The 144,179-nt window shown below is 31.7% G+C and overlaps 2 protein-coding genes and 4 long non-coding RNA genes across 11 annotated transcripts; 5 read left to right on the top strand and 1 right to left on the bottom strand.

Moving 5' to 3' along the window:
• The first annotated feature begins 10,057 nt into the window (after positions 1 to 10,057).
• LOC134689885 (uncharacterized) lies at positions 10,058 to 10,879 on the top strand. Its single transcript, XM_063549854.1, has one exon. It carries the CDS (start codon positions 10,058 to 10,060, stop codon positions 10,877 to 10,879), a length of 822 nt encoding a protein of 273 aa, XP_063405924.1.
• Positions 10,880 to 28,092: 17,213 nt separating this feature from the next.
• On the top strand, positions 28,093 to 35,937 carry LOC134690926 (uncharacterized). Of its 4 annotated transcripts, XR_010102054.1 has the most exons (5): positions 28,093 to 28,362; positions 30,174 to 30,458; positions 30,686 to 30,807; positions 34,106 to 34,126; positions 35,014 to 35,937. It is a non-coding gene; the product is annotated as an uncharacterized LOC134690926 (long non-coding RNA). The 4 variants fall into 4 exon arrangements; XR_010102052.1 differs by lacking the exon at positions 35,014 to 35,937 and having other exon boundaries at positions 28,095 to 28,362; positions 34,106 to 34,466; XR_010102053.1 differs by lacking the exon at positions 34,106 to 34,126 and having other exon boundaries at positions 28,096 to 28,362.
• A 7,676-nt stretch (positions 35,938 to 43,613) lies between these two features.
• Positions 43,614 to 45,080, top strand: LOC134690925 (uncharacterized). The gene is made up of 3 exons (XR_010102050.1): positions 43,614 to 43,686; positions 43,991 to 44,052; positions 44,952 to 45,080. It is a non-coding gene; the product is annotated as an uncharacterized LOC134690925 (long non-coding RNA).
• A 1,997-nt stretch (positions 45,081 to 47,077) lies between these two features.
• LOC134690924 (uncharacterized) lies at positions 47,078 to 61,057 on the top strand. 2 transcript variants are annotated; one of them, XR_010102048.1, is made up of 6 exons: positions 47,078 to 47,092; positions 52,149 to 52,213; positions 52,861 to 54,080; positions 55,786 to 55,855; positions 56,186 to 56,244; positions 59,139 to 61,057. It is a non-coding gene; the product is annotated as an uncharacterized LOC134690924 (long non-coding RNA). The 2 variants fall into 2 exon arrangements; XR_010102049.1 differs by lacking the exon at positions 52,149 to 52,213.
• Positions 61,058 to 66,591: 5,534 nt separating this feature from the next.
• On the top strand, positions 66,592 to 125,298 carry LOC134690923 (WASH complex subunit 2-like). 2 transcript variants are annotated; one of them, XM_063551098.1, is made up of 35 exons: positions 66,592 to 66,702; positions 69,182 to 69,301; positions 70,551 to 70,643; positions 71,173 to 71,244; positions 71,749 to 71,814; positions 73,043 to 73,219; positions 73,640 to 73,727; positions 74,825 to 74,886; positions 75,989 to 76,072; positions 76,780 to 76,905; positions 78,205 to 78,286; positions 79,397 to 79,492; positions 80,539 to 80,651; positions 81,909 to 81,963; positions 84,295 to 84,438; positions 85,118 to 85,245; positions 91,105 to 91,191; positions 91,829 to 92,019; positions 93,725 to 93,827; positions 95,473 to 95,564; positions 96,548 to 96,629; positions 97,352 to 97,471; positions 99,346 to 99,465; positions 108,364 to 108,423; positions 108,955 to 109,186; positions 112,353 to 112,613; positions 113,832 to 113,981; positions 114,552 to 114,800; positions 115,310 to 115,374; positions 116,626 to 116,697; positions 118,350 to 118,475; positions 119,692 to 120,394; positions 121,599 to 121,660; positions 122,506 to 122,689; positions 123,845 to 125,298. In XM_063551098.1, exons 1-35 carry the CDS (start codon positions 66,691 to 66,693, stop codon positions 123,955 to 123,957), a joined length of 4,590 nt encoding a protein of 1,529 aa, XP_063407168.1. In that variant the 5' UTR covers positions 66,592 to 66,690; the 3' UTR covers positions 123,958 to 125,298. The 2 variants fall into 2 exon arrangements, with proteins under 2 accessions (XP_063407168.1, XP_063407169.1); XM_063551099.1 differs by lacking the exon at positions 116,626 to 116,697.
• Positions 125,299 to 134,203: 8,905 nt separating this feature from the next.
• On the bottom strand, positions 134,204 to 141,927 carry LOC134689620 (uncharacterized). Its single transcript, XR_010101878.1, has 5 exons — positions 141,812 to 141,927; positions 137,786 to 137,844; positions 137,320 to 137,387; positions 136,201 to 136,261; positions 134,204 to 135,596 (listed from the first exon to the last, which is right to left on the bottom strand). It is a non-coding gene; the product is annotated as an uncharacterized LOC134689620 (long non-coding RNA).
• Positions 141,928 to 144,179: the final 2,252 nt, after the last annotated feature.

The following is a 144,179-nucleotide window of genomic DNA, read 5'->3' as shown; positions in this document are numbered from 1 at the left end:
ACGCGTCAGAATTTGGATCTGCAAATTGCAAAACGTTTCAAGTGTATCCATTTACCCTGATTTAATACCACTGTGTAAATGACATCCGAAGACAAAACAGAGGAGCAGTTTGTCTTTATGGATTAAGAAATATTCCAAATCAATTTGTCCACTGCGACCAGAAATAAAAGTCTAGAAAAGATAGCTAAGGTTCTCTAGCTTTGTTTTTTTACCAAAACGTTTACAGTTTTATTTAACCGACATAATAGGAAGTTGTTCTTTTTGATCTGGTTATCAAAAACCGGTTCTCCTTCGTTTTGTATTTGCTTCAAACAATCTTCAAATTATTTGCCTTTGATCTTTTTTAAGAAATCCTTATGTGTTCATTAAGTCGTTCATCTATTATAGAAAAAAACTATAATGCCTCAAACCACTAGATCTTGCAAATTCATCTGATCGTCTACTGAGTTCTGGTCCAGCTACCATCAATACATCTAAATGAGGTCTTCGGTTAAACCTATGACAACACATCGCCCTTTACAATTGTATTATTTTTTGTTTTTTATCTGATCAATTGTGTTATAAAAAAAATATTTTCTGGTCTTACGTACAGTAAAATTATCAGTTTCAATATCAATTGCCACCTGTGGGTGACGTAAGAGAAGGAAAGCCTCATCTAGGAGAAGGTCGGTAGCGATCGAGAATATGTTACACGAGCAAGACCTAAATGCATACGCTATCATGCGTTATATGGACTGTTTGTACAAAATCTGACTCACGAAATTAGCATACTACCAAATTCACAAGAAGTTTTTATTGTATAAATGAACGCTAGGAATCGAACTGTGGTATAGATGACTACTAGTATATTTTTTACACCAGTATTCCAAATCATTGAACGTCACAGAGTCATGCCATAATTATAATTTCTGTGTTTAGCTTTCTTAATCCGATATATACCATTCAAGCTGAGACACATAGAGTTATCTGATGCACGTGTTTAGTCCTAAGTACATTTGAACATACATACAAGAATATGCCGTTCTAGGTGTTGTAATACTTATTTTAGTGAGGACATATGTCCATCTACTGTCACGTAATATATCACCCAGAATTTTATAACAAGTCATTTCAATGTGAATCCACCTCACATGACGATAAACTTATCTTCTCTGTACAAATCAGGCAATTCCCACTGAATATCCATTACCAAAAGTGGCTGATCTGCCGTTACTATTGATGTTTTTCTCGTATAAACCACATTTTCCGTCTTATCCATCAAATTCCTGATCATTGCAACTGAATAAGCTTGTTTTTAAACAGTGGCATCATAGATTTTACACTTACTTGCTTTTTTGAAAGAGTAATGAGATGAACTACGGTTTGCTCTGGTAGTGCATACAAATTACTCATTATGTCTATAAATAGTTTGCGCATGCGCAAAATTGTTAAATCGTGTCATTACTTTGAAAAATGTTATCAAACCATATCATTATATGTTGGAAAATCCCAAATAACTTATTTTAAAGTAAATAGTTAAAATATTTTTTAATGAATTTTGTTTCATCAAAATTGGGAATTTTCGCGCATGCGTAAACCCTATATATGTCAAATACTCATGTCTACTGAATTATTCACATGTAAGGAAGGTAGCTACCAAACCTGACAACTGTTTTTTCCCTTAAAGAAGGTAGACGAAAAGTTTTCCAGAAAAAATCTATATTTTCAAACTGAAAAAAACAGCCATTTTAGAAAACGGCGGTGGCCATCTTGAAAAAATGATTTTTTTTAATGGCCAGCAGTTGTTTCTTTAAAAGTATATAATAATGATGCTTTGTGGTAATTTTCATGCTTGTATCATCATTTGCACAATTCCCTCGATTTTGCCTGCTAATATCTTCCACTATAAGTCCCAATACTACGTTTCCGCAAATTTAAAGTATTTAAAATATATAATAACATAGAAAAACAAGTAAATGTGTTAACATTGTAAAAGACTGGTTAAATAAATTAGGTTTTGGTCATCTCACTTTTGATACCTTTAATTTAAAATATCACATAAATAGTATCCAACAAAGAATATATGACCAGGCTTATCAAATTATGAATTGTTCTATCAATAAATGTGAAAATTTAAATTTCTATTGTCATACTAATAGAATTAGAAAAAGGCCCCCATATATTGATATATGTAAATTCAAAACTGACCGATCAGTTCTCAGTAAATTTAGACTAAGTGCCCATTCCCTAGCAATTGAAAGATTGAAAGAAGTAAACGCATTTGCTTATCCTGTGACAGACAAGCAATTGAGGATGAATACCAATTCTCCTCAATCTGTCCATGCTATACATTATTGAGGGATACCTATATACAAAATATTAATAAAAATCTTAATTTCAATTTTATAAATAACATTGAAGCATTTGACCGTACTTTTAAATAGCAGTCTACCAGTCATTATAAAAATCACCATACATTTTTGTTGGCCCCTTTTTAGGACTAAAAACATAAAATAAGTGAAATATGCACTTTTTAAACGGTTCCTGGCGTGGGGCATTCATATTTTGTAGTAGCTGGTAAGGTGTAAGGGTAGGACATTTAAGATGCTGTATCTCCTTATTAGTTTCTATCATTAAATGATAGTTTGGATCCAAGAGCTACATGTATGTACTGATACATTTAATGTGTGATTTGTCAGTAAAACATAGGCATATAAAATTCTCACACGTTTGTTGTAAGTTAAGTAAGAATAACCTCACAGAGTTCTTGTTGTTAACAAGATATACGACGGGCTATTCGATTGAATTTGAAATACGAGCGACATGAGTTAAAAAAGACAAAAAAAGCAATTTTTATCCAAATGTTTGATTGATATGTTTCACCCAACAACATTAAGTGAAGAAAAGGGTTCCAAATCAATCAAAGGCTAAGAATGAGTCTGAAATGACAACGAATTTATGAATGCCGGCCGACAAATGAAGACATAAAGGCCACACCCAGCAGGCAGGTTGCTCTGATTCCTTTCACGGATTTGGCTATACTTCAAGTTTGGACCTTTTGAATTATAGCTCTTCATCTTTTATATAAGCTTTGGATTTCAAATATTTTGGCCTCGAGCATCACTGAAAAGACATGTATTGTCGAAATGCGCATCTGGTGCAAGAAAATTGATACCGACGCAACGTCAGATATTGCTACCATTTAGTGTAACAGAAAAATGACGTTAAATTGGAAACCACACTATCTAATTCTTCCTGCTTTCCTTTTTGGGTAAATGCAAAGTATAACAAACAAGTATAAATGCCGTGAGAATCCAATCCAATATGATTTTATAATTAGAAAAGGTCCTCATCAGTCTAACTCCAAAGATTGCCCTAAAAGAGTGGAAAAACAAAAAGCTCTCAAAAAGAGCAAAGAGTTAAAGATATCAGTTGGTGAAGCCACTAAAATTGTAAAAGGTGAAGACACCAAGACCTTTATTGCTGAGAAAGAATTAAATAAGCAACATATCAGTAAAACAAAAACCCACAAAAAAAACATATTGGGTGAAGCAAATATTACTGCTTCACAAATGGTATCTATAATGACTATTGCAATAACTCATATAATTAATGCTCCAAAAGAGAGAATTACAGTTGAGAATGTAGTAAAGTACATCAGTGAAGTGGCCAAAACTCTAAACTTGTCTAATGTTGACACAGATCAAATGAATCATTATATTGAGAAAAGCCAGTCCATCAGCATATAAAATTCAAAATAATATATATATATATATATATATATACTTAAAGAGTATTAATTTGAAGAACATCATTACTAACATTATGTATTTTATAACTATATTATTAACAATAATGACTAGTTCATTTGTCATACATCAGTGGAATTGCCATAGCTTTCATAGCAATGGTCCAGAATATATATGGAATTTATCAAATTCCTCTACTTATCCAGATGTAATATGTCTACAAGAAACTTGGTTTAAAATTGAAACTGATCTTATTGAAATTAACGGTTACACAGTTGCAGATTTCTCAGTAAGAGACGGTATAAAGGGGGGTGGCACTGCTATATATGTCAAAGTAGACATCCCATACTCTAAGAAAGAAATAAACTCAAAATTTGAAACTTCTGTAATTCAAATATTAATAAACAGTGATATGGTCACCATTATTAGCCTTTATGATGCATCAACAGACACAAAAGAAGATGATTATATAAATCTCTTGAATCAAATTGATGGTAAATTTATTATCTGTGGTGACTTTAATGCTCATCATTATCTATGGGGTAGTAATAAAACTGACACTAAAGGTAACTCATTGCACAATGCTATTAGTACCAATAATATTATAGTTTTAAATGATGGATCAGGTACTAGACAAAACCCCTCCGATCTACAATTGTCATGTATTGATATATCAATGTCTAGTGTACAGTTAGCACATCAAATAACGTGGACAGTAGATAATAAATCTTTATATGGTAGTGACCATTTTGTAATACAATTAACATTGAATCAAACCTCGTCTTGTTCAAACAGCGAACAAGAGTTGATTTGGAACTATAAAAAAGCTGATTGGGATGGGTTCGCCAGCTCATGTCATAAACAACTTAGTGAGAACATGGTTACTGACAATTTTAATGAATCATGTACTCATCTCACTAACACTATCATTAAAATTGCTGGTGAGCACATCCCTTCTAAGAAAAGAAGGAAAAATAATAAACCAGAAGTACCCTGGTGGAATGAAAACTGTACATTGGTGGTAAAAGAACGCAATAAAGCTCGTAACAAGGCTAGACATACGGGGGGTGGACATGATTATTTATTATACAAAGAAAAAGAAAAAGAATGTAGAAATACTATTAAATTAACACAGCAACAATATTGGGAAACCTTCTGCAGTGGCTTGAATAATAATAATAATAATATAGGGCAAGTATGGAATACAATCAAGAGAATGATGGGCAAAACTATTAATTCTCTAATTTTGCCTACTTTGATTTATAAAAATAAAGTGTATGAATCTACTAAAGAAAAGGCTAATATATTAGCTGAAGCATTTGCCAATGTAAGTAGTTCAAGTAACTATTCAGAAGAATTTATATCACATAAAGAACGTATTGAGTCTAAAGAAGCTGAAAACTTGAAACAATATTTTTCTGAAAACTCTCAGAGTTATAATGAACCATTTACCCTTAATGAATTACAGGATGCTATTGCTGATACAACAGATACATCTCCTGGTAAAGACCTATAGTATGTTTAAAAGTTTTAGTAATAAATCACTTGGTGTACTTCTTTTATTATATAACAGAATTTGGTTCTCACAAGATCTTCCTCTGGCTTGGAAACATTCAATAATAATTCCAAGCTTTAAAAAGGGGAAAGATTCAAGTGACCCACATGCATATAGACCAATAGCTTTAACATCTAATTTTGTAAAAAATATGGAAAAGATGATTAATAACAGACTGAGGTGGTACCTTGAGAAAAACCATATTTACTCACCTTATCAGAGTGGATTTCGTCAAAATAGAAGTACGATGGAACAAATAATTAGACTTGATAACGATATACAAAAATCATTTTTAAAGAAAGAATATTTAATTGGAGTATTTATTGACTTTCAGAAAGCATTTGATATGATATGGAAGTATGGACTTCTAAACAAAATGGTTAAAATTGGGATAAAGGGTAACATGCTCGGTTGGGTTAATAGTTTTCTGACTAACAGAACAATACAGGTCAAAATAAATAACACTCTTTCTGATATTCTCACGATCCAAAATGGTACCCCTCAAGGAAGTTGCATCAGCCCGACACTATTCAATATTATGGTAAACGATCTCCCTTCATGTATTAATAATTGTTCTATTTCCCAATTTGCAGACGATAGTGCAATATGGCTGTGTGGTAAAAATATTGGTTATATTCAAAGGAGAATACAGAAAGATCTTGACAATATAAAATCATGGTGTGATAAATGGGGATTTCTCATTTCCCCCTCTAAATCTGTAGCTATTGTCTTTAGTAGAAAGAAAAAGTCTGAGAAGTTATTATTAACGTTAGGTAACAGTCTATTACAAGTAGTCAATGAGGTGAAATTTTTAGGAATAATTATTGATAGTAAATTGACTTGGTTAAAACATATTCAATATATAGAGGCAAAATGCAGTAAAGTCCTAAATTACATGAAACTTCTAACAGGTACTAAGTGGGGAGCAAACAGCCATTCTCTTAGAAACATATACATTGCTCTTATAAGATCTAAAATAGACTACGGATGTGAGGTATATAATTCTGCCTCACATTCTGTAAAGAAAATACTGGACCGGGTGCAAAGTCAAGCACTTCGAATTTGTACAGGTGCATATAAAAAAGTAGCCACAAGTGGACTACAAGTAGAAATGGGTGACCCACCCTACGAAGAACGTAGGCAGTGCCTTATTACAAAATCGTTTTTAAATATATCTAGTCATGAAGACAACCATCCAACTAAGGAAAGTTTAGCAAAAAAGGCAACATTTCTCTGCTACTCCAGGGAAATAAAACAGAATAAAAAACCATATTTTATTGTTTCAAAAGATATGATTAATCAACATGATGTTGATATTAATCAAATATATAAATACAAACAATTCCCGACATCCCCTTGGCATTTGACTAAACCCCGTGTATGTACACAACTCTCATGTCTCATCTCGAAAAAGGATAATCCACACTTAATTCGAAGTGAAAGTAACTTCATGATTGATACGCAGTACCGCCAGTTTTTAAAAATATATACGGACGGATCTAAAGATCCAAATTCTAATAAAACCTCATGTGCATTCGCAATACCTGAAATGGGAATAAAAAAAGGTTTCAAACTGCCTAAGAATATGTCAATTTTCACTTGTGAGCTTATGGCAATATTTCTGTCTCTTATGTGGTTAGAAGAATTTAAACCAAATAATGTCGTTGTGTTTGTCGACTCTCTATCAGCTCTCCAAGCCTTAAAGAGTAATTTATTTAAGGTAAAAAAATATTTATTATACGACATTATATTTTTATACAACCAGTTAGTCAAACTAGGTAGCAACATAATATTTGAGTGGATCCCAAGCCACGTCGGAATTTTAGGAAACGAAATTGCAGACCATACTGCCAAAGTGGCTCTTAGTAAAGATACAATAGATTGTCATATTCCCCTATATAAAGAAGACATCAAATGTTTAACAAAAAACATTTTAAAACAAATTTGGCAAAAACAGTGGTCAGACAACCCAAAGGGTAGATTACTACACTCCTTCCAAAATAATGTATCATTTAAGATTACTATACCACAAATGAATAGAGAAAATGAACGAATAATATTCAGATTAAGATCTGGCTCTATTATTGTCAATAAATATCTACACAAAATAGGGAAAAGTCCGAGTGAAATTTGTGAAAACTGCAAAGTCACAGACGATGTAGTACACTTCCTATTAGTATGCTCAAAATATGATGTGCAACGTAAACAGATGTTTGATATGCTTAAAAATAACGGAGTCGTAGATCTTTCGTTGAAACACCTTCTATCCGGATACACACACACTTTCAGTCCCGTGCATAACTATCTACGGGAAACTAATATACTTATAAGGAAATAGGAAGACTCAACTATATGTATAAGTGCCATTTAGCTTTAGTCTAGAGATCATAATACAGATCATTTTGTATGTGGAACAAGTGTATATGAATTATTTTTCAGATGGTCGCTAAGTTAAAATATTTCATCAATTCAGTATACAACCAGCAAGATAAAAAATAAATGAAAAACTCACCCGAATTTGAAATAATTTCCTTTTTATAAATTTATTTAGAACTAGCATAAGCAAGTCACAAGTGCAATGCACACTTCACCTTTGTGTCAGTCATTTGAGCGTAATCAAACAGACTTTTTCTACCTGTGTCATACATCAGTAAATCATTCACCTTTCAAACACCAGTACTAATTGACCATGAAATGCACGCATTTAAATTTAACAAGTATCGACATTCAATTTAATCACTCTGATCTATTGAAGATTGTTATACTAGATAAGTTAACAGTACATGGTAAGGGAAAATACAACATCACATTAAGATTCTGTACAATGGACAATTACAGTCATATTTTTTTTTAAAGATATGAAAACAACAAACACATCGCACTATGCTCAGATAATTAACAATAGAAACATTTGTTACAGGCCTTTTTTATATGAAAGTACCACTAACATTTATCTTAATTATTTAACGTTATATGTTAAAAGTCTTTAAAGCTTAAACAAAAATACAATATGTCCTCTCAGATTTTCATTAACTGACAACTATAGTCATACTCTTATTGATAGAAATTAAGAAAAATAAACAAACAGAATCACTACGCTCATACATTAGTAGAATAGAAACAAGTCTTAGAGTTGAATCCTTTTCTATAATAATAAAATGACAAATTCTAAAATTTGTACTAGAGGATGTCAGTTAGACAAACACACACAGATTATTGTATAATTATGTATATGCACATCCCAGCACTTCTGTTTCGCTGGCATTCTCTGTACTAAAAAACTAAAATCAAACAATGTCATTGTTTAAATAATATACTGGTATTAAATTTTTTCATATTTTTCTATTTTTGCTCCATTTATATATTATACACTGTATATATATAAATCTAAATAGGCGATTAAGGGCATAGGTAGGGATGATTTCTCGTTCAATGACAGAAGTGTTTTTTCTTGTCAGGGAATGAGGAATCACAAAATACCAGTATGTCTTTGGCAATTTATTTGGAAAAAATTGATGCAACTTACCATTATGGAAAAGGAAAAACTACAATCAATCCTTTCTTAAGGATTCTTTATTTGCTACACCAATCGAGGGAGACGTCCTTACATTGGTAGCATAAAACTAGCACATGTCTTGTTACCGGTTTCTAAATATACTTTTTTTATATACATGTATATAAGTATATCACAGACGACACAAAGGTGAACAACCATATAAATTCTCTGAACAATTTTATGACACCTATCAATTAATAATGTACATTTCATTAGGGACTATCATTTGCTCTTGATTTTTTTTCATTTTCATAGTACATGTACCTTCTGATATGTGTTTTTTTTTTTTGTCTCTCAACATATATATATTTTCTAGTAATTCAGCAACCATGTTCGTCAAAGTTTCATAAGATTACTCGCCAAAACGTTAAATACTAAAAATAAATTAAAGACTGAAAGTATAATTATATACATAATATCTTAAATTATGTTATATGAATTTAAGGCGCAATTACTACATAAGTAAGCCGCCTTCCAAAACCAATAACAACAACAACAAAAATTTTATTATTAGCATAGGATATTCAATTTTACTGCTAGTAATTACGTGTTTTTTGGAGGAATGTTGCTGAATTATATATTCATCCCGAGTATGATTTTTTTCAAGCAGTGACATACAATAGCTTATAGTTATAGTTATGATACTGACATTTTCTTACTTTTTGATCGTCTTATAGATGTGCATTTTTTTAATGTGTGTATCATTTCGTTTTGTTGAAAGCAGGACATTTATATTTAGTGGAGGAAGGAACACGCGAATGCAGTTCATGCCGTCCCTAGCATATTACGCTTGTGGCGACGTCAAATTATGATAACTGTTAATAAATTGTGATTCGTTTCTTTCATTCAAATTTGAGTCTATATTTTATAATAGCCGACACATGGCTAATTATCTATAGATGTATTTATAAACCGGATGTTGTGTCTGTAATTAGATATTCTTTTGTCTACAATACACATCATGATAGCAAGTTGATGTTGTTATTCTGCCTGAAGCAATTCTTATATTAATGAGCCTTCCTGTCCGATTATACCCACAAATAACATGGTGGCAGCGGTGAGCAACGTCTGAAACGTTATAAAACTAACAATTGTCAAAAACATTTGCGTAAATGGTCCTGAAAGCACCAAACACAAAATAAATCTCCACGTGGTTGAAAGACGCTGTTTCAGCAATGGCCGAGGCAACAAACACTTTCCGTCTACCCCCACAATTAAATGTCACAGAAGGGAATGTGTCAGAAAACTTTAAAAGTTGAAATATATCTTGTGGCCAGCGGAGCTGTAAAAAAGGATGGTGCAGTCCAAGTAGCAATAATTTTGAATTGTGCCGGTCCCAACATTGTAGACATATTTGACCAAATTCAATGGACAGAGGGAGGTGATGAAAAGAAACCCGATAAACTTTTAGAAAAACTAGAGGCCTACTGCAACCCAAGAAAAAATGAAGTTCTAGAGTCCCATAGATTTTGGATGGTACCATACCAAGAACCTTTTGATAATTTCTTAACTGAATTGAGAACGAGAGCAAATTCGTGCAATTTCCAAGAGAAAGATCGTATGATGCGTGACAAAATTATTTTTAGTGTCACAGGCAAACTTCAAGAACTTTTATTGAGAGAGGACAAGATAAACCTAGACAAGGCAATCAAAATTTGTAGAGCTTATGAACAATCAAATAAACATGTTAAGGAGCTGAGAGAATCTACAAGTTCTACTCACACAGTCAATAAAGTCACACACCATGATAAGTTTAAAAAGAAAGCTTACCAACCTGAAAGTAAAAGACCCCAAACAAGGTACCCTCAATCACAGAGTAAACCTTCTTACAACACACTAACTAACAACAAAGAATGTAATTTCTGTGGTTACAAACATGAAAGAAAAAAAGAAAAATGTCCGGCATGGGGAAAAACATGCGATGCGTGCAAAGGTAGAAACCATTTTAAAGCTAAATGCAAGAAAATACACTCAATCAGCTCAACACAAAGTGACCGCTCTCTTTACAAGACGATGTTAAGAAGGAAATTGACAAGTTAGTTGAGAGACAAGTTTTGATTCCAGTAACCGAACCATCTAAATGGGTTAGTCAAATGGCCGTCGTTAGAAAACCGAATGGAAAATTGAGAATTTGCATTGATCCGCAACCGCTTAATACTGCATTAATGAGAGAACATTATAAACTACCAACTCTAGATGACGTACTTCCGAAATTAGCAAATGCTAAGATTTTCAGCCGACTGGATGTTAAAGAGGCATATTGGCATGTAAAACTAGACAAAGAGTCTAGTGATTTAACAACAATGATAACACCATTTCGGCGATACCGTTGGGCGAGACTTCCGTTTGGTCTCAAAGTTTCAAGCGAAATATTTCAACGAAAGCTCACAGAAGCTCTTGGAGATATAGAAGGAATATTCACAATAGCAGACGATATCATTGTTGCAGGTTGTGGTCGTACGAACGAGGAAGCATTAATAGACAATGATAGAAAGCTCAAAAAGTTGTTTCAACGTTGTAATGACTACAACATTCTTCTCAATGAGGAAAAGAAAGAAGTTGGATTAACCGAGATCACGTTTCATGGTCAACGTATTACCAGAGAAGGAGTAAAAGTTGACGATGTTAAAGTAAAGGCGATACATGAAATGCCCTGTCCGACCGACGTGTCAGGAGTGAAAAGATTGTGTGGAATGGTACAGTATATGGCAAAATTTCTGCCAGATCTTGCGAATGATCTAGCACCGATCCGTGAACTCACTAGAAAAGATGTACCGTGGATATGGTCCGATGAATGCAATATGGCATTTAAAAGAGTAAAGAAAAGACTTACCGAAGCTCCCATATTGGCTTATTTTGATGTCAACAAAGAAGTTGTACTGCAAGTCGACAGTAGTAAGAGTGGTCTGGGAGCCGTACTGCTGCAAAAAGGGAAACCTGTTGAATTTGCGTCAAGAGCACTTAAACCGTCAGAGTGTAATTGGGCTCAGATTGAAAAAGAAGCATTATCAATGTTATATGGTCTCGAGCGTTTTGACCAATACACATATGGACGTAAAGTAATAGTTCAGAATGACCATAAGCCACTTGCTGCGATATTAAGTAAACCGCTAAGTCGTGCACCAAAAATATTACAAGATATTATGATGAAGTTATTCAGATATGACATTGAATTCCGTTTTGTAAAAGGAGTCAACCTTGTATTAGCCGACACTCTAAGCAGGGCATATTTGGAAAATGACAATGCTACAGAGACAGCAAGACCACGAATTATGCAAATAAATACTTTTGAAGATATACCGGATGCCCGACTACAAGAAATAAGAACAGCGACAGAAGAAGATACTGAATTACAAAAGCTTGTAAAAATCATAAATGAAGGATGGCCACAGCACAGAGATACTGTGCCGTACTGTGCATTACCGTATTTTGAATGGCGAGACGAACTAAGTATTCAAGAAAATATAATTGTAAAAGGAGAAGCCATCCTGATACCAAAAGCATTAAGAAAGGAAATAAAAAACCGTGTACACAGCGCTCATTTAGGATATGATTCAATGATGAGGCGAGCCAGAGGAACAATATTTTGGCCAGGAATGGCAAAAGAGATAAAACAAATGACAGAGTTATGTGAAATTTGCCAAGAGTCAAAACCGAAAAATCAACGAGAACCGTTAATACAACATAGTGATGGTCAATCACCATGGGCGAAAATAGGAATGGACTTGTTCGAAATAAAAGGCAGACCATACCTAGTGGTCATTGATTACTTTTCGAATTTTACTGAAGTAGACTACTTATCGAAAACAACCTCTAGTCAAGTGATCACAATACTTAAGAAACAATTTGCGAGATTTGGAATCCCAAAAACAATTGTATCCGATAATGGACCTCAGTTTAGTTCCGATGAATTTCGACAATTTGCAACAAAATGGGGAATAAATCATACAGTGTCGTCTCCAAATCATCCTCAAGGAAACGGAAAAGCCGAATCCGCCGTTAAAGTGATTAAGAATATGATCAAGAAAACTCTTCAAGATGGTCGTGGTCAATACGAGGCTCTTCTTGAATTGCGAAACACACCTACTCAGAACACTGGTCTCAGTCCGACCGAAATAATGTTCGGAAGAAAAACCCGTTCGATGATTCCATCAATTAACACAGAGCAAAAAGTACCGAATGCGAAAACCACAGAATTACGATCAACAAGGAAACAATCTGTCAAGAAATGTTATGACAAACGTGCTAAGAACTTACCACCGTTAGAATCTGGTGACTCAGTGTATTTCGAACACAAACAAGGACAGCACTGGAAATTGGGAAAAGTAAAAGAAAGATTAAGCGAAAGAGCATACATAGTTAAAAGTCAGGAAGGAGTTCTGTACAGACGTAATCGATCTCACATGCGACCGACAAGTGTAAATGTACAAATCCGTGATGTATCACCACAACGGGAACTATTGAACTTTGATAACATTTCAGAAACAAAAACTTCTGTACCGACAGAAGCACCAAATACTGCAGAACTGTCAATGAACTCAGACAATTTAGTTAGCGAGTGCGAACCAATTGAAAATTTTTTAGGAACAAAAGCGTGTCGAACCGATAACTAGACCAAAACGTACTACCAGAGAACCAGCCCATTTGAAAGACTATGTGCGTTAAAGATATGACAATTTAATTTGTTTCAAGTAGTTAATATTCTAGTCAATAATTTAGTTTCTAGTCGTTTTCATAATTAGTTTTAGTTGTAAAAAATGAACTGCTATCACAAACTCTAGATACTGATTTTGTTCAAAACATGTGGAAAAGACTTTATAATTGAGATTATAATTTTGGTTAAATTGTTTTGATAATAGTTGCGAATTTTAAAAGTAAATATCTTTCTTAAGAAAAGGGGATGTTAATAAATTGTGATTCGTTTCTTTCATTCAAATTTGAGTCTATATTTTATAATAACCGACACATGGCTAATTATCTATAGATGTATTTATAAACCGGATGTTGTGTCTGTAATTAGATATTCTTTTGCCAGTCTACAATACACATCATGCAAGTTGATGTTGTTATTCTGCCTGAAGCAATTCTTATATTAATGAGCCTTCCTGTCCGATTATACCCACAAATAACAATAACGGACAATTAAACTTGCAAGACAAATTCAAAAGTACTTTTTATTGGTATAGTTATCAAAGCCGAAAAATAATCTTCACGAAATCAAATCTCTATTTTTTGGCCGTAAAAGTTTTGTGAAGGCATGAAAGTTTAACTCGGACATTTCCGCAAGACATTGCAAATCTATTGTTTTGAATTGAATATGTAGCTCAATTTATTTTTTAATTCAAACTTTGTGAGCTGACACTTCAATAGTACAAAACAATAGTGCTTACAATTTTTAAATCAGAATTATCTGTCAAAATTTTATTTTTGAACTGAAATGTTTCAAGTTATCAAATTAACTTTCCGATGGGACATTTCCGTGCATCATATTTTTTGGAAAATAAGTATGCAAATCTTAAAGTGAGACAGCCATGTTAACCAGTACTGAAATATATCACGTCATAGAATTTTCATGCAAAATTTTGAAGAGTTGCGTGGACATTTTGCGAATTGTTCGAGTTTTATGTTTCGAGTTTGTTACATGAGACAACGCTGAGTAAACGTTTTTTTCGGAAAATCTGTGTCTTCCTAAGACTATGAATATTATATTTTTATTCTTTCCCTATCATAATGTGAAAATTCAAGAATCAATCTTTATTTTCATGTATAATTTGAAATATTTTTTTCAGCATTTTTATAAAAATTTTCCCTTCAAATATTTACTTAACGCTATTTTTCATGGTAGTAGCAATATCTAACGTTGCGTTACCGTTAATTTTATTGCAGTCTGGTCTTGAAAAAAGTATTCCATATATATCAGTTCGGCGAAACAGGCATTCCGGTCAGACATGAAAACCCCTGCCACAAAAAAATATGCCCGCTTTTATTCATCATGTTCATTTAATGCTAAATAATTCTGTTGGGAATTTTCGTTTCTAATAGAAAAAAAGTGGACAAGATTTTTGTTTTGCGTCTAGAATTTTTGTTTAAGGCAAAAATCAAAGTTATTTTTTTTTCTCTCAAACATCTAAGACTGTCTCCTCAAATCAAATGGTTCGTACTTACGACTTTGTATCTATATAGAGCTTACTAGAACACACCCGTGATATTGCGGGTCCGTGACTGAATCAAAGTATATAACTATGCGTATACCTTATTTTAGTATTTGTATTGTCATCTGATCAAGTCATGCCGATTATAAGATGCACAGTTTTCTCTGTTTTCAAAATCTTTCTGTTTGAACATGTTGAACCCGTCGACCTGGAACCTATCAATTATTGGTAATATTATTAATTTGCAAAACAAAAGGGCCGTGGAGTACTTTTTAACAGTATACAGCAAAATTCTAAATACACCGTTTGGTGGTGCGCCTGTCAAATGCGGAACATACAGATCATGTAGGAATAGGTAACAGTTGAATATACTATTGGTATCGGTGTCGGACTCATCTCGGAACTTCTTATTTATTGGCAGTATTAATTACGTGGATATGGCAAGCCGTTTTGGAATTTATACCCTATTTATTAATATTAAAAAATCATTTATTAATATTAATAAATGATGTTTTAATATTAATAAATGATTTTTTAATATTAATAAATCGAATTTTTAATATTAAATAATACGCTGATTTTTTAATATTAATAAATGAATATTTAATATTAAAAAATCATTTATTGATATTAAAAAATCATTTATTGATATTAAAAAATCATTTTTTAATATTAAATATTCAGTCTGATTTTTTAATATTAATAAATGAATTTTTAATATTAAATTATACGCTGATTTTTTAATATTAAAATATCATTTATTAATATTAAAAAATCAACATCAATGTAACCTTAGCGTTAAATATAAGGCAAATCAATCATTATCTATCAAACGCTTTAATGGTGATTATGAGACAAGTCGGTCCTTAGAAATTTTGGAGACTAGTCTATGTTAAGTTAACTCGGACCATCTTATGTCGACCCTGACAAGTATTTTAGGAAAGTTTGTATAAACTATTAAATATTAAATGTTTAATTAAATTTTCTTTTAATAGTTTCTGAACTTGCCAAAATAAAAGCGTTTTAGGGACAAAACAAATTGACAATGACCGATATTTGGCAAACATACCACAGTACAGTGGTTAAATATTCTGCATTGCCACTATCAGAGCTTTGAAAAGATCTATTCATATCAATATTTAAGTTCATGAAAAATAAAAACATAATTAATGTCACATTCAAGTGTACCACTGACTAAATTATCGATCAATTTATTTACTTGGGTCGAGAATTCGACATAAGCGAGTTTGTATTTTTTTTTATCATGTATACAATAGTAAGCATAAGTGAATGGAGTATTGGATATAATATTTATAATATGTCATCATATCCCCCTTTATATAGAAAATATAACTAGAACTTTCGTTCAGATCATTACACTTCTATCAACAAATGCTAGAATAAACCTCAACTTAGTTATAAGTAAATGAGCTGTAACGACAAATTATTCGCCAAACTGAGAGAAGCTGTTCATGTCCCTCTCTGGAACGTGGCGTAAATTTAATTTTTACGTAAGGACTTATTGAAACCTCAATTACACACATGATTTTTTGTTAATTAGTTGCTGGTTTTCAATTAGCTTTCCACTTAGTCTTCATTCTACCTATATAAAACCGTGCCAAAGTTGGGCGTCCGTTTGGCTGTACAGGATGTATACAGACGCAGTCAATTCAGGTCAAAATGGTGATGTTAAATCGGATGCATGATGGAGACAGAATGCCACGCTCTCTACACGTTAAGAAACTTGCAACAACTCTTTGAGGGGTTCGTAGGTGGTCTACTGAAATTCTAAATTTCTGTTCCTATCCATTAAACCCTCATTTGCCAATGCATGGGATTTCCAAATTCTTAGACCTTCGTCCTCAACGACCCCTATTACAGGACCTAGCTTCCTGTTATATTTATCATTATTTGGATTTTGTCCTGAACATGCATGAACTATTTGCCACTGGACGTTAAACAATCCATCAATCAATCAAGCTTTCTTTGAATTTCTTAAATTTTGTTCGAAAGTATGAACAGAACTTCTGCGCGAGGCATATGGTTGTGGATAACCAATATTTGAGGAATAGATGCCTATTCAACTCGAAAGCAGTCTATGGTCCAAATCAGGAATTATTTATATAAGATGAGTATTTAAATATTTATATTAGTAGTCAATCGAGTACACACTTTTCTCACACACGACTACATTGAATATGAACAAGGTCAGTCTAAAATTATCGTCAGAGATAGATTATATTGATTTTTGGTAAAACATTGGTTGTCATGATTTCATTACCGACAATTTAAATACCGATACCATTTTACACGCTTATAAATACTCTTTTATTAAAAATTGTACTACACGGCTGTCCTTTTGTTTACAAAACATTATTCTGCTATTACATACAGTGATCTTGTTTTATAAACTATTGAAGATCTTTTTGTTTAGAGGACTTATTATTGAATGTACTGATGTAAACCATTAGTTTGCTTATTCACTTGCCACCACTTGCTACCTCTGTTCTAAGCAATGGTAATCAAAGTTTTAATTTTAGATATATATTGTAGGTCATGTCATTTACATCTATGGAAAACACCTTTGTGAAATTTGAAGATATCTTGGTAGATATGCAATTTAATTAAACATATTTTTATTGTTTTACGTTTAACATTCAGCTTATCGCCAGATAGGCATATATACGATCTGCATTCTGATCATCTTGGTTTTTACTGAACATATGACGAGGTATAATAGTTAAGACTACTAATCCTTGGATGGAAGTTCATATATATTTGTATTCTCGTTCTCCTATTTGGGATGAAGTTTTGTTTAATATATATTTACTGAAGTTACGTGACCACTAATTAAATTGATGTGAATGATAAGAAATTTAAATTTTATGTATATAGATTTATGGATTTGTCACCGATTCTGATATTAACGTGTGTACAGATTTTGCCACCTGAGTTAGACAAGACCTTATTGATCAAAGTGGTTGTATCCACATGGTCTCCCAGTTATACATTGACATATTTGGTTACTAAAGTATTTCATTGATACAGACAAAGCTATCATAAGCATAACCGGTTGAGAGACTCATAACTGTTTGATACCATAAAACAAGTTAAACTATCTTCAGAATATTGAGGTTAATTTTATGGGAGAACTGTAGCTTCCGTTGGTCAAATTATATCCATTTCGTATATATGTCATAGGAATGTGGCTATACTATGATTGAATCATTAGTTTTGATGTTATATCAGCCTATATGAATCTAATATTGGACTTTCAGTTCAGTAAGAATATTGCTCAAGGTATGTGTCATGAATACGATGTATACCATAGTTCTATTTGGAAGAACTTACGACTGTTAAATATATATGGCTTCTTGGACGGATTTTATGAGAGATAAACGCATTGATGGTTTACGGATAACCAAAACTTTTTGTTATTGTTTATATAAGGGCAGTATGAAGCCTTATTTGCAGATATTGCGTATGTCATTTTTGTGACTTGTTAGAAGCACAATTAAGTCTGGTTCTTAGAGGTTGAATGGATACCTAGGGCATAGATAAAATTGCAGACTATATAAGTCGTATCATAAATACTGATGACTGCCGTTTTGCAGTACATAGTTTTGAATATTTGGATTCCCTGTTTGGGTCCTCATGAAATTAATTGGTTTGTTAGTGATAATAACCATCGATTACCTGTATTTTACTACAGGTATTGGAATGTACATTCATGTTTATTGATGCGTTCACTATCTATTGGCAAGGTTTTAAATGGGTGGTATGTTCCCACAGTTTGCCTATTATTGAAAGTCCTTATGTATACATGCAGCAGTGTAAGGCATATTTTACTATTATTTTACCATTTGAGGAGATCGGCGTATTATTAGCTGTTTTTATATATCAAAGGAGATAGAATAATTTATCAGAAGGTATAAATGGGTGGTATGCTCCCCCAGTTTGCCTATTATTGAAAGTCCTTATGTATACATGTACAAGGCATATAGAACTATTATTTTACCTTTGTGGAGATCGGCGTTTTACTGGCCGTTTTTATGTCCCAAAGAAGATAGATTAATTGATCAGAAGGTATAAATGGGTGGTATGTTCCCCCAGTTTGCCTATTATTGAAAGTCCTTATGTATACATGTACAAGGCATATAGAACTTTTATTTTACCTTTGTGGAGATCGGCGTTTTACTGGCCGTTTTTATGTCACAAAGGAGATATATTTATTGATCAGGTGTTGGGTTTACATTACCTACTAACAAAGCTAATTTTTTATTTGGTAGAGGGAATAAATCGGCTTTTGGTATATGGATTTACCATTTACGGTGTTGGCTATTAGAATGGAGTTTAGGGTGACATTAAATTAACTAGTATTAACTTGGTGATAGTTTTCATGTATTGGGGTAATTTTTATTGCATATGCTTTATTGTAATTTTTGCTTTTATTGGTGTATAATGTATTGTATTGATGAACTATTTGAAAACTTGGAAAAAAAAACACATATCAATTTAAATTTATGTTATTTCATATGTTTTTTCCAGGTGTTCAGAAACGATATTGCTTTGTCTAGTCCTGTATGTATCTGCATACTATAGTATAGAGGGGTGCACTCGATTACTGGTGTAGATTCTACAACATATTCTCAATTAGTGAAATATGTTTTTGAGGATGTTGAAAAGAAATTAGGCCCACAAATCTGGAAGGAAGAGCCGATGAGTTATTACAGGATGCGTATAATAAGTTATTTTGTGTATATAATCGTTTTACACAACATACCATTGGTGCGTGTATATTGGGATATCTATGTTTTAAGTGTATCAGAATTGTTGAATCTGCGTTATTATGCAATTAATTGCAAGTCAATACACATTTCAATTTGTATCGGAAGAACGGATATTTACAGAGATGGAAATTGGTTTATTATTGTGAAAAACGCACAAATTAGCGTCCAGTCCTAATTTGGAATTATATATGCATAGAGTAGCATTTAATCTGATTAAAATTTGTATTCATTCAGGAATTGTCACAAGTGAAAGAACTTTTTTGTTTTTCGTTCAACAAATTAGCCTTTAAACTATACAAGGATGAGGGAATTTACTTTGATGCAATTTTCTCCATTTGTTACCGATATAAAAGCATACGGATTATATAGTTTACGATATTGTGGTGCTATTACCGCTGCAAGGTTTGGTTTTTCAGATAGACTTTTTAAACGTCATGGACGTTGGAAGTCGGAAACTTCAAAGGATGGCTATGTGAAAGAAGATTTATCAAAACGTAGGATTGTTTCTCAGAGGTTGGGAAATGAATATCTTTTTTGTTTTATTTGCATTTGGACTATATAATTTTGCATACATAGTACTAAATAGCTTCCCGTTCTTTGGGTTCAGCATCGGCGTTGTCGTGCGACTATCCACTTTACAAAGTCTTTGGTATTTATTATAGCCTTTTATGGCGTTTATATGCAGAGTGTGTTCATATATATACTTGGATATTTGGTACAAGTATTGGTTATACTTGGATATTTGGTACAAGTATTGATTATACTTGGATATTTTGTACAAGTATTAATTATACTTGTTTATTTGGTGCAAGTATTGGTTTTATGTCTACATTGATGGGTGGTTTATACCAGGAGAATTATAATTTCATTCGTTTAAACGGGCAGTGCATTCTGATCATCTTGGTTTTTACTGAACATATGACGAGGTATAATAGTTAAGACTACTAATCCTTGGATGGAAGTTCATATATATTTGTATTCTCGTTCTCCTATTTGGGATGAAGTTTTGTTTAATATATATTTACTGAAGTTACGTGACCACTAATTAAATTGATGTGAATGATAAGAAATTTAAATTTTATGTATATAGATTTATGGATTTGTCACCGATTCTGATATTAACGTGTGTACAGATTTTGCCACCTGAGTTAGACAAGACCTTATTGATCAAAGTGGTTGTATCCACATGGTCTCCCAGTTATACATTGACATATTTGGTTACTAAAGTATTTCATTGATACAGACAAAGCTATCATAAGCATAACCGGTTGAGAGACTCATAACTGTTTGATACCATAAAACAAGTTAAACTATCTTCAGAATATTGAGGTTAATTTTATGGGAGAACTGTAGCTTCCGTTGGTCAAATTATATCCATTTCGTATATATGTCATAGGAATGTGGCTATACTATGATTGAATCATTAGTTTTGATGTTATATCAGCCTATATGAATCTAATATTGGACTTTCAGTTCAGTAAGAATATTGCTCAAGGTATGTGTCATGAATACGATGTATACCATAGTTCTATTTGGAAGAACTTACGACTGTTAAATATATATGGCTTCTTGGACGGATTTTATGAGAGATAAACGCATTGATGGTTTACGGATAACCAAAACTTTTTGTTATTGTTTATATAAGGGCAGTATGAAGCCTTATTTGCAGATATTGCGTATGTCATTTTTGTGACTTGTTAGAAGCACAATTAAGTCTGGTTCTTAGAGGTTGAATGGATACCTAGGGCATAGATAAAATTGCAGACTATATAAGTCGTATCATAAATACTGATGACTGCCGTTTTGCAGTACATAGTTTTGAATATTTGGATTCCCTGTTTGGGTCCTCATGAAATTAATTGGTTTGTTAGTGATAATAACCATCGATTACCTGTATTTTACTACAGGTATTGGAATGTACATTCATGTTTATTGATGCGTTCACTATCTATTGGCAAGGTTTTAAATGGGTGGTATGTTCCCACAGTTTGCCTATTATTGAAAGTCCTTATGTATACATGCAGCAGTGTAAGGCATATTTTACTATTATTTTACCATTTGAGGAGATCGGCGTATTATTAGCTGTTTTTATATATCAAAGGAGATAGAATAATTTATCAGAAGGTATAAATGGGTGGTATGCTCCCCCAGTTTGCCTATTATTGAAAGTCCTTATGTATACATGTACAAGGCATATAGAACTATTATTTTACCTTTGTGGAGATCGGCGTTTTACTGGCCGTTTTTATGTCCCAAAGAAGATAGATTAATTGATCAGAAGGTATAAATGGGTGGTATGTTCCCCCAGTTTGCCTATTATTGAAAGTCCTTATGTATACATGTACAAGGCATATAGAACTTTTATTTTACCTTTGTGGAGATCGGCGTTTTACTGGCCGTTTTTATGTCACAAAGGAGATATATTTATTGATCAGGTGTTGGGTTTACATTACCTACTAACAAAGCTAATTTTTTATTTGGTAGAGGGAATAAATCGGCTTTTGGTATATGGATTTACCATTTACGGTGTTGGCTATTAGAATGGAGTTTAGGGTGACATTAAATTAACTAGTATTAACTTGGTGATAGTTTTCATGTATTGGGGTAATTTTTATTGCATATGCTTTATTGTAATTTTTGCTTTTATTGGTGTATAATGTATTGTATTGATGAACTATTTGAAAACTTGGAAAAAAAAACACATATCAATTTAAATTTATGTTATTTCATATGTTTTTTCCAGGTGTTCAGAAACGATATTGCTTTGTCTAGTCCTGTATGTATCTGCATACTATAGTATAGAGGGGTGCACTCGATTACTGGTGTAGATTCTACAACATATTCTCAATTAGTGAAATATGTTTTTGAGGATGTTGAAAAGAAATTAGGCCCACAAATCTGGAAGGAAGAGCCGATGAGTTATTACAGGATGCGTATAATAAGTTATTTTGTGTATATAATCGTTTTACACAACATACCATTGGTGCGTGTATATTGGGATATCTATGTTTTAAGTGTATCAGAATTGTTGAATCTGCGTTATTATGCAATTAATTGCAAGTCAATACACATTTCAATTTGTATCGGAAGAACGGATATTTACAGAGATGGAAATTGGTTTATTATTGTGAAAAACGCACAAATTAGCGTCCAGTCCTAATTTGGAATTATATATGCATAGAGTAGCATTTAATCTGATTAAAATTTGTATTCATTCAGGAATTGTCACAAGTGAAAGAACTTTTTTGTTTTTCGTTCAACAAATTAGCCTTTAAACTATACAAGGATGAGGGAATTTACTTTGATGCAATTTTCTCCATTTGTTACCGATATAAAAGCATACGGATTATATAGTTTACGATATTGTGGTGCTATTACCGCTGCAAGGTTTGGTTTTTCAGATAGACTTTTTAAACGTCATGGACGTTGGAAGTCGGAAACTTCAAAGGATGGCTATGTGAAAGAAGATTTATCAAAACGTAGGATTGTTTCTCAGAGGTTGGGAAATGAATATCTTTTTTGTTTTATTTGCATTTGGACTATATAATTTTGCATACATAGTACTAAATAGCTTCCCGTTCTTTGGGTTCAGCATCGGCGTTGTCGTGCGACTATCCACTTTACAAAGTCTTTGGTATTTATTATAGCCTTTTATGGCGTTTATATGCAGAGTGTGTTCATATATATACTTGGATATTTGGTACAAGTATTGGTTATACTTGGATATTTGGTACAAGTATTGATTATACTTGGATATTTTGTACAAGTATTAATTATACTTGTTTATTTGGTGCAAGTATTGGTTTTATGTCTACATTGATGGGTGGTTTATACCAGGAGAATTATAATTTCATTCGTTTAAACGGGCAGTGCATTAGAGTGAAATTAATTTCTCCTGGGTGTTTCATCATATGTAGCATAGAGGGCGTAATGTTTTCCCGCTTCAAAATTATTTTCGCGGTATTTTATTGCCTATGTTATCATTCAGCACGACATCGTCAATCTGAGCAGTCGAATTTTCTTGGTAAATTTTAATTCTGGTTAAAGTTTATTAAGCTTTTTATTTGGAGAGTTTTTTGTGTCGATACTGATGTTTGAGTTATATATTATATGTGTAGATATATATGTATGTATTGAGATTATTTATCATTAAATATAGAGCATCGGCGTTGTCGTGCGACTATCCACTTTACAAAGTCTTTGGTATTTATTATAGCCTTTTATGGCGTTTATATGCAGAGTGTGTTCATATATATACTTGGATATTTGGTACAAGTATTGGTTATACTTGGATATTTGGTACAAGTATTGATTATACTTGGATATTTTGTACAAGTATTAATTATACTTGTTTATTTGGTGCAAGTATTGGTTTTATGTCTACATTGATGGGTGGTTTATACCAGGAGAAATGTACTTTCAATTGACGTATATTAATTATTCAAAATCAGAAAGAAATAGATGTGAAAATACTGTATAAGTTATGCTGCTTAATAAAGGGCTTATATTAATAAAGAAAATGTTGTAAGTAAGTAAGTAAGTAAGTAAGTAAGTAATTTTTATTGGTTTATAATCCAAAATTACAGGATTGATACCAAGACAATACAAATTTGTTATACACAAACATACAAACATATATATATATCATACCAAATTTATAAACATTATATGAGGAGGTGGTACCACAAAGTTATTTAGTGCTTAATAGAGCATTTCTAAAAATGTACATGTCACTTATAAATTTAACAATAATTCTAATTATATCAGTCTCAACACACGTATACAAAAATTTAAATCTTGCTTCATTAGTCATATTGAAAAAAGAGGGAACTATTTCACTAATTCTGGAAAACAGTTGGGGTCTAATTATATTTAATTTTGTACATTTTAAAGTGAAATGAAATTCATCTTCTACTTCTAAGAGACACAAAGGACAAATTCTTTCTTCTACAGGGGTTTTAGTGTGACGCCCTTGTTCAATTCTAAGAACACTATTACTAATACGAATTTTAGCAAAATGCCCTATTACTTTTCTGTCTATATTTAACAATAAATAGGTTTCCAATTTATAATTTTCTTTAAGCTGTCTATATGTTCTCAGCTTATTACCATGTACTGATTTATTATCACAAAAATATATTTTCTTTCCAATAATTAAGATATCTATCATTAAGTTTGGTATGAATTGCATATGATAAACGCTTTTTTGAAATAGTATCATGATTTTTCCAAACATGTGAAAAATTTAATGTAGCAAGTAACTGTTCAATCTTTTTAGCAAATCCATTGGTTAATTGCAGGTTGGAACAATATACATCTTTTAGTAAACAATTGTTATCAGATTTTATGACATGCAACCAGAAGCCAATTGACAGTTTTAAAGCTTCTATAAAAACTGGATACATACCAAGTTCAGCTAGTACTGCTAAATTGACAGCTGATTTATTTACTCCAATTAAAGTTTTTGCTAATTTAATTTGGACTTTGATGGTAGCCAATGACCAATATTTTGACTTAGATTTGTAATATCTTTTATCATATACAGAGACCAAACTTCGCTACAATAAAGAAGTGTAGGTTTAACACAAGCATCAAAAAGCTTTAAGTGAGGTAATACATTGATATTTTCAGAAAATAACAGTTTTCTAATACAAAATATAGCTTTTGAGGCTTTTTTACAAAGAAGTCTCACTGCCTCTGTAAAACTACCAGATGGTTTAAACAGTATACCCAAATATTTATATTCTGTACACATGGTACAGTGTTCAAAAATATTATCACTAAAAACAAACTTGTCTTTTATAAGTTTTTTACCTGATTTGTTAAAAATCATAACTTTGGTTTTGTCAAGATTTACTGTTAAATCCCAACTAGTGCAATATAAACTAAGCTTGTCAAGGCATTTTTGTAAGCCATTAGCCGATTCAGAAATAAGAACTAAATCATCAGCATATAACAGACATGATATATTATTATCATTTAACTTGGGTGGTTCACATGTTGAGTCAAAAATAGATGGTAAATCATTAATATATAAAGAAAATAATGTAGGGCTTAAAATACACCCTTGTTTTACCCCAACTGAGGAATTAAAAAAATCAGTGATACCTTCCGAGATCTTTACCGAGTACAAAACCTCTTTATACATATCTTTCATTATACTAAAAAAGGGACCATCTATGTTGTAATAAGACAATTTGTAAAAGAGGGCATCTCTATTAATAGTATCAAATGCCTTCCTGAAATCAATGAAAATTTTTGATGATTTAAATGCTTTATCAATTATTAGTTTTTAGAGTTAAAACATGATCACTTGTTCGACTTCCCTTTCTGAATCCAATTTGCTCACGATATATAAGTTCATTTCCTTCAAGATACTTTTCTAATCTGTTATGTAAAACTTTTAGAAAATTTTTTCCCAATCAACTTGAAAGGGCTATACCTCGATAATTAGATTGATAATTAAAACACCCACCCTTGAAAATGGGCTTAATAAAAAAATTTCTCCATAAAGTTGGGTAGATACCAGACTTAAGAATAAGATTAAACAATTTTACATACACATCAATATTAATATAACAAGATATTTGTAACATTTCATTTGTAATACAATCTGAACCACTTGCTTTATTATTCTGTATGTGAAAAGTGAAATTAAAAAGAACGTTAACAATCTTAAAACTAATCCGAAAGGTTCTAAAGTTACAGTGTGTTGTTTTCATATCTAAAACATTGATTTGAGACGAACACAATTTATTTTTTTGCATTTTTGAGATTTCATCAACACATTTTTTACCCATTTTATTTCAATTCAACCCATTATATATAATTAGTTACAACATGAACATATTAACTTGATTAGCGTTATGAATATTTTTTAAACGAGTTTGATAATTCTAATTGGTACTTAGAAAATTGTGTGACGATTTTGTGTCAAACTTTCCACAAAAATAATTTGCATCCTATGATCGTTTACATGGAATTAAGGTACTCTCCGAAAGGTTTTGATTTTCATTATCACAATTGCATACATTGCAAATGAAAGCCTTTGGAAATAGTGTAACTCATTTTGTTAAAATTTTAATACTCTTTGATAAATTTTATTAAGTCGTGTATCGTTTCTTTTGTTGACTAGTATATATGCTGATGATACTGTTATTTTTGCAGAATCTGGCAGCTGAATTGCAATCTGCACTAAAGTCTAAATGTGATGTTTTTATATTGTGAGACCTGGAAACTTAAAGTCAATGTAACTAAGACCAATGTTATTCTACTTTCAAAAATAGGCAGTGTGAGAATACTCAGTTTTTATATAATAATGAATAAATAGTTGTTATAGAAGATTTTCAATATCTGGGAACAGTCTTTTTTAAGAAAAGGTACACTTTCAAAAAATAAAGCTCGGCTAGTCTAACAGGCTAAGAAGGCCATGCTCTATGCATTGTGTAAAGCGAGCAGGCTTTATTTACCAGTTGATATTTTGTTACAAATATTTGATGCAATGGTTGCACCTATATTGTTGTATGATGCTCAAGTGTGGGGTTACGAAAACAATGAAATTATTTAATCTTTGCAATAGAATTTTGCAAGTATATTTTGAAGATTAAAAAATGTACTCCAAATTTTATTGTTTATGGAGAGCTTGGTAGAGAACCTATGCCTATTTGTATTAAAGCCAGAATGGTTGTCTTTTTGCAACTTATTTTAAATGGTAAAAAAAAGAAAATATCACGCACGATATGATATGTTATATAGACGTGACGAAGATGATGTGTATCACTCTAAATGGTTACCATGTATCAACGAAATTTTACTTGAATGTGGTTATAATCATTGTAGAAATAACCAAACTATGGAAAGAAATGTTATTCTGTCAAGACAAGTTGAACAGTTTCTTCATGAAAAATTTATTGAAAATTGGAAAGCACAAATATTTAACTCACCTAAGTGTATTAATTATAGAATTGTAAGACTGAATTTGGTTTTGAGAAAATAGGCTCTCTGTTTCCCCACCTGAAATGATGTATACTATTAATAAATTTAGATGTGGAAGTCACAAGTTGCCAATTGAAGCTGGTAGTGTTTGTTCTATTGATGGATCTGGAAAAAAAATGTGATCTAAGTGATAAAGAACAACTAGATTATGATACATATTTAATTGTAACTTTTTTAATGGAGTCGTGTTGTTTCTTATTTATTATTTGTAACTGTTTATGTATAAAATGCCACGGTCTCTTAATTTCATGAGTCTTTAGGATAAAAAAGATCTTTACAAGTCATTTTTATATCAAATGTATTATCACACCTTTTTATGCTCGATTTGAGATCTAAATTTTATTGTTAAAAAAGGCTAGCTGTTGTCAAATAAATTTTGTGAGCAGTTTTAATACCGAGGGTGTGTCTTATTTTGTGAGTTTTCATTGGTTTGGAGTTTTTAGACCCTTCATTGTTGACCAGTGGAAAACTTCCCGCCGAAGTGTTTCAAATAGCACTTTGTCTTCAAACGAACAAGATGGACACATGCAGTTTACAGAAGCAAAAGATTTGATTTGAACTGTTCGTGAAACCACACATACTCAAGGTAGATATTAACCCCTTGGTATTTTCCCAGATTATTTTCATTATTAAAAATATGGATCAAAACACGACTTTTGAAATCGTATGATATGATATAGAAGACTATCTGACGAAATTTAATAAGTTGGCTCGTGTTCATTGATCGTCCTGAATATGCATGAAATATTTGCCACTGGACACCAAGTAACCAACAATCAATCGTGTTCATTGACATCGGAATAAATAAAAAAAAATAAACTAGAGCATGCACTGGTTACTACAAAACAAGTGCCTGAGTCGATGCTGTAGCAAGTATCGTGATGTTTGAAAAGGTTGCACCAACTGAAAATGCAGATGGCATATTTTAGCTCGACTATCGATAGCAAAGATTTGAAAATATTTATTTAACTTTTTCGTATTTTACTGATACATGGAATTATATTTCAAGTTTACAGTTTTCAAGTTAATAGTAGATGCAGTCTATTTGTATTTTATAAAGATGATAAAGCCATAATTCAAAAAGTAGAAGACTTGATTCTCCATTATATTGTCCTTGATCCTCGATTTACTTACAGCCGTTTTGGTGGTAATAAATATTATGTACATGGTTTAATCTCAATTGTTTTAACACTTTTTTCACGTTTTTGTTATTGATCTGAGTAAAGTTCAGTTACATAATTTATTTGCAGTATGTCCTTTGTCAGTAGATATTTTTCTGCACAGCCAGTTACTCAAGTGTGAAATGAGTAGATTGTTGTGTAACACCTATATGGTCATGTGATCAAAAGGTTAGAATTTGAACCGATATATGGTCGTGTGATCAATAGGTTAGAATTAGAAGCCAAATCAGTTTAAATTGATTTTTACTTGGACAAAGACCTAGGTATTTTTATGCCCCACCTACGATGGTTCACTGAACATAAAATGAAAGTGCAAAGTTCAGGTTAAAGTTTTTGGTCAAGGTAGTTTTTGATGAAGTTTAACTGAGTCACATCTACTTGAAACTTAGTACACATGTTCCCTATGATATGATCTTTCTAATTTTAATGTCAAATTATAGTTTTGATCCCAATTTCATGGTCCACTGAACATAGAAAATGAAAGTGCAAAGTTCAGGTTAAAGTTTTTGGTCAAGGTAGTTTTTGATGAAGTTAAAGTCACATCTACTTGAAACTTAGTACACATGTTCCCTATGATATGATCTTATTAATTTTAATTTCAAATTAAAGTTTTGACCCCAATTACACGGTCCACTGAACATGGAAAATTATAGTGTGAGTGGGGCATCCGTGTACTATGGACACATTCTTGTTTCATTAGAATATTAGGGGACATGAAATATATTTGAAAGAATTTTAAGGCAATTAATTGATTCAATGTGATCTGTGTTGGATTTTAGATTTTAAAAGTTCCAGAAAATTACTTTTGGAGAATTGAATGATTTCACTAATTTTTCATGTTGCATGTGAAATAACAATATGATGACTTTACCCCATTTCTTTAAATTTATTGATTTATTAGAGTTGTTATGTTTTCAAGCTTTTACTCTTGTATAAACATCATCGAACTGTAACTATAAGTTCTGTAACCATGGTAAAATTCACGATTGATTGTGGGTGCATAACCCCCTGTGGCAAATATATCATGCATTTCAAGTTGAAAGATCCATGTAACTTGACCAGGTATTGCTTCCAAATAGTATCTACCTACAACAACAGGAATAGGGGACACATTCATGTATATGTCTAGGAGACTGACAGTGTACCAACTGAATTTGTTGGCAATACCTTCTGAATAAATTTTTTATATAAAAGTTAATTACATTTGGTTTTTCAGAGAATTTACAAGACTATTATCCACAAAATGCAACAGTCTTATTTTGATGAATTGTTGAACCAGAGAAATGTGAAGACTTACAGACACCTAGACTGTATAGTCAACATGATTAGAGAATCAGACTACAGTGAACATTACAATGATTAGAAAATCAGACTAGAGTCAACATTACAATGATTAGAGAATCAGACTATAGTCAACATTACAATGATTAGAAAATCAGCCAGCTGCATTTCATCAATCAGTTTATGATGAAGCTTTACAGCATTGGAAATGATTACTCAGGTATGTATTGGTTAAAATTTTGAGGTTTGTTTTATAGGATAATAGTGATGTTTAATTTTATCTTTCTTGAAATAAATATATTAGAAATGAGGTGAAATATGGCATTGATTAAAGGAGATGTACCAAGGAAAACATGTGACTGAATAAACATTTTATTAAAAAAGGATGAACAATACAGTTTTGAGTTTCAATCCTTTCATATATTAAAATAAAATGATATTTTGTAGAGACCAAACAACTGAGCAGAAAGAAGAACCGTATGACCTTGAAGAGTAAGCAATGTACATGTATTAAGTATATTTGGGGTTACCAAAGAGTATGGTAAGAACCTCATCTTAAATTATACTTGGTGAGTATTCTTATTGTTGGTTAAATATTAAGCATCATTATGGAAAATGGGGGATCAAGGGTATACACCAACAAGACAGTGACCAAAGGAAAATAAATAACCAAAACCATCTAGAGGTTTCAACTATAGTCTGATGTTTATACAATACGTGAACTTGTAAATCATCCAAAGTCTAAAATATTTGTGAATAAAATGAACAGACTGACAAATAACTTACATACACACAAATATCTGACCTAAGCACATGAGCATGTTGCAGGGTGAAATTTTTTTTTAAAATAAAGCTTGAGCCTGTTTTGTGCAATGCCTAACCATTTAACGACAAAATTTCATACAGAAAACTTTTCAAATTGAGGGGTTTCAAATTTTAAATAAGCCAATTTATGGTTTAAAAAAATAATGGAAATCTTGACTCCCCAACAAGAAAAAAATGTCACTCTTATCATTGAGGAAAATGGCCACTACCTGAATGGTCTTTAGAATTAATTCAGTTGCTCTGGTCATTTTTCAAAATTTAACAATGTAAGTAAATATGGAGTTGTTTGATCAATGGGAGATAACTCTGACCACATGGAATAATTCTGAAAACTTAAAGAGGGGTCCTGATCCCGAAATCCCGGGCTTAAAAACACAAAATCCTGAGCTCCCGAAATTTAAATAAATTTAGATCCTGACATCAAGAAATAAAAAAAAAACCAACTTTATCCTGAAGGGGTCAATCCCTAAATCCTGTGCTTTAAATTACCAGATTCCTGAGTCCCAATATAGGTCCTATCCCCCTCACATATATAATTGATAACTAAGATGATAGAAATACAGAAATTGTTTTGCCTTTTGCCATGCTTACAATCAACAAAAGATTTTTTTCTTCATTTTTCAAAATAAATTCCAAGACTAAGATGTAGGATGCCATTCTTCTAACAAAATACCACAGCATGGAGACCCTAATCAGCACACTAAAATGTCCAAACGTGTGTCCTACATCTTGAAATAAATATAATTTTATAAATGTTCAAGTATCTTCAAAAACATTTTTTACTCATTTCTACTCTGTTGAGACAATTTCACTAGCACTGCACTTTGACTTTGACTAAGACAAACACAATGTTGATTGAAGTTGAATGGTACACTACTAGTGACAACTTTGTTGGAGACATGGAAAGCATTTCGTCATTGTTAGTAGTTTTATGGGCTTTCACCTCTTGAGTCACAAAGAACCTTATGTACGTTAGTTCCATTGAAATGTTATATGCATTGTCAATGCTAAACATTTGATTGACTTTGACTGATTTTTTTTTTAGTTTCGTCAGAGTGTAAATGAGTTTGAACAAAAGGCAATATAACCTTTTTTTAGTGATAAGAAGATTTGACTTTCATTTTTGATAAAGTTTTCACCAAATTTATTGTTGATAGCAAGGCTTATGGTTTGCACAATAGAATATGCCTTTTACACAATGAGCTCAGTGGTGAATCCAGGGGTGGGGGTCTGGAATTTGGAACCCCCCTCTTTTTTGGCCCATCAATGCATTTGAATGGGAGCATATAGTTGGACCCCCCTTTTAATCTGGGTTGGGAACCCCCCTTTTTTGGGGCCTATCAATGCATTTGAATGGGAGCATATAGTTTGACTCCCCCACCCCTCCCCCCCTTTACTCTGGGTTGGGAACCCCCTTTTTTAAAATGGCTGGATCCTCCCCTGGAGCTTGTCACTTTCACTCAAAAAACATTAAAGAAACCATCAAATTCCTAAGCTTAGGTAGGAGCTTCAAATTGTTATAAAAAATACTTAATTATCATAATCTTGTGTATTTTAGCCACCTTCTGCTTAAAAAAAAATACATTTAGATAATTTATCACTTAAAGAGGCATTTGCAATGATTTAGATAAACAATAACAGCACTTTTTTTTTTTTATAAATATTAATAAAAGTGGAATAATGAAGAAATGACTTGTAATTATTAACAGTCATTTTTATAGTTAAATTGGTAAAAATGATCTGAAAAGCATTGCTGATTTCATTTTTTTTTCCAAAACCACAATTCAACCTCATTTTGGTCTGTATGCATACAACATTTAATAAGAACCATTGTAGTAGATGGTTGCTCAGCTTGGTCAGATAATAAAAAGAACAGAATGTCAAAATAAAACGGTTTTGCCAACAAAAAATATTATTTCAGTGGTCAAACTCAAATGTTTTTGCTTCAATTTTTTACTCACTTGAGTGCAATTATTTGCAAAGTACAAATCTTATACAAAAGAATTATGTCTGAGACAACAACCCAACCAAAGAGCAAAAAACAGCCGAATCAACTAATGACTCTTCAACTCAGCAAGAAAATCCAGCATCTGGAGGCAGGCTTCAGCTGACCCCTACACAAAAATGTTCACTAGGTCAGTGAAAGTGGATGTCATACTAAACTCAAACATATATTAAAATGAACTGAAATTAAAAAACCTATGAGACTAACAAGGTCCAGAGTCTTCGAACAAGGGACAGGTGCAAAAATGCAGTGGGTTAAACATGTTTTGAGAGATCTCAATCCACACTTATACCTCTATGAGCCAATGTAGAAAAAACAAACACAGCAATTTGCACCGTAAAACTCATTAAAAAGAAGTCTGTGTCCAACTTCAGAAAAGGTAACAAAAGAAACAGACTAATAATTTGTGTATTTTTACAACATTTACAAAGCTAAATTTTGTGGGAAAATAAAGTAAAAGTTAAATTAAAAAAGAAAAACTTAATTTTGAAATTTACTTCAAAGGAAAGAAAATAAAGTTTAATTGATTTTATTCTTATATGTGTAATGTTGTATATGTATTTATATTTCATTTCAGAGTTCAACAACAGATTATTAATTCTATAATTTTGATTTTTGCAGATTGCAGCAGTGGGATGTTACAGTCATAGACATTGGATAGACTCCGTTGTACTAGGCCAGGGAGGGTAGCGCAGAGTTTCCGCAGCACTATACAATAGTAGCAAGATCACTCTACCATGAGCTTGTTAAAGGGCCCGTTTGATGAAAGTGACAACAACGTTCTCCACGACACTACAGATTTGTTTTGCAGATGCAGCCGAGAGGATGTTTCAGTCATGGACTCATTTGATGGAAGTGGCACCAACATTCTCAAACACTAATAATTTACAAATTTGTTTTTGTTGTAGATGCAACCTCAGTCATACACCCTAGAGTTTGGCTATGTTGTGACAGAAGAAGAGTGACATATAGACTTCTGTATGTCCATTTTTATGGAAGTGACAAATTACTAATCTTTCTTCTTATATCCATTTCAGAGTTCTTACAAAGATGCATAGGTATAAAATATTTATTATTTTTTGTCTTTTGGTGTATTTTTGTCAATGAGTTAAAACCCAAAGAACAGTACATCGATCAGAAGTAATAAGTTTGACTAGTGTAATTTGAGAGAGAACACTCTGGAACACAAAAAATATCCTACCTCATAAAAATTTAACACGACATCTTATTTTCACCTTTTTTCATTGAAGCAGCACACAGTGTAGTCAAGAATGTATGCATGTCCTTGAACTTCTAGAAATACAATACCTCTAATAGTTAAAACAGTCTGGTATAATGGTCAACAAGAGCTACATAAAAAAAAGGAAGATACCAAAGTTAAATTAAAAAAATATGTATTTAATTTTTGAAATTTACCTCAAAGATAATAAAATAAAGTTTAATTGATTTTTTTCTTATATGTGTAATGTTGTATATGTATTTTTATTTCATTTCAGAGTTCAACAACAGATTATTAATTCTATTATTTTGTTTTTCGCAGATTACAGCAGTGGGATGTTACAGTCATAGACGTTGGATAGACTCCGTTGTACTAGGCCAGGGAGGGTAGCGCAGAGTTTCCGCAGCACTATACAATAGTAACAAGATCACTCTACCATGAGCTTGTTAAAGGGCCCGTTTGATGAAAGTGACAACAACGTTCTCCACGACACTACAGATTTGTTTTGCAGATGCAGCCGAGAGGATGTTTCAGTCATTGACTCATTTGATGGAAGTGACACCAACATTCTCAAACACTAATAATTTACAAATTTGTTTTTGTTGTAGATGCAACCTCAGTCATACACCCTAGAGTTTGGCTATGTTGTGACAGAAGAAGAGTGGCATGTAGATTTCTTTTATGGAAGTGCAAATAACTAATCTTTCTTCTTCATATCTATTTTAGAGTTCTTACGAAGATGTATAGGTATGCAGTATTTATTATTTTTGTCTCTGTGTATTTTTGTCAATGAGGTAAAACCACAGAACAAATCAATCAGAAGTATTAACTGGTGGAATTTGAGAACACCCTGGAACACGAGAAATATCCTACCTCACAAAATTTAACATGAGACATCTTGTTTTCACCTTTTTTCAAGGAAGCAGCACACACAGTGTAATCATGAAGGTATCCATGTCCTGGAACATCTGGGAATAGCATATCTCTAATAGTATTTTTACTACTATCCTCAAAATTCAAACAAAACAGTCAGATATTTTGATCAACAAGAGGTACAATCTCAAACCATGTGGTGAAAAAAGACAACACATAACCAAAAAAAGTGACGGAAAATTGTCTACACTGACAACAAAATATTATACAGCAACAACCCATTCAAAGACCTGAGAGATTCTCAAGCACCAATTCAACCAAAGACCAGGGATGAACTCCAGCACTGAGCACCAACCAAAACAAAGAACAGACATGAACTAGGGCAAAAAGCACCAACCCAACCAAAGACCTAAGAGGTTTTCAGGCACCATGCAACCAACTAAACTAAATAGCCAGGGATGATCTCAGACACCATGCACCAACCTTTCCAAAGATCAGGGATGCTTTCAGGCACAACAACCTTACCAAAGACCAGGAATGATCTGACACCAAGCACCAACCAAAACAAAAAAAAAGGGTGATCTCAGACACCACAGAATGTTAGCAAGTATTTGATATGGTAACTTATCTACTACTTGTGTAAGTAAAATGTTTTTTTTTTCATTCTGTGCTGCATTTATTCTATCAAAAATTGTCAAAATGCAACATGAAATTTTTATGTGTTTTTCATCTCTTTCTTCAAAATGTTTTACATATTGAAATTTTTTGAAAATTCCATTGGACTATCAAAAATAATAAGTAAATAATTTCTTGAATAATTTTTTTTTTATTGGAAATGTTAATTTACTTTAATCAACGAATATGAAAATAAATGTTTTTCATGCATAACCAAATTAATAAATGTGTTAAATAAAAGATTACAAATAAAAAATTTCTATATTTTTTTTTTTTTAAATTAAGATATGCTTCTAAGAGTTTTTACAATTGAACTGTTCCAGAATATAATAATGTATTGTTTTTTACAGAAAATATAAGGTAAAATGACAAATTATGATTCGGGTTTACATGAAAACACTGATATCTTGAATGACAGTAGCATAGGTGGATTCAGGGAGCCTTGCCCCCCCCTTTTGTGGGTAAAGGAGTAAGTTCGGTAAGAGCCATATTTGGCCCCAATTATAAAGTTCATAGTAACAAGACAATAACTGTTTCAAGTTGCCTTAAAGACATGTTAGAAAGTTACACAGAACTGTTTTTGTCAAAGTTTACTTCTAACACGTTAATTTTTACATCCCAAAAAGGTCAAAATAAGGGATTTTGGTGAAAATTGTCAAAATAAGCCAGATTGCAACCAAATGAAGGACCAGGAAACATAGAGCACAGGCGTCAACAAGCTGAAGATTCAAATAAGACGTGTGAAATGTCTTCACAAACATTATTTTAAAAGATCTTTGTTGTCGACGTATGCGCTCTATATTTCCTGTCCAATAATCTATGGAAATTTACCCATTTTCATTGATTTTTTCGTGAAAATCAATATGAGTTCAACTTGTGACGTCATAATGAAACGCAGAAACGTAAAATTTCCAACAAAATGGTGTATATCCTAGCTAGTCAATGGATTAGCTGTAATTTATCGCGATATTGGTCGATTAATCTGAATTTGAAATTTACGCTAAAAAGGGGGCCATTTTAGGACCTTATCGAACATACTCCTTTTGGTTGATTATATAAGGAATCACTGTAGTATGACTAGAGGGGGCCCCTCATGAAAAGTTCTGGATTCTGCCACTGAGTAGCGAAATAAAAATTCACTAAATTAGAAGGGGAGGCAAGTTGTATAAAATAAGGGTATCAATACGATATGGTATTTCAACAAATGATGCAATTTTGCTCTAAATTTGTGAAGTAAAATTCAGGTACACTATGCCAAGATCAAATTCATGTATATTTTACCCTTGGGAAGTGGTAAAAAACTGCTTGAAAATTAAGATATGTCTGCAAAGTATTTAGTAATTGGGGAAAATATGGTTTGGTTCAGATTAATTGAATAAGATTTTGAATTTCTGAAATTAGTTGATATTGTAATAAAAAAAAATATTTATGATTATCCCAAACATTTACCATCAACGATTCTGGAAGATTATGTCGAGCAATTTTTTTTTGTTGTAAAAGTTTTCATCCAATAATTTATAACTGTAGCCAAATAATAATTTGATTAATTAAAGCCATGGACACCTTCTCATAATTTAAAAATATTGAGATAAATATGCCGATATAAATACAAGTGGTACTTATTTGATTCTTGTCGGTGGATTCTGGAATAATTTTCATTTCATATTTAAAAATTACCAAAAAGTATTTTTTTTGAGAACATATTCAGCTTGAATACATAAATGACAGAGATTTTTATTAAGCATTTCATGTGAACAACCAAGTTAGAAATTTGACCGAAAAAAACTCAAAAAAAGATTCAGGCATACAAATTATAATATACATTAAAAACTGGATATTAAATGATAAAACCATGGAAGAAGATTGATTTAATTTGATTACAACACTATTTAACCATTGAACAAGATTTTCTTCTGAAATGCAGCAAAGTGGTTTGCCCATCAATTTCAATAGTTAAATTGATATATATAGGAAGATGTGGTATGAGTGCCAATGTGACAATTAATCTCCATACTTATATATGCAACAACATTTGAAGCTAAAAAAAAGGTTGGAGATTAACCCAGAGTGGAACGCCCATTTATTTAATTTCTTTATCAAATTGATCAATGCAGAAAGGGTGATAGTTGAAATAACTTAGGATGAGGTTTATTAGGTTGTAAAACAGTTTAAGGTCCTTGGATCAAATGATCAACAAATATTTATAAAACATTTTTAAACATTGTCTTGTTTGCATTGTTAGTGCTTTCGGGTGGTTGAAATTTTCAAAACAATTCATGCAGTTTTTGGTGATACACTCGTTTAAATGATAAAACTGAAATTTCAGTTTTGTAATTTAACAACTTCCCTAAATATTTTACTGTTTTCAATACATCTTGATTGTCAAATTGGAGAATAACAGTACATTTGTACTTGAAACTAAATTAAAGTTTGTCATCTGCATTTAAAGTTTCATAGCTGAACATTAATGTTCATCTTGATTTTTTTTTTGAAGACTAAGCAAATATCAAATGACCATTTCAGAAATACATTGAGCTCAGAGCGCTGCGTTTCTTATCTATTACTAACATAGTTTCTCTTTGGAGTAGCTTGCAGTTGCTAGGGTCTGGTTGTTTCTTTTGTTTTTTCATTGGTTCTTTGAATGGTGTCATGGTTTTCAAGTGTTCAGGATATGGTGTTCTGCTTTTGAGGGAATCTTTATATGTAATTCTGAAATGAAAATATTTGATATTTGTTTGGTAATTTAAGTATTAAAAAAATTATAATTTTGAGCTTAAATCTGTAAAAAAGTTTTATAATTTTCGAAACAATGTCAAGAACAAAGGTCTTTAATCAAATTCTAAATTATATTTGACATATTATGATGTATTGGAAACCAAAATATTAAAAATATATTTGTATCTTAGATTGAATTTTGAAAAATTACCCAAAATGTTATATACTTAAGCGTCATCAAAATTATTTCAGGGTATCTGTTTCTTAAAAGCACTGATTGCTAACAAGATAATGGTGAAGTAAAAGTAACATTTCAAAATTATAATCTACCTTTTAAATTAAATTCACTTAATGCTTTGACCAAGTGGGAAGAACAAGTATTTAAATCATTTCAAATACCCCCCTTAAACCTTCATTCTTATTTATCTGAAACTATCATCATTTCCCAGAGTTATTTAGATAAAAATCCCTAGTATTAAACAGAAGTATCTAATTATTTTGCTTCAAATATATCATTCTTGGGTTCATTTTTAACTCTAACCCCCAATAATATGCTTTCATTCAGACATTTTACAAATTCTCCATACAAATCCCCCAAAAAATAATTTTGTGAAAACCTAAAATTTGTCATTCACATGAATAATAATAATAAAAAAAACTGTCAATAATAAGGAATCCACAGTATTCACATTTTGCTTGAAAAATATTTGTAATCAAGTTTCATCAATTAGCCTCGAATGTTGTATTTAAGCGAAATAGTTGTTTGTTTCTTTGCTTTCTTTACACAGCTGAAAACTTTTTCTTTTAAGCAAGGGAGATAACTTGTTTCAAATTTAATTTAATTAAGAAATTTCTAAAAATGACATTTGTCCATTCGGCATCATATTTTTCTAAAATCAGTGTAATTCTTAAAAATGTTTGGTATAACTATTTGGTTTATAATAATCAGTACATAATTAACAACTATTTTTAATTTAAACTTTTTCGTCACATTTAACAATTACTCATCATGACAAGATTTTGACATTTCTTTTCGAAATTCCCCTTATATTTCTTTTAAAAATTGCATACAATATTCACTTTAAACATATTATAATTGTTAATGTTTGTGTCATTTTGGTCTTTAGTGGATAGTGGATAGTTGTCTCATTGGCAATCATACCTCATCTTCTTTTTTATAACTAAGCAGGTTCAAATTAGATCATGTACCATACTTTAGGGGCAGTGGTAGATTCAGAGGGTGGGAGTTCTGGAGAGGTTGGATCCTCCTTTTGTCGAGCCTTTGACTTAAGTTGAAAAAGTGACACATAGCGATCCTACATTCCGTCATTGGCATCGTCCACAAATATTCACTCTGTGGTTAACGTTGTTAAAATTTTAATAGCTTTCTTAAACTATCCTGGATTTATACCAAACTTGGACAGAAGTTTGTAAATGATCATAAGATAGTATTCAGAAGTAAATATTGTAAAAATAAAATTCCATTTCTTCGTATTTTACTTGTAACTGGACTTCGTTTTTCTCCTGGGAAATATTACATTCACTCTGTGGTTAAAGTTTTAAAAACTTTGATAACTTTCTTAAACTCTCCTGGAATTGTACCAAGCTTGGACCAAAGCTTGTTTATGATGTTAAGATAGTACATGTACCCAGAAGTAAATTTTGTAAAAATAAAATTCCATTTTTCTGTATTTTTCACTTATAACTGACTTAGTTTTTCTTCAAATTAACATAACATTCAGTCTGCTGTTAAAGTTTTTAAAATATTTATTAAATTCATAAACTATTCTGGATTTTTACCAAACTTTGACAGAACTAGGACATGCTTCTTTTAATCAAAAGATAATAAAAAAAGTTAAGGGATTGCTAAAGTGAATTTGATAAGATAGCCATATTTTGGATCCTATGGCACCTTCATCAGGATTGAAACTATAGGGAACTGCAGAATCCTGTAATGATAATTTGCATTTCACAATGTCACCATCAGGATAAATTATAAATAGGAGAGTGAAGGTAGATGCGAAAATAAACTAGATCAAGAATGTTAAATAAAATATGTTTTTGTATATTTGGACGACATTTGACTTGCAATTATGTACCATTTACTAGGCTGGATATAGTACAGACTTGCATACCGTACCATTTCGACACTGGAAGCAGTACGTTTGTCTGAGCGAAGCCAATTGGAAGCATGTACCTCTTAGTGAAGCTAATTGGGAGCACATACCCTCTGTCTTGTTGCGAAGCTGATTTGAAGCAGTACATATACCTCTGTCTGCTAAAGCTAATTAGAAGCAGTACCCCTGGCAGCGCGGTCCCAATTAGAGGCATGTAACTCTGAGGGAAGCCAATTGGAAGCATGTACCTCTGCAAAATTTGATTAAACACTATTCAACAAATTTTATTTAACATTCTTTTTAAACCATTAATACTTTTTGTCAAACTTCAACTTTAATTGAAAAAAACATGAGACTTAGCCATCCTACATTCTGTCAGCAGCGTCATCATTGGCGATCACAAAAATTCACTCTTTAGTTTAAGTTTTTTGAAATTTTTATAACTTTCTAAAACTATTCTGGATTTCTAAAACTTCCACCGAAGCTTGTATATGATCATAAGATAGTACCCAGAAGTAAATTTTGTAAATGAAACAAATTAATTTTTCCATATTCTACTTATAAATGCCAGGATACAATACATTCACTAAAGTTTTTAAAATTTTAATAACTTTCTTCAATTATTCTGCATTTGTAACAAACTTAGACAGAAGCTTGTTTATGATCAAAAGCTAGTATCTAGACAAAAAATAGTTAAAACTTATTTCCTGTTTTTCCGTATTTTGCTTATTAATGGACTTAGTTAACCTTATATTCTGAAGTTAAAGTTTTTAAAACAATTATTAGATTCATAAACTATTCTGGATTTTTACCAAACTTGGACAGAAGCTTCTTACAATCAAATGATAGTCTGAGAGGAATATTTTTATTGATATTCCCCCCCCCTCATTTTTGTTGAGCCTGGGATTAACAGCAAAAGTAAGCGAGACACTGGGATCTGCAGAACCTGTACAAATTTTTTGGTTGCAATTAAATGAGAACAGAACCTAGTTTGAACCCTGCCTTTTATCCTGGGTGGGAGCCCCATCTCTTTAAAAATGGCTGGAACCACCCCTGGGGGAGAATAATTGCTTTTTTATCATTTGAAGATGGAAAAAACTGTTTACGTTATTACATGGGATTTGTTTCCAAATGGCAGAAAAGAGGTGTTTCCTGTCTTGTGTATTGACAGGAGCTAGTTCTGACTGTTATCCTCCATTTAAGGAACCAGTCATTCCCAAAGTGTACCTTGTGTCAGTCCATCTCTATTAATGTCAAGATATCAGTGATTTCTCTTCTCTTAAGTTTTTTGGAAGCATTCTTATGAAAAACAAATTTTGACATCACCGATTAATATGGTTCATGTATCAAACTTAATTTGGGAACAAAAATGTTACTTTTGAATTGTAAATTTTGAAACTATTTCCTTCAACTATTCTAGTTTAATGATTTTATTACATGGAATTTGAATTTGGACAATTATTTTTTAATTTAAAGAAACAGGATTTTTTGAGTTTACAATATTTCATCCTAAATTTTATCCTAAATGTAAAGATTTCTTACAACATACCACTATTTTGTATTATATTTGTATTTTATATTATCAGCGTTTCTTTTACCATTGAAACTTCAAAGGAAGATTGCACTCACGTTGAAGTTGTGTTATTCCTAGTATGAAACTGGTTGAGAAATTTCCCCCCATTTTCCCGAAATTTGTGAAATTTTATTAAAATTTACAGACAGTACTCGTTTGTGTAATCAACTCCTGCAGTTATAATTTTTTCTATTCTTGAATTAGGAGATTTTTATTTAAACCTTTGTAAGAATGTAACAATTTTTGTTTAGAACTCACATGATGAGCATGCAAATTGATTAAGGTGAATCGTCATCACAAATGTTTGACCTTTTATATTTCCATATATTTAAATTTCAGTAAAGACCATTCTCCTTTGTTGATGGAAAATATGAACTTGCACAACTGAGCTACTTCAGGCTATGATCAATTTTTGTAGAATTATTTTCATACTTATGATGTGTGTGAAGAGAAACTTATTTTATTAAACTATGCTCCAAAATATTAAAAAAATGTTTGTGATTTATAGGTGTTAGCCAATAAATATTCTGTTCTTTTTTTATAACCTCTTTTTTTTAGGTATTTACATATCAGATGTCTGCTAACTAATATAAGAGCAATAATTTGAGCTATGTAAATAAAAAAAATGTAAACATAGTTCTAAATAAAATGGAAAGAGAAATTGTGGGTATTTAAAAAAAAACATTTGGTCAATTTTCAAAATTCAAGTTACATGTATAAAAGCACATCTGATATTTTTACTGTTTTATGTATGAGTTCAAACAATTATTTTTTATATTGAGAATTACTTCCATGCTGCCATGAATGTAAAAAGAAAATATTGTGAGATGCTTTGCAACATTCTTTGGACAATTGTATATTGGATTATATACAACGAAAAGGACATTGGAATATTAAAATGGATTCAGTGAACTGGTTATCACAAAGAATTATGTTGAAAAGCATGAAAAGTAGCCATGGCAGCAGCTCCAAGGAAGATGGTTACATAAATCTTCAACCAAGTCTGAGGCTTCACCAAGAAAATAAGAAGGCAAGTTTAATTAAGCCAAACATTTTCTATACAATCAGTAATTTGATAAAAATTGTATATTAAGGGCATATGATAGAGTTGATGTTGCTAATGTAAAATGTTATTTTTGCCATTCAATGGGAGATAACTCATAATTTACCTTTATAAACAATGGAATATATTTAAATTATTATTTTTGTGGAGTTGAAAATTCAATCAATAAACTTAAGACTTACTGTTTTTGATTTTAATCTTTTATATTGATTTTACAGTTATTTATGTTATAGTAAGAAATTGGAATAATGTTTGGTAAATGTCGGGGAAATTGAGATATAAAGTATATAAATTGTAAATTTTTATATATTTCAGGTTTTTTTTGTGAGATTTTTTCATGGTGTGGGAATAAGACTTGGAGGTCTAATACAGCTAGTATATAGGTAGGTGCCAGTATACAGTTTCGAATAAAATAAATGTTTTATAAATATTCTTTTTAAATTTTATGTGGTTCAGGCTTGAAAGTTTCTAAGAGTTTGGTTTCTAGTTTACGCATTTTTTTTTATCAGTACAAACATAACGTAATTTTGAATATCGAACCTAATTATTTAGTTTGTTGGATTGCTATCTAGTTAATATATGTTCTCAGCCTCTATTACACATATATAACCTATTTCTTTATAATTTCATAAGGTAACAGTGATCTTTTGAAACCATTCTGGTAAGACTTAACACTTAATATTTCAGATTAGCATCAGCTTGTCTGTAAGGATTGAGGCTGAGAATGGCCATTGGAGCTGACTAATATGGTAAGAACCAATACATAAATTAATGAGTCATTTAGCAAAGAACATGTAAATACCCTAGAATGTTATGCAAAGAAGTATTATATTTTAATTATGCAGATCTTGAGACGTAGTAAACTTTAATTTTTCTTGAACTATAACTGTGATATAATCTAAAGGGAGGTATCAAGATAAATAAAGGAAATAAAAAAATTATTCAGTTACTTAGAAAATCTTACTATCTGTAAGTTTTCTAAAATTGTTCCCGTATATACATTGTATAATGAATGGGATGTGGACCATCATGTGGTATGATTGCCACTGAAACAACTATCTCCTAGAGACCAAATGATATGTAAGCAACAAATGGTCACTATGGCCTTCAACAATGAGCCAAACATATACCTTACAGTTAACTTTAAAAGTTAGAAACATGGCAAAATGTGAAACAATTCAAACAAGAAAACCAACAGCTTGATTTATAATGAAACCATGAAATAATAACAATTATCGCTATTTTGTGCATTTTTCCTTTGATCTTTTTTGTGATAATTTTCATATCATGCTTCTCGCTTAAGATGGAAAAATTATCGCTAGAAACTAAGGAGACCATGTGGCGTTGCTAACAAAATTGACATTGAAATTGACAAGGTCGTCATAGGTAAAATAGCGATAAACAGATTATCATTGGTCATCTCAACGATAATCTATAAATACGTCGAACAACAACCAACTACTTGTCATCCCTTGTTTGCTTCTGAAGACTGGTTGTTTGTAAATTCAGTCTACAGAATCACTTCAAAGCAAAGTAAAAGCAATGTTCTATTGTTCTATGCATCATAAGTGCATTTATTAACTAGTTACTTATTCCTTTGCATTGCATATTGTTCTGAAAGATATTAGAATGTATATTTCTTTTTCAGGTGACTTCAACTGTGGCTGCAGGAAATTATTGTGCAATACAACTGAAACCAAAAAGAATGTAATTCAGACTATTTTTGTGTATGTTTTAAAAAATGTTCATATTTTTTTACCAAAAAAGAATTTAAAAATTGTAAAGATTCTCCATTTTCAACAAAGCTGGAAGTTGTTGGCTAAATTGATACTTCATAATTTTCCAATTTTACTTTTAGACCTACTCTTGATATCTTAATTATGGTCAATGTGTTATCAAACATTTCCAGAAGGTTAAAAATGGAGAATCTAAAAAGGTTAAAAATGGAGAATCTAAAAAAAAAAAGAAAAATAATGTTATTTTGTTAAAATGTACATTTTGGTTTTCTGATTTGTTGGATGTATCTCTTTTTTTCTTCATTAGTTTGTTATTTTTTGCAGTGTTTTTAGCTATAAAAAAGATTATTTCACAAGAAGCATAGAAAAAAACACATCTTGGTGAGAAAAGATTAATTCAGATTTTTAGTGTTAAATGCCACAATAAGCAAGATTTGTTATATATCTTGGTGTCCATTTTTTCAATTGGTTGAGAAAATCGGAGTAATGGAAGTGAACCACCTAGGTGAACAATGATGTACTAAATATTTTTGTTAATTATTTAAATAATTTATATCAAATTATTTATTATTTATTATAGCTATACCATCTTGTATTTTTGTTAGATATAGCAATGATGTGGAGTCTAAACAGGTGAAATTTTTGGCAAAGGGAGGTAATAAATTATTCCCCTGTTTAACTCCTCATTCTTTTAAATTTATTATTTTACTTAAATATTCATATGTATAAGTTTTTTGTTTAATATTAGATGTATACTAGCTAACAATGACTATTATTCAGAGTTCTGTAAATAAAAAAAATGTAAACAGAGCTCCAGATAATAGATTTAAGGGTGGGAGAAATTATGGGACACTATCGGTAGAATTGATTTGGTGAAATTTTCAAGATACATGATTAATTGAGAGTGCATCTGATATTTTTTTTATTTATTTCTATAAATAATGGACCAAAAACGAAAAGATTGCAATTAAGATAATGATGACAGCCACTCTGGCAGCCAGGAGAGCAGCTCTAAGGAAGATGGTCAATAAAATTTTCAACCAAGTCTGAGGCTTTACCATGAAATTGAGAAGGCAAGTTTATTGAAGTCAAACAATTTCTATACATTTTCTAGAAATATTTGTTAAATGTACATATTCATCCTTATTTTCTGCATGAAAAACATCTTTCAATAATTTATTTACCAGTTTAATATTTTGGGATACCATTGTCAAGGGGTACAATCAAAATCACGTGATGGATATACACACGCCAGAAGTAACAGTCGAGCAGACCGCTTGAAAGGTAAGTAGTCGTATTTACTTGTTTATATCAATGAAATTTAATAAATAAGGTAGTGCACGGAATGTCGGATACTATCTAGTTTTGAAATACACAATTATCATTGCTGGAAATCGTGCAGTTAATGCTAACTCTTCGACACAAAAATTCGTTGAAAATTTGGACCTGTGTCGAAGTGTTTTCAATAACTGCACGCTGTCTAGCAAAAACAATTGTGTATTTTAAAACTACATACTATCCGACATTCGGTGTGCCAACTTATTAATCAAAATTTAATTGATATAAACAAGAAAATGCAACTACTAACCTTTCAAGCGGCGAGTTCGACTGTAACTTCTGGTGTGTGTATATCCATCACGTAATTTTGATTGTACCCCTTGATTGTACATTAACAAGAATTTCTATTACAATTGCAGGAGTAAATTCTAAGATAGGAATTAACTTTCAAGGGGAGACTAGCACAATTAACAGCAAGATTTGTTCATTCAATGGGAGACAACTCATTTTCATTATTCAAATTAGTTGAGTGCAGAATTCAAATCATAAACCTTGACTACTTTTGTTTGTTTTTCAATCTTTACCAAATATGTGGATTTTATACTATTGGTACTTGAAGTAAGAAATCAGAAAAATGTGTAAATCAATCTTTAGGTTGACATAGAAATTGGTTTGTAAAATTAATAAATGTGTTAATTTCTTTTTAGGTACTTTCTGTGGCATGTTTTCATGGTGTGGGAATAAGACTTGGTGGTCAAATACAGCTAATATGTAGGTAGGTACCAGTATTGTTAATCCTGTTTAAAAAAAAATAATCTATAAATAAGATTATTTTAAAATGAATACTGACTTTTTTAGGGTTAAAGGTTTATAAGAGTTTGGTCAACAGTATATACTCTTTATTTTATCAGTATCATATGACAATGGTCTCTTGGCAAAGTATGGCCTTATAATAGATTTTAAATTTCAACTTTTATCATAGAATATCAAAGGGGCCCCAATTTGGATCTTAAATGGATATATTTCAAGAAACTTAATGTGACTTAAAATAAATCGCTTCTTTATAATAAATTGTAGTCTCCATAATTAGCTATATTGGGAGATATTATCAAAATGCTATAATTTTGTGAATTTTCTTACCTAAAAGCTTAAAGAATACCTTTGATCCAAAATGTTTCGTAACTTATAGGAACCAAGGGTAATACATGTATTTAAATAAAAAGACGTAAACTATTACTGGATATGCTAAAAACTGTTCTGAATTGTGAAAAATTGGACCTTAATTGGCGCTTTTGCGAATACACCAGAATTGCATAATCAAGATGTCATAACTTAATAGTTTATAGTGTCAGGTGCCAAAATGAAGTGTTTATTTTGTATCAATAATGATACCAGAACAATATATATGTTAAATTTGTAGTATTTGGGCTTGATTTAAAAAAAAAAAAGATCTTAGGGCCAACTTAACCCTTTTAAGCCTACTCCTTTTATGATTGAATTGTGTTGTTGGATTGATGTCTAACCAATGTTCTCAAAACCTATCGCATATATAACCCATTTTATATATCATAGATACAGTATTTCAGAAGTTATCCTTTAAGGCGAAGTGTACGTAATTGCACGCCCCTAGCGGAATACGGGATTAATAACGTTCGACGTTAGTTACGCAAGTTATCTCCCTTACTCCAAGAAAGGACACAGTTAAGAGAAAATACTTCGTGTGGTCTATCATAAATCCAACAAGCACGCCCATGCTGTCTTAAAAAACCTAATCATGAGAAATTATCTGAATTACTCCATTTAGAAATCAAAGCATTCTATTGTTTAGTGCAGCCTGACTTTAATACTAGTTGGGTTTTTTTTGTTTCAGACGCATGGGACATGAAAGGCATTTCGTGTAAAAACTTTTGATATCAACAGATTGTAAAAACGCCTCACAACAGAATTATAAATAAATAAACATGTGACGATTCTACTTCTATTATTAATTATCTAATTTTTAAAATTAAACCTGAATTGACCCAACAATATCGTTTTACAAGCCGTAGTTTTGAACAGTACTCAACATACAGTTTTAGGTTACCGAACAATTAATGAATGACATGTGAAATTAATTATTAGATTAAAAAAACGTTGACATGTTCGTATTTTGTGCTAATGAAAATTTTAGGACATGTTTTATATCAATTTAGAAAATAAGACGATACCAAGAGAATATAATTTGACGACTAGTCTAGGGCAACACTTACAAGTCGGAAGAACAAAGACAAAAGTTAACAAATTAGGCCCCAAAAATATACTCATAGTAAACTAAAAAGTGATCACTCTAAACATTTATCTTAGAATAAGTAAAAACTATGTCCTTCAACTTCCAGTTTTCAACTTTTTATACATGTGCAGAAAATAAACAGGTGTCTTCTATTCCGTCCGAAATTTATTGGAAAACTGAATCTAAATTTAGAACCAAATTGAAATTGAAAGTACAAATACACATGATTCATGTATGATAAAAATATAACAAGTCATTTCTTCTTTTCCAAATTCCAATTTCGAAGAGGTAGCAAAATTTGTTTTCTTTTATTGTGCCTGTGTGCATCATTTCAAATAAAAAAAAAATGTAATTTTGACAGAGTAACGTGTTAATTATTCCTAATATGTCTCAATTCAAGATTATAAATGAGTAGAAAATATCATTACAGTTGAAGAAAAGAGGCCAGGAAAGTTTTGTGGCACTTGTAACTGTGATTTAATGTTTAGTGAAATGAGAGGTGAAATGACCTCAATGATTATCCAGGAAGATCTCGCACTCAGTCAGCTCTATGCTTTCACTTAGTTCATGATAATAGATCATAATACAAGAATTGAGAAGCCCGTGGTGTACTAGCAGGGGCAGATCCATCCATTAAAAAAAGGGGGGGTTCCAACTATATGTCCCCATTCAAATGCATTGATCGGCCCAAAAAGGGGGGTCCAACTCCCGTAAGGATCTGCAAATTACTTGTCCAATAATGTAAGAATTTGGAGTTTCATATCATTGACATTCAACATTTTTTTTTATAGGATATTACTTTTCTTATTATCAACATTGAACCCCCCCCCAAAAAAAAATGTATCCGATAAAAATCGTTGAATATACATTTCAAACTACAAAGATTTGTATTATTGGACTAATAGTTTTATACTGGTTTGTTTATCAATTTGGTTCAAGTCTGTTACTTCACAACATGGTATTTGTTTTTCGTAACTATTTTTTTCATGAATTAGGTTGTTGATTGTCTAGTTGGAAATTTTTTGCATTTTTCATATCAGTGTTTTTGTGGCCTACACATTATGTTTTTGTGGCCTACACATTATGTTTTTGTCCCTTTAATTGTTGAAAAGAGTTTGGTTGTTGTTAATAGTTATTGCTTACAAATAACCGGAATGTAGATCACCCAAGCTGAATTACGAAATTACACATTGGATAATGATCGATAATTAGCAGGCGTTAATGTTTTAAAAATTCACCCAAAATATAATCTATGAACAATGTTTGAAATCCAATCAATAATTAACACCTTTTGAGATAGAAGATCATAGAATGGTTGTGTTTTTACAACAATCAGCTGATTGACATTTTTATGACCTCGAGGTTTAAAATAGAATATGGGAAACTTTACCTGTGTACACATCGAGGCCTTTTCTATAATCATATAAACACGAAAGATACTGTTTTAATACTTTATTTGAATAACACACAAGTAAATGTGAAATAATAATGAAAATTATGATGCATTCAAGAAAAATATACTTACCAAATTGCCTTTTCCGGTCAAAAATCTCGTCAGTTTTAACTGAGCATATCTAGCTGGCGATTATTTTCTATGCAATAAACCGAAATGCCACTTGTAAGGCTATGCATATAACCGGACAATTTAACATTAGATGAATGGGAAATGGTTTTGTGCAGGAGAAAAGTATGCAATTAACCGAATTATGCTATTAAGCGGTATGCAATTAAGTGGAATCGACTGTACATGTATGAAATATCTGCGACTGGTAGTTATACCAAATACTCCGATCTTTTCTATTTTTTTAAAAATGTATATATAAGCGAGTCCTTCTTTTTAACCTCATTGCGGTCTAAAAAATTCAGAAGATAAAATGAAATGAAGCGCTTTTCTGGATTAACCTAGATAAGGGACACTAAAGGCAGAACATTTAAAAGCCACGGATGTATAAGAACTAAAATAGTTGAAGAACCATAGTATGCATTATGCTTATTGTTTAAATCTGTGTTACTAGGGTACTCACCGAAGAGGAGCGTCCGTTTGGCTGTGCAGGATTTATTAAGCTCGCAGTCACGTCCGGTCAGAATGGGAACGCTAAATCCGATGCCTCGTGTTAAGAGAGTGCCACACTCTATGCCCGTTAAAAACCATTGTAACAACTATAATTTAAGGGTTGAATATGTGGACTGTTGCATGCGGAAAAATTTCTGTCCCTATCTAATATACATGTAGTCTCATTTTCTAGTGGCACTCCAAATTTCCCAGACCATCATCCCGGATGGCATCTGTTTATATGAACAAAACTTCCTATTGTATTTATTATTAAATTGTTCTCGTCCTGAACATGCATGACATATTTGCCACTGGACGTTAAGCAACCAACAATCAATCAATCAATTTAAATCCTTAAATGTGGATTTTTAACAAATAATGCATGGAACAAACAAATATTTTCTTATGTTACTGAAACTTCATTCAGCAAACATAACATCATTCTTTGTCATTTAGTTAAAGAAAAGGGAAAGGGATCGAGATTGGAAATTTTGTAAAATAAAATATGTTTTGGCAGAGATGCGTCTTTAGCATGTGTGTAAACATGACTAATGAAATAGGTTTATGATGTAGACTATATTGTGTGCAAATCCTCAGATCAACAACATGCAGAATGACGAACATGAAAATATGCAGAAAATAGGTCTACTTTTTTAAATACAAACATACAGAAGTAAGATTGAAAACGAGGTGTATACCAGCTAGATCTTAGTATTAAAGCCAATCAATTCATCCTGACAACACTGTGTTAACCGGGACTAATTCAAACTCGATATTTGATTCATAAAAGAATTAAACAATCCATGCCAGCATTGAAAAAGGTTCGGAAATAACTCTAATATAGAAAAGATGAAATTAGAGTCTACGGCAAATTTCTTTCATTTGCGGTAAATTAATTTACAAACTTGCATTTTCTTTTGCAACAGAATTATTCTTTAAAATTAGTTTGTTTATTTCCTTATCAAATTATAGCGCAAGATCATTTGTAATACATAGGAAGACGGGTAATACACACGAACGCCATTGCTACGGCATTGTACGGTATAATAGAGTTTCGTCGTAGAAGTTGTGGCGACATTACTGCAGACAATGACGTCGCCAGATAATTTCAATGTTCCGGCCAAAAACTAAACTTCAACAGAGATTAGCATAAAAACTAATACGGTTGCTAAGGAATTTCTTTGCAACGATGGATTCGTCTTTCATTTGTAAATCATATATCAATTTTAGAAAAAAATCCATTGTCCAACAAAATAGAAAATTTTGATAATGTAAAAATATCTGCTAATTTTGATGATTTTCCCTATATATCCTTTGTAATTTTGGTGTATCGAGTAGTTAATTTCAACGGCTCGAATCTCAAAAACGAAAACGGTTACCCCCTTTTTTTATTTCATTTTATTGTGTAATTTTACAAGCAGAATTTGTATGTGAAATTTAAAAAAAATCCATTGTAAAGTTTAATTACGTACACTTCGCCTTAAAACAATTTTGTATTTTATATTTCAGGTTAGCACCACAGCTTGTCTGCAAGGATTGAAGCTGGGAAACGGCTATTGGAGCTGAATTTTATGGTAAGAAACTAAAATATTGATTAATGAACTTTTGAATTCACCATGTATTTTTTTATGAACACATATGTATTTTGAAATATTTTCCAAATTAATAGTTTTAATTATACTGGTAATCTGGATTGGGTATTTAAGAATACTGGATTGGGTATTTAAGAATAAAGAGATGTTATAAGATTGCCAACTACTCAACTATCAATAAGAGAAGCAAATTACAATCACTGTAGGACCTTCAGCAATGAGCAAAACCTATATGAATGTAAATAATGCAACTGGTTGAATATCACAATAGGAACTTGTAATTATAAATCAATCTCTAATGCAAAACTTTGAGGCCAGATTTTTCTGAAATCTTGGGATTATTTATCTTGCATATTTGTCCATTTGTTGAAAAATCACAAGAATAGCATGCAATAATTTCTGGTTTTACAGTACCAGTTTTAAAGGCCCTGCCTGAACATAACAAAATGTGAAACAGTTTCAAACTAGAAAACCAATGCATTAATTCATACAACTAATAAAGGAAAATAAACATGATGCACATCAACCATTGATTTTATCATCCTTTTTTGCTAATAATTGTATAAATCGGTATATCGGTTTGATCTTGTTTTGACAAATATGTTTAAGAATGTTTATTTCTATTTCAGGAAGCTGTGGCTGCAGCAATGATTATGTGATAAAACTGAAGAATGTTATTCAAATTTTTTTTGTATATATTTCAAAAAATGTAATTTTTTATAAAAAAAAAAAAAAAAAAAAAAAAAAAGGTGTAAAGATTCTCCATTTTCAATTAGATTGGAAGCTTGTATTTACAATTGTTAGATCTTCTTCGTTATTCCCCACCCCCTGTATCTCTATTTCATTTTTACTTTGAAAATGAAATGGAACAGACAAATTTTACTTGTCAACTTAATAATGGTCTGTCTAGTCAAAAGGCCTCCAGTTGGTTTAGAATGGAGAATCTAAAAAAAAATATGTAAAGTGTTTTTTTTAGTTTCCTGAATTTTTATATACATTTTGTTATTGCTCCCTTTCAATTTTTATAAATTCCAGATTTTAAGTTTTGGATTTATGGGGCTTTATTCATAAAAAAGGGGGATTTTTCACACCTGGACAATAACTCAAAAAGGCTTTCACCAATGTCCATGAAACTTTGGTGAATTGTTTATATCTATTGACATAAGCTCCCTTTCCCTTTTTATTAATTTTAGATTTTACGTTTTCTTAAGTAATGAATTTTTATACTTAAAAAAGGGGGATTTTATGCAGTTTTGGTGAAACTTAAAAGAGCAACGGCCGTATCATGTGCTAAAGCGCATCCCTTTATTGAAATGTGTCGTAGTTTTTACATATTATTATTTCTTTATTTTAATTATACAAATTTTGTATTGTTATATATTTAAAGGGTGTGGAGTCTCAACAGGGTGAAATTTTCAGGACAAAAGGGAGGTAATTCCTTTGTTATACTCATTATACTTGAAATTTCCTGAGTGTTTATATGGAATATAACTTTTTTAATTAAAATATTCACTTTTGTACACATTTTCTTTAAATATCAGATGTATACTTGCTAAAATTACTTTTATTTAGAGTTCTGTAAATAAAAAAAAATGTAAGCAGAGCTCTAGCTATAGATAATAGATTTGGAGGGTGGGAGAAATTGTGGGTAACTACAATTGATTAGGTGAAATTTCAAAAGACTTAAAAAGTGCATCTGATATTTATTTTTACATAATGTTATTTCTGAAAGCAAATGGACAATAAGATGAGGACATAAACCACCTTCCAGGTTAGGATAGCAGCTCTTAAGGAAGATGGTCAATTAAATCTTCAACCCAGTCTGAGGCCTTACCATGAAAAATATGTGGTGAGTTGAAATATTCCACAAAACTAATGGATCATATTATTATAGGCATTTTAAATTATTGGTTTATAATGGGTTTGATTTTGAGGACATCTTCATCAATGCTGAACAATTTTATAACACATTAAAAAGAAGATGTGGTATGATTGCCATTGAGACAACGGGCGATATCTTTTTGCGCCAAAAAGTAACTCATTTGCGCCACAACTTAATTGCGCCAATACTTCTTTTGCGCCACCTAATTTTCTAAACTATAGGTATCATTTGCGCCAATAAAACAATCATCTAATTGTGCCATTTTTATTTATTTTTATTTATTTATAACAACTATAAATGATTGACTTCCCTCTTCCTTTATCTGGCCTGGGGAACGGTAGTTCTTGCAATTTTCACCAAGTAAGGAAAACATTTTCTTGTAACAAGCTTCTGATTTTGACGGCAACAGACAAACTACTAAGGGAATATAATGTCTATTCTAAAGCCATGTATAGTATAAAGTTGTTTGAAATATTATTGACAACATTTATAGGTAGTATTAGGTACCATCAGCAAAAACTTCCTCTGTACACACTGTACACATAAATTTTAAATTAGCCTCGCATCTTATAAAATTAGCCGGCTTTTTGGATCGTTAACAATACAAAGTCAGCATCTTTGTTTGTAACAATTAACACAATATCATCTAATATTCTGTGAAATTCTGCTTGTTTTTTAGGTTGAGCCGGATGGAGTTTTCTTCTCTCTATATACATTGACACATATTTTAAATCTTTCTTTTATAAATTTTTTTCTTCAATTTTGAAAAGCTCTGAATTTATTATTTTTTGAAGGTTGTTTTGACAACATATCAGTTGCTTTTCTTTTTCAGACATCTTCACTCGTGTAAAATATTCTATTACTAAACAAATCATTTTTTTTTTTAAATTGACGAGTGTTCAGTTAAATTTTAAGTAGAAAGGTAAATTATAATACATTTATGATATAGGTAAAACATGTACAAGTATGATATAGGTAAAAAAAAATTACAGGTAAATGTGGCGCAATTTCATTTCATTTAGTGGCGCGATTAATACCACCAAAATAAAAGATAGTGGCGCAATTAATACCTTTTCAAAACTACAATTGGCGCAATCAAGACAACTATCCAGAAAGACCAAAATGACACAGACATTAACAAATATAGGTCACTGTACAGCCTTCAACAATGAGCAAAGCCCATACTGCATAGTCAACTATAAAAGGTTCTGATAAGACAATGTAAAACAATTCAAACAAGAAAACTAACGGCCTTATTTATGTAAAAAAAATGAACGAAAAACAAATATGTAACACATAAACAAACGACAACCACTGAATTACAGGCTCCTGACTTGGGACAAGCATGTACATAAATAATGTGGCGGGGTTAAACATGTTAGCAGGATCCCAACCCTCCCCCTAACCTGGGACAGTGGTATAACAGTACAACATAAGAACGAACTATAAAAATCAGTTGAAAAAGGCTCAACTCATCAGATGCACAAAAATACAAATGGATGTGAACAACAACTTGTATTCAATTGAATTGTTTTGTACCTTAGGTATCAAGTTAACATACAGAAAATTATAGTATAAGACAAATTCATAAGAAATGTGACAAGGCATAATTTTGTTACACTTTTAAAAAAAATCTTATGTACAATTTAATCTTAAAAACATTTTTTTCCAGGTTGTTGAAATTACAATGTTTTCATGGTGTGGGGAGTAAGACTTGAATATCTGATATTGTTAACATGATGGTAGGTATACAAGCTTTTAGTTTTTTTCATAATTTAATAGTAATTGATATCAATTGTTTTTTTAAAGGTTTGAAATACTATACTATATGATAAAGTACAAGTTTATTTTTGTATTGCAAACTTAATAGAATTGAAAATAGCAATCGAGAATGAGTTGGAGAGATAAAAAAAACATACAAAGAGCAGAAAACATAACCATTAGTTTGATTTTGAATACCAATTATTTTCTCACAGAATTTTGTATGTTATTCGAGAACTTTTAATCAATTATTATGATCTATATATATATTTTAAAGTTGCGAATAACTGACCTTGAACTTTGTTTTACAGGTTAGCATCACAAGTTTCCTTTGGGTAACTTGCTTGAGGAGTAAAGAGAGCTGTTTAAGGTGAGAATTTATTAATCAACAAAAACAATTTAAATTTTAATTATACATGTATCTATGCCCCTAGATATCTATGTATCCATTTTTACTGATTTTTTGTCCCTTTCCTGAACAAGAAATATGAAGGGGATATAACCTGATATCAAGTAAAAAAATAGCTTTTATAAAGATGCATAATAACTGCCTTACATTCAGTGGTTCATATATTCGTTTCAACTTTCAAAAGAATTTTATTCCTACATTTTTAACATAAATTTTGTGTGGAGAGTAACAACAAATAACATACCGTATTCAATTATTTTAACTTTTTGTTTAGTGAATTTATCAGCAGCTTCTGCATTCATCATGTTGAATATTTCAAATAATTACTCATGGAAAATTAATGTTAAGGTGGTACCCAACACTTTCACTAAAATTAATTTGGCTCGTTTATATTTTCATAAAATTTTGACAAAGTATTACTTTTGACCCTTTGACAAAAATATAAAAATTTCAAAAACATTGAACGAACTATTTTATCAGATAAATTACACTGATTATATAGCAGTTTTACAAACACTACTTTTGATCATTAAAAAGCTTAATCCTCCCTAAATAACACAACGTAATTAAAACGTTTAGCTGATTTTACAGAGTTATCTCCCTGTAGTGTAAGGTACCACCTTAAGTCTCAGAAAAGTTTGGAAAGTTTATTTTTGTCTTCAGGAGCCTGTTTCTGGGGTTGTATGTTGATGTGTTACATATTTGTTTTTTGTTCATTTTGAGCTCACCTGGCCCGAAGGGCCAAGTGAGCTTTTCTCATCACTTGGCGTCCGGCGTCGGCGTCGTCCGTCGTCGTTAACTTTTACAAAAATCTTCTCCTCTAAAACTACTGGGCCAAATTAAACCAAACTTGGCCACAATCATCATTGGGGTATTTAGTTTAAAAAATGTGTGGCGTGACCCGCCAAACCAACCAAGATGGCCGCCATGGCTAAAAATGGCTAAGAACAGAGGGGCAAAAGGCAGTTTTTGGCTTATAACTCTAAAACCAAAGCATTTAGAGCAAATCTGACATGTGGTAAAATTGTTTATCAGGTCTAGATCTATCTGCCCTGATATTTTCAGATGAATTGGACAACCCATTGTTGGGTTGCTGCCCCTGAATTGGTAATTTTAGGGAAATTTTGCTGTTTTTGGTTATTATCTTGAATATTATTATAGATAGAGATAAACTGTAAACAGCAATAATGTTCAGCAAAGTAAGATTTACAAATAAGTCAACATGACCAAAATGGTCAATTGACCCCTTTAGGAGTTATTGCCCTTTAAAGTCAATTTTTAACCATTTTTCGTAAATTTTATATATCTTTTACAAAAATCTTTTCCTCTGAAACTACTGGGCCAAATTAAACCAAACTTGGCCACAATCATCATTGGGGTATCTAGTTTAAAAATGTGTAGCATGACCCGCCAAACCAACCAAGATGGTCGCCATGGCTAAAAATAGAACAGAGGGGCAAAAGGCAGTTTTTGGCTTATAACTCAAAAACCAAAGCATTTAGAGCAAATCTGACATGGGGAAATATTGTTTATCAGGTCAAGATCTTTCTGCCCTGAAATATTCAGATGAATTGGACAACCCATTGTTGGGTTGCTGCCCCTGAATTGGTAATTTTAGGGAAATTTTGCTGTTTTTGGTTATTATCTTGAATATTATTATAGATAGAGATAAACTGTAAACAGCAATAATGTTCAGCAAAGAAAGATTTACAAATAAGTCAACATGACCAAAATGGTCAGTTGACCCCTTTAGGAGTTATTGCCCTTTAAAGTAAATTTTTAACCATTTTTCGTAAATTTTATATATCTTTTACAAAAATCTTCTCCTCTGAAACTGCTTGGCCAAATTAATCCAAACTTGACCACAATCATCTTTAGGGTATCTTGTTTAAAAAATGTGTGGCGTGACCCGCCAAACCAACCAAGATGGCCACCATGGCTAAAAATAGAATATAGGGGTAAAACGCAGTTTTTGGCTTATAACTCAAAAACCAAAGCATTTAAAGCAAATCTTACATGGATAAAATTGTTTATCAGGTCAAGATCTATCTGCCCTGAAATTTTCAGATGAATCGGACAACACGTTGTTGGGTGTTTGCACCTGAATTGGTAATTTTAAGGAAATTTTGCTGTTTTTGGTTATTATCTTAAATATTATTATAGATAGAGATAAACTGTAAACAGCAATAATGTTCAGCAAAGTAAGATCTACAAATGAATCAACATGACTGAAATGGTCAATTGACCCGACCCCTAAGGAGTTATTGTCCTTTTAAGTCAATTTTTAACAATTTTCATAAAATTTGTAAATTTTTATTAACATTGTCCACTGAAACTACTGGGCCAAGTTCATTATAGATAGAGATAATTGTAAGCAGCAAGAATATTCAGTAAAGTCACGATGTACAAACACATCACCATCACCAAAACACAATTTTGTCACTAATCCATCTGCTTCCTTTGTTTAATATTCACATAGACCAAGGTGAGCGACACAGGCTCTTTAGAGCCTCTAGTTTGTACATAAATGAGGCCATTAGTTATCTTGATTGAATTGTTTTACAGATGTCATTTTGGGAATCTTTTATAGTTGACTTGATAATGGTTTATGGGCATTGCTCATTGTCGACGGTCATACAGTCTATAGTTGTTTTAAATTTCTGTATCATTTGGTCTCTTGTGGAGAGTTGTCTCATTGGCAATCATACCACATCTTCTATTTTTTATATTTCACATTCAGTGATATCAGGTTCTTTTTTTATTTGAAAAATTGCACATTAAATGTTATTATATTCCAGAATAATAATTAATTCGAAATCAAACAATAATTAAAACTTGACTTTATTTCTTTTCAGTTGAAAGTGTCACCTTTGCTGCCTTGTGTGGTACAATCTTCAGACAATATCCTGCAAACCGTGGCTGAACTGTTACTATCTTTTTTTAGTAGAATCCTTAGACATTAATCTTGTGGCAGAATGAGTTGTAAACAAATTGTTTTTATTCCTGTATTGAGTTTCAAATTGGATATTTTTTTGTTTATATTATTTGTATTCCATTTGCATTCAATTATGGTTTTTTAATTGATGAATCATTAAAACTTAAATTTTGCGGGGTCCTAAAGGACTTTCTTAGAGGGGGCCAGCGCAATTGATTAAACAAAATTTTTCCCGCAACAGGGAGAGGAGACATCCCCATAAATATGCCTTTGAAATGGGGTGTTAAAGAAGATTTGTATTGTTTGTTTGTTTGTCCATCATCAGCTCTCATCCACAGCTTGGTAGATTTTCATTGAAACTTTCAGCTGATTTTCTGTACTAAAGGCAGTATGTTTTTTAATTTATTATAATGAAATTTTGGGTTTTCCCAACCTTTTTGAAGTGAAAACAATGGAACACAGTGTTGGCAGATACTGAAGATTATTTGAAAGTTTAGAGAAAGTCCCATTTAATCTTGATAATTGTGGGTTAAAGTTGTAGATGGATAAACAAACATATCATACACTTACTCACTTTACCTATTTGCGAATCCAGAACTTAACATAAAGGGGCCCAACACCAGTCATTTCCTGTACAATCAACCAAATTTTTCCTCCGAAAGGGGTTTGGGGGGGGGGGGGGGGATATTTAATAAAGATTAATGTGCTTAGAAATTTGGTGTGAGTAAATAAACTTTACTTTTTATTTTAAAACAGCATGTGATTAAAAATATGAAATGAATTGTTAAACATATCCTTGGTGATCTAATAATTTTTTGCACAGATCAAGATATTTAGTCAGTGGTGGATCCAGAAATTTTCCAGGAATATGGGGGGCACTGACTGCTTCAGCGGGGCCCTGCTCCAGTCATGTTTTAGTGATTCCCTAAATATTAAACCAAATTTTTCCCACTGAAGGGGGCCCTCTGAAAAATCCTCTTAATCCATGTCTGCTATTTTGTTTTTTTATAACCCAGTAAATAAGTTGAGTTTGTTCTCAAAAAATAATTTGATTCATGTATTTTTTATTGTAGCATAAACATAGCTTTAATTTTCTTTGTTTAAGAATTGTAATGTTTTTTTGATGTCATTTTTAAAAGTTGGCACTAATTGAGGATTCTGTTGTTTATGGAATTCTTTTATAAGTTTGGTTAGCAATAAAAAGTTTTTTTTTATTAAACAAAGAATAATTACTCTGTTTACAGAATTTAATACATGTATCAAAAATTAGACATGATTTAATTTAATTCATAATGCTTATTTAATTGGAAATTACATTAGGATTATCTCCCCCTAATTAGTATTCAAAACAATATTATAAAAACAACCCGGAAAATAAATAGAATCCTCAGTAATGTCAACATTTATTTTGTATAAATGTAATATTATGCTAATGATACAAAACCCATGATGCAGATCCTTTTCCTCCTTTTTATTGTAGAGATAATTTACAGACGTGTCCAAAATCATATCCCTAGAATCAATTTGTTTTTTGATATTCGTACACACCTAACAAAAGCAGATTGTGTTTGGTTTCATTTGGATATTTTGTATCATTGTGATATATCATAATAATTATAATTGGTAAATAAAATATATTTGAAAAACCAGCCTCATTTCATTTGAATTTGGATAAGTAAAGGGGGAAGAGATTTCTGTGGTCCACGGTATGACACACATGCAGATGATTTATATTTCCATTAGGTGTCGATCATCATCATTCAACTTTTTTAAGAATTTTTTGTGTAATTTCTTTGCTGGTTTGAATAAGACCCAAAATAAACGATGCTTTAAGCACTACCTTACAGAATTGATCATTGTGTTTGCTGATTACCATCATATAGCTACCAATGCTGTTAATAGGTGACTATAATGCTAAAAGGATTTATGTAAAATCATAATTATGCAAACTGTAGAAGAGGCTCGATAGCTCCATATCTGTATGCAGATGCCTCATGGTGTTTCATTATACATTTTACCCTAGATTTCAGGTTCAATAACCAGGGTGTTTTTATGCCCCATCTATGATAGTAGAGGGGCATTATGTTTTCTGGTCTGTTCGTCCCTTTGTCGTACCGTTCGTCCGTCTGTCCCGCTTCAGGTTAAAGTTTTTGGTCAAGGTAGGTTTTTTTTAAGCTGAAGTGCAATCAACATGAAATTTAGTATGTATGTTCCTTATGATATGATCTTTCTAATTTTACAGCCAAATTAGACTTTTGACCCCAATTTCACGGTCCAATTAAAATAGAAAAGGAAAGTACAAGTTTCAGGTTAAAGTTTTTAGTCGGTAGTTTTTGATGAAGTTGAAGTCCAATCAACTTGAAACTTAGTACACACATTCCCTATGGTATGATCTTTCTAATTTTAATTCCAAAGAAGACTTTTTACCCAATTTCATGTTCCATTGAACATGTAAAATGATAATGCGAGTGGGGGCATCCATGTTGGGTACTTTGAACACATTCTTGTTATGACATGAATTTGACATTTTTAGGCAGCAACCATTTGATTTTCGGGGGGGGGCTGGGGCTATGGTTTTTTTTGGAAAAAAAAGTTTGTTTCCAGGTTTTGGTGAAAAAATAATTTGTTTCGGACCATGAGAAAAAAAAAATTTTGGTTTCACCCTCAGCTGCCACTATGTAATGCTAAAATTGAAAGAAAAAAAATGTTTTTGGTTTGTCGCTAAAAAAATATATTGTTCTTCGCCAAAGGCGAAAAAAAAAGTTTGCACAGGAAAAAAAAAACATAGCCCCCCCCCCCCCCCCCCAGAAAATCAAATGGTTGCAACCTTATGTGTAATATGGCTGACTATATATTTGGTATATTATAAAATTATAAAAAAGGTATACATGTCCTTCATACAAAGATTACATCAGTGGTCTTGTGTTATTGCGTTGGTCTCAAGTTGGACCCCCTGGCATGTTAAAACCAATGATTTAAAAAATGGCATTTGCTGCTGCTCTATTTGTGGATTGCACAAAGTAGGCTTAATATTCACGAACCTGTCCTGAATATGCATTTAATTGCCACAGGACTTTAAACAGCAATTCATTATTACCATCCTGAGGGAATGCCTAGCCTAAACAAGTCATGGTTCAGTGATTAATGTTCAGTTTTGTGATTATGTATTTGTTTCTCTGAAACAACCTAATTCTTCATGTTTATTTATGTTTTAATGGATGGAATGATTGTATGGTGCACATGTCTGTCTAAGGGAGCTACCATTTGATTTTTATGGGGGGCTAGGATGAAAAATTTTGTCCTGCTTTTTTTTTTAGTTGTAATCCTGTCCTGCCTTTTTATTTTTTACTCTATTCGGTCCTGCCTTTTTTTTTACTAGTTTATCCTGAATTTTTTTACCCAAATTGTCATCCTGAATTTTTTTTTACCAAGATGCTCATCCTGCCTTTTTTTTTACTCAAAACTCCTGTCCTGCCTATTTTTTTCAAATTTCATCCTAGCCCCCCCCCCCCCCCCCCCCCTAAAAATCAAATGGTAGTTCTTCTGACCTTGACCTTATTTTCATGGATATTTGTTCAAATTTTAAATTTTGTGATAAGGATTATTTCTTGGATACTATAAGTAAAAGTTATAAGAGATATTCAAAAAAAGGGTCAACTATATATATTTGGTATACAGAATGATTATATAAAGGTAAACATGTTTGTCTGATGAGGTACATCTGACCATGAACTTATTTTCATGTTTTTATAGCGCCTGCAACTTTAGTGGCAAAAGCAAGACTATCTAAGCCATCCTACATTTCTTTTGTAGTCTTCTACAAATATTCACTCAGTTTTTGAAATTTTAATAACTCTGTACTAAACATGAACAGAAGTTTGTTTACAATCAAGCTAATATTCAGATGGAAATTTTGTAAAAAAATATTTCCTGTTTTTGTCGAGCCTTCGACTTTAGTCGAAAAAGCGAGACTAAGCGATCCCACTTTCCGTCGGCGTCGTCGTCGGCGGCGTCCACAAATATTCACTCTGTGGTTAAAGTTTTTGAAATTTTAATAACTTTCTTAAACTATACTGGATTTCTATTAAACTTGGACAGAAGCTTGTTTATGATCATAAGATAGTATCCAGAAGTAAATTTGTAAAAATAAAATTCTATTTTTTTCCGTATTTTACTTATAAATGGACTTAGTTTTTTCTGCGGGGAAACATTACATTAACTCTGTGGTTAAAGTTTTTAGAATTTTAATAACTTTCTTAAACTGTCCTTGGTTTGTACCAAACTTGGACAGAAGCTTGTTTATGATCATAAGATAGTATCCAGAAGTAAAAAATTTTTAAAATAAATCCATTTTTTCCGTATTTTACTTTTAAATGGACTTAGTTTTTCTGCAGGGAAACATTACATTTACTCTGTGGTTAAAGTTTTTAAAATTTTAATAACTTTCTTAAACTATCCTGGGTTTATACCAAACTTGGACAGAAGCTTATTTATGATCATAAGATAGTATCCAGAAGTAAATTTTGTAAAAAGATAACTCCAATTTTTCTGTATTTTACTTTTAAAGGGACTTAGATTTTCTTCAAGTTAACATTACATACAGTCTGCAGTTTAAGTTTTCAAAACATTAATTATATATTCATTTATAACTATCCTACATTTTTACCAAACTTGGACAGATGTTTCTTACAATCGAAAGGAATATTTTTATTGATTTTTTTCCCTCCTTTTTGTTGAGCCTGCGATTTACAGCAAAAGTAGGCGAGACACTGGGTTCCGCGGAACCCTTACAAATTTTTTTGTATATTACTTACAAGTGGTCTTAATTTTGCTAGCCTTCAACATTTTTCGAAATAGTGAAACATAGCAATCCTACATTCCGTCGTCGTCCCCACAAATATTCACTCTGTGGTTAAAGTTTTTGAAATTTTAATAACTTTCTTAAACTATCCTGGATTTGAACCAAACTTTGACAGAAGTTGAAGCTTTTACAAAAATCTTCTCCTCTGAAACTACTGGGCTAAATTAAACTAAACTTGGCCACAATCATCATTGACAGTGGCGTAGCCAGGGTTGAAATGATGTGGATGTTTCGCCGAGCGGAAGATTAATTAATAAAAGTGGTTCAGGCGTGCCATAGATATATATAAATTACGTTTTATCATTTTTTTAGTCAATTGTTAACCAAGGTAAAAGTTAAAGGTGCATGCCGGAATACTGACTTATGGGTAAAGTTAGACAAAATTTTGAAATTGATAAATGTGTGGCTTTTTTTTCAATAATGATTTGTTTTCTATATAATTTTTTTTAATGTAAATAAGATATTGGTCTTCAGGGAACGCCTTTGAATCGCAATAATATGAAAAATATCATTAGAATTTGGAAAGCTATCAAATTGTCAAGGATAACTATAGTGTTAATTCAAACTTGGTGTTTCACCCCTAAATACTACTAGCTTATATTCCATATAATGACAACATTGTAAAAAAAAAAAGCCAAGTTGTCAAAACTACTAGAGGCATAGGGGGAGGGTTGAGATCTCACAAACATGATTAACCCCGCCGCATTTTTGCGCCTGTCCAAGTCAGGAGCCTCTGGCCTTTGTAAGTCTTGTATTATTTCAATTTAAGTTTCTTGTGTACACTTTGGAAATTAGTATGGCGTTCATTATCACTGAACTAGTATATATATTTGTTTAGGGGCCAGCTGAAGGATGCCTCCGCGTGCGGGAATTTCTCGTTACATTAAAGACCTGTTGGTGACCTTCCGCTTTTGTTTTTTCTATGGTCGGGTTGTTGTCTCTTTGACACATTCCCCATTTCCATTCTCAATTTTATAATATGAGGTCCGAATTTGATGAAATTGAAATGTAAAACTCTTAAATGTAAATAGTTTTTGTGCTCATTAATTATGAAATGTGTGTTTGACATGTCTCATCACTCTAAAACCATTTCATACCCATGACAAGAACTTGAACTGCAGCATTATTGTATTTAACAATTGGAAAAAAATATTCGTATCAGACACGAAATTGTCAGTGGTCTTCAGTAGAATGTTTTAATGAAAAAAAAAGTGTTTTTGGCAGCAACCATATCAAATTAACTTCAAAGGGGGTAGGCTAGCTTTTTTCTAAGTATGATTTTTTTCCGTACAAAACCTTTTCGCATGCAAAATCTGGGACTATTATTTAATATACACTAATAGTAATATAATGGTCACAGTGAAAATAAAGTCACTGAAATCAGAAAACCTTAAGGGTGTGTCTATATCAAAGGAAAGGGAAAACTTTAAATTGTTATAGAAATAAAAGATGATATTAGTTGTTTTAATTTGTAACATGTCACGGTAAAACTGCGTGTAGTCGTATCCTAAAATTGAGAAAGGAAATGGGGAATGTGTCAAAGCTGAGACAAATCAAGTTATCAAACCGCGAGAACAAAACTTATGATATCTAATTGATTCCCATGCAAACATAACAAATTTCATTTATTTGAAATATATTCGGTTGAAACAAAGAAATGTAAAAAGTTCAGGGAAGAGACGTTTTGTCGAAAGAGGACGCAGATATATTCGAGTTAACAGTGGTATCTTGGACCATGGTGGTCCGTGTAATTAGGAGAAAGATACACTTGGGGCTGGAGAATATGGGGTCTCATTAATTAGAAACAACAAGCGTCAAAAAGCGATAACAAGCGTCGACAAGCGACAACAAGCGACAAGAAGACTAATTAGCGACAAAAAAACATTTTTTTTTATAAGATATAAAGAATTTGTATGCAATGCTTTTATTTAAATTTACAAGCAGATATGTCTAATTAAAATGTTTTATTATATAGATAGACGAAGAAATGAAACATTTGTGAGGAAGAATGAGATTGAGCTTCTTTTTTTTAATTTTTAAATATGTAAATATGTTTACGATAATGTAAACATGTATCTGTTTTCATCAAAGTCAAAGTATGAATAAACGAATGGAGATATATATAGAGTGGGCATAATGGAATATAATATTTTGATTCATTTGCTTTAAACTATGTTCTAAGTGTACTCTTGTTATGTCAAATCTCATAATACAATAATTAAAGGCTGTTATACACAATAGATGATAAAATGAATATGTAAATAATGTTTCATTTTTTTCTATCAATTTTAACTTTCTTGTCGCTAAAATTATTTTCTTTTGCATACTTTTAATATTTATTGCAATAATTAATTTAAATTAAACAAAAATGTGTTTTCTTCAATGTCGCTAAATAGTTTCTTGTCGCTTGTTGTCGCTAACATAATTCTTGTTGTCGCTTGTTGACGCTTGTTGTCGCTAAAATTCTGGTTGTCGCTAATTAGTGAGACCGAGAATATGTACTTTAAAGGGAGATAATTTACTGTGATCATGTGACAGACCACAGGAAATGGAAAAATACAAATAGATGAACACCCACATTTAATCATTTATACATCAAAATAATATTATTATGGAACCAGAGGTAAACAGAAAACACGAGGAAACATAAGTATCAAGATGGAAACACTGACATAGCACCGAACATATTTAAAGAGTCATAAATCAACTGCAAACATGGTTAAATTGTGTTGACATTGTAAAATTATATCCGCAAATCTTTATTACAAATGATCAGGTCAGGAATAACCACCAATTGGTGGATTATACCTCAATTGACGTATAATCCACCAATTGAGGTATAATGGTATAGACCAATTGGTGTATAATTGTTTGTTTTTCAAAACAAATTATTCTACTAAAATGGAGCATTGTTTTCTTAAAACCATATTATGGTATGAAAACTTGTCAAACATTCCTAGTTTAGTATAGTGACATAACATATTGCATTTAATCAAAAATTGTATTTCCAGTTTCTTCTATTGTTATCTTGTCAATTCTTGATTGGCAAATTTACCTGTAATCACCTATCAATGGACATCATTACTGTCTGCAGTCATGTGATCATGAGTACAACTCAAACAGGTGAATGGAGCTCTTTGTTAATACTTGACTTTCATGATAAAGAGTCAATCATGGTCAATAGTACAAATGTTTCAACAAAAGAATTGTTGTACTCATGCATTCTCAAGAGATGCAGCAGGCTTTGACTAAACTAAAACTTTTGGAGGACCCAATAAGGGTCATAAAATAGGTTGCAAGTTGCAAAATCATGCTCCTTTCTCACACTAGCATTTTGTTACCAAAAAAATGCATTATACGTCAATTGGTCTATACCAATATACCTCAATTGGTGGATTATACGTCAATTGAGGTATAATCCACCAATTGGTGGTTATTCCTGACCTGATGATCGCAATACACATCCATAGGGTTCAACTAACATCCACAATAAGGAAACACCATGAACATGATGAATTCAAACTGGGAAATATTTATAACTTTCATTTTCAAATACAATTATTTGTCTAACTCTTACATCATGATTCATGTACATGTATGTATATCATGATGATGTGAGTTCGTGGTCTAATGGTTAAGACTGATGGCTACAGTGCTGAGTTGGTCTCATTGGGGTCTAAGCGTGATGCGGGATTGCCGATTTTTCATAAGCATGAAACGTGAAAGACTAATTATTGTGTCGTGAAAAATGAGGTCTTGCAGGACCCGGAAAATGGCAAAAAAATGAGAATTACTTACGCACATAGTGTAAGCGGGATACGGGAATCTAACAAAACAGTAAGCTGGATCCAGGATGGGAACCCCCACAATGAGACCCCCTGCTGAAGGTCCGGAGTTGGATTCTCAATCGGGATGCTAAAAATATCAGTACATCAGAAGGGTAATTTTCACCCTCTCACACACATCTCTGGTACCCAGAACAGAGTTCAAACTAGAATGGGTACTTTGGGGGGCCTCGGTAGTTCTACAAAATGTTCTAAGTCGTCCCCTACTTTGATCTGGAGATCAATCTTCTTATATCTCTCTGGTTTGTCTGTTTCTACCTATATATAGCTAGTGGCCCGGTGGTTCTCTCCGAGTACTTCGGCCTCCTCCGCCATAAAAACAGACTTAGCACTCCCTTTGTGTTGGGTGGAGATTGAATTGTCCTTGTAAAAATAATTGTCGTATAAATATACGTAAGTGACACATCTCCATTAATCCCGATTGGGAGTGTACATGGATGACACTGTACCCTCGCAGCTTTTGAAGGGTTCTTCGAATATCAGTGGCATTTACCAGTACATACATACACATGTATCACTGAATTAAATTTTTTCTACCAAATCATACCATTTATTCATAAAACAAAACATTCTAAAATCAACAAAACACAAAAATGTGGAAGTATTTTAATACCTATTTTTTACATTTGGAATTGCAAACACATTTGTCGTGTATATAGGCCATGGGATATAAATTTGGTTACGTAAGCCATGAGCCGAAGTAAGTGGCATGTATCTCTGTATGCAATGTATGATGGAGTTCAGTAAGAATTCATGCTTCATGCAGTTGTTTGAAATCAAGTCTATAAAAATCAATTATTTTTAAACAGATTGTGACCTGACCATAATATTTGTAATAGTCCACCACCCCAGAAACTATTCTTCAAATTAGTGCTTTTTTCCAGTGTCAAACCATTTTTCTTTTCAAATTCACAGTAATTGGAATGGAATGGCAGTTTTTTTAAGGGGGGAATGCAGCAAATTCTTAAAGAAATATTTTTCACTACTTCTGAGCAGATCGATAAACAAATATATTAAAAATGTAAAATGTACATGATGTGCAAGGCTATATATGTAAGCTTCTTGAAAATTAATTTCTGAGGTTTAATTTCTTTTCTAAAACTGAAAAAAAATACATATTAAAGACTGTTTATATTGCAAGTTGCCCACAGATCAACTTGTTAACTGAATTCAAACGTGACTGACACCATTTAATTAAAACAATTCATAAAAACCAAATATAATGAACATAAAACATAGTGTTTCTTCTATTTGTAGATGAATGGTCCAGTAGATGGAGAATCCCCTAGCAATGGGACAAGGCTTTGGGAAAAATCATGGACCATGGATGAGATGAGAAAAAATGCCAACAACTGGTCCCTTGCTGGCGATGCTGGGGTAGGATAACAGTATTAATCTATGATGTCAGTTAAATAATAGAAGCTCTGTCTTCCTTGTCAATTTTATGAAGTTTTATGTATTTGCAAAGCATAGACCATGTAGTTAAGAATTAGAATTAAGATTCATGTTATATTTACTCATCAACATAAAAAAACTTCAGGGTTCAAATGATGCTAATAGCACAATGGAAAAAAAATAGGAACATTATTTTTGAAAGCATCTTGTCATTGAACCCTTTCCTCCTTATTGATGCCTTTGTAGTACCTCTGTTGAAACACTTTGACTACAAAATGTCTGCATCAGACTTAAAAAAAATTGTATCCAATATCAAAAGGACATTCATTATAGGAATATCTGACTGGAATTTCATAGACAAAATATACTTTTCACAATGCATTAAGACTTAAAACCTGATGATTTTTTTTTGTTAAAAAAATCCTATGCGAATCAAGTATGTGAGAAAAAAAAAAATCCATGGAGGAAAGGGTTAAAGGTATTTTTGCTACTTTTTGTCTTTCATTTATTTATTTGTCATGTTTGTAATGCTTTAAATTAAAAAAATATTGAAATGTTTTTCATGTTTTTTTAACAATTTATGCCACCAATGCAACAGTATCAGATTCACAAAAATAAAAAAAAACTTTCATACTTTGATTTTCCTTCGTAAAAAAATTACAATCACATTAATTAGATTTTGTATTTCTGCTAGACATGCTAGAGGTCAAGAATTAATTGCCTGCATTTATTTCTGAAGTTTAAAGTATACTCTTTTCTTAAAATTGAGAATGGAAATGGGGAATGTGTCAAAGAGACAACAACCTGAACGTAGAAAAAAACAACAGCAGAAGGTCACCAACACGTCTTAAATGTAGCGAGAAATTCCCGCACCCGGAGGTTCAGCTGGCCCTTAAATGCATGAAATGCATGTAGCTGTACATTAGCTCACTTTAATTTGTTCATGAAGGCATTATGTTGATTAAAGTTTGAAATTACGATTGAGAAAATATACTTACTTATAAGAAAATTTGTTCTTTATACATCATGTACATGTTATAGTAATGTGATACTCATGTTATTTGAATAATAAAAAAAAACAATTACACTGTAATCTGTCTTCTCAGATCCTACACTATTACAAACTAATTTAAATGTGGCAAATGATTAAAAATTTGAAGAATACAAAATATATCTATCTTTTTGTTGACAAAAAAATATTTTTATAAAGATTCATGATTATTTGTTATAGTTACTTCATCATTTACAAGATTTTTCTCAACAAATGATTTCGAGAGTACATGAGATTGGAAAAGAGGTTGACGGTCTTCTTCATGAAACAAAGGTAAAATAAACAATACATGTATATTCATAATATTATTGATATAAAAATACTAGAAAATTCTGTATATTGAATATAGGTTGATGACGTCTAATTAAATTCTCCTAGCATATGAAGTTATTTTGAATATATTGTAAAATATTGAGAACAGGTTTTGAGCTCTATATTTTGTCCAATACAATTTTAGCCAATTTGAATGTAGAACAATTGAAAGGATGATTCTTTTGATATTTTTTTTACTGACAATTTTCTGTTGACAGGAGTGATACAGTTGTCAGTGCTAGTTATCTTACTGCACATATAATAAGAAGAGAAATTTTCTTTGTGGTGTAAAATTGAGAAAAAAGTAAACATCTAACAGTCTTATAATCATATGTATACTTTAGTATAAAAAATGTAAAAAAAAAGAAGCTTAGTTGTGAAACGAAATCTTAACCCTCATGCACTAACATCTTATTTTCTTACAATTAACACAGCACTTATGACATATGAAATTTAAAAACAATTAACACTATTTTTATTATATTTTTAGATGACAGGTGTAAGAGTACACAATGTTTTCAATGATTTCATTATGCTGGCCAATACACAGTTTGTGGAAAATGTAAGTTTCAGATGATTTAAAATCTTTGCTGTGTATTTTCTAGTTTTTGCAATAATTTTATATTAAAAGTGAAAACATAAATTAACAAACTATTTAAATGCTGAAAAAAATATATAAATACTTACACTGTGATTATTGAAACACTTATCTTAGAGTATATATACTAATAGAAACAGAAATGCTTTGTTCAGTTGCTAGTCTAAGAATTTACCTTTGCATGATAATATTCATGCATTTTCTTACAGTTTTCACACCACAAAGTGCTATGTTTTCTGCCTAATACTAATACTGTTCGTATACTTTAAGTTCAGGGAAAATGTGAAAATTTTTGAGCATATCGTAGTAAATTCGAGACTGATTTCAAATTAAAGAGATGCTTCATTTCCCTGTTTTTCGAATAAGAGATGTAAATGTAAATGCTCTGACTGTTGAAAAAAGTGTTGATATAAAATTAAAATAAAATTAATGACTTCTTAGACTTACATATTATTTCATTGATTTCAGAGAGTTTATGATGAAGATGTTAGCAGTGAAGACACAACAAAAGAAGCAAACAAGGAAGAAACACAGGTAAATATTAATAAAAAGTTGAATAAAAAATACCTTACTCCAATGAAAAATTCAAACGTAAGTCCCTGAATATGAAATGGCCAAATCAGAAGTTCTAATAAAAAACAAAAAATGGAAAACAAATCACTTTTGTTTCTCTTTAGATTAGTTTAAACAGTATTTATTAATCAAAAATGTCAAGACAAATATTACAATGTTACATAAAGTTCAAATATGGGATTCCGAAACAAGTTTGGAAAAACGTTTATAAATCCGTCTCCCTAGATTTAGATTTTAGATGGATTTATCTTTCTTTTAAACCCAAATTTCCCTCAATCAAAGTGAGCATGCTTCTATAAAATTAAATAGGTATTGGTAATTCAGACTTTTCAGATATTTTCCTGTTCATTTATTTTCATGTAGCAGGTTATTTAAAAATATACACCACATTTTAAAAATTATTTCAAATTATCCCAAAAAATATTATTACAGTCATTATCTATGATTCAATTCTAAATTATATATTTGTAAAGAGTAACTTTTGAAGAAAACATTCATTTTGGTAAACTCAGATCACATGACAAAACTATGTCTATGAGCTGATAGACAAAGCATGTTCAGCCAATCAGAAAACATGTTGCATCCACAATTTGATTATTTGATTATTTGAATATAAAGACAATACATTTAATAAAAGGAGATGAATATCTAGGTTGAAATTCAATGAAACAGCAAACCAATGCAACGTTATCATTTTACACACTGGGTCATTTTTCACTGATTTTCAAAACAAAGACAATGTAATCATTTTTAGCTCACCTGGCCCAAAGGGTCCTTTATAGTCAATTTTTAACAATTTTTATTAACATTTTCCACTGAAACTACGGGCCAAGTTCATAATAGATAGAGATAATTGTAAGCAGCAAGACTGTTTAGTAAAGTAAGATTTACAAACTCATCACCATCACCAAAACACAATTTTGTCATGAATCCATCTGCTTCCCTTGTTTAATATTCACATAGACCAAGGTGAGCGACACAGGCTCTTTAGAGCCTCTAGTCTGTATGAACTGTTAGTTAGAATTAACATTAGTGTTGTAATAGATAACATTGGCAGGGACATTTTACATTAGATGCATGAAATAAAAACACCCACATTAAAGATTTGTACTGCATTGAAATTATGAAAAGGGGAGACAATCCACAAAAATAACCTACATTGTCAGTATTTTATCTGTCTATTTTGTAGGAAAAGACCAGAGAGCAGAGAGAAGCAGAACTAATACCCAAAGTATCAGAAGCCTTACAGTTAGGAATAAAAGTAACAGAGGAAGCATTTGAGGCTTTAGATTCCAATGTTGTAAACTCTGACTCTGAAGATGATGACGACACAAACTATAGGGTGGATCCTATATTAGAGGCTAAGGTTTGTAAGAAAAGACACTATCCTACATTTACATAGCAATTAAAGGGTCACAGTATGGCCCTCAACAATATGACCCATATATCATATACTATGATATTAAGCTATAAAAAAAACCTAATTCAAATTTTGAATATATTTTTTTTGTAATTATTCATTTCAAAATATACATTTAGTTATATATATATTTTCCCCAAATGCCTTGTATTATGACATTACTTGCATCTTTCTATGACATGTATATTGACCTGTTTATAATATTAAAATTTCAAAAAAAATAAGTTGGTGGAATAGATTTGGCTAACTTATTATTGATTCTTAAAATTAAAAAATAGAAACATTTAATCTAGAAAAAGAATAATCTAGGTTAGCAATCAAAGAAAGAATGCATATTATAAAGTTAACTTATGTTTTCTATTTTAGGATCCCTACATAAGCAGACCACTACCATACCTTATTGGTACTCCTAACTTTATGTCCAATGAAGATGTTGGACTGGAAGAAGAATCAGGTAAAAAACTTGTTAATTGTGGATCCTTGTTCTAATTTTTATATCTACATGATCTAAGCACCATATCAGTCAAATCAAATCTAATAAAATTGAGAATGAAAATGGTGAATGTGTCAGATATCTGCCGAAGGCCATCAATGTGTCTTCTTTACAGTGATAAAATCTTGCACCTTCAGGCGTACTTCAGCAAAACATTATACCAGTTCTAGTTCAGTGATAATGGATGTCATACTAAATAAATTTGAATATGTATTGGTATCTCTTCTTACCAAAATTATCATAATTTAGATTTAATGTAAACTTATAGAGTAAGACTCATGCATTCAAACATATTATATTTCCAAAAGAGTTAGATCCTTTGGCATGTTTGGATTCATTATCATCTTTTGTTGATTTAATTGGTAAAGGTGAAGCAATAGATTAAAATGTTTAACAAAATGTTCATGTATCTTTGCAGATGTAAGTAAAACAATCAAATCAAATATCCAAGAATAATTGATTATTCATAAAACTGATACCAATGAAAATAAATGGCCCATACAGTATGTGACTTTCAGTTTGAAGAATCACTTGCTGTCATATGCATAAAAAGAAAAATCCCCAAAATACTGAACTCGGAGGAAAATTCAAAACAGAAAGTTCCTAATCAAATGTCAACATCAAAAGCTCAAACACATCAAACAAATAGATAACAACTGTCCTTTTACTGATTTGGTTCATTTGCATTTGTTTATGTAGAAAATGGTTGATTAAACCAGGTCTTATAGCTAGCTACAACTCTCACTTGTATGACAGTGGCATCAAATTCCATGTATATTGATGGCCGAATGTGAAGCAATTAAACATAAACACTTAAGTTGAGGTAGTATTGCCATTTACTTCTGCCAAACATGGACAGACTACTACTGTTGACCTCAGATCTTGTAAAATGATCCAATTAAAAGCTTAGCCCATATTTCTAGATATTGAGTGTTTAGTTATTTACTACAATAAAAGAAAAAGAATGGCTTGACTTCTACATAGAATGAGTGCATTTAATTTAACCTGATTTGTAGTGTTCTGTAAATAAATATTGACTTGATGATTTCTATTTTTAGAAGAGGAAGAAGTTGGCCATGGTGAGCTAAGTGAGAGTGAGGCTGAAAAAGATTCATCAGAGGTACACCAGTTTTTCTGTGTTGTCACTGTTATATTTTATAGATGTATTGCAATATTATAATATATATATAAGTACAACCTTTCAAATACAATAGTCCCCAAGGGTGACTGGGGAATAGAAATATGGTCACTTGGTCTTCTGCCGACCGACAGTAAAACACTTGCCGAAGTGGGACGTCTGTTTGGCTGTGGGGGATGTATCAAGTTCGCAGTCACGTCATTTCAGAATGGGGATGTTAAATCCGATGCCTCGTGTAAAGAGAGTGCCACGCTCTTTGCAAGTTAAGAACCCTTGCAACAACTCTTTGAGGGGTCAGTAGGTGGCCTGTTGCAAGACAAAATTTCTGTCCCTATCCAATATATCCTCATTTTCCAGTGGCAGTCCAAATTTCCCAGACCATCATCCTGAATGGCCTCTATTATGACAAAAGCTACCTGTAGTATTTTTATTGTTAACTTGTTCTCATCCTGAATATGCATGAAATATTTGCCACTGGACGTTAAGCAACCAATAATCAATCAATCAAATACAATTACTACTCTTGAATAGTCACTTGTCAACACCAGTCATTATAGAAGACTTCATTTTATTTTTAAGATGGAACCAAACACCTTGACCAAAATTAATTTGGCTCGTTTAACTTTCTTAATATTTTGATAAAATATTTATCTTTACAATTTAACAAAAATATAAACATTTAAAAAAAGTTGAACCAAACATTTTGTTTGAAAATTTTCATTAGATTTATAGCAGTTTGGAAAACAGTATTTTTGAGCATTGAGAAGCTTAATATTACCGTTACTTCAATGTTTATCTAATTGTACAGAGTTATCTCCTTGTAGTGTTATGTACAACCTTAAGCTTTAAACTCTTTTTTTTTCTTTCATAAAGATATGGGATCAAAACTTTTGATGTTCTACAAAATAAAAGTTCCCTTAATATTGTTATGCAGGCTTTTACAAGGATAATGGATTTTAAAAGTATCCATGGACATTCAATTTTCCTCAATCAATCATCATTGATATTTAAGAAAATACATGAATCCACAGTTTTATATATTGATGATTATATATTCAGACCTGATAATTTGATTTATTTACAGTACTCTTCATCAGAAGATGAATCAGAAACTGAGAAACCTGTCTCTAAACCAAGAACAGGAACTGATATGACAGATTCTTCTGAGGTAATGTTATCTTAATCAAATTAGGATTAAGTTTTTTGCAGAAACCAGTAACTTTTTTAAAACTTCATGTAAAATTTGAATACTTGGAAATAAATTTTTTTAAGATTGAAAAAAAGCATCTGCAGAAAAAAAAAAAGATTTTTTTATTGCAATCGATATTACACTTTTACACTATCCGTAGCAGTCACAGATAATGCAAAGGGTACCATGGAACCCTTTACAATTTATATTTAAATGTTTATTTTTTTCTTATACTGAATATTCAGAAATCATTGCAGACATTGATGATTGCAATTTTGTAATTTTAGACAAAAATGCGATTATAAATTTTGCAATATTAGAGAAAACCTGTTTAATTCATATAAAAAATTTCAAAATGCGAGTTTAAATTATTGTGATTATAATCCTATCACATTTTTTTTGCAATATTAAAACATTGCAATCATTTCTGAATTTAGAGTATGTATATTTTCTGGCTTCACACATACTTCTTTTTGAGCAAATATCTTTCAACATATAACAAATATTTTGTACTTGAGTTTTTGTATGTAGTCCATGTTCCGAATATTTTTGAAATGCTAAGGCAAGTGGATAAAAAAAAGACTGAAATGAAACAAAAAAATAAAAATTGTCTTTTTTGTTTTACTGTAAAAAATAATCATAAATGAAATTTATTCCCCAAAGTTATGTTTTGTTTTTATTAACAGTCTGAATCAAGTGAAGGAGATTTGTTTGAAGCAAAGAAGGAGAAAAATAGTGACGAAAGCGATGAAACAGAAGAATCTGATGTTGAAGAGGAAAAAGTGGAAAATGAAGAATCTAAAGATACAAAGGTTTAATATTATTTACATTGAAATCATCTGTATATCAGATATAAAATATGAAAAGAGCTTTTCCTGCCAAATTAAGTACACAGCTACTTTTGCATAGGTACTATTTCTGTACTTAAAATGTGTAGTACTGGACATTTACTTCTTTACTTTAAAATTATTGTAATATTGAAGTACCTAAAGTTTTGGTACAGAAATAATACAAACAATATTTGTTTTGAAATTAGAACTTTAAGAGATTTGAAATAGACAAACTTGTAGAATGCATCTAAAATATATAACGGTGTAACCAAACACATGTAGTACTTAGATTTCAAGTACAAATCGAAGTACATTGTACTGTAAAATACAGGTACCTGAATATTACAATAATCTTAAAGTAACACCATAGAACTGAATATTAAAAGTAGATTTCCAGTACTATGTATTTTTGGTACAGAAATAGTACCTATGCAAAAGTAGCTGTGTATGTCTGTATAGGTCTAAAAACAAAAATGATATACATAATTAATTTTTGCTATGTACTTCTTCTTTTGCAAATGTATTTTAATGTATAACAACTATTTTTTTACATTGTTGTTTAAAGACTTACCAAAAGAACTTTATAAGGATGCAAGTTTAGGTTCAGATAATGTAAATTTAGAAATATTGCAGTATTTCATATATCAGTATTGCAAATTTTGCAATGGAATGTGTACTTGCATTTTGAATTCTGATAGCATTTGTTATAACGTTTTCTGAAATCCTATTAATAGAAAAACAAAGGATATGGGGTATCCATCAATGACACAAAATCACTAAATGAACAACAATACAACATACAAAAAGCGCATTTATCACTGTTCTTCATCTCAAAGTTACAGTGAGACCTTAACAAGGAGAAAAAAAAAATCTCACCTCACCACAAATTGATTTCCTATCTTTGTCTCTAATGTTCTTCATCTCAAAGTTACAGTGAGACCTCAACAAGGAGCAAAAAAACTCTCACCTCACCTTAAATTAATTTCCTATCTTTGTCTCTAATGTTCTTCATCTCAAAGTTACAGTGAGACCTTAACATGGAGCAATAATTTATTAATTTCTTATCTTTGTCTCTTGTTGAATAATCCAAATAACTAAGCAAGTAAACATTTCTGAATTTACAGTAGACAAAATTATACTTTTTCTTTTATTCAACACAAATATTGCATATATGCTGTTTTGAAACAAATTTCTTCAAAACTATACCTAGTTCTTGCATGTATGTGTAGTATTATAAAAAAAACATTTCCTTAATTGATCTTGCTTGATTACTTATCACAGGTTGGTGGATTTGCTAATGAGTTAGCATCAAAAGCATCAAAGTTAGGAATAGCACCTCAAGTGATACCTGAAGAACATAAAGGTTAGAAGACTTGATTTTATTTATTTGTGTTTTATAGCCACTTTTAAGCAGTGTTTTGAGGTCATTTTGTGATGGACAGTTTTTATTGGTGGTAGAAGCCAGGGTGCCCAGAGAAAAACACCAACCTTCGATAGGAAACTGACAATCCTAGTAAATAAAGATTTGAGTTGAGTGCACCCACACAGCTAGAAGAAAAATATATCACATTATGAATATATTTACATAATTACCAGAATTGGCTCTGCTGATATAATCTTAAGACAATATAGTATGATTCACAAGCGATATATAAATATCCACTAAATGATGTAGATATAGGAATTATACAGTCGTCAACAATGAGCAAAATTCATATGATTTGTTAATTTTAACTAGAAAAGCAAGAGCCTAATTTATGTATTAAACAATGAACAAAAAACTTCCCGGCTTGATAAAAGGCACTTACAGAATTTGAAACAGGTTAATAAATTGAGAATGGTAATGGGGAATATGCCAAAAAAACAGCAATCCAACCAATGAGGAAAAAACAGCCAAAGTCCACCAATACATGTTTGAGATGTAAACTTTACAATAGACAACTTTCAAGTTCAATGCATTTCTGTCAAAAACTCTGGTTTTAGTGAACATTGTTTGTGGGTTTAGATGCATTGTCACTTCTGTTTCAATGTTGAACAAGTGGTTGGAAAACATATAAAACTATATTGCACAAATTATGCAGAACATTAAATTTTCATAATTGACAATCAGCACTGCTGTGATAAGGGAATTGTGATTAAAAGTACTTACAAAACAAACATTTCTAGTTTATCCTGCACAATGACGATCACTAAGACGCTTGATGAGCGGTACTAGTGCAGGGATACAGACAATCCCCTCTATCTGGTAAATGATGTAATGAAGGCGCCCATTATTGATGATTTTTTTTACAGTGACAGATGAACTCAAAAGTGGTCTATTATCTTTCCATTAACACTATTTTTCTTCTGTTGAGATGATAATATTGATAATTATATAGCCAAAGAAAATAAAATAAACCTGTAACATTTTAATTGAATTACTGTTTGTTATTGTCAAAAAACTCAAGCTGAGGATATTTATTTTTCATTGCAGAAAAGCAGCGAACAGAATCTGAGTCAAGTCATAAAAAGAAAAAGCACAAGAAGGAAAAAGAGAAAGAGAAATCCAAACCCAAGAAGCATACAGATGGTTTGTATATTAATACCTCAACAGTATATTGTCTTGAATTAAGGTGGTACCCAAAACCTTGACTAAAATTTATTTGGCTGGTTTAATTTTTTTCATAAAATTTTGACAAAATATTTACTTTGACCCTTTGACAAAAATATAAAAATTTCAAAAAAAATTGAACCAACCAATTCATCAGAAAAATTACACTGGTTATATAGCAGTTCGGAAAACACTAACTTTGATCATTGAAAAGCTTAATATTCCCTTAACAATACAACGTAATTGAAATGTTTAGCTGATTATACAGAGTTATCTCCCTGTAGTGTAAGGTACCACCTTAAAGTCATATATATAGGCAAAACTTTGACATGGTGTGTCTGGCATTGGCCGAGTCCACATCAAAATTTGATAAAAAAATGTTTTAGGAGGTGAGTACAAAGGGAACCAGTAATTTCATATGCATGTCAATGATATTTGGATGGAACTGTATTACCCTTATCAGAAATGTGTCTATCTTGGTGTTAAATAAGATACAAAGGAACTTAGTAAAAAAAGGTAGAAAAAGTCTGCTATGTTGAATACACTGTATATGTCTATTTATAGATGATGATATGCTTTAGTATTTTTTCATAAATGATGATATGTTTAATGTCTATTTATTGATGACAATATGCGTTTATGTCTATTTATAGATGAAAGTATGCTTTTATGTCTATTTATAGATGACAACATGCTTTTACGTATATTTTATAGCAGACTGTTATCATATCAGAACTATATCACTATGATCATTTGATTTGAAATTATTTATCTTATCTTTTTTTTGCTATTTCGCTAATATATATAACATGACACTAAATTTTATGAACAATGATAAAGTCTCTTAATTATATGTATGTTAAATAATGATTCGAACAGTGCATTATAAGCCTATTTGGCTGGCTGAAGTTTTATATTATGTATTCAATGTAACAATATACTTTATATTCAGGTTGCACTATAATAAACAATTCTTCTTCTTCTTCTTCTTCTTCTATAGATGATTTTTATATATCTATTTATAGATGATGATATGTTTCCGACCTCCATTCAAGAAGATGAAGATGACAATCTCTTTGCACCAAAAGGAGGCTTGTTTTCTACTGGTAAAGGATTGTTTGATGACGATGAAGAAGATGTAAGTAGATTTGTCATTCAATTACATTTTTTCATTATAAGTAGATGTAAGAAGTCCACTTTCAGATGCAGGATTTTCTGGCTGTGTTGCAGACCCTTTGGTGGCCTTAGGCTGGTTTTTTTTTACACTTTGGTCTTTGGTTTTTGTCTCTTTGACACATTTCCCATTTCCATTCTCAATTTTATTCAGATTTTTAGATGACAGTTTAATTATACCCCCGCTTTAAAAAGGGGGGTATACTGTTTTACCTCTGTCTGTCCTTTCGTCAGTCCGTCAGTCAGTCCGTCTGTCCCATGAATATTTTTCATCGCATTTTTCTCAGGAACTGCAATACAAGGATTTCTGAAATTTGGTTTTAGGGTTTATCTAAGTCAGCTATACCGTGTGATGCATTTTTAGATTGATCACTTGACAACTTCCTGTTTACCAAACACTTGTATGATTTTACACATGATAGCCAAGTTGAAAATTTTCGTCACATTTTTCTCAGGAACTACAATAGAAGGATTTCTGAAATTTGGTTCAGGATTTATATAAGTCAGCTATACCGTGTGATGAGTTTTCAGATTCATCACTTGACAACTTCCTGTTTACCGAACACTTGCATATTTTTACACTATTAATATTATCCACTTGCGGTGGGGGTATCATCAGTGAGCAGTAGCTGGCAGTTTCACTTGTTTTTTTTGTTTTAACTTAATGGAAGATTTATTATCATTATAACTTCTGACCAAGGAGACCTTGATTTGATGTTTAACAAATTAAATTGTTTATAAAATAATTGTCTACAATTAGCTTCAAAATAAGCGAAAAAATTATCATATTCTTTAATTTTGTGGAATATATTTTTCACAAGTATGCAAAACTACTCAACAAAACTTAGAGGGCTTTGGTCACCAAAGGGTCTAAGTAGGTCAACTTCTGTATTCACTAGCTAGTCAACACTGAGGTTGTGAGTTCGGACTCCTATCTTAATTTATTAAAATTGTCAGTTTTCCTATGGAAGGTCAGTGGTATTCTTAGGGCACTCTGGCTTCCTCCACCAATAGAAACTGGTGACCATGAAATAGCTCAAAGGTGACGTTTAAAAGTGGCATTAAACACCTACAACACTCAAGATATTTCTAATTGTATATTTCTCATAATTTTAGTTTAAATTTAAACTTTTCCTGTGCAATTTGAAGATTTTAATTGGACATTTTAATGAATCACTGATAGCATTTAGACAATAATGTTGTTTTTATATCTTTTCAACAGGAGGGAGGCCTGTTTGATGATGAAGTTAAGAAAGAAGAGAAACCAAAGAAGAGAGGTATAAATAGCAGCCTTATAAATCTTTCAATCTGTTTTGAAGATGATTTATATCTTTTATTTTAAAAAATATGTTGTCAAAAACAGTACCAGTCTTTCTTTAATACTGTGGATTTGTTTATTTTTCGTGGGTACCAATAATCATGTATTGAAGAAAAATTGCATTTTTTGTGGATAATTAATTTCGTTGTTTTGGCAAAGTCAGCATACATTCCTTTATAAAAAATTGTAATTCATTGAACCTGTAAATTTGTCGTTCCCCTGTACCCATGAAAAAAATGAAAATTGGTTTCCAATGAAATTGAATGAATCCACAATACATATATTATAAGTTATATGGTTCACTACTGACCCCATACAGATCCATAGAGGGTTAGTAAAATCCATAGGGGGTGAGGCCGGAGGCCGAGTCCCCTATGAATTTTGTTCACCCTCTATGGATCCGTAGGGGGTCAGTAGTTAACCGTAAAACGATTTATTGGACGCTGGACTTTTTATGTGGCATTTTGTTGAACAATTAACAATGAAACATAACAGCATTAATAGATGACATCGCCATTAATGCGTCATGAACCCCGTATGAAACTTACTAACCCCATACGGTCTCATAGGGGGTCACCACGTGACGGCGTTTAACCAATCACAACGTGATAATTCATCTGTGGTCCAATAAAAATTTTGAGTTGACAATCTGCTGCCTCTTCAAAGACCCATCAAAACAACATCTGATAAACAAATTTAATAATACTTTTAGATATTTAGATGGTATTTTGGCTCTCAATAATGACGACTTCAGTATGTATATTAATGAAATTTATCCTGGTGAACTTACTTTAAATAAAGCTAATACTAACAATGACCACTGCCCTTTCCTCGATCTTGATATCTATATCACTAATGGAAAGCTGAATACTAAAATTTATGATAAAAGGGATGATTTTTCATTTCCTATTGTTAATTATCCGTTTTTAGATGGTGACGTTCCCTTGTCACCATCTTACGGTGTTTATATATCTCAACTTGTACGATTCGCTCGTGTATGTAACAATGTTTTAGATTTTAACGAGAGAAATTTATGTATTACTGAAAAATTATTACGCCAGGGTTTTCGATATCACAAACTAGTCAAAACATTTACTAAATTTTATCATCGGTATAAAGACATCAATCGTAAATATAGCTCAACATGCAGACTTCTTATACGTTCAGGTATTTCACATCCAATTTTTTATGGAAATATTCTTTATAAAGCACAAAGATGTCAGTATTCACCTCAAAAACTTACAAAACCTTTGAATAGACTTATTAAGAAGGGATATAATTACGATACTGTTGTCAAGTCATTAAAGATTGCATATTTTGGCGTTAATATTGAGTCACTGATAAGGTCTTTGCGTCGGAACTAAACACATTTATTCTAAAAACAGTTGTTGGCATGACACGGGTTATGTTCTTCTCATATATGTTATGATGGTATGATACTAAACCCCTTACGGGAAGGATTGTGCCTGATGTTCATATGATGAAATCATAATCTTTCAGTCAGTTTAATTGAAGTCTGGAGTTGGCATGTCAGTTAACTGCTAGTAGTCTGTTGTTATTTATGTATTATTGTCATTTTGTTTATTTTCTTTGGTTACATCTTCTGACATCAGACTCGGACTTCTCTTGAACTGAATTCTAATGTGTGTATTGTTATGCTTTTACTTTTCTACATTGGTTAGAGGTATAGGGGGAGGGTTGAGATCTCACAAACATGTTTAACCGCGCCACATTTTGGCGCCTGTCCCAAGTCAGGAGCCTCTGGCCTTTGTTAGTCTTGTATTATTTAAATTTTAGTTTCTTGTGTACAATTTGGAAATTAGTATGGCGTTCATTATCACTGAACTAGTATATATATGTTTAGGGGCTAGCTGAAGGACGCCTCCGGGTGCGGGAATTTCTCGCTACATTGAAGACCTGTTGGTGACCTTCTGCTGTTGTTTTTTTTTTTTTATTTGGTCGGGTTGTTGTCTCTTTGACACATTCCCCATTTCCATTCTCAATTTTATTATGTATTATTTGTATTGTTACTGTGGATTCATTATTATTCATTGGATATCAATTTTCGAGGATTTTGTGGGTACAGGTGAACCATAAAATTAAATGTTCCACGAATAAGAAATTTTCTATAGAATTGTATGCAGACTTTGTCATAACCACGAAATTTAATATTGATAAACATATAATTTTCTTTCATCCATGAAAATTGATACCCACGAAAATAAATGAATCCAAAATAGTCCATAGGATAGACGAAGAGAGGAACTAATGTTTTCGTTTTATTTTATAGCTGATTCAAGTCCAAAGAAACAACAGAAGAAAGAAGTAGAAGCTGAGAAACCTGTTGTAAAATCTGGTGGGGGAGGTGGGGGACTTTTTGATGAAGAAGAAGATGAAGATGATTTCTTCCCCACAGGCACAGAATCAAAGAAAGGTAATGAAAAAAAGGTTTGACACTTGCTGCAGTTTTGAATGTTTAAGAGATATCTTGTAAGATATGCTACAGTTCATGTTAATGCTTTTGTCATGTATCATCATATAGAATACCAGGGGGTAGTCCATATACCCGTAGCCAGGACGGGTTCAGGGGTTTGGACAATCCCCCTTGAAAACAAATAAGCACTGTTAAAGTCAATGTTCTGTTCAAATTGTGACTGTTAAAGTCGAGTTTGTGAGTCCAACAAACCCCCCCTTGGAAATTCCTGGCTACGGTCCTGGTCCATCATATGATCCATGACCTAGAATAGATATTTTATCACTTATTTTGTAGAAATTTTGAATGTGAATGCTTTATTGATTGTTATTTTCATTTACATCAATCGGGTAATTGTATAGACATTTTCTTAAGGATATGTTTCAGATATTTTCTAGAATTGTCAAGTCATATTCTATTACAATTACTGTAAATTTAGATATTTTTGCAACAATTTTATTATTTAAATAAAATATGGAATGAACATACAACCATAAATCAATGTTCAAAAATTAAACTTCCCTTCCAACCCTCCCCCATTGTCAATAATTGAATAATCGTTAAGTGAATGTAATTGGAAAAGGTAAAAAGAGTCAAAAGGTGATATTAATTAGTTTTATTTTGTATTTAATTGAAACAGATGTCCCAGAAAAGAAGTCAGCTCCTGCCAAGTCTGATTTGTTTGCTGATGATGAGGAGGAAGATTTATTCTCATCATCGAAGGAGAAAGCTGAGCCAGAGAAGAAAAAGAAGAAAAATGAGAAAAAAGTAAGCTTAATCTTGTTAATTATTTTATTGTTCTGGGGATTCATTTTTTTTTTATAGATTTTGAGGATAGGAGGAAACAACCTGGTTTTGGCACCAGAAATTAAATGTTTGACATTTATTTCGAATTGGCACATGATGTTTAAATTGCATATACAGTCGACTCTCGTTATCTCGAAGTCAGCCGGACCGGAGAAATATTTCGAGATACACATAGTTCGACTCAAACGAAAACCGGAAGTTTGACCGAACAAGGGACACAACTCTTGCTTAGCATGGTAAAGCTAAAATAAATCCGGGTGAATATTGGAAGGGGATCGATATTCTGGTATCAGATCGATGTATTTGTATGTCATGGTCTTTCGTTATTATAATAACATTGTTTTACTTATTCAATTGTTTCAGTTACAATTGTTTCCTATGGCTTTTATCCGTGAGAGTAATTTCCAATCGATAGTTTCGTTATTCAGGTCGTTTAAAGTTGACAAAATTGTTTATTCTCGGATACAAAAGACTTTAGAAAATTTAGATTCCTCTTCATTTTGTTTTATCTCAATCTTTGTTTTAATAAAAGAAAATACAACAAGATTAAAGACGGCGATTGAGTAGTTTTTAGGTGATCATCAACGGAAGTCATAATCCTTACTTTATACACACCCAAGCTCATTAGTGTAAATCACAATTAATTGTTTTGTAAACATTTTAAATACTTTTTCATGAACATTAACAATGTATCACTAATTATTGATAAAAATTATATAAAAGATAATCTTAGGTAAACACTCGTGGAAATAGCATGTCATAAATCAATACAGTGGTCAGTGACTGGAAATTTAATTACACATGTATTGTCAGATTAACTCTTCAATCCATTTAAATGCCGGAGGTCATGTTTTGACATATGTGTATTAGTTCGAGATAAATAATGAATTTTGAATGCTTTTGTTAACCTTGGGATCGTAAATTTAGTTCGACTCATCCGAAATTTCGACACATCCAATTTCGACTCATCAGGAGTCGAATTACATACATTTATATGGAACAAAGTTCGGGACCACGTGAAAACTTCGACTCATCCGAAATTTCGAGTCATCCGAGTTCGAGACAACGAGAGTTAACTGTATAGAGTCAAGAAATATAAATTAATACTATAATATATTTATCTCATGACATCACAGATATCATAATGTATATTGTTTTTAATTCTGGAAAATGATGAGAAACAGAATTTATACAGTATTTCCATTGTTATTGTGGAAACAATGTGTGCAGCCAAGAAACAAAAATATAATTTTAGTATAGCTTTATTACAACTATTTCCATGATCTCACCAAATATATAACAGTTTTTTTTGGTTGGGTTCACACTTTTCCAATCTAAGGTAGAATACAAATTTGATTTAAACAAAGGAAAGTCATGATTTTTTTTTATCATGGTTTATTGCCATGGTAACTTGATAAATGTAAGAATTTGTTCTTATTTTCGGAATACCTTGAACCTTAGTCTTGTTAGGAAAGATTGAAAAATTTGTATGATAAATTTTGAATTTGCAGTAATATTTGGGCCAAATGAGGGCCTCAGTAATAGTCCAGTCGAAATGTGAAACAATTGCTCAGAAGGTGGTAAAAGCATCAAACTTTGCAGAGTGTCAGTTGGGGTCATAACTAACATTTATAGCTATGGACCCAATTCGGGAAATCAAAATGGCGGCTCTGGGCGGCCATTTTGAAATCATATCCAAAAAGTCAATAAAAAATTATTAGAAAAAATATGAAAAATACGTTACTTAACTAATTTTGATAAACTTCCGTATTTCTTATGACAAAGAATATAAACTGAGGACTATTGAAGTATTTAGTAGCCATCTTGAATGGTGGCCATTTTGGAAACGTAAATTTGCAATATATTATTATTCGCTATCCTGAATTGTTTTTTGAATTAATACTAAGTTTTATATGCATTTATAACTAGTTTTGCTAATCATTTATTAATGACTGTTGCTTTTCATATGCATATAAGATATATTCACCAAGTGCTCAAATAAGGTATGCTTATGTTAACAAATAAATGTATTTACAGAAATACGTAAATTCTTTTAATTGCAGTTTAGTATGTAGGGCTTGGGTAATTTTTTACCATTAAAAAAATCCGTATATAAAATATGAGCACTGTATGTTGAACAGGAAAAATACGTAGGTATCAAAATCACTAGAGTTGAACAAATCTAATAAATAAATAAAGAATTCCGCAACGGGAAGAGAGGACACGTGATGATTTACAATGCCAAGCAAATACAAAAAGAGCAGACATAGACATTTGAGCTGGTAATCAGTCATTTTTTGTAAGCATACAACTGTTCAACGTTGATGAAGGCCATTTAATGGGAGAATCACAAGGCAAAAGGTACTAGTCCTGTCAAAGCAAATCTTAATATATATAGTCAGGAAAAACAAAATGAGTCAAGGATTGAAAAACCTAGTAGAATAACCAGCCACAGTTGTGATGAATCAACAAGAACAATGATTGCAGATATTTCTTTATTTCTTTGTGATGAGGTATCTGACTATCATTATGAAGCATCAACAATTGTGATTGACAATATAGTATGTGACTGTCACTTGAACTACTTACCACTGTTCTTTTAGCCAGATACAGTGCTGAAGATTAATATTTCAGGAGCCGATCTCATGCTAAATGTGTGTTAAAACTGCACCACAAGTCAATAAGACAGAATTCGAGACACAGAAAGAAAGTCAAAAAGCTGTTATCCATTGCAATAGGGCTTGCCAAAATAATAGAAAACAGTGATGGTTCAGTCTGGAACAGATATTGTTTTAATATTTGAAATTGATGATATGGTAAAATGGTACAGTGAACGTCCTTAGTAAATATTAGTTGTCATGGAAGGAATGATTAATACAACATTTATGAAAAATTGAATACTAGCTACCATGGATGATATGCAAGCACACATGAAAGGTTGCGTCTTTTTCTGGATTCTCAATGAATATGTTGGGGAAGTTCTGAAACAGGCCATGTCTTTTAAATTTTTTTTAAGTCGTGATGGGGAATGCCTCTTCATAGTCAAAGTACCTAGAATAGTTTGAAGGGTTAGGCTTGCTACTATAGAAAGGTTTACAGGGACATTCATTGTAGGCTTTCAAAATGAATCCGTTCCACAATCTTTGAGACATCTTACTCTCTATCGGAGGACTGATCAGTTGCAGTTGCATCCCTTCGATGACGAGTTGCACAATTGAACTATTATAGCTGAGAAATAGTTAGTGTTGTCTTCCACTCATCGATATTACTGGATTGTGTCTCGATGGTTGGCCATCCTGTATCATTCATACTCAGGAACCTTGTATGCTTGCAGATATCCTTTGTTAATTACATTCCTATTTTGTTAGATGCGTTGCATCAGTCCTTCCTTCCATGATAACTACCAAGTTGTTCCAGGCGTTTATTGTACTATTTAGCGTGATCTGCACGCTTGGCGATTGGTACAATACCTCTGCAAGATCGTGTGTCGTCAATCTATTTTATTATTTTGAAAAGCACAACTCCAAGGATAAAAGATTATTGGCTTTCCTTCTATGTCTTTAATCTGCCTATTTGCTATGTCAAGTTTTATCAATCATTAAGCAGGATACTGGTGATTTGACATCTCCAGCTCTTACTTTGGCTAAGGAAATATGTTTTGTAGTACAGTTGCACAGTCATGTCCTGTTTTTGTCGATTTTAAATTTCGAAGTATCATGGAGATCTTCAGATACATCACCACAGAAAAAATATATTGCAGTCATTGTTTGTGTTGATTCAGTATCACTTAACAGTGTCTAGATACTTCTTGTTTTCTTTCAACTGACAATTTATCTTCAACATCAGAAGTATGTTTTCCCTTTTACTGATGAAATATTTTGAGGTCTGAAAATTTGTTTGACAGGATTTGTGCCGTCTGGAGTGCTTCTGCAGTTTCATAACCCTCATTCAACTGTTTCAAATTGAGCGGAAGAAAAACAAATTCAAGACACAACATTGTTGCATGCCTGCATCAAAAAGAATGATTGCCAGCTCAAATATCTATGTCTGTTCTGTTTGGATCTGCTTGCCATTGCACGCATACCCTAGCTGCATGCTCACATGTCCTCTCTTGCCGTTTCACACATAACTTCTAGCCTAAACGCTCATTATTTTCTTCTGATATCTAGCTCCAGTGTTTTGGAAATCTACAATTTTGATATTTTCCAACAACAACGTTCAGTCATAAATTATCGAATATTCGTAATTTCTGTTTTACAAAGTTACTTAGGCAAACGTGTAAGTAACAGTTAGAAATTCTTATACTGATATTTTTATTTTGTAAACATGTGCATGCCTTATCTGACCATTTTATAAATATATAATGCATATTAGTAAAAAAAAAAGTGTGAATGCAAACAGTGAATAAATAAGATTAGCGAATAATGTTATATTGGAAATTCATGTTTTCAAAATGGCCATCATTCAAAATGGCTACCAAAAAATCAATACATATGAAGTCCTCAGATGACAGTCCTTGTCATCTGGGATGAATATACCATATGACTTTATAAGAACTTCCTGCAGCAAGCGCTTAACTGATAAGTCAAAGTGAACATGGTTACTAAGGAAATGCAAATGTGTAAAGGCAGTATTACGTATGTAAATGTGGAGGGCAATGTGATAGAACATGATAGACAGAGTGAGGTTTGACAAATCATGTACATTTCATTTTTAATTGAGAAAATTTGAGCAGTTGGTCTTCCTATAACATTAATTACTTGTATGATATAAAATTCATTATGTCTGCAATCAAGGTTTTTGAAAGTTGTTTCAAATGAACAATATCAACAAAACGAATTATCCTGTAATCAGCCAACTATTATAAATGACAGGTATACAAATATTTTCTTGCTTTATTTATACTTGTTAAATAAAATTCTCCTGTTATTCTATGTTGAACAAGCGGTGGCAGGAATATTGCTTTTAGAGTAATAGTTCATTTTATGATTTTCTTCGTGATCGCGTTTTAACTATGTCGATACTTTTGAACATTAGAGACATGTACATTGTCGGAAAATATAAAGTAATTTGTACCCTCTACGAAACAGAAGAAAAACTCAGGGAGGGGGGTTCATAGGCTCGATTTTCGTCCTGTTTATATAGCTCAAACAAATACATTTGTATATCTTCGACTTTGGTTTTTATTTTTTATTTTCATCGAATAATGACTACCTTTTTTGGCTTAAAAAACTAAGATTTTTCAAGATGGCCGCCATTCAATATGGGTAATATTTCCAAAAACTTTGTTCAACAAGACAATTGGAATCAGCACTGTTATATTACCCAGGTTTCATGTCAATATCTTCTCTAATATTTAAATTTTTTTTTTTTTATTAATCTATAGAGATCAAACGGCCGCCATTTTAAAATGGCCGCCTCTTCCGCAAATTTTGACTTTCAGAGTGGGTCCATAGCTTAAACTGTTGTCCATGACATATACTACCAGTATTCCAAATTTCATGCTTTTACCACAATCTGAGCAATTTTGTCAAAAATCTGCACAAATCGACTGGACTATAATAAGTTATCAACAAATTACAAATTTTTAGTCACTTTGATAAATCCCCAAATTTAGGGACCTTAAAAAACCAAATGTTTCTGCAAAGAAAATAATTGATGCCAAAAAAAATAAAATCTTCGTTTATTTGTTATTAGAAATTTGCACTGATTTGATACCAAAAGGAATCTATCTGGTTGAGCTGTCCAAGACATCCTGCCATGGCTATTAAAAAACAATGAGATACTAAATATTTATTAACATCACCTTCTATGTTACAGTTACCAGCTGGAGCAGTGTCCATGTTTGGTAGTGGACCTAATCCTTTAGCTGCAGCCATTAAAAAACAGAGAAAGGATTCAGATGAGGTAAAGCAAGCAAATCATATTCAATAAAAAGTTTTACTCCAGGCAATTTAATTCATTGTTTTGGGGCATATTTTGACATCAAATTATTTTGCTTTAAATCAGTCCCAAAAAGTTATTATAATGAAATATTAGATATGTTTATTAATAGTTCTACTGAAATTATCTGAGATTATATAATATTTCGGAAGTTTTTGAGGTTTATGAGGTACTTATTTTGAAATTATAATCACATACTTATATGCAAGCCTTGGTCAAATATGACATAGATTCTTAAAATAAAATAATTAAATTGATTTTTTAGTGTTAATTTCAGGTGAATGCAAGTGTTACATTAGCAAAACAATTTTTGGTCAAGGACTCGTAATAAATAGATATCTGATAATAGAATTTAGAAATGTTATAACTCATACTCAAAGTGAGATAATTGTATATTTCTAAATAGATAATATATTTGTAAATGGCAGCTTCCTAAATTTTGTCCCTTATCTTACCTATTAAACATTTCTGTCTTTATGTTCAGAAAGATAATGATTGTTCAGATGGAGAGAAGTCACGGTCTAGTAATGTCAAATCAAGTAACATGAGTTATGTCCCTTACCTAAACATCCTTAATATTACTGTCTTTATGTTCTTACAGGAAGATAATGATTGGTCAGATGGAGAGAAGTCACGTTCTAGCAGTATCAAATCAAGTAGCTCCTCAACAACTTCATCAAAACAAGTAGACAGATTGAAAAAAGAAGGGCGGAGCTCATCTAAAAATAGCTTGTTTGATGATGAGGCTGATGATGCACTGTTCTCTGCACCTTCTAAACCTCGCGCAGACAGGTACAAAAAATTTAATACTTATAGATATAAGAAGAGGTAGTATGACTGCCAATGAGACAACTCTCCATCCAAGTAATAATTTATAAAAAGTAAACCATGCATGTTATTCCTTTAGGTAGATCATAAGTTTATATTTTTTAAAGTAGATTTTTCTTATACTTTACCACAATGAAGATTTTACTATATTTATTTCAAAAATATAATAAATATCCTAATCCTGAAATCCTGGGCTTAAAAACATGAAATCCTGAGGTCCTGAACTCAAAGAAATTTAAATCCCGACATCCCTAAAGTCAATAAAAGAATTCCTGGATCCCAAAAGGACCAATCCTGATATCCCGGGCTTTACCTTATGATGCACAGCAGTTATTACTTGTACTTAGTCAAAACTGAAATAGATGTCATCATTTTAAAAGCCAATATACTGAAATGGATTTCACTCTTCAAATACTAACAATGATTTGAATGAACATTTAGCTTTAGCTGTTTACCAAGTTCTATATCAACCTTAGTCAAATCTTATTTTGTTATAATAGTTAAACAATTGTTTTAATGTCATACAAAAGGAGAGCATGATCTAAGAAAAGTTTCCTCATTTTGTGTATATCAATAAAATTGAGAATGGAAAAGAGGGATGCGTCAAAGAGATCTAGACAACTACCATACCAATAAGCAAAATACAGCCCAAGGGGACTTCTAGCAAATTTATTTAAAAGTACACTTTTTAGAATTTAGATTTTTCCTAAAATCATTAAAAGAACTTCAAATTGTTCTGTAGGTTTTTTTGCTTTTTGCTGCTTGGTTGCTTAAGGGCATACGATACAGTTACAGGGAAGGTAATGACGTTGCTAACGTTATTTGTTATTTTCGCGACGTCAAACTGTGACATATCAGGAAAAGATGCATTTTTCGACTGATTTTTATCATTCAAACTGATTTAATTTGAAAACGAAATCATGGACCCCTATTTTTCAAAACGGCATTTGGTTTCATTTTGCAGGGAGATTATGTGACCCAAATTTTATAAAACTGTAAATAGAGGATTTTTTTTAATTATAATAAACATGCAGTAAAAAGTTACGTTTTTTACTCAATTCATGAACATTTGATAAATATGAGTCATTTCTGAATAAAAAAATGCATATTTTTTAAAGATATTTATAAAATACAGAAATTACCGATTATTTAACAAAAAACAATTTGTTTTTATCTTTTATAACAAAAAAGTTATGTATTTCTTTCGAAAAAGAAATTACGGCCACAAATTTGAGTTTCGAGCAAATATACAAAATTTTGACATCATTTTACTCAAAAAGTCATGAAAGTAGCACATGAAGGAATATTTTTTATTACATATTTGATTTAATCAGGTAAAAAATAGCATATATGCAAATTTTCATGAACTTGTAAATACAGGATCAAAACTGTATGGTATGCCCTTAATATACAGTCTTTGACACTACAGATTTGATAGGATATTTAGGACTGAACTATTTCATGTATTTAGGAACATATTCAGGTTGAGTTCACATAGAGAATGCCTCTTAAATTAAAAAAATACAATATTTTGCCATAAAATTTGCTTGGCAAAAAAATATGTGTGACCCTAAAATTTTTGATTGGGAAATTTGTAAGAGTCACACCTCCACTAAATTCACAACCTAGATTGTTGCCTAATTAGTTGTATCTAATTATAATATTTCAGTAAATCAAAGGCCAAACCAGCAAGTTCTTTGTTTGCTGCCGATGATGATGATGACCTATTTGCAAGTACTAAAAGCCCTGTAGGAAAGGCTGCACCACAAAAAGTAAGTATGTCTAATGAAATATGCCAGGATAATTTTAGTCAAATGTTGAAACAGTATTATGGTCTGCACCAAAATCTTGGTATTATGCTTAGTCCTGTATTAAGATACATTAGGGAATGGGAGGTGCTCTAATTAACAAATTGTTCATGGTTGCATTTTCTTTTACAATTTTGTAAGAATTTTAAGTAATTTGAGTAAAATAAAAATTTTATATTATAGGTAGTTGGGGTCATACAATAAAAAGCTGAATATTATGTAAATTAGGAAAATGGCGTACATGTGTACAAGTTACATAATTCTATTTCACCTGGGATATGCTATTGACACACGATTCCTTATTTTTACACGGGACTTTTATATATATTTTAATAAATTGTTGAGAAAGAGGTACTTTTCATTCATATTTAATAATTATTGAACATCACGCACAGTTTATTATTTCTGTCGTGTCCTTGTTTGTGAAGTAAATGATAACGATCACATTTTGATAAACACATAACAAACACATCTTAGGCAAAATATAATATCAGATTCATAAAATAAACAAGACAACAAGAAGAAACATGTTTTATTTGACTATAAAAGATCGTTTTATTAATAAAATGAAACATTTCTGTACTGAAATTTTCTTAAACTTCGTAATGGCGCAACTTCCGGCTTCATTTCCTGTCAAGAAAAATATGAAATTATTTCAAAATATTCGATTGTACATGGTTTTACACATTTTTCATAAATATTCCTATCCAATTAGCCGATATATTCTAATAACCGATATTCGATTATCCGATGTATTTTGACTGAAATGTATAGGGAATGGTTCGGTGTTTTGAAATAATATTACAATAGCCAATATATTCGTTTAGCCGATATCCGATTAGGTGGAGTCTACTGTAGTTGTTTTCTTTTTGTGTGAAAATAAAGATACCTCATACTCACCTTTAAAAAATAGATATTCTTTGTGAAAGAATTAATTATAGATTATCGTTGATTATCTTAACGAGATTGATTTTCTCGCTAGAGCTGGTACAGCGAAAGTGAGAAAAGCAATCGAGTTGAGATGACCAATGATAATCTGTTTATCGCTATTTTACCTGTGACGACGTTGTCAATTTCAATGTCAATTTCGTTAGCAACGCCACGTGGCTCCTTAGTTTCTAGCAATAATTTTTCCATATCAAGCGAGAAGCATGATATGAAAATTATCACAAAAAAAGATCAAAGGAAAAATGCACAAAATAGCGATAATGTTAAATATTTATAGATTATCTTTGGTTATCTCAACGAGATTGATTTTCCCGCTTGAGCCGGTCATGGTGAAAGCAAGAAAAGTAATCAAGTTGAGAGGACCAATGATAATCTGTTTATCCCAATTTTACCTATGACGATGCTGTCAATTTCATTAGCATTGCCACATGGCTCCTTAGTTTTTACTGATAATTTAACATCTCAAGCCAGTAGCATGATTTGAAAAATTATCACAAAAAAAAAGATCACAGTAAAAATGCACAAAATAGCGATTATATGTACGAGGTTGCAATAGAAGGTGATATGGATTGTAGGGAAAGTGGAGTACCAGATTAACATATGACTAACAGTTATTTTCACTCATTTCACTTTGTACTATGAGTGTTGTTTTTTTTTATAGAAATCAGTAGAGTCTAAGGCCAGAGCTGGATCCCTGTTTGATGATGACGAGGAAGAAGATTTGTTTGGTGTACCAGCAAAACCAAAAGAAAGGTTGGATATTTTTTTATGTTGTGTTTTTCATTAGGCCACTCAAAAAAGTAATTAAATGAACATCTTTGTGCAGTTATAACTTCCTAAACATAGTAATTATACATACTGTGGATTCATTGATAATCGTTGGATACCAATTTTCCTGGATTTCGTTGGTACATGGAAACCACGAATTGGAAATATTCAGCAAATTGGAAATGTTCTAAAGGAATGTATGCAGACTTTGCCAAAACCACAAAATTAAATATCCATGAATATGCAAGTTTTCTTCAAACCATGAAAATTGGTATCCACGAAAATAAATGAATCCACAGTCGATAGGATATCAGGACCTCCCATACTATTTGTGTTAGTATCATACTGTACAAGCAGATTCCAGTTAACATTATGCAACAAACTTCCAAAAGTCTAGCATTATCAACTATTGTAATTGTACTTATTTTCGCGGTGTATTCATTTTCACGAATATCAAGGTTGGTTTATTATCGCAAAAAATAAATACACGCAAATCTAAATCAAACCTTGCAATAATTAAAACATCCTGAAAATAAATACCTGGTAAAGTGTTAAAAAAAAAAATCTCGCGAAAATAAGTACCCGCAAACAAAAGTACAAGTACAGTATCATCCTCATTCACAAACTATTGTTAAATGCATTGTATGTAATCTGTTAAATATATATACCTGCAATTTTTTGTTTTTTTTGTTTGAATACTGATTATCATATCCTGATTGCTGTCAAATCTTGAATTTTTGGCAAACATGAGTTGAAGTGTGTTTTTTTTATATATATACCAAGGTTATTGGACAAAAATTATGCAGTCCTGTATAAATAAATTCAAGAAGGTTGGTGTGATATTTTTTTTTAAATCTGGTTTCAATCAGCATTAAAGCAGATGTATTGGGCAGATATTGCTCTCATAGCACCAAGAATCAGGAAGTTTTGTGAAATATCACTTGTTAAGATGGTTTGTATATTTTTAGTGAAAAGAAAAAGCCAGCTGGAGGTGTATCATTGTTTGGAGGAGCAGACATCTTAAAGAAGAAAACAGAGAATGAAGTTAAGGTAAAGAATAAAGTCACATGAGCAAAAGTATTTCAAGAAATAATAAAGAGATGTAATTTTGTTTTTATGATCCTTGCATGCTATGAGATAAAAGATGGCTGCTGCAGACAAACTAAGAGAGCCGTGGTGTAGTGGTTAGTGCATCGAACTACTAACACAAAGTTTCCTGGTTTGATTCCTGTTCGGGATGAAAATTTCAGGAACTGAATTTCTGGCTCTCCCTTGACACCATTTGCGAGTATGGTCTTGAGGAAATGATGATAGTCTGCCGGAAGGGGACGATTAATGGCTGACCCGTGTTAAGAGAGAGTCATATCTCTTGCACCTTAAAGACACCCTTGTAGATTTTGAAAAAGAGTAGGCTTATGCCGCTACAAGGCAGCACTCGTACACGTAAAGTGGAAAGGGATTAATATAAGTTGCAAAAATGTTTCCCAATCCACTTTATGTAAATATGTTTAAATTAACTAATAACAAACTAGGATGGAGAGTTGTTTCATTGACACTTATACCACATCTTTATATATCTAATAACAATTTATTTATCAATGACATTTTTTTTCATGGACAAATTATAATACATTAAAAATGTGCTTTGTGACCAATGCAGTAATGTATTTTATGTTTTTATTACCTCTTTAACATTGATCCTGTTCAATGTCAATACAGTTTGTTTCCTTGTTTTGTGACAAGGATATTGATTTATTATGTGTTTTAACCAGGAACCAGAGAAGAAATCAGAACCAGTAAAAAGTCCTCCTGCTAAGACCACTCTGTCATTATTTGATGATGAAGATGAAGACCTATTTGGAGAGAAACCAGCACTGCCAAAAGAAACAAAGGTACATATATATTTCTTTGTTTAGTACATATTTATAGATTAGTGATGGTTTTAAAACAAGGAGTTTCTCAGGTATAGTCTATTTGAATGATGAATTATCTCCCTTTATTTATTGTCTTATTCAAGGATGAATTATCTCCCTTTGTGTATAGTCTTGTTGAAGGATGAATTGTCTCCCTTTATCTAAAGTCTTAGCTTGTTTTCGGTGTGAGCCAAGGCTCCGTGTTGAAGGCCGTACTTTAACCTATAATGGTTTACTTTTTAAATTGTTATTTGGATGGAGAGTTGTCTCATTGGCACTCACACCACATCTTCCTATATCTACTTATTATGGATGAATTATCTCTCTTTATTTATAGTCTTATTGAAGGATGAATTATACCCCTTTATTTATAGTCTTATTGAAGGATGAATTATCTCCCTTTATTTAAGGTCTTATTGAAGGATGAATTATCTCCCTTTATTTATAGTCCTATTGAAGGATGAATTATACCCCTTTATTTATAGTCTTATTAAAGGCTGAATTATCTCCCTTTATTTCCATCTGTCAAACAAATTCTAAAATGAGATAATTTGCTTAAAGTCATCATGTTTTAAGAAAATTCCTTTTTCTGTGTTGATGTTTTAAATATAACTGTGTATGCCTCCGCTAAGGGGGAATGAGGTTTTACCCTTGTCCGTCTGTACCTTCATAAATTATGTGCGTATGATCATCCCGAAATTGGCTCAGTTCTCTAACTTTAGTTTGCCTCAACCAAATGTTATGAAACTTGTAGTTAATGCTTATTACCACAAATCACAGATAATTTTTGTGGTGTCACTTTTACCATTCTAGAGTTATGCTCCTTTACTATGTTTACAAAAGCAGTTCTCTAGCTTAAGTTTGTGTCAACCAAATGTTATGAAACTGCTTTACAATGTTTATTACCACAGAACTTAGATCAAGTACGAATTTGAGTAGTGTCATTGTTATGTCCGTTAATACTGTTGTATAAAAGTGGGGTATCACCTTTGTCCTAAATACACATTACTCATTTATTAGATATCTAGGAATTTTGCTTTTCAGTGTGAAACAAGGATCAGTCTTGAAGACCTAACCATGACATACCGTATAATGGTTTACTTTTATAGATTATGACTTGGAGGGAGAGTTGTCTCATAGGCATTCATACCACATCTTCCTGTATCTATTTTAAATAGAACTCAGTCAATACCTATAACTGCTCAATGAAATGGATTTGTTCTACTGTTAGGTCATATTATAGTATGATAATTTACATTTTTATGCCCCACCTACGATAGTAGAGGGGCATTATGTTTTCTGGTCTGTGCGTCCGTTTGTCCGTCTGTTCGTTCGTCCATCCCTTCATTCGTCTGTTCGTTTGTCCATCCCGTCGTTCGTCTGTTCGTTCGTCCATCCCGTCGTTCGTCTGTTCGTTCGTCCATCCGTTCGTTCGTCTCCATTCGTTCTTCCGTCTGTTTGTTTGTCCATCCGTCTGTCCCGCTTCAGGTTAAAGTTTTTGGTCAAGGTAGTTTTTGATGAAGTTGAAGTCCAATCGACTTCAAACTTTATCCACATGTTCCCTATGATATGATCTTTCTAATTTTAATGCCAAATTAGAGTTTTTACCCCAATTTCACGGTCCACTGAACATGGAAAATGATAGTGAGAGTGGGACATTCGTGTACTGAGGACACATTATTGTTTCCTTCTGTATACACAATAGTTCTGGAAGCAAATAGGAGTTGATATTGATACTATGAGCTGCCTACCCCCCAAAAAAGGAAATACAATGTATGATCAGCACTGGGTAAAAAGAAATATCAGTTACAAATAGGTAACACCTAATTCATATTAATTTTATTCCTCATTAGGTGGAGAAGAAGACAGAAAGTCAGAAGAAGAATAAGAATTTGTTTGAAGACGATGACCTTTTGTTTGGAGAGGAAGAACAACAGTCACCAGGCGTGGACATCTTTGGATCTCCTCCAAAAGTATGTGTTTTCATTTTTTTAAATTTATTTCAAAGATAACATAGTCTTGCAGAAGGTTCCATTCTTTTCCTTGGCTGCTAAGTAGCTTAGATACAATTGGAATAAAATATAGATTTGTCTACAAGTATCTGACAACACTTCATTCTGCTTTCTGTTCTTATGAATTTGCATCTGTTGAGCTCCGTGACCTTCATATTTATGGGTTCTGACCTTCTTAACAGTAGTAAGTTACATGTGAGAGACTTGTATTTTTGCAATTTCTAATGCCTTAACATATTCAGCTGATTATCTGTGTCCCATTGACACATTCCACATATAATTTTTGGGGGGAGTAGAGATTACCTAATCCAATCATACTCAATTTTATAAGTTTTGATGTGGACATAGTAGGTTGATATTTGCTTTTAGTTTAATTCACATTAGAAAGGATTTACGTCCAAATTTCAATTCTTATTTGAAAATGTAATGCGCGTCAAATTTGCTTTACCGTCCTAAAGACATTAACTTTAAATTAGAATTGAAACAGAAGAGTATGTGAACGCGTTTAGCAAATTGGATTCACATTTATTTTGAATTCAATTCGAATAAAATACACTTGTGAATGAGGCATTAATTAAAGAATTGCCAACATGGCAGCAAGTAATGTTTTCTTCCCTATTGTTTTAAAACACCAATGGTTTAATGGTTTTCATGGACTTCAGGAAACCTGTATTTTTGAGGATATTTTATTTTGTGAATATAAAAAAATCCTTCTGTTTGACTGAACCAGTACCTCTTTCTGTTAATAAGCATAAGACATCCATGAATAATATGATATTTGAACATATGTGGTATGGGCTTTGTTAAATCAAAATGGTGACCTATAATTGTTAATTTCTGTGTCATTTAACTTTTTTGGATTCAAGCGTCACTGATGAGTCTTTTGTAGAAGGACAACGTGTCTGGCGTAAATACAAAATTTAATTCTGGTATCTATTTGAGTTTATTTGGTCTTTTGTGGAGAGTTGTCTCATAAGCAATCATACCACATATTTTTTTTTATATATGTATCTTATAGTTCCCTTAATTTTTGTAAGATTTGTGTTTCACTGTTTTCATCAATATCTTAAATAAATTGGTAAACATTATCATATAAATTTTGATAGAACTCTATAAAGAAGGATGCCAATGGTACATTCAAATTCATAAGTCTAAATTAAACTGACAATGCCATGGCAAGCAAAGGAATAAGATAAACAACAAAATACAAAATAACTTGGAAAACCAAAAGTTGTTTCAGCAGCACAAAGCCCACCCACATCTAGGGGTGATCTCAGGAGCTTAAGATCTTGCTCTACTTGTGGCACCTATTGCTTAAATAAGTACGATGCTTTTTATCTTATATTGGTATCATGTTGTCGTCAATGTCATCCGAGACATTTGGTTTCTGGACAATAACTTTTGTTTAAGTAAATAGAAATCTATGAAATTTAAACACAAGGTTTATAAATACAAAAGACAGTTTGGGGTTTATTTTGGGGTTATAATCCTAACAGTTTTGGAATAAAGAGCCAAAAAGGGGCCCAAAAAAGCATTTTTCTAGTTTCCATTCAAAAACTTGTGGAATGTTGTATTGATCTCTGTGAAATTTTACCACAAGTTTCAGTACCACAAAGGAATGGTTAGGGTTTGCTTTGGTTGTGGTGGTGGAGGGGGGGGGGGGGTTATGGCTTAAACCGTTTAGGAATTAGGGGCAAAAACGGGGGTAATAAAGGTTTCCTAAGGGTTTCCTAGTTAATGGACAATTACTTAAAACAATTTAAAAGCAGTGTAAGGGATGGGGTAATCCAAAGTATGCTTTTAAATTATGTAAATTATGTAAATTATGCTTTTAAGTTCATGAAGTTATGTAAATTATGCTTTTAAGTTATGTAAATTATGCTTTTAAGTTATGTAAATTATGCTTTTAAGTTATGTAAATTATGCTTTAAAATTATGTAAAAAGAAATGTTGTTTTGTATTGGGATGATTAGCAATTATGATGTATTATAATTGGTAATAATTATTATGGTTGCAAACCTCATTGGGTTATTAAATTGAAATTATGACCATATCTTGAGGGAAAGAGTTTTTTTGGAAAAAAGGGGGGATACATGAAAAAAATGGGAGGGGGGAGGGAAAATATATATTCTTGAAATATTTATTTTCATTTGCATTTGCATAATATAAAAAAGGAGAGAAAGGGGGAGGGGGAAATCTCAACAGCAAAGTCCCTAGTAAAACAATTGGTGTGTCTATTTTGGTCATTGCATAGATTCTATTAAATTCTAACATTTAGCAGTCAGATATAAGTTGTTTGGGATTTCATTTTTGCCTTTGATACAATTGGAAATATAATGAAGGAAAAGTATACTGGTTAAGTTTTGTTCAAATGTTTGGTATAAGTGTATTGACCTGTGACTCATTGACATTTACAATGATTTAGAGCAGAAAAAGGGGTGTTTACAGGTAATAGGACCATTTTAATAGCAGGATCCTTGTTAGGCCAAATAAAAAAATATGTGTTTCCAATTTCCCTACCTGTCCTCTATTTTAAGCTGAGAAATAGCCTACCTTAAAGTTTTTTGGGTCATTTTGCAATAGCTTTTTATAGTCAGAATTTCTCTCCCATAGACTCAATGTAAAAAAAAATGTAAGAAAGAAAAAAAATCCTTACCTACCTACCCTATTTTTTAAAAAGATGTAATAGGAAACACATATATGATTTGATTTAGCCTTAATAGTTTCACTTTAAGTATGATATAGTATACATTATTACATTTGATATGTACTAAACTCAGTTAAAATCAAACATATAACAGGATAAAAATACATTAAGAATATTATTTGGAGAATTATGGAAATATTTTTACATGAATCAATGGTATGTCTTTGAAAAGGGAATTGTTGAAAATATAGAGGTTGAGAGTTTAAAGTTTAAAGTTTTCATATGGAAATTGATTTCACCAAATATCAGTGCTAATTTTGTAATTGTAAATATTTAGTTATGGACAGTTATTTTAAATTTGTAGTGCATTTCTTTTAGACAATAAATTCAAATTAAAAATGGCAAATACTAACTTGTATACTGTACTACTATTGGAACAGATATAACAACATTGTAGAAAAGGCTACCTGTGAGCTCTATTGTTTTTTGGGTGATATTTAATAACTCAAATTATTGTCAATTATAAGTTATGGGGGTTTTACAATTCTGTTTGACAAATTCAGACATTACGATAGTGTAAATCATCTATTTAAACATTAGGTTTAAAGTGACTTATAGGTCCAACGGGCCGGGTGTAAATTGATTTAACTACTGTATTCTTATTATGTAATATTATATATACTACACATGTCACTATAATAAATGATATACTTACTTACTTACTTACTTAAACAAATTGTCCTATCTTTAAGACGGATGAAAATGAAGATTTTTAAAGAAGAAATTGTGCCTCCCTTCCTCCCCGTAGTTGTGTTTAAAGTACATTTGTAGTTTAGTGTAAATTACTACAATACCTGTCAAGTGTGTGCAATCCGTAAAGATTAAAGTAGAGATAAAATGTCACTAAATTATAAAATACCTCATCATATCTGTCCCCCATTATAATATATATAGAAATATGAATAAAGGTCAAAAGCCTTTTCATGATGTATTTTATAACACCTTGTCTGAAGGTATATTTTAACCTAGGATATATATCATAAGTTGATTATAAATATTTATCTCTCAAAATTTATTAATTGTTATTTTCAAATAGCATCCAAATTTAATATAATTTTAGTCAGAAATCTGATTTTTAATATATATATTTTTTTATAAATAGGTACATAGTATAATATTATATTTTATAACCTGAGAGCTCATTGGAAACTCATCAAAACAGTATTAAATTCAGATGCTTTAATAGTACATAAGTAAAGATTTAAGACTAGTTGTTAGGTAATTTATTGTATCCAGGCAGATAATATGAAGTATGCACTTCCTTTGTGATAATTTTTTAACACTAATTGTCTTGTATCAAAACATCAACTGATATTTACAACTTGTGCATTTAAAATATTTTTTTTAAACTGATATTTATAATTTATGGACCTAAAACGATATATAGCAGAATTATATTTTTTCTACACCAGTTAAGTACGTACTGTAAGTTTTTTAATAAGGACTAGATATAAATCTTTATAGTTATGTACTTTTAAAAACATCTGATTAATTTACTGTTTTGTTGAACTTCCAATAAATTATCAGATTATTAAATAGTATAAGTATAATACAATGAAGGCCGTACATTGACCTATAATGGTTTACTTTTATAAATTGTTATTTGGATGGAGAGTTGTCTCATTGGCACTCATACCACATCTTCCTATATCTATATAAGGTGGGATCTGAATACACTCTTATTTTTGATGTCACAGTTTTTGTAAAATGTCAAAGTAGCCGTTTGTATTAAATCATTAGTTTATGATATAGTTATTGGTACATGTATAATAAAAACTTTTTTCAACATCTGTTGAACATTTTAATGGCATAACAATGTTTATGTATAGTGAGTTCTAAAGAACCAAAGAAGTTAAACCTATGCTATTGAATACCATTTTTTTAGCTCAGCTGACCTGAAAGGTCAAGTGAGCTTTTCTCATCACTTGTCGTCCGTCGTCCGTAAACTTTTACAAAAATCTTCTCCTCTGAAACTACTGGGCCAAATTCTACCAAACTTGGCCACAATTATCCTTGGGGTATCTAGTTTAAAAAAATGTGTCTGATGACCCGTCAAACCAACCAAGATGGCCGCCATGTCTAAAAATAGAACATAGGGGTAAAATGCAGTTTTTGGCTTATAACTCAAAAACCAAAGCATTTAGAGCAAATCTGACAGCATTTAAAGTGTTGATTAAGTGAAGATCTATCTGCCCTGACATTTTCAGACGAATCCGACAACCTGTTGTTGGGTTGCTGCCCCTGAAATGGTTATTTTAAGGAAATTTTGCAGTTTTTGGTTATTATCTTGAATACTATTATAGATAGAGATAAACTGTAAACAGCAATAATGTTCAGCAAAGTAAGACCTACAAATAAGTCAGCATGATAAAAAAAATTAGAGGACCCCTTAAAAGGAGTTATTGCCCTTTAAAGTCAATATTGAACAACTTTTCGTCATTTTTGTAACTTGTATAAAAATCTTTTCCAAAACTACTTGACCAAATTTAACCAAACTTGGCCACAATCATAATACTAGGGTATCTATTTTAAAAAAAGAGTGTCTAATGACCCCGCCTACCAATGAAGATGGCCGACATCAGTAAACACATTAACAGGTGAGCGACACAGGCTCTTGAGAGCCTCTAGTTTTTTTTTGTTTTTTTTTTAATACAGTTTTTGTTTTGAATACAAATTTTGTTGTGAATACAGTTTTTGTTTTGAATACAAATTTTGTTTTGAATACATTTTTAGCTCACATGGCCTTTCTCATCACTTGGCGTCCGTCGTCGTCGTCTGTCGTCGTTAACAATTTTTCAAACATCTTCTCCTCTGAAACTACTGAATGGATTTGAATGAAACTTAGCATGATTGTTCCTTAGAGTACCCTGCACAAAGTGTGTGCTTTGGTTTTTGAGCCATCAAAAAACATGGCCGCCGTTACTTAAAATAGAACATAGGGGTCAAATGCAGTTTTTGGCTTATATCTCAAAAACGAAAGCATTTAGAGCAAATCTGACATGGGTAAAAATGTTTATTAGGTCAAGATCTATCAGCCCTGAAATTGTCAGATGAATCAAACAAACCATTGTTGGGTTGCTGCCACTTAATTAGTAATTTTAAGGAAATTTTGCAGTTTTTGGTCATTATCTTGAATATTATTATAGATAAAGATAAACTGTAAACATCAAAAATGATCAGCAAAGTAAGATCTACAAATAAGTTAATATGACCAAAATTGTCAATTGAACCCTTAAGGGGTTATTGTCCTTTAATGACAATTTTTCACAATTTGTTCATCATATTTGCTAACTTTAAAAAATCTTCTCCTCTGAAACTACTGAATGGATTTGGATAAAACTTAGCATGATTGTTCCTTAGATTATCCTGATCAAAGTGTGTACTTTGATTTTTGATCCATCAAAAAACATGGCCGCCGTTACTTAAAATAGAACATAGGGGTCAAATGCAGTTTTTGGCTTATATAAAACGAAAGCATTTAGAGCAAATCTGACATGGGGATAAAATGTTCATTAGGTCAATATCTATCAGGCTGCTGCCACTTAATTGGTATTTTTAAGGAAATTTTGCAGTTTTTGGTCATTATCTTGAATATTATTATAGATACAGATAAACTGTAAACAGCAAAAATGATCAGCAAAGTAAGATCTACAAATAAGTCAATTTGACCAAAATTATCAATTGACCTCTTAAGGAGTTATTGCCCTTTAAAGACTTTTTTCACAATTTGTTCATCATGTTGACTACTTTAAAAAATCTTCTCCTTTGAACTGCTGTATCAATTTCAGCCAAACTTAGGCTAAATTAGTTTCAGAGTTTCAGAGTATCTAATATAAATTTTATATTTCATTTCCTTGTATGTCAAGAAACATATAGCTCCTATGGCTAAAATAGAACATAGGAGAAAATGATTTTTTTTTGCTTTTGAAGAAAATAGGATGATTCAAAGAACATTTAAATAAATTGAAAAGCCAAAATAATCATTGATGAGAGATTAAACCAAAAAAAATCAGGTGAGCGATTCAGGCTCTTGAGAGCCTCTTGTTTGTTTTGAATACAAATTTTGTTTTGAATACAATTTTTGTTTTGATTTCAAATGTCCTAGGATTTGGATTTGGATTTAGAAAAAAGGAAGGGGTAGGATTTTGTATGTTTATTCTGAATATGACAGTTAATGTCAATAGTATATTCACATTTCATCCTATTGCATGTCCATCTCCAATTAGTAGATGTTTCGAACATTTTTTGGTAAAAGGGGAAAGGGGGGGATGGGGTTGAGTTCTTCTTTTCTGATTATATGTTACTCATAATATCAATAGTATTTACATTTATTTTTATTTTCTTATGCATCTTCATGTTCAATTAGTAAACGTTTCAAGCAGTTATATGTTTTCAAATCTCAAACAGTTTCGAATTTCATCTTGTGTTAAGAGCTTAGTACTGCATTAAATGATGAAATTTAATGCTTGTTTTTAAGTAGATTTGTGAAGTAGTATAACATTTGATTTTGTATGTTTTATGAATGAATCTTAGTGATTTATCTGATAAAAAACAAGGTACACACCTCAGGTAGCTACTAATTATCTGATACTGATTAGGAATTAACGAGCCTCAATACAGACTTACATCTGGCTCTGCTTTACTATACAGATACGATCCTCATTCAGCACTGCTGCTAATAGCTTTATCAGTAACATAAACAAAAAGTTGTAATCTACAGCATCATATACATGACCAGATCTGTGCTAATTGTAATATCAGTGTTGTAAATATAACAAATATTAGTGTCAGTGGTTTACACATGGTTGTGGATTTATTGAACACATATTACAGGTTTGTTTTACGTGCCTCATTTATTTAAGTGAGAATGTACTTATGAGTTACAATTTTCTTTTGTAAAAAGTTTGTTGGATTTTAAGTTTGGGGTTAGGATAGTTGTGGCTTAAACATCTGTCTGTTTGTTTGTGTGCTTAACAATTGCAACCATTGAGACTAATAGTGCACTAGCATCAGTTTTTAACTTTAACTATACATAGTGGTTAGGGGGGATGTATGGTTATAGAATTTACACATATCTGATACAAGTATAAGGGTGGGGGTGGGGTGGGGAGTAGTGTGTGTTTATCCCTTTTTGAGCTTACATAAAGATATATAGTTCTCTGTGATACAGCCTTTTTGAGTTGGTGGGGCTTAAAAGAAATATCAATCAATCATATTTCAAGTGTTTTTAACAAGACTATGGATAATTTGTAGATTAATAATAGGGTATATTAAAGTGCTTGTAATGCTCACCCATAATTTAATCATTTCCTCTTGATTAAATTATGAATTGCATTGCTTGTATTGTAGGTTTGCTGTCACCTTGAATTTTACATTTGATAGCAATACACATCACTGCACATGAAAGTATTATATAAATAAAAATATATATATGGGTTATATGTAATTTGACGGAAACCAAGTTAACTACAAATAATTAAACGAGGCATAATGCATGGTAATGAGTTCAACATTTAGTCTTAATTAGACATGTAGGAGCCAGCTAAAGCCTGCCTCCAGGTATGGGTCTTTCTTGAAGTGTTGAAGACCCATAGGTGGCTTTTTGCTGTGTTCTGATCTTTGGTCAGGTTGTTGTCTCATGTGTCTCTTTGACACGTCTGTCAGTCCGTCCATCTGTCAGTCTGTCCGTCCCATGAATATTTTTCATCGCATTTTTCTCAGAAACTACAAAACAATGATTTATGAAATTTGGTTTCAGGGTTTATCTAAGTCAGCTATACTGTGTGATGCGTTTTCAGATTGATCAGTTGACAACTTCCTGTTTACCGAACACTTGTATGATTTTACACATGATAGCCAAGTTGAAAATTTTCGTCACATTTTTCTCAGGAACTACAATACAAGGATTTCTGAAATTTGGTTTCAGGATTTATATAAGTCAGCTATACCGTGTGATGCGTTTTCAGATTCATCACTCGACAACTTCCTGTTTACCGAACACTTGCATATTTTTACACTATTAATATTATCCACTTGTGGGGGGGGGTATCATCAGTGAGCAGTAGCTCGCAGTTACTTGTTATTACTTTTAGATGTCCTATTGCAATCAGGTTATTTTGATTACAAATTCTACCAAAACTTTTGTTTTTCAGATAAGTGAGAAGAAAGGCAGTATAGTATCAAATGAAGAACAATCCAGTCCTGTGACAGAGGTTTGTTAGATAAGCACCGTGAATTATCAAGTATTTGCATTGGTTTTACTAATACAAAAAAGTGATTGTACTCATACTCTTTTTATGCAGAATTTATGAAATAAATTATATAGAAATAAGAAGATTTGGTATGAGTGCCAGAGAGAACTCCCCATCTAAGTCTTTAAGTGTTAAAATTAAACTGTTATAGGTTAAAGTACAGCCTTTAACACAGAGCTTTGGCTCATACATAACAGAAAGCTATGAAGGACCCTAAAAATAACTAGAGCAAAACCATTCAAACATGAAAACCATTGAACAGTGAAATCTATATGAAAAAAAAAAATCAAAAATTAGGACATGTGCACAAAAATGTTTTAGACAGTTTCTGAATTTTCAGTTAAGCATTAAATTTATTATGTCATTCAGAAAAAGAACTTAACAAACAGACCATAATAAAGACTTTCTGTTCAATCTTAACGTTTTTGTCTACAAGCTTGCTAAACAATAGAATAAACTTCTTAATTAAAAAAATGTAAATTCTTATTCCAGGAAAAAATGGCTACCTCCCCACCCAAGAAGAAGCCAGTAGGTGGTGTGTCCATGTTTGGTGGTATGGATCCAATGGCTGCCCTCAAAAACAGAAAAAGGTCAGAAAGTTCAAAGGAGAAGGAAGAATCTAAACCAGAGGTCAAGGTTGAGAAGGAGAAGCCTAAAGTCAAGGTTGAGGACAAGCCTGAGATGGATGCAGACAACAGACCAGTTCCTCCTTCCCCTCCTGCAGGTAAATATAGATTCATACAAATTCAGAAATTTAAAATTTGATTTTACCTTTGTGATGAGGGTGGTAAAGGGGGGTGCTTGCATGAAAAAAATGTGAAATAAGACATAATATCACGTTGAACGTGAAATAATTGCTATGATGAATGTTGCACGAAAAATAAATACTTTTATGTGAACCTTTAGTGACTGAGTCACTGTCTTCTTTTTATTTTAACCATTTATTTTACTTGATATTCCCGATTTACTATACATATTTATGATATAATTGGTTTATGACTTTTAAAAAAGTTGTTCTTGACAATCCCTGCAAAGTATTTGAATTTTATTTGAAAAATACCAAACACGCAAAATAAGACTTTGAAAATCACAATGCAGGTAAAATGAAATAAGCAGAACACGTTGAACGAGGCACCCGTCTTGCATGACTGAACGTCAAATAAAAAAGTAAAAACACGTTCAAAGTGAAATAAAAAACGGTGATCACGTTGCACGAAAATAAACCTTTACCACCCTCTGTGATGTTTTCCACTACAATGTATTTAGTTTTTAGCAAAAATTGTTTTTCAGCTAATCAAACAGAAAGTTATTATTCTTGTACCTCTGAAAAAATCAGATCTGGCAAGCTGGTTTTTATATCATTACAGTAAAATTTAGCATGGATGAAATTAAAAAAATGAAATCTCAGACTAAATTTGATTATATTAACTTGTACCCGACATACTCCTTTAATTTGCCCATGTTGTCTTAAACTATGACTGTCAAACTCCAATCATCTTTATTATACGACCGCAAAGGAGTAGGGGCAATAAGGCCCTTCTTTGGCCCAAAAATTACTGCAAATTTAAAAGTTATCACACATATTTTTAAATTACTGAAAACTTGACCTAGGTATAAGGTACTAAGAAAAACAAAACAAATTTGACATTTGAACAAGTTACTATGGCATCAAATCATCACCAAATTTGCATATTATGTTAATTTTCGTGATTTTCCTTGTTTTTTCATCAAATTTTAAGTATATTTTAGATTGAAAAAGTATGTGCGCACCCAAGAAACAACTTTATATTTGGTGAGATTATGCCAATAGTTATAATAAAGCTCTTGTTAAATTATTTTGTTGTTTCTCGGCTGCGCAGGATGTTTCCTCAATGGAAAAAATGATAGAAAACTGCATAAATTTTGTATTTTTCATCGTTTTTGTGAAAACAGTACATATTATGACGTAATTGTGACGTCATCAGATAAAAATCTTTCTGTTTTTAATTTATATTTCTTGACCCTATGCATTTCTAAACATTATGTGCCAATTTGAAATGGTTATCAAACATTTTATTTTCTTGGGCCAAAACTAGGCCTTAATGCCCCTACTCCTTTTGAAAAAATATCCGTCGTATATTGCTATCACGTTGGCGTCGTCGTCGTCAGAATACTTTTAGTTTTCGCACTCTAACTTTAGTAAAAGGGAATAGAAATCTATGAAATTTTAACACAAGGTTTATGACCATAAAAGAAAGGTTGGTATTGATTTTGGGAGTTTTGGTCCAAACATTTTAGGAATAAGGGGCCAAAAAGGGCCCAAATAAGCATTTTCTTGGTTTTCGCACTATAACTTTAGTTTAAGTTTATAGAAATCTATGAAATTTTGACACAAGGTTTATGACCACAAAAGAAAGGTTGGGATTGATTTTGGGAGTTTAGGTATCAACAGTTTAGGAATTAGGGGCCAAAAAGGGACCCAAATAAGCATTTTTCTGGGTTTTCGCACCATAACGTTAGTATATGAAAATAGAAATCTATGAAATTTAAATACCAGGTTTATGACCATAAAAGGAAGGTTGGTATTGATTTTGAGAGTTTTGGTCCCAACAGTTTAGGAAAAAGGGGCCCAAAGGGTCCAAAATTAAACTTTGTTTGATTTCATCAAAATTGAATAATTGGGGTTCTTTGATATGCCAAATCTAACTGTGTATGTAGATTCTTAACTTTTGGTCCCGTTTTCAAATTGGTCTACATTAAGGTCCAAAGGGTCCAAAATTAAACTTAGTTTGATTTTGACAAAAAATGAATGGGTTGGGTTCTTTGATATGTTGAATCTAAAAATGTACTTAGATTCTTGATTATTGGCCCAGTTTTCAAGTTGGTCCAAATCGGGGTCCAAAATTAAACTTTGTTTGATTTCATCAAAAATTGAATAAATGGGGTTCTTTAATATGCCAAATCTAACTGTGTATGTAGATTCTTCATTTTTGGTCCTGTTTTCAAATTGGTCTACATTAAAGTCCAAAGGGTCCAAAATTAAACTAAGTTTGATTTTAACAAAAATTGAATTCTTGGGCCTCTTTGATATGCTGAATCTAAACATGTACTTAGATTTTTGATTATGGGCCCAGTTTTCAAGTTGGTCCAAATCAGGATCTAAAATTATTATATTAAGTATTGTGCAATAGCAAGTCTTTTCAATTGCACAGTATTGTGCAATGGCAAGAAATATCTAATTGCACAATATTGTGAAATAGCATTTTTTTTTTAGTTAGAGTTATCTTTCTTTGTCCAGAATAGTAAGCAAGAAATATCTTATTGCACAATATTGTGCAATAGCAAGATTTTTTTTTAATTGGAGTTATCTTTCTTTGTCCAGAATCAACTTAAATCTTTGTTATATACAATATACAATGTATATTCACTTTTTACTACCAACTGATAAATTAAAATAATCTTTACCATTCAGTGATAACAAGCAGTTTTTTACATCTTAATATTTTATGATGTATTTAAATGAGTAGTTATTGTTGCAAACTCCATTAGAATATTTTAATTGAGATTAGTTTTGGAATAAGGGAAAGGGGGATGTGATTAAAAAACTGGGTTAAATTTTTCTCATTTGAAATTTCATAAATAAAAAGAAAATTTCTTCAAACATTTTTTTGAGAGGATTAATATTCAACAGCATAGTGAATTGCTCTAAGAGAAAACAAAAATTTTTAGTTCATTAGAACACATTTATTCTGTGTCAGAAACCTATGCTGTGTCAACTATTTAATCACAATCCAAAGTTAGAGCTGAATCCAGCTTGAATGTTGTTTCCATACTTGCCCCAACCATTCAGGGTTCAACCTCTGTGGTCGTATAAAGCTACGCCCTGCGGAGCATCTGGTTATACCTTGCAGCTGGTGCCCTGTTTGATGAAGATGAAGATGACCTCTTTGGTATTCCAAAATCTGGATCAATGAAAGATAATATTAAGTCTTCGCTGATACCTGACGATGAAGAGGATGATATGTTTAGTATGCCAAAGCCAGGAACCAAGAAACCAGAGACAAAATCATCGTTAATGCCTGACGATGAGGAAACTGATGATATGTTTAGTTCCATAACAAAGAAAACTTCTGTGAAGGAACCAGTCACTGATAAAAATGAAAATTCCAAAGGTAATGTAACTTTTATTTTTACTAATATTTTAGAAGAGAGATATACCATTGATAGAGAAGCTTGGAGATAATGAACTGCTAATCTTAGTGTTGGACACAATTGCTTTGATTTTAAAAAGAAGATGTGGTATAATTGCCAATTTCAATGAGACAACTCTTCACATGAGTCAAAATATCACAAAAATTAACAACTATAGGTCACCGTTCGACCTTAAACAATGAACAAAGCTCTTACTGCCTAGTCAGCTATAAAAGGCTCTGGACTGAGAAATGTAAAACAATTCAAAAGAGAAAACTAATGGCCCAATACATGTACACTGTAACCTGTGTTAACATATACTTAGACTAAATGACATATGAATTTTACTGTATGATAATAGCATTAAAATTTACGTAAATTCCCTATTTTTCGAATTGGTTCTTAGCGGGCTGATATGAAAAGTTTATCACATGCTTCAAGTATTATCACATGCCTTTGCGTAACGTTATCGCATGGCATTCCAGTGATACTCTGCAAATTCCGGAAAATACACCTCAATGCTACGTTTTTGAGTGAAAAAACATTACAAAGTATTGTACAAACCAAATTTTAGATACTGAAAAGTGTATTGTGTAAAATGATTAAAACAAAATACAAAAAATAAAAAACTAAACAAATTATTAAAATATATGCATATTTTTAAAAGTTTCAAACATATTTTAGAAAGTTACTTAAAAAAAAATAGATGTTTGCCCAACAGTGTTCATTATGTACATTGTTGAATTTTTTTTTTTGTTGATTCTTCCACATTAAAATGTTTTTCTTCTCTGTTGAGACATATGATAGAAAGATTTGATATCGAATGTACTAAATTTGCGGTCCAACGTCCGTGAATTTTTTACTCTGTGAACTTCTATGTGGGAACCATGTAAAAGGATCAATGTATCAATCTGTTATGTTTCTCCATTGTTGAAGCATATGATAAAAAGATCATAACATGTCATTTTTCATATCACATGTTTTATCAGCCCTCGGTAAATATCAGCCCTCGAGCCATGCGGCTCTTGGGCTTATATTGAACCTAGGAATACTTAGGTGTTGAATTAGGCAGGATACAATATACCAAAAAAAGAAGTAAAAATAAATATGTTGCTGTGTAACAAACCACAATATGATGAAAAGTGGAAAGGGTTTAAATGATGTTATATGTTACAACACTGAGTATTTATATATTACAGATGATGATGATTTATTTGGTTCTAAACCACCAGCAGTACCAGAGGAACCAGTCAAACCTAAGAAACCAGTAGGGGGTGTGTCAATGTTCGGTGGAATGGATCCTATGAGTGCTCTGAAAAAGAAACAAGAAAAAGCCACACCACTGAAAGGTTAAAAAACAAATTAGCAAGGGGATATATTACTTTTGAATTCAAATGGAACAACAAAGAGCATGATTGTTTGTCTTTGATTTCAATGAAATTTTTCAGTCTACAGTTTTACTAAATTCCATTATTTTTCTAAAAGTTTTTGAAGTTATCTTACTATAAGTGCTGCTTAACCAATCTCTCAACAGGAAAAAATAGTTTTAAGTATAGGTTGGCAATTTCAAATTTAAACTTGTTTATATTCTCTTAAATGTGGAAAAATCTCTCACTAAAACAATTCTAATCCAGCTATTCAAATGGGAGATCTGAGTTGATTATATTCTACTATTGAATAATTAGATTTCCTGCTACGTTTGTATTAATAATGTTAAACAGGACTGTCCATTAAAGTTAACTAAATGTTTTATTGAAGAAATCATACAATAAGCATTGAAAGTTATGTTTTGGTATAATATATATTTTCTTTCTTTATAAGTGATGATATCTATTTCTATTTTATTCATTTCTATTCAATCTTTTTAAATGATTTGTATGGAGGCCAGGAGTTTAATAAAAGAATATTATTCATTATAGATTCCTTGTTTAATGATGATAATGAAGATGACCTATTTGCACCAAAAGAGAAGAAGGTACCAGCAAAACAGGAAACCAAGCCAGATGTGTCTTCTGCTGCACCAAAGATGGATTCCAAGCCAGTAGAAGACAAATCAGAAGAGTTACCTGCCCCTGTGAAAAAGAAGCCTCCTGGAGCTGTTTCCATGTTTGGAGGGATGGACCCATTTGGTGCTAATAAAAAAAAGACTGTCATGCAAAATGATAAAGGTTTGTTTTTAAAACACAATCAAAGAGTCATTTATATTAATTCTGAAAACCATATGACTCAGTTTGGCATATGTTAAAAAAACTAACTAATTTGAAATCAACATATTTTAAAATCTCAATGTATTGTGTCATTGTGGTGTTATACTTATTATCATTGGCTTATTTAGTGCAAACTTTGTAAAGTATTTTCTATAGATATCATTAGTTTCATGCTAACAAAGTTGTTATTCAATACACATGGTCATAATTTTGATTTTTTTTTTTTTAAAGAAAATGTGAAAGTTCTGCTATTGAAACTACTCTATGATATTATGAAGTTCACAAAAGAATATGATGTCATAAAGTTCACAAGTGAATGAAACTTTTTGAATTAAATAAGTAAATACATGTATGATGTCATCATTAAGTAAACAAGAAAAGTGCAAGCAACAGCCACAGTGTAGTAATTTACATGTCTTTTAATGAAGAAGGTTTTGAATGCTTTGTAACATGTAATAGTAATCTTTCAGATGCAGACAATGAGCTCCCTCCATCTCCAAATAATAAGGTGCTGACATCTCCTGATTCAGATGGGGTTAGTATTTTATTGGTATTAATATTTTAATGCTTAGATGTTGTGGTCTGATACGTTTTTTGCCTTTGTTAAATTGTTTTATTGCTTTGCTTGTATTTTTTGTTAATGCTAGGAAGGGGGAATTTTAACAATTTGTTTTTACATTATGCTTTGTAGGAGGTATTATCTATTAGGTTTTGCCAGTAATTTGCTACTAAAGGCTGTTAACTACAATTTCTGATGTCATTTCTGTCATTTCTGTCATTGTGAAATCTTATCTTTATTTGTTAAAATTAAAAGTATTATTAATATTATTCAAGACGAACATTATTCTATAAAAAAACAAGATGTGGTATGATTACCAGTGAGACAACTATAATCTATTTGTTTAGTTTATTTGCAAAACTCCTAGTCTTTGTCAAATTAGGAACACAAATGTGTATAATTCATAACAGAATCTCCTAACCTAATATTTTTAATGTTTCAAATTGGAAATATCATTATAGTTTGATTACCATAAAAATTTCCATGCCCAATTTCTGGTAAAAAAATCTTTTTCTGCTTATTTTTTGTGTTGCCTCAGACAAATTATGATAACTATCATTAGAGTTCAAGGATTCAGTTGGTCAGCTTTTGAAATGGTGAAATTTTGAAAATAAATTAGAATGTTGTATTTAAATGCAAACATGATGCTTTTATTCCCATAAGTTGTAATTGTTTTATTATCAATTCTAATAAGGAACAATATCAATAATAGATATCACCACCAATAATAAGAATAACTCTCTAAAACAGAAGGATGAGATATATTGCTGTTACATAGATATAGGAAGATGTGGTTTGAGTGCCATTGAGACAACACTCCATCCGACTGTTTGTGAGCATTGTGTTTCCCTCTAAATAACAGAGTGTTGTGTTTTAAGGGCATATGATACAGTAACAGGAGCATCCAAATATAGTTTTTGTTCTTTGCATATTTGCATATTTATCACAATATTTGTTGTTTCATCTGCATTTTGCTTTAAATATTGAAATATGAAATGTCATACATTTTTATATAAAAATGGAAATGAAAAGAAATTCTGAAGAGGCATACTTTTGTTTAAAAATTTTCACATAAAAATCAAATATATCTACTGTATCATATGACTTTACAGTGAAACATAAACATTAACTGTGTTGTGGTTTTATGCTTTTTTAATGCTGCTTACTTTTAAATGTATTATATAGATTTAGTTATTTTTAGTTTATGTTTTTTTATATTTTCATTAGCACAAAAAACCTGTAAATATTATATCACCAAGTTCTCCACCAAAAGCTGTTGGAAAAATTGGAAAGTTACAGGTAAATGACTGGAGAGTAAAAGTTATCTCCCCTTTTCAACTTTTCCATATATTTTGTAACCTTTCTAGATATATCCTACACAACCAGTGCATTACATATTTCTGCCCTTTTATAACCATTATATATATCACAATATATATTTTCAAAAAAAGCTTCATCAGGAATCACACTTCTTGTTGACTTTTATGCCCCATTTATCGGCATTATGTTTTCTGGTCTGTGAATCCCTCCCTCTATCCGTTCGTTCCTCCTTTCGTTTGTCTGTTCGTTTGTCCATATGAATGGCATCAGGTTAGATATAAAAAAGATGGGGTATGATTGCCAATGAGACAACTCTCCACAAGAGACCAAATGACACAGAAATTAACAACTATTGGTCACTGTACAGCCTTCAACAGTGAGCAAAGCCGATACCAAGTAGTCAGTTTTTTGGTCCAGGTATTTTATGATGAAGTTGAAGTCCATTCAACTTGAAACTTAGTACACTTGTTCCCTGTGACATGATCTATCTAATTTCAATGCCAAATAAGAGATTATCCCCATTTTTACAGTCCACTAAACATAGAAAATGATAGTGCGGATGGGGCATCCGTGTACTATGGACACACTCTGGTTTATTCTTTTTTTATGATGCAAAATAAGCTCCACCTTTGCCTTTTGTTCATAAAACTTTTTTCAGTACCCAGGAGTACAAAATTGGTACCCTTGAAAAAAAATTATCCACAGTATTTTGTTTATAATGTATTGGTAATATCAAATATCAACTAGTCGACACACAATAAAGGTCTTAATGTTGTAAGCTGTAGCAGCAAACATTACTACCTGATATTAGTTATTCAATGGATTTGAATAATCACTTGTACTGCTGCATGTATGTACAACTATTAGAACTGTTAATTCAGAATTGTGTTTAGATTGATTGTATTGATTACAGATAATTTGACATGCAAATAAAGACTTAAAAGATAAATTACCACCAAAAATATTGATAAATATCTATAATTTAGCATCAAACAGGTTGAAAAAATCTGGGTAAAAGCTTCACTAGTTTAGTTTAGTTTAGTACACTATATTGTACTATACAATTCTGTAGGTTTGGTCTGCATTTCACAAAAATGTTTAACCTTGACAAGTTGAAAAATCTAATAAATGGTCAACTAATGAATTATGACATCTAGGTTGTATCTTAGTAAAAGATATGAAAACACCTTTAGAGATGTTTGTTTTATTCTAGAGACGGCAAAGGTATCAAGAATCAATACATTATATTCATTGAATAGAAGTGGTAGAGATATAATTTTGTATTGTTAATCAATTTTTATTGATATTTCTGGGGTTTTTTACAGAGTTATCGATCTTTTCAATGCAAATCTTCATACAAATTATAAAATCTTGATTTTTTTTATTTTTCCTCTAGTTAGATTTTTCTATGTTTATTTGGGGTATAATTACGCTAAAGATAAAAACTTTAAAATCTTTTGTTGCAATTAACTTGAGGTTAGGGTTAAATTTATGCTAGGTTGACTGGACTATTGGTTATGGATATTTGATCTTTTGTGAATGACACATTTGCCTGAAAATCAAACAGTGCCTAAATACAATAAAATATACATCTAGTAAAAAATAAATGTTACTATAACCTTGTATTGTAGATGAATCTTGGTATTAACCCTGCAGCATTGTTACCAGGTGCAGCTCCACCTACTGAGAAACTTGAACCTGAGGCTATAGGGTTTGACAAGCCAGCAGAAGTAAAAACATTACAAAGTGCAAATAAGGTATGGAAGGAATAAAGTACTGTAGTCTTAAATGTTGGTTCATTTATTTAACTTCTGTTCAGATAAACTATAGTCAATAAATGGTTTGTTCTTTGGTAGTTTGAAAATAAATTACCTGACTTGCAATGTACTGAAAAACTCAGCAGGTCTATAGCTTCTTGGGCCTTCAGTGGTTCCAAAACCCTTCAAAATTTTTTTTGACTCGCTCCGCTCAGCAAAAAATGTTTTACAATATTTTTGAAAGAAGTTACATAAAACCAAACTTTCATACTATGTACGTATGCAATACATGTATATTGGTTGGGAATACAAATGATTCATTTCGTGTAGAAAAGTATAAAAACTTAATCTAATTATACCAATTGTCTTTTATAATATACTATGTATTTGTGTTATGTTTGTCCTGTCTTGCTATGCATTATCTTGATATGCTTGTATATATTGTCCTATTGTCCTCTTGTACACAAGTATGTGTCTGAGGTTATGAATAAAATCTTGAATCTTAAAATTTCTGCAGGGGATAATTATTATTTTTGATTAAATGATACACACAATAACTTGACTATACATGTATTATTCATAATTAACAAATACTTTAAAAATTGTATGTTTTCGAATATCATAAATATAGTTGTGAAAATGAATAATCAGTCCCTTGCCTTAATGAAAATGAAAAATGTTGCTTCAATAGTGCAGAAAATTAATAATCTGTCCTCTCAGTTTACAAAAATAAATAACCGATCAAAAACAAATCCTCCTGTCCCCCCACCCCTTCCAGAATATCAAACGGTCATCCCCTAATACTCTCTGCCAGATATATTTTCCATTGTGTCATAATGTAAAGATAATGAACAAAAATACATGTAAACCTTAAGAAATAAAGTAATTTCACTGCAAATTATAAGAATAAAGTTTTAGGTTATGTGAGTCATTGGAAAAAATCTTCAATAAATGCATCTTTATCATCATTTACCTGCAAGAAAAACTTTATAACCTCAGGTGAAAAGGAGCCCTGCTCACTAATGATAATTTGACTCTTTTTATAAATATCATAGTATATGAACAAAATGAAAATTACAACAGGCTAAAATAGTAGGCCTTTTGATTAGTATATAAGTTCAGTGTAAAAGACTAAATATATAATATATTTTTCTTTTTGTGCATGTACTTTCTACTACAGTGTATTATATCAGAATTCTTGGCTTCTGTTTTGTAGGATAGGGCAAAAATACAGACCAAAAGACGACCACCAAGTCGCCACAGTCGGCATTTCTCACCAGAACCTTCCTTCGACATTAGTCCTCCTCCTGTTGTTCCTGAAAATGATAGAGTCCCCCGTCCGACCTCTGACCTATTTGGTAACGAAGACATGTTTAGTACATCACCTCCGAAACCTGCCGCTGCTGCACTGCCTAAAACAAAAGAGGAGGACTTTAACACGAATTCACCTTCGAAATCAAAAGAAGATACTCAAAGTGCAATAATTGACAAAAGTGATGACATTTTTTCATCGAAATCAGAAACAAAGAAAGTTGAAGAGTCAAATGACATTTTTTCAAAGCCAAAAGAAACAAAGAAAAATGTTATTACAAGTGAAGAAGATATATTTTCCACAAAACCTAAAGTGCCAAAATCAACTAATTTTGATGATGATTTATTTTCTGCAAAAACGCCTGTCCCTAAAAAGACGGAGAAGAAAGAAGATATCCTGAATGATGATGAGGATATTTTTGCATCTACAAAGAAAAGCAAAACGAAACAAAAAACAATTTTTGATGATGATAATGATATATTTGCCTCTTCGTCCATTAAGGACACAACAACTACACCAACCCCTGCCACAGAGCCACCTGTAGCCACAGCAACCACAAGTACAGATGATAATATATTTGAAGATTCATCTTTAAAACCCCAAAATGGTGAGAAGAAATGTTATAAAGTTTAAATGATATCCATTAAGTACATGTACATGTATGTTAAGTTAATGTGGAGATTAGGTCTATGAGACAGCAGTTTAATATTTTGTGCCTGTCATTTGTTTTTTGCTCATATACATGTACTGTGAATTCACTATTATTCGTTGGGTACCAATTTTCTTGGATTTCGTGGGTACAGGTGAACCTTGAAATTAAATGTTCAACGGATGATAAATTTTCTATAGGCTTATATTCAGACTTCAGCAAAACCACAAAATTAAATATCCACGAATATGCAAGTTTTCCTTAATCCACGAAATATGGTACCTACGAAAAAAAATGAATCCACAGTAGTTTAAAAAAAAGGAAATTTGATATGAATCTATGATTGCAAATGAAACAACTCATCACAAGAGACTGAATTACACAGATATTAACAAATATTGGTCACTGTACAGCCTTCAACAATGAGCAAAGCCCATACCACATAGTCAGCTATAAAAGGCCAGAAATGACAAATGTAAAACAATTCAAAAACAAATATGTAACACAGCAACAAACAACAACCACCGAATTACAGGCACCTGGCTTTGGACAGGCACATACAGAATGATGTGGGGTTAAACATGTAAGTGGGTGTCCAACCCTCCCCTGTAATCTTGGGCAGTGGTGCAACAGAATAATACAAGAACTGTACAAAGAAATAAACAGACAACACATAAAGTCTTATATTGTGTTTAGGTATCCCTATCTTACTGAAAATTAAGGTATCATCAGAGAACATCTTTATTGTTGATATTCAATTATTGAATACATAAATCATGTTTGTAAGGGATATTTACCAATTGGCAGGCTTAAAATTTTTGGGAATGGGTAGTTAGCCTTGAAATTAGCCTGCATGGTGTGGTACTAATGAGGGGGGATAGGACCTTTATTGGGACTTCGGGATCGATTGTTTTTAAGCTCAGGATTTCGGAATTGACCCTTTTAGTATCTGGGAATTCTTTTTTTTGAATTTCGGAATGCCGGGATTTATGTTATTTAAATTCGGGACTTCGGGATTTGGTGTATTTAAGTCCGGTATTTTGGGATCAGGACCCCTCCTATCCCCCCTCACTAATAAGCATTTACCTGTATTTCCTAGAATTTTCTTAATGCAGAACCTGCTGATGATCCTGTTTTAATCTGTATTTGCTTTTTCTTACAGCCATTCCACAGTCAATAGATACAAAGACAACAGAATCATCTAAAAACACCACTGAAGAAAACGTAAGTGTTCATATATAGCCATCATAAATCAGATAAAAAAGGGTGATATAAAAAGAAGATGTGGTATGATTGCCAATGAGACAACTATCCACAAAAGAGCAAAATGAACAAACATTAACACCTATAAGTCACCGTACGACCTTCAACAATGAGCAAAGCCCATACCGCATAGTCAGCTGTAAAAGGCCCAATAAGACAATGTAAAACAATTCAAACGAGAAAACTAACAGCCTTATTTAAGTACAAAAATGAACGAAAAACAAATATGTAACACATAAACAAACGACAACCACTGAATTGATGTTGGATATACAGCTAAACAACAGAAACTTGATGACATAGAAAAACTAGAAAAACCTTTCAAGGTATTTAACAGTAGACTGTTTCATAAGGACTCAACCATTTTAAAACGACGTTCAATAATCACAAAATTTTTGAATATTGGAATGAAGAATTTAAATATTTCATGAAGTACAAATTGCCTTTTAAAAATTAATCCACAGTAATATTTTCATTAACATCCTGCAACAAACAAAAGAGAAAACTTTATTTGAAAAAAAGCAATAACCATGCTATTCAATAATTTTGCACATCAGACTGAAAGAATTGCATCAAAACTTGGCAAAGACTTTATTGCTTTCTGAATGATGTTTACCATGGCCACTTATACAGGTATAAAAAAAATTATAGTACATGTATATTTGTACCTTCAAGTATACAAGTATTTTTTAACATTGTGCAATTTGTTTTGCTGCTATGGCGGCAGCTTTGATTCCAGTCCAATGTTTTCTGTTAAATTACAAATTCTAAAACACTTTGTCAGACATGTTATTTTCTGTTATAAGGCTGATGACTTATTTGCCTCTAAGACAACAAAGAAGAAAGCAAAAAAGGCTCAAACAAAAGACGAAGATTTATTCCAAGACGAAACAGATATCTTCGCTGATGTACCAGCAGCAAAGCCAAAGGAGAAGAAAAAGAAGAAAACGACAGCTGCTACAAAAAAGAGCATATTCAAAGATGATACTGGTAAGGATAGTTTCTTCTCTTTAAAAAAAGTTTTTCCAGATATAAACTCTTTGCACCTGTCCTAAGTCAGGAATCTGATGTACAGTAGTTGTGGTTTGTTTATGTAATATATACGTGTTTCTCGTTTTGTTTATATAGATTAGACCGTTGGTTTTCCCGTTTGAATGGTTTTACACTAGTAATTTTGGGGCTCTTTATAGCTTGTTGTTCGGTGTGAGCCAAGGCTCCGTGTTGGAGGCCGTACTTTAACCTATAATGGTTTACTTTTTAAATTATTACTTGGATGGAGAGTTGTCTCATTGGCACTCACACCACATCTTCCTATATCTATCTACCAGAAAGCACTGAATATGCCTGACTAACTTATTATATTGAATCAATAAATTAATCCAAGAACTCTGATAGAAAAAAAATATTGAAAGAAAAAAGGAAAATTAACAAAAACACCAAACACTGATTAAAATTTTAAACTGGAAGTCCTTAGGCAAATGGAAAAATCAAAAGCTTAAACACAATAAAAGGAATAGATAACAACTGTAATATTCCTGACATGGTACAGGCATTTTCTTATTTAGAAAATACTGCTGTAGTGAGATCTTTCAAATGTAGCCTTGCTGTGGTGCTGTAAAGCAATCATCAATCAATCAATCAATTGATTAATAGGAATAACGCAAAGTCTCAAACCTCACTGCAGCCTTTAGCATTAGTTTGAGCAGAATTCTTTTCCAGCTGTAATTAAAGCTACATTTACCCATTGACGAAATAGTTGAGGGGTTATTTTAAAACATTACTCATACATTCTTCATCAGGCAAATAGATACGGTCAAAATTGGCCTTAATGTCACAGTGTAAGATGAAGAAAAAAGCAAACATTAAAGAAAACCAATGAAGACATCATTTAGATAAGGGTCAATATAAAAAAATCCATATAGACTAAAAAACTTAGTTTTTTCTATGGCTCTTGAAAGGTAAGAAGATTATAAAGGCTAAACTTTGATAAAAAAAATTAAATTGATGTGAAATAGATAAACTTGCAATAAATCTTTTCACAACCCAATCTATGTGAAGTAAGCTTTTCATCTGACATCAATTTTTTAATATTGTGCAAAAGTCAACTGTATAAATTAAATTTTTTGTAATATTTACTTTTTTCAGATGATATTTTTGCTGAAGCGTCACCAACAACTAAACAAAAGAAAGAAAAACCTAAGAAAACAACAACAACAACCACAACTTCTGATGATATATTTGATGATCCATTAGCATGATGATTGCTATAAATAGAAACATTGCTATTAATAGAAAAAATGCTATTAATAGAAACATTGCTATAAATATAAACATTGAGATTTATATTGTTAATTTGCATACTGTGATTATTTATTGATATCCTCATTTTACAGGTGGGTTCAGGAAATAAGGAATTAGTAGACCTTATTTTGACACAAAATTGTCTGTTATTCAACTTGTAACATTTTCCCCCTTTTTACATGGGGAGCATGCATCATGACTGATAAAACTAATCAAAGTTCAATTTTACCCTAATTTAAGTTCAAAAAAGTATTAAGTGTTCATTAGCATAATTTATAAATTAGTCGTAGGACTGGAAATTGATAAAAGCTTGTACCAATACTGTTGTGTGAGAGAACTTGTATGTAATTGTTATGTTATGCATTTAGATAAAACCAGGGCATAATTTTATGTAAGTATTAAATATGTTAAAATATTATTAAATATTTATAAGGTTCCTTACTTAAGCTACAGTTTTAAGTATTTGTTAAAGTCAGTTCATACGCAGTGTGTACTTTATTTGGCCTTTTAAAATTTTTTGGATTCAAGCATCACTGATGAGTCTTTTGTAGGCGGAACGCTTATCAGAATGGGTTCTACTGCAATTCTCACAGCACATTTAATTTTCAGATTTATCATTGTGCACCACCTATTTTTTTAATTTTTTCTTCATTTCACTTTCAAAACTTAAGACTATTACTACATAAATAAGCATCACAAAATAAAATAAGGATTTTTTTGTTTGTATACAGTAAATTTAAAAACTACACTCAGAATTTATTTATTGCAATTTTTTAAAGAATGGACAAAATTGTGAGATAAATTATTTTGATTTCAGAAAAATATGCATTCATATATATTGGATATATCAGAGCTCTTAATAATGTGATACTTACCAGGTGGAATTATTCTAATTAGTATAAACCTGAACTTACAGTACTCTTTTGAACCTAATTCAAATTATCTACATGTTTTATGTACCATGTTTAAATTTAAGACTGAATCTATTTTAAGGTCATCTCACAGTTTTAATAGTTTGAAATTCAGGAGACTTAAAAAATTATAAGTTTAGACACCTGTAACTAAGCCTTTGTTTTCCAATGGTCTAACGATTAATTGGGAAATAGAGGTTTTGAAATATAAGCTTAAATGAATTACTAATATAATTTTTGTTTCTCATCTAGAGAATTTGTGAGCAAGTGTACTGCCAAAACTATGTACATCTTTATTTAGATGATGAGTCTTTCTAATTCTAAATTCAGGTCATTTTAAAAAAAAACATTATCACTAATTTGGGGCTCCATTTAAGATTTCATGTATTAATTTTAAATATATTCTCGTTATGTGAGTACTGAACAAAGTATTGAAGAACAAATTTGAAATTGTTATTTGTTAATTATATATATGATTAAAAGTTACATATTCTATAATGTTGACTTTTCCTTTAGCCTCAATAAGATAGGCAAGAAAAACAAAAGAAATTTCCAGCTAAGTTATTTCCCCTTGCCTTTCTTAGTTCTTATTCTGATAGATTGATTGATTGTTGGTGTTTTAACACCACTTTTGGGCTATTTAATGACGGCAAGTTTTTATTGGTGGAGAAAACTATCAACCTTTGATAGAAAAACTCACAATCCTAGTCAATTAAGATTGGAGTCAAGTGCACACACATAACCAGGGTTCGAACTCACAGCCTTAGTGTTGACTGGATAAGGATATCAGTAGTAGAACAAGATAGACCACATTGCAGCAGTGGCCCCTTTTTATTCTGTCTGTCTGGAATAATTGATGGCTAATGTATACTAGGATTGAATAAGGATATAAAATAACTATTCATTGTCTCATTGGTGTATTCCAACCATATGTCCCCATTCAAATTCATTGATTAAAAAAAAGGGGGGTTCCAACAATGATGAGGAACCAAGACTTAAGAACTCAAGAATTGAGAGTTCTGTGAGTACTTGCAGTTACTGACAGCTAGTACAAAGTTTACTAGTTTCATTTTGTCGAGACTGCCACTTTTGTCCCAGAAAGCTCAACATAGGGCAATAGCTAACTTCTTAAAAGCTTTATATTTCAGAAGCTGGAAGACATAGATGCTTCATACTTTGTATATAGACCATTCATGTTAGGAATTTCCCCTCAGTCACATGTCCAATGTCCTTAAGGTCAAGGAACAGTAAATGGGCTATGTGGCAGATTTTGCTAAAAATTTGCAAACATTCTTGGCTCGTTGAACTACAACTGAAAATCGAAAAAATAATACATTTATCTCCTTTATTATCTGAAAAATTGCAGATTGATTTCTTTTAATATGGGTGAATACTTGTTTAGAAAGCACATAAAATAGGCGTAAAACCTTCTAAAATTTGTCTTAAAACCGCTAAATCTCTAATTCCACTCCATAGATTTTTCTTAAAAAACTATATATTGTTGACACATAAATTTCTGTTTTAATAATATAAAATAATCATAGGGTTACCGACTTCGTTTTTTGTCTAATAATTAATTTGTTACCTTGTTGGTAGTGAAAAACGTCAAAAAGCAACGTTTTACATCCTGTAACGCAATAACGTTACGATTATTTCGACGTTTTGTTGGATTTTTTCACAAAGAACGCAACTTTAAATGAAGTATACCGTGAAAACGAAGTCGGTGACCCAATCTTTTTTTTGCATTATTATAACGAAAATTTATGTATCAACAACATATAGTTTTTTAAGAAAAATCTATGGAGTAGAATTAGAGATTTGGTGATTTTAAGACAAATTTAAGAAGGGTTTTCGCCGATTTTATGTGCTTTCTATACAAATGTTCACCCATTTTGTAAAAATTCAATCAGTAATATTTCAAATGATAATTGAGATAAATGCAATATTTTTTCGATTTTCAGTTGAACTTCATCGAGCCAGAGTTGTATGCCAAATTTTACTGAAATCTGCGACATAGCCCATTTACTGTAACTTGACCTTAACCTCATTTTCATGGTTCAGTGACAACTTGAAAAACAAAGTTGAGATTTTTTGTAATGTTTAATTCTCTCTTATAAGTAATAGGATAACTATATTTGTTATGTGCGTACCTTGCAAGGGCCTCATGCCGTCACAGTTTTCACTTACCCTCGACCTCATTTCATGGATCAGTGAACAAGGTTAAGTTTTGGTGGTCAAGTCCATTACTCAGATACTATAAGCAAAAGAAGTTCTATATTTTCAGTGTATGGAAGGATTGTAAGGTGTACATGTCCAACTGGCAGGTGTCATCTGACCTTGACCTCATTTTCATGTTTCAGTGGTTATAGTTAAGTTTTTGAGTTTTGGTATGTTTTCTTATACTATATGCAATAGGTGAACTATATTTGTTGTATGGAAATATTTTATGATTTATGTCAGTTGCACAGGTTTTATTTGACCTTGACCTCATTTTCACAGTTCATTGACTCAGTGTTAAGTTTTTTTGTTTTGGTCGGCTTTTCCTAAACTATATCATCAATAGGTCAACTATATAATATTGGTTGTATGAAAGAATTGCTAGCTCTACATGTCTGCTTGGCATGATTTATCTGACCTTGACCTCATTTTCATGGTTCATTGGTCAATTTTTAGTTTTTTTAGTTAATGCTAAGTTTATGTGACAGTTGTAATAAAGCTTTATATTTAGGACTATCAACATCTTATCAATGATAAGGAAAAAAGACGAGACATTTCAGTGTGTGCACTCTTGTTTTCTTAAGACCCGAGACTACTGTGACATATTTCATATAGTAGATCATAGTGACTTTGTGTACGATCTTGATGCATGTACCACTGAGAGTTACATAACATTCATTATAACAAATTGATTTTGACAATTTCAAAGAATGTTCCAGGGCCTTTTATAGCTGACTATATGCGGCATGAGCTTTACTCATTGTTGAAGGCTTTACAGTGACCTATAATTGTTAATTTCTGTGTTATTTGGTCTCTTGTGGAGAGTTGTCTCATTGGCAATCATACCACATCTTCTTTTTTATATTAACCCTATCTTATTTTTGATGTGCATATCCAAATCAGGAGACCATGGCTCAGGGGTTGTTGCTGGTTCCTGTCTCTCATATTTGTTTTTCTTAAATGTTTTCTTTCATTTTTTTACATAAATGAGGCCGTTTGTTTTCTCGTTTGAATTTTTTACATTGTCTTATCAGGGCCTTTTATAGCTGACTTTGCGATATGGGGTTTGCTCATTGTTGAAGGTTGTACGGTGACCTCTAGTTGTTAATGTCTGTGTCATTTTGGTCTTCCGTGGATAGTTGTCTCATTGGCAATCATACCACATCTTCTTTTTTATATTTGTTATATATTATGCTGTTAGTTTTCTCTATTCAATCGTTTCATATTTTTCATAGCGGGGCATTTTATAGCTGACTTTGTGGTATGTGTTTTGTCATTATTGAAGATCTTACGTTTGCCTATAATTGCATACATCAACTTCATTTGAACTTGGGTTGAGAGTTGTCTAAATGGCAATCATATCACATTTATATATTATGATAAAAAAAAGAATAAAATTTGTCATTTTAAGAAAATACATCAAATGAGAAGTAGTCTTTAATGTTTGATGTAAATGTGTCTAAACATTCTTAACATTTCTAGTCGATGCATTTTACCATATATATATAGGCTTAAACAAAACAAACAAGATATTCATATCGATTTTGCCAGACAGCTAGAAGGGCACTGGATTTCCATAATTTTTAAAACAATATACATTAATACAACTTATAAGCATAAGCATAAATAAAATCATAACAATTATATATGAGAAAATGCGTTTTTTATATTGTATTTAAGAAAGAGAGAAAAAAGGCAAAATCGCTATCATTGACATTGATCCTGCTAATCAGGAAAAACCAACTAAAACGAGTTAACTCGTGGAAAAAAGTTGGAAACCTGTGTCTAAACCTAATGCATTCAAATAAAAAATAACATTGCATATTTTAAATAATAAATAAACAGAAACTTTTTGACATGTTTTCATATGATTTTCTTGTTATTCCTTGAACTGAGGGAAACGTTTGCACCATAATTCAAAATACCTAAATGACACAATCTGCCTAACACAATGGTTTTATAAAAATAAAAGAAATTAAATCATCTTCCAATGATAAAGGGAAGATCTACCATGAGTATTAGGTATTGTTTGGAAAATTAATTACAATTTTGATAAACAGAAGATATACAGATCAGATCATCAATAAAATGGTTACGGTATGTAAGTTCTATATCTCCCTCCTTTAGTAGGAGCACGACCATGGGTAAGGTATCATTAGGAAAATTAAAGACAGTTTTGAATATTCATTATAATTCTTATTGGCTGGACCAATGCACATGTTCATGTTGTCTTGTTGTTATAAAAAAAACCACCAAGAAACTTAAGTGCTTAGCTTGCACATTTTTGTGTGAGGCATATGCATACATTTTTAATTTGATACAAACAAATAAGGCAATACATTTAAGGATGTAGTCAGGTGAAATTTGAAAATCTTAAATTTATAAAATTTATACTTTAAAGCAAAGAGGATACGTGAAGGAACAGAGAAAATAAAAATACTGAATATTTGATATCTAATATTTAAGAAATGGCGAGAAATGGCTGACACAGACTTTTACTTTCTAATTAGCATTGGCATTCTTTGGGTCTAAAATCTTAAGAAACAAAAAACTAGAATCTGTGACGATTTTAGTAAATTACCTTTTAAGAGCTTTTGAAGTACATATAAATGAAAATATAGTGAGTGATATAGTGAGTGATATAGTGCAAAATATTTTACACTGTATCATAGGAAGAAACCATCAAAGTCCAAACAATAATTATCTGACAAAAAATTCGAAACCTGACAGTCACTGCATCCTTTAAAGGGTTTCAAGTTTCATGAATTTTTAAACTAGAAAAATATAAATAGATATAATCTTAGTAAGTATAAAGCTTTATAACAATTTGGAATAGCAGGTTATACCTGTATACAAATTTTCATAACAATCCTTGCATAAAAAGAAAATTTCTCTAACAAATACTCAGTTTCTTCCCTCAAATTTGACACTGGTAATGTATTTGTAATAGCATATTGTGTCTATAACATATATATAAATTTTTATTCCATCTAAGCAATTGTTTCTCAAAATTATGTTGGGTTTTTTTAACAAATTTTTATTGAAATACTATGTTTTTACTGTAATGGATTATTCCCCTTTTTATCTTTACGTATCACATTATCACTATATAGCTATGTATCAAAATCTTTAACCATGGCAATATAGGAAATAAATTTTTAAAAAAATTGTCTTAAAACAAAGGAACAAAAGGCTCTCAAGAGCCTGAATCGCTCACCTGTTTTTTTTTTGCTTAAATCTTTCATTAATGATTATTTTTGCTTTTCAATATATATTCAATGAGTGGCTTAAAAATGTCGTTTAGATGTTCAATGTATCATATTTTCTTCAGCAAATAAATGCATTTTTTCCATATGTTTCATTTTAGCAATAGTGTCTATGTTTCTTGAAGTGCAAGGAAATAAAATACAAAATTTATACTAGATTCATTTGAGAAGATTTTTAAAGTTAAAAGACAAACACAACTTTTGTAAAATAGTCCTTAAAGGGCAATAACTCCTTAATGGGTCAATTGACAATTGTAGACCTTACTTGCGGTTTATCTTTCAATAATATTCAAGATAACCAAAACTTCTAAATTTCCTAAAAATAACCAACTTAGTGGCAGCAACCCAACAATGGATTGGTCGGTTTTTCTGAAAATTTCGGGCTGACGAATATTGCTCTAAATGCTTTGGTTTTTGCATTTGACCCCTATGTTCTATTTCTAGCCATGGCGGCCATGTTTGTTGATGGATCAGAAATTTGGATACAATTCATAAACTAGAACCCTAAAGGAACATTCTTTTAAAGTTAAGAAGTATTAGGCAAAACAGTTTCAGAGGGTAAGATTTTTAAATGTTATTAAATTTGATGAACAAATTGTATAAAATGCCTTTAAAGAGCAATAACTCCTTAAGGATGTACACCTCTGAGGAGCCAAAAATTTCTAGAATTAAACTTTTTTTCTAACCCTGTTTTTTGGGTTCATATGACTGTAAAAAAATAATTGGTGAAGAAAAAATTATATGGTGGTGCACTTCTTTCTTTGCTACGGCCCTTTGAAAGTACACAATTTTGATGATTTTCTCATTTTTCATCAGTTTTTATCTATTTTTGGGCTATAATCATGAAAAAAAATCACATTTCCACAATTAAACTTTTTGTCATACTTTCAATAAAGATAAAGGGGACCAATCTGAATAAATTTGAATTACAAAAACTATAGGTAGGTGTTAATATAAGAAAGTTTTATCATATTTTGATGCTTTTTTGTGCCAAATTTACCATGTTGTCAATTTAGTAAATTTGTGATTTTTCTCCGTTTTAAGTACAAATTGCATATTTTTTCAACTTCTTTGTTATAAATGTTTGAAAACATACATATCTAAGAAATTTGAAAAGAAAAAAGGGATGTGGGATGTACATGTTTCTGGTAAAATCATTTTTTGTATCCCTCACCCATTTTCTCGAAATTTTGGCTAAAAATACTGACTTGATTGGTAATAAAATTTGAAAAATTGATTACTCAAAAACTACTCATTGGAAATACCCAATTTTTTCACATAGTTGAGTTTGATTATAACATTTTTGAAATGCATTTATATTTTTCACTTGTACCACAGGTTTTAGACATAATTCCAGAACGAGATTTCAACGAGACTGAACGAGATTGAAATGTCAGAAGAATACATCCTTAAGGGGTCAATTGACAATTTCGGTCATTTAACTTTTTTGTAGATCTTACTTTGCTGAACATTATTGCTGTTAATAGTTTGTATCTATACATAATAAATTCAAGATTACAACAAAAACTGAAAAAATTTCCTTTAAACTACCAATAAAGTGGCAGCAACCCAAAAATGGGTGTCTGTTCGATTCATCTTAACATTAAGAAGATGCTTGAAATAGTTTACACAGGACAGATGAGGACAGACCCCAAGTAATGGCTAAATCTCTCCTTTCTGAAGGAAATAAGTACTTATAGTATTTTACATTTAAAGTTACATTAAGTGAAATTAACAGTAAAATAAATGATTAGCAAAATGCATATTATAATTTTTTTAATGGTCTATAAAGATTCCTTTACGACAATTCTAAAGCCCTTATAACAATACTTCAGAGATTGTTGGAGTAATTAAACTATATTGGCATGTTTTAATTTCTACGACACCTTCATCAAAATAAGAACTACAGAAGAGTACAAAATGCCGAAATCATAATTTGCACTTCACAATGTCAACAGGCGAATAAAGATAAATAAAAAATGAAATTAGGAATGAAAGTAAACTATAAAAAGAATGTTAAATAAAATTTGTTGAATATTTTTTAATCAAATTTTGCAGAGGTACATGCTTCCAATTGGCTTCCCTCAGAGTTACATGCTTCTAATCGGGCCCACTCTGTCAAGGGTACTGCTTCTAATTAGCTTTAGCAGACAGAGGTATATATGTACTGCTTCCAATCAGCTTCGCAACATGACAGAGGGTGTACTCCCAATTAGCTTCACTAAGAGGTACATACTTCCAATTGGCTTCGCTCAGACAAACGTACTTCTTCCAGTGTTGAAATGGTACAGTAAGCAAGTCTGTACTAAATCCAGTGTAGTAAATGGTACATAATTGCAAGTCAAATGTCGTCCAAATTTACAAAAACATATTTTATTTAACATTCTTGATCGAGTTAACTTTCACATCTACCTTCACTCCCTATTTATAATTAATCCTGATGGTGACATTGTGAAATGCAAATTATCACTACAGGATTGTGTACTTTTCTGTAGTTTTGATTCTGATGGAGGTGTCATAGGAACCAGAATATGTCTATTTTATTTAAAAATCACTATAGCAATCCCTAAAGTCTTTTTCTTACAAAACATTTAATTCTGGGTTTTATCTAAACTCAACCCTGCACACATGATTCAGGGATCCACTTTTTAGATTATATCATATTGCCTATTAATGGAGTTTTAGATGGAAGACGAAGATGGACACATACAGACATTTTCTTCTTCAACATATCATTACAAATTAAACAAAGAAAAATCTTGTTTTGCAGGTGAGCCTTTAGAGCTTATAAAATTGAAAAAAAATGCCTTTGCAGACTTGATGAACATAAAAAGTTTTAGTTCACACCACATACAGTATCTAATGATATCAAGGTGTTTTTTTTAACCTTCTAAAGTGAATTAATGCTAATAATTTCAACAATAAATAATTGGTTCAATGTCAAAGGGAATTGCATAATTATGACCTGGCTACATTCTTTACTCTTACTGAAAGAATTATTATTATTATACAATATCTATGAAAGGCATTATCTAACAAAAAATACTCTAAGCAGTTTACACAATACTCTAAGCAGTTTATACAACAAAAAATACTCCAAGAGGTTTACACAATAAAATATACTCCAAGAGGTTTACACCACAAAATATATGTATACTCTAAGTGGTTTACACCCCAAAATATACTCTAAGTGGTTTACACAATAAAATATACTCCAAGAGGTTTACACCACAAAATATACTCTAAGCGGTTTACACCACAAAATATACTCCAAGAGGTTTACACAATAAAATATACTCCAAGAGGTTTAAACCACAAAATATATGTATACTCTAAGTGGTTTACACCCCAAAATATACTCTTAGTGGTTTACACCCCAAAATATACTCTAAGAGGTTTACACCACAAAATATACTCTAAGCGGTTTACACCACAAAATATACTCCAAGAGGTTTACACAATAAAATATACCCCAAGAGGTTTACACCACAAAATATATGTATACTCTAAGAGGTTTACACCCCAAAATATACTCTAAGTGGTTTACACCCCAAAATATACTCTAAGTGGTTTACACCCCAAAATATACTCTAAGAGGTTTACACCACAAAATATACTCTATACGATTTACACCACAAAATATACTCTGAGTGGTTTACACCCCAAAATATACTCTAAGTGGTTTACACCCCAAAATATACTCTAAGAGGTTTACACCACAAAATATACTCTAAGAGGTTTACACCACAAAATATACTCCAAGAGGTTTACACCACAAAATATATGTATACTCTAAGAGGTTAACACCACAAAATATACTCTAAGTGGTTTACACCACAAAATATACTCAAAGAGGTTTACACCACAAAATATACTCTAAGCAGTTTACACAACAAAATATACTCTAAACGATTTACACCACAAAATAAACTCTAAGAGGTTTACATCACAAAATATACTCTAAGAGGTTTACACCACGAAATATACTCTAAGCAGTTTATACAACAAAATATACTCTAAGCAGTTTACACAACAAAATAAGTTGAATATGTTGCAATTAAGATATCATGGCTGCATTTCTTCAAAATGTTGCAATTAAGATATTATGGCTGCATTTCTTCCATATGTTGCAATTAAGGTATTTTGGCTGCATTTCTTCCATATGTTGCAATTAAGATATTATGGCTGCATTTCTTCCATATGTTGCAATTAAGAAATTATGGCAGCATTTCTTCCATATGTTGCAATTAAGATATTATGGCTGCATTTCTTCCATATGTTGCAATTAAGATATCATGGCTGCATTTCTTCCATATGTTGCAATTAAGATATTATGGCTGCATTTCTTCCATGTGATGCAATTAAGATATTATGGCTGCATTTCTTCCATGTGTTGCAATCAAGATATTATGGCTGCATCTCTTCCATATGTTGCAATTAAGATATTAAGGTTGCATTTTTTCCATAGAGTACTTCTGCAAATTTCCTCAAAGGGTAAAAAAACATACAGTACATTTACAATCCTAATAGAGAGCCTTGTGGTTATCCTAATAGAGAGCCTTGTTGTAATCCTAATAGAGAGTCTTGTTGTAATCCTAATAGAGAGCCTTGTTGTGTTACCCTGATTCAGAGCCTTGTGGTACAACAAAATGTACCTGCATATCATCATTATCAATATGTATAAGAGATAAGCTATGTTCTGTTGCTTTGGTTAAATGTAATCCATGAAAGGGCTTATTTAGATATTATGTAAGAGTATTCAAGATGATGTTCAATCAGAATCAGCTGTTCAGTCACTTCAAATGCAGCAGATAAGTCTAACATTACAAGAATGGCACAACACTTGTTATCTAGTGCTAGCACACTGTTTTATCAGAATCAGCTGTTCAGTAACTTCAAATGCAGCAGATAAGTCTAACATTACAAGAATGGCACAACACTTGTTATCTAGTGCTAGCACACTGTTTTATCAGAATCAGCTGTTCAGTAACTTCAAATGCAGCAGATAAGTCTAACATTACAAGAATGCCATGGCACAACAGTTGTTATCAAGTACTAGCACAATGTTATGATGAACTTAATTGAAAGCTGTGTCCTTTGAATGATAACATTCACAGTAGGGTAACAGTATGCCATCAATAAGAGAATACAAACTTAATCACAATTCTTTTATGCAGCCACAGTAGTCACTGTAATGGTAGGCTGAAAAAAGAATAAAGACACTTTTCAGTTTTCTAGCATATGACACAAGCAAGAGGTTTGGTTGGACATAACACCAGATTCAACCTACAATTTTTTTTCTGAAAATATCCGGTACCATTAGTCAGGAATATGGTAGATGTTATCAAATAATCTGTTTCTATGTGTTGGCATTTGTTTTTGTTTCACTTCAGTGTTTCTGTTGTTATGTTGTTGGTGTTGTTTCTTTTTGTAAACTGAGGATTTCTTTTAATTGATTTCTGAACAGAGGTATCATACTTATGTATTTATTTCAGAGATTTAATTTGGGAATTACAATAATAGGTGAAGTTTTCATCAAATACTCTTAAAAGTGATGCATTGTCAAACATTTTGGACTGCAGGCTTTTATTGACCGAAGAATTTTTTTTTAACCAAATAAACTTTGACAAGTCTTGATAACAAAAGAAAAGAGACACTTCCTAAATTTTATGTTTTGCCTGCCTAAATCTTGACACATCCTTGTAAAAAACGTTAAATTGTAAGAAGGAAGATTATCAAAATCCTGTGCATGCAAATGACCTTGAATACAAAAAGTTTATAAATCTTTGTAACAGCTATTTCTTACCTTAAAAGTCAATGTCAATGGTCCAATATAAATCCTAATGGACAAGCTGTCATGCTGTACCCTGGAATATGAAATGTCTTTGATGTAAAAGATTTATAAAAAGAAAAATGGGGATCAATGGGCAATTTTTTTTAAGGCATTTGAATGGATAAAACCAGAGTATTCCGAAAATCTGACAAGAATTCCAAAACATGACAAGCGAACATCCTTTATTACAATATATAGAACTAGAGGCTCCAAGGACCCTGTTTCCCTTACCTGATTTTTTTTATATACAATTGTTACATAAAATATTGCAACCGCTATACTTTTGCAATAGCTTCAGGAGACTTATGCAATTTAGATTACATTTTTTTTTTTAAAAACTGTTAAAAATTTACTTTAATCCATTCCTCATTTTCTCAATGGATTATTTTTTTGCATACTTGATTTGCGTAGGATTTTTCAATAAAATGCTGAAAATATGCTTTTGACTAAAAAACACCTATTTCATGAAATAAATTTAAGTAGGACAACGATATTCTTATGAACATCCTTTTCGTATTGGATACTATCTTAACCTGATGAACATTTTAACCATTTTATTTCAGATTTGCTCTAAATGATTAGGTTTTTGAGATATAAGCCAAATCTTCAAGTAGTTTCAGAGGAGAAGATTTTTGTAAAAGTTATCAGACGACGAAATACAATGACAGACAGCAGACACCAAGTGATGAGAAAAGCTCAATTTTGCCCTTTGAGCCAGGTGAGCTAAAAGGTGATTTATAAAATATCAAGGTAAAAGGAGGAACACATCAATTTGACAATATCCCAACAACACAACACATAAAAACTATGTAATCAATTGAATTATAGTAACAAAATAATACTGAAATAAAATAAGGATTACTATGCAGTAGTGGAATGTCCCCTGCGTTGTATATTAAGCGAGGAAATCAATTGTGTCACAATGTGTAAATATGGTACAAGAGACAAATATGGTTAAATTCCTGTCAAAATGGTGATCAACTACACATTATGGCAAACAATCCTACCAAGTATGAGAGCTGGCATGCATGTATGGCAAATAGTCCCAGGATTTCATTCACAAGTTGATACTAAAACAATACTCTTTCTTACCTTAAAAGTCAGCTCTAATGGCTATTTTAAACATCAATCCATACTGAAAAATTATAGTAAATGCTGGCCTGAAAAATAAAAAGATAAATCATTAGAAATTGTTTTAAACAATCAGTGTTGGAATATTGTGGATTTATTATTGCAGATTCTTATATTTTTTTGTGGAGAACAATTTAAATGGATTGAGGAACAATCATACTTTTGTTGATAATCCTCATGTATTGATGAACAATTGTATTTTTGTTGATAACAATTTCAATGTTTTGTGATAACATCCCATAAACACAAAAAAATATGATATCTACATCAAATCTTCAAACAGTTTAAATAATAAAATGTAAAAATATGAAGAAAAAAAAATTGCTGACATCTATTTTCAAAACAACTTTAAAGTAAAGAACATTTCCTTTAAATTCATTCCATGATGAAAATAAAATGTGTTTCACTAGAGAAATTATAAACCTACCTAACTATTAGCAGTATTAGACCACCGCCTTTTACTCCACATCCATTACAATATAGTCACTGAAAGAACCCAAAACAGAATTATTATTAAAACAAATGTATATTTTACGAATCTATTGAGTTCACAGCCTAAAATCTAGTTTTCTAAAGAAATATTTCACTTCTAATTTCAACCTCAATTTTTTTTATTTATATGCTCTATCAGGTATCTTTCATTAAAATTAAACTCAGAAGTTTCTTTTCCTGATATAAAATTGAATTCATGAACAATGGTTATAAAAAATTGAAAAATGTCAAACCAGAAATCAGTGGGATAATAACAGCTTAAATTGGAGGATTCACTTCTGCTATGCCCATATGTGAAAGTCAACCTTCTGTCCTAATTTTTTGCTAGATTAATTTTGATAGACATATCCAATGGAATTGAAGTTTCAGGACTTTGGCTCAAAGCTGAACCAAATTTTGAATGGGATGAGGGTATGTTATATCTCACACTATCAGTCTTATACTTTCCAAATAAAATATCCTAGAAAATATTCTAGTCTAGAGGACAGCTGATCTCAGATATTCTGCTTTATCCCATTGCAGAATCCATAATGGTGATGGATAGATTGAGAAGGTTGATGTCCAGGATACTGACAGTGTGAGTACGGTTACATCTCATACTATCAGTATAATGCCTTCCATATGGAGGATCCTTAACAATCGACAATCTTCTAGTCAAGAGGACACCTGAACCCAAAACTTCTGCTTCATCAGAAGAGGACAATCATGGAAGATTTATATAGCTCACACTATCAGTCTAATACCTTCCATATGGAGGATCCTTAACAATCGACAATCTTCTAGTCAAGAGGACACCTGAACCCAAAACTTCTGCTTCATCAGAAGAGGACAATCATGGAAGATTTATATAGCTCACACTATCAGTCTAATGCCTTCCATATGGAGGACCCTAGACAATTTTATAGTCAAGAGGACAGCTAAACTCCAATCTTCTTCTTCATCACATGGCAGAAAACCAAAGTGACGAATTGGAAGAGAGTAGAGCATCACAGTCTGTAGAGGTTGGTGTCCAGGATACTGATAGCGTGAGGAAGATTACATCTCACACTATGAGTCTAATGCCTTCCTTATGGAGGATCACAGACAATCTTCTAGTCAAGAGGACAGCTGAACTCAAATCTTCTGCTTCATCTCATGGCACAAAACCAAAAAGATGAAGTTGAGAAGAGTAGAGCATCCAAGTCTGTAGAGGTTGATGTCCAGGATACTGATGGTGTGAGGAAGGTTACATCTCCCACTATCAGTCTAATGCCTTCCATATGGAGGATCCTTGACACTTTTATAGTCAGGGGGACAGCTGAACTCAAATCTTTTTCTTCATCACATGGCAGAAAACTAAAGTGACGAGTTGGAAGAGAGTAGAGCATCCAAGTCTGTAGAGTTTGATGTCCAGAATACTGATGGTGTGAGGAAGGTTACATCTCACACTATCAGTCTGATGCCTTCCATATGGAGGATCCTAGACAATTTTCTAGTCAAGAGGACAGCTGAACTCAAATCTTCTGCTTCATCTCATGGCAGAAAACCAAAAAGATGAAGTTGAGAAGAGTAGAGCATCCAAGTCTGTAGAGTTTGATGTCCAGAATACTGATGGTGTGAGGAAGGTTACATCTCACACTATCAGTCTAATGCCTTCCATATGGAGGATCCTAGACAATTTTCTAGTCAAGAGGACAGCTGAACTCAAATCTTCTGCTTCATCTCATGGCAGAAAACCAAAAAGATGAAGTTGAGAAGAGTAGAGCATCCAAGTCTGTAGAGTTTGATGTCCAGAATACTGATGGGGTGAGGAAGGTTACATCTCCCACTATCAGTCTAATGCCTTCCATATGGAGGATCCTTGACACTTTTATAGTCAGGGGGACAGCTGAACTCAAATCTTCTGCTTCATCACATGGCAAAAAAGCAAAGTGAAGAATAAGAAAAGAGTAGAGCATTCAAGTCTGTAGAGGTTGGTGTCCAGGATACTGATGATGTGAGGAAGGTTACATCTCCCACTATCAGTCTAATGCCTTCCATATGGAGGATAATAGACAATTTTATAGTCAAGATGACAGCTGAACCAAAATCTTCTGCTTCATCAAATGGCAGAAAAACCAAAGTGACGAATTGGAAGAGAGTAGAGCATCTCAGTCTGTAGAGGTTGGTGTCCAGGATACTGATGGTGTGAGGAAGGTTACATCTCACACAATCAGTCTTATGCCTTCCTTATAGAGGATCCTTGACATTTTTTAGTCAAGAGGACAGCTAAACCCAAATCTTCTTCTTCATCACATGACAGAAAACCAAAGTGACGAATTGGAAGAGAGTAGAGCATCCCAGTCTGTAGAGGTTGATTTCAAGGATACTGATGGTGTGAGGAAGGTTACATCTCACACTATCAGTCTGATGCCTTCCATATGGAGGATCCTTGACAATCTTCAAGTCAAGAGGACAGCTGAACCCAAATCTTCTGCTTTCTCATATGGCAGAAAACCAGTGATGAATTGGAAGAGAGTAGAGCATCCAAGTCTGTAGAGGTTGGTGTCCAGGATACTGATGGTGCGAGGAAGGTTACATCTCACACTATCAGTCTAATGCCTTCCATATGGAGGATCCTAGACAATTTTATAGTCAAGAGGACAGCTGAACTCCAATCTTCTGCTTCATCACACGGCAGAAAACCAAAGTGATGAATTGGAAGAGAGTAGAGCATCCAAGTCTGTAGAGGTTGGTGTCCAGGATACTGATGGTGCGAGGAAGGTTACATCTCACACTATCAGTCTAATGCCTTCCATATGGAGGATCCTAGACAATTTTATAGTCAAGAGGACAGCTGAACTCCAATCTTCTGCTTCATCACACGGCAGAAAACCAAAGTGATGAATTGGAAGAGAGTAGAGCATCCAAGTCTGTAGAGGTTGGTGTCCAGGATACTGATGGTGCGAGGAAGGTTACATCTCACACTATCAGTCTTATGCCTTCCATATGGAGGATCCTTCACAATATTATAGTCAAGAGGACAGCTAGCTGAACTCAAATCTTCTGCCTCATCACATGACAGAAAACCAAAGTGACGAAAAGGAAGAGAGTACAGCATTCCATCTGAGAGGTTGGTGTCCAGGATACTGATGATGTGAACAGGTTTTATCGCACTTTATCAGTCTATTGAATATTTAAGTCAAGAGGACAGCTGATCCCAAAATTGTGAGCGTCATTCAATGGCATAAAAAGCCAAAGTTGTGAAGGGGAAAAACCAAATAAGCTATGAATCTGCAATCAAATTTAGGAGGTAGGTTAACCCATTTTCCTTAACAATTGGTTGAACTACAGTTCCATTAAATCTGTCTATAAAAATAGGATCCACTTATAGAAGTCTTTTATCTAAACGGTATGTTCAAAACTCATATAGCTATAGAAGAAGTGAATTCTTGAATTTTAACAAGGTTTATATCCCCGCTGTTTTCTAGATCAGTACTATCCAATGCCCTTGGCACAGCTAAATACCTACCATCATAAAGCACAGGTCCTACATGCCTCTCTCTCATCTCAGTTTTGCTAATGTTGTGTTTTGAAAAAGTTGAGTAAAAAGGTTAAGATGGATATCACCCATTTTTGAATGTGTGTGTAATGGGAAAGTTTGTAAAATGTGCTTCTTTTGTTCATGTGACATTGGAATGAATATTATCTAGAAATCTTTTATGGTAACATACTTATTGTAACAAAAAAAAAAAACATATATCCTAGCAATATCTAAACTCTGATTTTTAAAGAGAAATTCAGAAAATCTATTATTTTTACATTTTTATTATTTATATTAATAAAATAAAATGCTTGACCAAAATAAACTCATCCTACAAACAAAGATGGTGGTCCTCATACTGACAGTCCTAATTTTTTTACTAGATAATTATGAATACAGTAGAATTAAGGTTTTGGTAATAAGTTTAATACCTTGTGGTGATTATAATTTAGTATTTACCAGCAAGAACCCAGTAGTCTATTTTCATATTACCAACTTTTGCAGAATACATTTTTTCAACAGGTTATCTTTTCTGTGGAAGGACATCCTCATACTCGCTTTAGGAAGAGCAACCTTAAGAAGTAAAATTAGGCTTATGATCATTTTGATTGTTGCAGTCAGTGGTGAAACATGACAAACAAAAACCCTCTTTAAGTGCCAGTATGCCTAAGAATCAGACAGTGGTGAAAACATGACCAAAAAAACCCACCCAATTTGACATTGATTTCAGTTCATAATATGTAGTTATGCACAAAAATATCATTCATTTTCATTTTCTGTTCTGGTAATAGAAGATACAATTTGGTTGAAATGCACTAGAAATTAAAGAATAAGGGGAGATAACTCTGTAATTTGCTAGCATTTTAACCAATTTTCTAACCAAGTTATTTGATATTATCACACAAACGAAAGACTAATACTTTTTAACTCAGGATGATGGTTAGTATTAAATAGCATGATTAGCTCGGTGGGTTTTTTCTAATCATGTTTTAATTTTTACCTAAATTGCCTGATTCTTACAAAGACTGACACTTAATTTTCCAAATGAACAATGGTGCACGAATGTAACGTTTGTTTCTTTTTCCTGTCCAGGTATTTCAAGGTATAGTTTTGTTTACAATTGAGATAACTCCATATTTTGCTATCAGTCTAACAAAAAGTTTTCTTGGAATTTCTCAAATAACTAGACACACAGAAACAACAGAATTACTATTTCTAACTCTATTTACTTGTGTTTGTGGAGCAGGATCTGCTTACACTTCCGGAGCACCTGAGATCACTCCTAGTTTTTTCTTTAGTTTTCTATGTTGTGTCATGTGTACTATTGTTTGTCTGTTTGTCCTTTTTTCATTTTTAGCCATGGCGTTGTCGGTTTATTTTGGATTTATGAGTTTGACTGTCCCTTTGTTATCTTTCGTCCCTCTTTTAAAATTTTGTATTGACACTGTTGAACTGTAAAGTTCAAGGTAATACAGAATTTAATAACCCAGGATGCCCCTTACTTAAAATACGATTTAACACCTTGAATTGTCTCGGCTGGTTTACTTAACATTGATGATATGTTGAAAGTATTACAGATAAAGGTTTAACTAATCGCTGTCAAACAGTCTGTTGATGTGTTACATATTTGTTTTTGTTCATTTTTGTACATTTTGAAATTAGGCCGTTAGTTTTCTTATTTGAATTGTTTTACATTTGTCATTTCAGGGACTTTTTTAGCTGACTATGCCATATGGGCTTTGCTCATTGTTAAAGGCCATACAAAGACCTGTGGTTGTTCATGTCTGTGTTATTTGGTCCTTTGTGGAGAGATTTCTCATTGGCAATCATACCACATCTTCTTTTTTATATATACACTTTCCAATAATGTTTACTCAAAATATAATTAACCTATTGCTTAATTGATAATTGAAAAACAGACCAAAAATAACACCAAGAATTAGCATTGACCAATGAACCATAAAACAAGATCATGGTCAGACAATACTCGACAGTCATATACATCTTAAAACCATTCAATACATCAAATATAGTTTTTGCTTCTGAAATATTTTTAAACCCATTTTTATGCTCAAATTTTATTTGATTTTTTAGCAATTATGACCGTAACCTTGGTTGTAGTGACCTAAAAAACAAAAGGAATATTTCTCCCATAACAAGTGACCAGTAATACATCAAAATATAGTTTAATATAAAGATTTGGGTAAGCCTATGAATATGACAGTCAGAAGTGAACATTATAACCCCCAGCTATTTCATAGCATGGAGTAGAAGTATAACAATGCCTTCTAGATACTTAGCTTTGATCATTAACAAGCTTCTGTCTAAGTTTGATACCGTTCCATGATCTTTGTTTTAAAACTTTAACCGCAGAGTGAATGTAATATTAACTCACAGAAAAACTAAGTCCATTTATAAGTAAAATATTGCGCAATACTGTACAATTGAAAATACTTGCTATTGCACAATACTGTGCAATTGAAGATTTCTTGCTATTGCGCAATACTGTGCAATTGAAAATTTCTTGCTATTGCACAATACTGTGCAATTGAAGATTTCTTGCTATTGCTGAATACTGTGCAATTGAAAATTTCTTGCTATTGTACAATACTTAATATAATAATTTTGGATCCTGATTTGGACCAACTTGAAAACTGGGCCCATAATCAAAAATCAAAGTAAATGTTTAGATTCAGCATATCAAAGAACCCCAAGAATTCAATTTTTGTTAAAATCAAACTTAGTTTAATTTTGGACCCTTTGGACCTTAATGTAGACCAATTTGAAAACGGGACCAAAAATTAGGAATCTACATACACAGTTAGAT

Source organism: Mytilus trossulus, chromosome 11 (assembly GCF_036588685.1).
Source record: "Mytilus trossulus isolate FHL-02 chromosome 11, PNRI_Mtr1.1.1.hap1, whole genome shotgun sequence".
Taxonomy (NCBI): Eukaryota; Metazoa; Mollusca; class Bivalvia; order Mytilida; family Mytilidae; genus Mytilus; species Mytilus trossulus.
Note: the sequence above shows the minus strand (reverse complement) of the source record. Positions and strands in the feature narration are given on the sequence as shown.

Coding starts and splice junctions, on each gene's coding strand:
- LOC134690923 (XM_063551098.1), top strand. Junction 74,887..75,988: donor CTGAAAAAGATTCATCAGAG/GTACACCAGTTT, acceptor ATTTATTTACAG/TACTCTTCATCAGAAGATGA. Junction 99,466..108,363: donor TCTTTGGATCTCCTCCAAAA/GTATGTGTTTTC, acceptor TTTGTTTTTCAG/ATAAGTGAGAAGAAAGGCAG.
- LOC134689885 (XM_063549854.1), top strand. CDS start 10,058: ATGTCACAGAAGGGAATGTGTCAGAAAACTTTAAAAGTTGAAATATAT.